General features: G+C 38.5%; 5 protein-coding genes across 5 annotated transcripts; 2 read left to right on the forward strand and 3 right to left on the reverse strand.

Moving 5' to 3' along the window:
* Positions 1 to 50,139: 50,139 nt before the first annotated feature.
* On the forward strand, positions 50,140 to 65,151 carry LOC134740642 (uncharacterized). The gene is made up of 4 exons (XM_063673189.1): positions 50,140 to 50,272; positions 50,680 to 50,790; positions 61,084 to 61,233; positions 63,661 to 65,151. The coding sequence occupies exons 2-4, from the start codon at positions 50,727 to 50,729 to the stop codon at positions 64,893 to 64,895; spliced, it is 1,449 nt and encodes a 482-aa protein (XP_063529259.1). The 5' UTR covers positions 50,140 to 50,272; positions 50,680 to 50,726; the 3' UTR covers positions 64,896 to 65,151.
* LOC134740598 (coiled-coil domain-containing protein 174) lies at positions 65,150 to 71,768 on the reverse strand. The gene is made up of 7 exons (XM_063673133.1): positions 71,609 to 71,768; positions 70,133 to 70,335; positions 69,675 to 69,857; positions 68,456 to 68,594; positions 66,711 to 66,852; positions 66,137 to 66,376; positions 65,150 to 65,988 (listed from the first exon to the last, which is right to left on the reverse strand). The coding sequence occupies exons 1-7, from the start codon at positions 71,651 to 71,653 to the stop codon at positions 65,180 to 65,182; spliced, it is 1,761 nt and encodes a 586-aa protein (XP_063529203.1). The 5' UTR covers positions 71,654 to 71,768; the 3' UTR covers positions 65,150 to 65,179.
* A 17,605-nt stretch (positions 71,769 to 89,373) lies between these two features.
* LOC134740756 (ubiquitin-conjugating enzyme E2-17 kDa) lies at positions 89,374 to 97,214 on the forward strand. Its single transcript, XM_063673359.1, has 3 exons — positions 89,374 to 89,645; positions 92,551 to 92,836; positions 95,639 to 97,214. Exons 1-3 carry the CDS (start codon positions 89,602 to 89,604, stop codon positions 95,762 to 95,764), a joined length of 456 nt encoding a protein of 151 aa, XP_063529429.1. The 5' UTR covers positions 89,374 to 89,601; the 3' UTR covers positions 95,765 to 97,214.
* A 5,467-nt stretch (positions 97,215 to 102,681) lies between these two features.
* LOC134740402 (RNA exonuclease 1 homolog) lies at positions 102,682 to 106,209 on the reverse strand. Its single transcript, XM_063672857.1, has one exon. The coding sequence runs from the start codon at positions 106,124 to 106,126 to the stop codon at positions 102,872 to 102,874; it is 3,255 nt and encodes a 1,084-aa protein (XP_063528927.1). The 5' UTR covers positions 106,127 to 106,209; the 3' UTR covers positions 102,682 to 102,871.
* Positions 106,210 to 108,131: 1,922 nt separating this feature from the next.
* On the reverse strand, positions 108,132 to 117,919 carry LOC134740418 (deoxyuridine 5'-triphosphate nucleotidohydrolase). Its single transcript, XM_063672858.1, has 3 exons — positions 117,642 to 117,919; positions 117,238 to 117,374; positions 108,132 to 108,423 (listed from the first exon to the last, which is right to left on the reverse strand). Exons 1-3 carry the CDS (start codon positions 117,743 to 117,745, stop codon positions 108,221 to 108,223), a joined length of 444 nt encoding a protein of 147 aa, XP_063528928.1. The 5' UTR covers positions 117,746 to 117,919; the 3' UTR covers positions 108,132 to 108,220.
* Positions 117,920 to 121,896: the final 3,977 nt, after the last annotated feature.

Genomic DNA, 121,896 nt, shown 5'->3' on the forward strand with positions numbered 1-121,896 from the left:
ATGGTACTAGCCTTAATTTTTTTCAAGGTGCTATCATCAGATCTTGAGAAGATACCATAAGTTAATAACTTTTAAAACAAAAAAAAAATTTGAGATCGCTTATAGTTAGTTATAGTTTGTCAAAGGACTGTCTCATTTCAAACAAAGACAGAGACAATGATACTATCTTTGTCTTACACTAGTACTAGCACCCAAATAAAAAGGGTGAGTATATTTTTCTTTGTACTTATTTACTGCCAATTTGGTTTGACCAACTATACATAAAAAATCCCGATGAATAAATAACGTCCCCTTTTTCGAGTCGGTTATTTTTTCTTTTTATTTCTTAAAGTGCAGTGGGTTCAGCCACCAGACTTTTTGAAAAATCGTACCGCTTTTTTAGATCATAATACGGTTGCAAAAATATAAACAGCAATCTTGAGACCTTTCTCTGATAACTTAATTGATTCAAAACCTGCGGGGCTAAGATGGACGGCTGTCTATCATTTGTCACCATACCTGTCACGCTCTAACAAGTACGTAAGTGCGACAGTGACAAAAATGGGACCATGATACCTACGCTGATTAAACAACTTCTCGACACCCTTTAACGCTTGATAGAAATATATCACGAACATTGGTTTAAAACAAAAGATATTAACATGATGACTGCTTCTATATAGCACAATCGGAATATTACAAACTGTGAAATCTCTTGGACAGTGATTAAATTTGGTATATAGATATGTTAATTAAAGGTCCCTTTTTCATGTCCACACCATTTGACATTGTTTAAAACAAAAAATATTAACATGATGACTGCTTCTATATAGCACAATCGGAATAATACAAACTGTGAAATCTCTTGGACAGTGATTAAATTTGGTATATAGATATGTTAATTAAAGGTCCCTTTTTCATGTCCACACCATTTGACATTTGGGGACCTCGAGGAACAGCAGCCATCTTGAAAAATGTGTCTTCCTGGAAAAAATCGCATTTTCTCTGAATCTACATAACGTATGCGGAGTGAAATCTGGACAAAATTCTATGTCATTTTAAATAAAAACAACATGGTTATTTTTCATAAATTTTCATTTCTTTTAATAATGTGTTTAACAACGTTAAATGTAAGATAAAATTTACTCAAATGCGAGATTTTTAACGGAAGTTGTGATACTTTAAAGCCATCGGTGTCGAAAACACCAATGTTGGCATTTTTTAGTTAAACTTTTATGTGCTTTTATCTTCCTTAGGAAACCTTCCTTTTTTAGGAAACTTCGTATGCTCGACATATTTAACATTCTCGTCCGTTGGACCATTGGTGTTCTCAAAATAATAGTTACCTTGCCATAAATTTACATTTAAAGTAACATAATTTATGATTAGGCCCTCAAAAAATCCCATTACGCAAAAACAGCTGTTTTTTGTACATTTTAGTCGGTATGACGTACCCACATTTTCAATTTTTTTTTCGGATACGGTGACCTTAACTTTTCTTGAATGTTTGGCGATGCCCATATCTTCAAGATATTTTTAAACAGTTTTACTGCCACGTTTGAATAATCTCATGACCTCTCTGTAAGATTTTGTGACTCAGCGGGCCGTCATTTTCTTTAATCGATCTCTCCCAGGAAACTGGCTAATGCTAGAATGTTTACCTGAACCAGACTTTCTAGCGGTAGTTTTTTTTTAAGAAAAAGGATGTTTGTAAAAATATTATGAACATACCGTCACCTCTAACCCGCTTCCACAAAATGTTCTACTATCTTCGCTTTCGGCCATAGGGAAATAGTACTGGAGAAATTACATACAGTTTCGCGATGAGAGAAACAATCCAATGCCCGTGAAATTTACCGGATTAATTGACAGATATATAGACTTTAAATTGGCAGTTGAATATAATTTCAGTTTAATTTTTTGTTTACTTTTTACATGTTCAAAACTTTGTCCAGATTTCACATCTATATACACATATGGTGTAAGGCAACTTTAAAGCCTATTAAATTCTACATAAAAACGCCCCTCTACCACCTATCCCTACAGCGCTGTCCCCCCCCCAGTAGGAATATCTGGAATATTTTTCCATCTACTTCTACTAGTAGGGATACTTTTCCATCTATCCCTACTAATTGATGTCAAATGGTTTTTTATCCGCATGTCCCTACCATTTTCCCCCTGGTAGGGATAACTGGATTTTTATCCACCTGAATCTACTGTTTCCCCCCTGGGGGGAACAGTTGGAATTATTTCTATGTATACCTATTGGTTTTACCCCCGGTGGGGACAGGTGGATTTTATTCACTTATGCCTACAACCTGGCTATTTGGTAGGAATCCATGGAAACTTTTTCAATCATCTTTACCTGATTGTATTTTGATAAGGAATATATAAAAACTTTTCCAATCATCTTTACCTGATTGTATTTTGGTAGGGATACATGGAAGCTTTTCCAATCACCTTTACCTTTCAGTAGGAGTAGCAGAAAAAGCGTTATTATTGTTTGTCCTTGTTACAATCTCACTTTTTTTTATTTTCCACCGTAAATTTGTATGGTTTATGGTGGGCTACAAATCTACTCGACCAAATATTTTGTCGCATTGCGTATATTCTGTCCCTCACGGGCGCACGCGGTAGGCCACTTCTATAGGAACCTACCTTCTATATCTATAGTATGGTCTCAGCCGTGTCTCCTCCTTATTAAGTTTGACCTGTGTAATACATTACCCACAGCCGGGCACGGACAAACACCCGCAATTTAAAGCCCCGCCTCGCGACCCGAGATGCCTCACTAATCCCGCATAACTTAGCAGCTGAAGCATTTCAGAGATTTATTAACCAAACTCGGAGTGCCGAGATAATGAATGACTGCAAACAAGTATGCTACCTAATACGAAGTTTAGTCAACGTAAACCCTTTAGTAATTTAATAAGTGTTTTAATTACTACCAAATACAAGTGTACTGTTTTAAGGGTTCTTGAAGACCATGCGTGCTAAATTGCGTGCCCATACCTAATACAACCAAAGATATTGTAACTCCGTATAAGATAATTAAAGTCTAAAGAAGCTTGGCTCTACAAGAGATTTGATAACTTTTTGACAGTGCGAGCTTTATGGTTTCGTCTTGGTAACATTTTACATGAAAATGTTTTTGGTAGGATTTTTGTAAGTTGCTTATGTCAATCTTCCATCCCCTAATTTAAAGGGTTGGGGGTAATTTACTATTAAAATCCCGAAATACGTATCTGGAGGCATGTTTTATTACACAATCTGCTTTTTACTGATTCCCCAGACAAACTTCAACCCCCTTTTCCCCCCTAATGCTCTTTTCCACCCCCTTACGGGGTGATTTTAGGGTTAAAAACTATTCTATATCCTTCCCCATAAAAAAAAACTATCAACAGACCAAATTTCAACTAAATCGGTTAAGCGGTTATTAATTCCCCATACAAAATTCCACCCCCTTTTCACCCCCTTAGGGGCTAAATATTTCAAGTTTTTGAATTTTTCTGCTGTTTGTGTACTAAGACGATCTTACATACCAAATTCCAGCTTCCTAGGATTTCAGGAAGTACCCTAAAGGTTTTGATGATCATCAGTGAGTGAGTGGGTGACGAAATCGGGGTTTTTTAGATATGCATAAAATCTAAAGTATAAGTGCTATGTAAATGAACATTTGTATGATAATAAGTCCACTAATGACATCATATCCCGAGAATTTTGTTTATCTGCTATAATCCAAACCCAAGTTATGAGGGTTTAAAAAAACAACGAAGCGCTTCGAGAAAAGGTAGGTAGTGCCGAGTGCCCTTGCACTTCGCTTTGCTCGTCTTGGGAGGGGCACTGCTGTGCCCCCAGATTAACTGTACTGGGCCCGGTGACTATACAGTATCCGGTACAACAATTGGCAAGCACGTCGGCGCCGGCCGGGCTACCGGCGGACGCGCCCTCGGCGTTCGGGGTCACACCATCGATGGCTGTAACATCGCCGAAAACTCCATCCGCAGTCGCGTTATCGACAAGCGTGCCACAGACACATTCACTGTTAGACTATCCTTGCCACGTTCGTAAGTTTAGGCTTGAGAAGGTTGTGAGGTTGTGACTTATAAGGAGTAGGTTACGGTTTAGTTATTATCTTTTCCCCTCACTAGCTCGGAAAGCCGTCTTTTATCCTTTAAAACAAGCGGGAAAAAACGCATTTTATCCACTAGTGGGGAAAGTAATTTGACCTTGGATGTAGCGTGTTTAAGTAGCTTTTGACAGATAACAAAACGTAAAACGTCATAATAATGGTTCATTCGATATTAATTATCATTAAATTAATGGTTCGAGAATTTAATAAAAAATACCAAATTTAGTTTTATTTAATGATTTTAAGTCATAAACCTTAAATTCCATAAGAAACATTTGTTTTTTTAAATGATGTTGAATGTAATTCTGAACGCACAAGTTGAGTCGATGCAATTACAAAACGCATCGTCAGAAAATGTCAACATTGTCAACAAAAAAATTTTCACCGACTCCGACACGTAAAAATACACAACTTCCCGAGTTTTCTGTTATAATATCGTATTATCGTAAAAAAATGAGTGATTCCAGTGATGAAGATGATCTAACGCCTGTGGATGTTGCACTTTCCTCGCTATAGTGAGGGGAAAAGTTTTGTGTTATACACGGGTGCAAATGTATTTTACTTCTCGTGTGTTAAAACACTCGCTACGCTCAGGATTCTATTTTAGAACCACTCGCTTCGCTCGTGGTTCAACTATAGAATCCTTTCGCTTGCTCTTGTTTCAATTCCACACTCGCGGGTAAAATACAACTTTGCACCCTTGTATAACAAATAACTATATTTATGTTGTAGTATTTATTTTGCTAGCTATATATTATGTCTTGTGTGTTAATAACTAGGGTGGAGGCACTGTAGTGTATGCGACCTCCCGCCGCATAACTATTTGGAAAGCCATATGGCCTTGTGTTAATTTAAATATTTGTCAATCAATAAATAGATATTGTCCTAAATGCTGTTCGTCTGTCCTTAGCCATTGGACAAAGCCGAAATGTACATATGCATTAGGGTATTTAGAATCAGTATACAAAGTATCATAACAACCGGTGTAGCGGTTACGAAGAAATTATTATACCTCAAAAGGAAAAAACGGAACCCTTATAGGATCACTCGTGCGTCTGTCTGTCTGTCTGTCCGTCTGTCACTGCCTATTTTCTCCGCAACTACTAGACCAAATTAAGTTGAAATTTGGTACACATATGTAACTTTGTGACCCAAAGACGGACATGTAACGTAAATAAATGAATTCTAAACATGGGGGCCACTTTAGGGGGGTAAATGAGGAAATTAAAAAAAAAAAGTTTTTCAAACTATATCGTGTTACATATCAAATGAAAGAGCTCCTTGTGAGAATTTCAACTATATATTTTTTACAATTTTAGGATAAAAATTTTAGAAGTCATTCAAGAAAATAGATGATGTTATTATTCTGTATAAGGTCCTTAACAACATTATCGACGCCCCTGAGTTATTAAAATCTATTTCCTTTAGAGTACCCCGTCGTTGTGAGCGAGCATGTAGAAAGAAGAACCTCTTTTATATTCCCCGTAGTCGAACTTCATACGCGAGAAACGGTTTCATTAGAAGAGCTTGCAGGATGTATGATAATAAATTTCAAAATTTAGATATTTTCAATAACAAGTTTTGTACCTTCAAACGCCTGACCTTGAAGTGTATTAATAGGCTTTAACAGGCTTTAATTAGAAAATTAACTTTAATTGCACTTTTGTTTTGTTTACAATTTATCCATTTTAGTTTTATCCATTTTTTATCCATTTTTGTTTTATTATTCCATTCTTGTTTTATTTTTGTTAATATGAAAGAGTATTGTTGTAACATTGTTTTGACAACTTGGAATTTATATTTCTAGTTTAATTTAGTATTTATATAAGTCACATGGTTTTCATACTATTTTTTAGGAAACTGTAGGTCTATAAGTCTATTACCCTACATTGTAACAAGTTATTAATATAAGAGACTGTTTGTTTCTAAATAAATAAAATAAAATAAAAAATAGGCAATAAATGACCATTCCCCCCCCCCCCTTTTATCTCCGAAACTACTAGGTCTAAAACTTAAAAAAAAAACATAAAATAGTTCTTTATAGATGACAGGAAAACCTATTAGAAATGTGCAGTCAAGCGTGAGTCGGATTTAATTACTTAGTTATTGATCCGACCCCTACAGGTTTTTTAAAGACATTTCACACATTTTACATAAAATAATACATTGTTAAAAATTGTGTAATGAACGAAACCCTTGGAACGCGAGTCCGACTTGCACTTGGCCGGTTTTTTCTCTTAAAATACGTAGATTTTTTGCACTATAAATTTTGAGGTTTAGTTAGTATCGATTCGTTTGTTTGTCTTCGGTTTATGGAGCTAATTATTCAATTATATTATTGAAAAATTCAATAAAAAATTGAGAAAATTTTGCTCAACGCCTGTTTGTGTGAGTGACCTTTACACTGTCCATGTCAAATAAGATGGTGAAGTTAGGTTAGGGTTAAAGATATTTATCAGTACGGTTTTTACTCACTATTATTTTTAGTCGCTTTTGGCGACATGTTTCGGATTCTTTGGGCATCCATCCTCAGGCACGAGTGAGTAAAAACCGTACTGATAAATATTTTGAAATATGTCTCACGATAGTTTAAGTGCGAGGGTTAAAGATATTTATTCTCATAAAAGACATACAAGTCACTTACACGGGAACAGAGTTATAATTAAAAGTAATCCTATTTACGGTAGCATAAAGTTAAGTTTAATAATAACTAACAAAGATGTCACTTTAACACAGGTGACCTAATTAAGTAGTGCCTAATTTGCTCGATAGGTGGTGACATCGTGAGGTCGAAATGGGCCGATTTTTAGGGTTCCGTACCCAAAGGGTAGAGGACCCTATTACTAAGACTCCTCTGTCCGTCTGTTCGTCTGTCTGTCACCAGGCTATATCGATTGAACCGTGATAGCTAGACAGTTGAAATTTTTACAAATGATGTACATATTTCTGTTGTCGCTATAACAACAAAATAAATACTAAAACGTACGGAACCCTCGGTGGGCGAGCCCGACCCGCACTTGGGGGTTATTTACTTTGGAGCAGCCTGTATGTGTTAATAGCTCCTGAGGTAATAAATAGTATGAAACCTTCTTCGACCTTATTGATTATCTTTTTTATTTATGACATTAATAAGATTCTGACTTTTGACAAATGTCATCATTGCCGCACATTTTCGAACAAATTGTCAAAAGCACTTCCAATGATTAATACAGTATGTTTCTTTTTGTTGTCGATCATTGGAATAATTTTTGTAAGAAAATATATTTTTTTATCTTTTGTTCTAATTAAAAAATATTAACGTAGAGCATTAATTAAAAGGAATAGTCCAATGGCTAAGGTCACCCTGTATACCTATTCCTAATATCCGCAAGAATACTAGAGTATTGTTGCCCCTTTATGTGCCGGACGTCGAGGCGGACATACGAGCCATACGAGGACGCAAACAGACTCGGAAAACAATAAAACGAAATATACCAACATTTCTGGAAACTGATGAAAGCGCTGAAATTTCAAGCGTTGTTCATCTCAAATCTCTATGCAATTTATCTCAAGTTTAATAACCTCCTTCCTAAGGAACAAGGACACGTCTAGACCAAAGTCGTTACTGCAACAGATTTTCTATTACTCGTATCACATCATTTACAGAATATATGTAGAATTCGCCCACGTCAAGTTCGTTTAACGCTACATCCGAGTGTGCTTAACGTGAACTTAACGATTGATATGAATCGATACAATCCCACGTTATGACAAGCACGTCGTAACACTTCTAGTCTCTTCATTTATTTTGTTGCCGGGGGACCTTTTTGAATAGGCAATGTCGCGTATAAATTTCTATAGCCCCTCAGGGATGGCGGCTGTCCTGAAGCACCGTTAAAAGGTGCTACGAATTAATTTTACCTGACATAAGGAAGACTACGCCGGAATACGTTAGCGCATAATGAAACGGCTCGGCGACTCGCCGGCACCTCTCGTGGCCGTTTAGTACAGGTAAAATAAGACCATTTGGCGGCAAAATATGTACATCCATGAAACTTTGTTTTTTATCTTTATCTTGGAACTAGAAATGAGGATCTGATGAGTCCTATCAACATTTAGGGTTCTGACGCCCCTTTCATCCCTCAAGTGGAACATATCTCTAAGAAATCCAATAAAATGTTAGGATTTGTTATAAGGAATGTCAAGATGTTTCGACGAAGTAACACCAAAATCTTGCTCTACAACAGCCTTGTGAGGAGTATATTAGAATATTGTAGTGTAGTGTGGCGCCCACACTACGCTACTCACTCTTTAAGACTGGAGCGGGTTCAAAAGCCGTTCTTGTGGCACCTAACTTTTGCAGAGGGCAAAGCCAAAACCGTGGTTTCTTATGCCAAAAGATTGAAACTTTTCAAACTTGTGTCTTTATCACTACGCAGAAACATTGCGGATGCAATGTTCTTGTACAAATTATTAAATAATGGCATAGACTGTCCTCAACTCCTAGGCCTTCTTCACTTCCGTGCTCCGAAGAGAATACCCCGCAAACCGATAACTCCCCTGTGCCCCCCGCTTCGTCGGACGGTCCATGGCAGCAATTCACCTGTCCCTAGATTGTGCAAAGTAGTGAATAGTTGTAGCCATGTAATGGATGCACACTTTGACTCTGCGCATCATTTTAAAAAATCTGTTCGCTCCTGCTTAGCAAAAAATAATAGCATAGTATAAGTTAATGATATCCACTTAAGGTAGTTATTAGTAATCTCTGCATTGTTATTGTTAAAAATAATAGTGAGTGAAGCCGTACTGATCTAAACATCTTGAAATATGTCTCACGATAGGATAGTTAATTTCGATTGTAAACAGTATTAGTTCCTGTTATAATTAATGCATTATTATTATTATTGTAAAATATGTCACGTAGATGCAGCCTTCTTACTTTATTCAATGCATGTGGTGTTTACCTTTAAGTAATTGTTACGCTAAGCGATAATAGTTTAAACGTTTGTAGTTATACTTAACAAAGTGTAAACAATTGTTGGTGAACCAATAAATATAAAATAAATAAATAAAATAATTAGTTGACTAATAATTAATTATTAGTAGATAGGATGGTACTGTAACCGGTTAACCCCGGGTTAGTGGGATGGTGCAAGTGGCGCTAATGGGTATATGTATATTTTATTCCTATTTTAATATTGTGAATAATATGAATAGTATCATAGAGTAGGTATGCTGTTCCTACATTTAACTCACATAATTCCGCACTCTAATTAGGTAGGTACTTAAATGCTTAAAATAGGTATTAAATAAATTACTTACAGGTACTGCCACAATGAAGGGCCTTCTTTCCGCGCGAGTCAGCCCAGTCGGAGCTAATCTCGTCCGCGTCATTAAGTAATTCGCGAACTTCTGTATAAAATTTATACACCTCGCCCAGGTGCTAATGTCTGCGCCTAATTAAATTAAATCCCAGCGGGCATTTCTTTCCTTTCTTAATGAATGAGCTCTAAATTTAGGATAGCGAATTCGGGCTATCCCAAAGTTTCAAATGTTTTAACATTGCCTTAAGAGCAAATAATATTATATTCATTTGCATTTCTCATGCCTCTCAAAAGTGGGTCATTCTTTATCTAGGATTGAATAGATTAGAATAGAATAGATAGAACAGATTGCGTATTCCTCTGTGTCCCCGTGAGTAATTAGATGATTTCGTTGCCTGGAACAATTGTAAGTTGTAAGTTGACATAATTAATGTAAATAAATTAACATAAGTATAAGACAAAAATGGCTTATTTTACTCATTGAATTGTTATTTAATATTTGAATTATCTTTAAAAAAGTTTCACCAAAGTTGGCTGTTGTTGTAGTGTGCATGACCGCTAAAGACGGCGCCTGGGTGCGCCCCCGCGGCCTCACGGTACGCGGATGTAGGATCCTACATACGATATCGGATCGGGCAATGGCGGCCGACAAGGTAGTGGAGTATACGTCCGCCGGAAGGCTGACTACACGCTGAGGGTTACGTCGTCGCCTTCCTTGTATTTTTATTTTGTTCTGTAGTTTCGCAATACCTTGGTAATACCAAGTAACACTGTAATGCCGTGTAACTAATTTGAAGACTGAAAGAAAAAAAATGTTGCTTGACTTGCATTTTCTCTTACATTCCTCCACATTCATTCATTGCCTATTAGTAAGTACCTAAAATCGGATTGCATTAACCTGCACTAAACATAAATCAGGCCCCAGGATTAATCAGGAGTAAGGCAGCGAGGCGCACGGGGCACGGGGCTGCGACCACGTAAATATCTCAACGCTCATCTTACTTGCACCTACAACTTGGCAACTAAGTTCAAAGCCGCAATTTTAGATTAACCAACATCCGCGCTCTTGCCAGCTTGAATAATTCAATTAGTCCCCGTGTACGAGTATCTTCACTCGCGTCAACAAAATCTAATCAAAACTCACATCAAAATCACTTTATACACCGTAAATATTCAAAGTAAACTACATGAAGCGAGAAGATAGGTACTTGTAGCGAATTTCCAAATCCGCATTCGTGAAATATATTCTCTTTAATAAATAACTTAGCTAGCTGGCTTAGGTAGCTTGAAGTCGCACTCTCGTAATAATTTAATTTAGATTAAATGCTATGAGATAGGTATATGAATAAAAAAATCGCCTAAAACGTGTAAGTTATCCATTAACTATGAGCTAAAATTGAGCTGTGCCAACAAACTTATTAATCTTATTATCTTAGCACCCCTGTATGTAAATATATATCTCCTTTCTTATCGTATCCTCATGACTGAGGGACGGACGTGACGACTATGGACACTCATCACCAGTGCTCTCAAAGCCGTTCTATCTTGGGTCCAGTGCATGCTAGCCTGCAATGTGGCGTTCCGTTTGTCTCTGACGTTATTCTGTCCGCCCAACGCGTGGATATACGTCTATCCATCCCTAATGCAAATAAATATATACCTACAAATGATATGTTTTATTGAAAAAAATAGTATTTTAGTAGTGTCTTATAACAGAAAATTATACAGTTATTCAAATTGATGTAATTTTCTTATTTTTGGAAATATCTGGTTAATTATTTTTGAACATTATATAGAGGATATTCACAGTCACTTGGTATGTATTTTGAAATAATCCATTCAGTAGTTTTTTAAAGTTTTCTTCTAAATTGTTAGACCAAGTAGTGAAAATGTTATAGTATTGTTATATATTTGTGATCTACTCATAAAGTTCTTTCATTCAGTACCCCACATGGTATGTTTAAAAGAAAAAAAAACTTCGTACTGCCGACTTTATGACGTCTCAGTTCCTACCCCCACCATTTTCGCGCTTGTCATCTCATATATTTGTTGGCGGCCATAAGCAGCCCCCACTTCACCGCCGCCGCCAACGAGCTGAAACTGCTACGAGCTGGCTTATCTTCATCACGGAAGGTTCGGCGAGAAGACTGGTGGCCATATGCAGCCCCCGCTTCGGCGCCACTACTGATGAAGAACATTAGCTTCTACAGCTACTACTATAAAAATATATTTTCATTTTAAGTTTTAGTTCTTTATGCAAAACTCGCTTTATCACAAAGGTTCAGTTGATACTATTATGTCACTAGTAAACTGGTTTTAATCACAGAGTGGAATACCATTAGCAGTTCGGTCCGGAATTCAATTTCCACATCGAAACAAACCAATCATTTGAATGCACGTCTTTGAGCAATTTATTCAACGATGGACCTGCTCCGCATTTATGTTATACAATGCTAAAGTAATAATTACAGAAGCGACTAAAAATATTGTACGAACATCCATAGTAAATTCCATCCCACTTTTCACTCCTTTAAGGCATGATTTCCATAAAAAAACTATTATCCTATGTTTTTTTTCCAGGACTCAAACTATCTACCTACAGACCAAATTTTATTGAAATCGGTTCAAGAGTTTAAGCGTGATGAGGTAACAGACAGAAAGACAAAGTTACTTTTGCATTCATAAAATGCCTGCGACAGATACACCGTGTGTCACAATTAATTGAATGAATATGTTTTTACCGTATTTTTATTATTTAAAATATGTAATGTAATTTCTAAATAAATTTGTGAGTAAAACTTCCAATAACTGCCTATATAGACACATTTTACGTGACAGCTACTCCATATGAAAATGAACTGTCAAAGTAACCATCATTCGACGCGAGATGCATAGAATCCTAATGCTTCACTAACGATTACGTTTGACTGAACACGTACCTAACTAATTTATTCAGTAGGTAAATTAACACTGGAGTTAAGTAACGAAACGGATTGTGCTGGTTAAGATAAGTGACACAGAACATTTTCGTAAATATTAATTTTATGACATTTTATTAATGACATTTTATATATTAATGACATTTTTTTATTAATAGTATCAGGTTTGTTTTTAGGATCAATGTCTATATGGGACCCATTGCATTAAAGCAATACAAAAGTCTGAAATCATAGTCGAAGTCCGACAGTCGTAATAAATACTTCACTTCCGAAACGCTCCCAACAAAACGATGTGAACGTGACATCACGGTCCAACTGAGAACCCGTCTTAGTATGGAAAACAAGAAAATTGCTATTTTGTCGGTGATTGCGTTTATGCATAGATGTAAATATACCATATATATTAAATATATATATTAAATCTGTGCGTTTATGTAACTATATAGTTTCTGTACAATCTTTGTTTTTTGATAAAATGTAAGGAATCGAATGGTACTACCATTACTTTTTACCTTTTTGAAAAAGTAAAATTTTGAAACTTTTAAGACCTGTATTTTTTTTATAACTTCCATATATTATTTTAATATCCACATTATTGTGATAAATTGCACATTTGCTATCTATTTTACTATATTTTGTCATAAAATTCAACATGTGTCATCATCCCTATTACTTAGCGTCTAAAATAAGACGTTCAATATAATATGGCATGTATTTAACAGATCACCAGATTTAGTAAATATAACACCAAAAAAATCGTTTTTACCACCAGAAATAATGAATGATCACCAAAATAAGAACTCCTATTTAATGAGAAATGATTACGAAATTGGTACCATTTTTTTATCCTTTTAAAACAAATAACACCAAAATAATCATTATTAATCCAAAAATAGTAAATCATCACCAAACTTAGAACTCCATTTTAATGTGTAATTATAACCAATTTTTTTTTAATCTTGTTATCCTATTAAAGCAAATGACTCCAAACGAATCATTGTAAACCCAAAAATAATAAATACCACCAAAACTTTAACCACATTTTAATAAAAATGTGCAAATGTTTATCATCTCGTTATTTTATTAAATTAATTAATCCACTTCGTCACCTTTTTCTAGTAGCATTTCGTTTCTGTAAGGGTCGCAGTTCTAACCTTTTTTTTTTTTTTTGATGACCCAGGGGGAATCCTTTATGGATCCCACTGGCCCGGGAGAGGCCTATTGGGTATGTCCGACTCCCACGGACTAAACCCCCTGGGGTGTTCCCCGCCGCGCGCTTTGTTGACGGGGTTTCGGGAACTCGATTGTAGACCTCCGATACCCCGTCGGCTCGCAGTTCTAACCTAACCTAACCCACTTTTCTTGCAGCACGTCGTTTCTCGAAGGGTAGCAGTTCTAACCTTTTTTTTTTAAGGAGGGAAAAATGCATTTCGCATACCACCCGGGTGCGGGGGGTATCCCGAGTGGTTATGTGGGACTCCCGTCTAGGCTAATGAGGCCCACGGTGTACCCACTAAAAAAACCCACCATATGCCGCCTCGCCGCCCTATTGGTGGGGTTACGGGAACGCTTAAGTACTCATCCGCGACCCCACCGGCGGCAGCCGCCCATGAGCGGCTCCTCCGCGAATGCCCGAGGGCCCTTCACGCTAGGCGCGCCAGATGGTACGACGCACCTTCCTCCTCGGCTTCCGTTCTGCATTGTAGCGGACCCCCCCGAGCCCGCCACAAGGAAGCCATGGGCGCCAAAATTCGGCCGCGGCGCCCGGCGACAGATCAGGTCTATGGTTCTGCCGCAAAACCACAGCCCAACCAACGCCGCTACAGCGGAACGGCCCCGCCAAGTTCGCAGGGGATAGGGAGAGTGGCGCATCGAAATACCATCACTCCTCTTTCCCTGCGGTCCCATCTCGGCCGCCGAGGATAGGGAGAACGGCTTACCGCAATACCGACACTCCTCTTCCTCGACGGTCCACTCCAGCCCGCGACCCAAACAGGCCGGCCCTGGTTGCCTCTTCGCTTCACCGTGGGTGACCAAGCTACGGTTACTAAGCCCCTCCACCACGACAAAGTGAGCAACCCGCGGGGGGAGCAGTTCTAACCTAACCTAACCCACTTTTTAGTAGCATTTCGTTTCTGTAAGGGTCGCAGTTCTAACCTAACCCACTTTTCTTGTAGCATTTCGTTTCTGTAAGGGTCGCAGTTCTAACCTTTTTTTTTTTTTTTTTTTTGTTAGGAGGGAAAAATGCATTACGCATACCACCCGGGTGCGGGGGGTGACCCGAGTGGTTATGTGGGACTCCCGTCTAGGCTAATGAGGCCCACGGTGTACCTACTAAAAAAACCCCCATATGCCGCCTCGCCGCCCTATTGGTGGGGGTACAGGAACGCTTGCGCTTGTCATCTGCGACCCCACCGGCGGCAGCCGCCCACGAGCGCGGCTCCTTCGCGGATGCCCGAAGGCCCTTCACGCTAGGCGCGCCAGATGGTAAGACGCGCCTTCCTCCTCGGCTTCCATTCTGTATTGTAGCGGACCCCCCCGAGCCCGCCACAAGGAAGCCACGGGCGCCAGGAATTTCCCCGGCGCCCGGCGACAGATCAGGTCTATGGTTCTGCCGCAAAACCACAACTCGGCTGCAGAGGACAGGGAGAACGGCACAACGTAACACCGACACTCCTCTTCCTCTGCAGCCCCACCAACGCCGCTACAGCGGAACGGCCCCGCCAAGTTCGCAGGGGATAGGGAGAGTGGCGCATCGAAATACCATCACTCCTCTTCCCCTGCGATCCCACCTCGGCCGCCGAAGATAGGGAGAACGGCTTACCGCAATACCGACACTCCTCTTCCTCGACGGTCCACCTTCGGCGCATCACAAGCGGGCTTAACCAGCCCACTTGGAGCGTCCTCCTCGGGCCAGCCCGCGACCCAAACAGGCCGGCCCTGGTTGCCTCTTCGCTTCACCGTGGGTGACCAAGCCACGGTTACTAAGCCCCTCCACCACGACAAGGTGAGCAACCCGCGGGGGGTCGCAGTTCAAACCTAACCTAACCCACTTTTATAGTAGCATTTCGTTTGTGTCAGGGTCTCAGTTCTAACCTAATCTAACCCAATTTTATAGTAGCATTTTGTTTCTGTAAGGGTCGCAGTTCTAACCTAACCTAACCCACTTTTCTTCTAGCATTTCGTTTCTGTAAGGGTCGCAGTTCTAACCTAACCCACTTTTCTGGTAGCATTTCGTTTCTGTAAGGGTCGCAGTTCTAACCTAACCCACTTTTCTGGTAGCATTTCGTTTCTGTAAGGGTCGCAGTTCTAACGTACGGTGCGGGGTAAGGGGGGTTGAGCGGGAGGGGCTAGTAATTTTGGCATCATTTTACTTTATTTGGTAATATGTATACATTTTTTGGTAATCATAGCGGTTTATTTAGGTAAAAATATCGCATTAATTTGCTCTTCAAGATTTGGAGGTCATTCATTATATCTGGTGATCATTTATGATTTTTGGTGTTTGAATACAATTTGAAGTGCAGTCGTAATTTAAGCAGGTGGTCGTTTTGTAATTTTAGACGTTATTTTTTTGGTGTTTAGTATTTTTTTTGGTGAAAGAGATTTCTTTATTTAGGGTACCAAAGTATTTTTTGGTGGTCATTATATTTGGTGCCATATAAGATTATGAGTTCAGTTAAAATTTTCTTATCTTCCTTTCAGACTGAGGCCGTTATCAGCTCGTTACTGCCGACCCAACTTTTGTCAATTTAATAATCCTCACTTTTGAAAATTAAACATTTTTATCGTCGTTTTCGTAAACAAAATCTATTATCTATAAGCAAAGATATATATAACTCCGTAATAGATGGATACAGTCTAAGGAAAAAACGTGCCTCGAAAATCACGAAAATGTGATTCTCGATCAGAGGGCGCCACTAGTTTTGGCCTATTCTCGTATAGAGGGCGTTGACGGTTTCGTTTGTTATTTATAATTTTAACGCATGAAAAAACATGAAGCATGGATGTTTTGTGAAAGAACATGGGTCAAAATCATATAAAAATAATTAATCCAAATAAAAAAATCATTTATTTATATTTAAATACATTTTAACGTATTTTTATAAATCTTCATTTTTAGTTTTAAAGTATGTCGATAGTACCGCTCTATCTTATTATATCCTCTTTGCTATAAGTAAGTTAAACAATCTCCAACAAAGTGTTTAGGTAGGTACGTACTCGCGACTGTAGAGTCGCGAGTTCACATACATCTTTACAAGCCAACATTCCAAAAAATATATTTACACGCCTCTAACACACTGCTGACAACAAGGTCGTGTAAATATATTTTTTCCCCTCACTAGCTCGGAAAGTTGTCTTTTATCCTTCAAAACAAGCGGGGGAAAACGCGTTTTATCAACTAGTGGGGAAAGTAATTTGACCTTGGATGGAGCGTCTTTAAGTAGCTTGACAGATAACAAAACGTAAAACGCTCATAATAATGGTTCGTTCGATATTAATTATCATTAAATAAATGGTTTGAGAATCTAATAAAAAATACCAAATTTAGCTTTATTTAATGATTTTAAGTCATAAACCTTAAAATTCCATAAGAAACGTTTGTTTCTTTATAATGATCTTAAATATATTTCTGAACGCACAAGTTGAGTCGATGCAATTTCAAAACGCGTATTTCATACATCAGAAATGTCAACATTGTCAACAAATTTTTTACTTAAAACCTTTTCTCACCGACTCGCGTAAAAATACACAACTTCCAGAGTTTTCTGTTATAAATCGTAAAGAAATGAGTGATTCCAGTGATGAAGATGATCTAACGCCTGTAGATGTTGCACTTTCCTCGCTGTAGTGAGGTGAAAAGTTTTGTGTTACACACGGGCGCAAATGTATTTTACTTCTCGTGTGTTGAAACACTCGCGGGTAAAATACAACTTTGCACCCTTGTATAACAAATAACTAATGTAACATTGTTTTTATTTTTATTTTTTATTCTTTTTTTCTTATTTCTGTTCTAATGTTAAGTTGACGATGTTTTAGTGGAAGCCTTTTTTTTCTCCTTTTGTGTAAAATACTGTATTTTTATTTAAGAAATAAATATATCTAATCTTATCTATCCTAACAACCTTAACGAACTGTGCCTTTTACCTACATGCGAAGGGGATGTATACACAGTGTGTCACAATTAATTTAAATTGCTTGAGCCAACTTTTGCTCATAAGCATAGACAACTTGGAGTCCACCGGGACTTACGCCAGCTTGAAACCTGATTAGTTTACCCAATGTTACCCATTAACAATGAACAACCATTTTTGGTACGTAGGTATACCTTATCGTGCTTATTGTGCGTTATTTTTCTTTGACCATTGCTGTTTTTTGAAGTTTTGACATTTTATTTATTTATTTAACAATCTTCGTAATATTAGGAGTTTTCTTAAAGTTTCATAAGTACAGACTTAAGTAATATGTAGAGTCTGTGCGGAAAGAGAAGAGTCGTGTAAATGTATGGGGTCCAATACATTCTACGACTTCTCTTTCCGCACAGACGATTTATAATATGTGAACTGTATTAATAGAAGTTTCCTTTCAAAAGATATTAAACTTCGGAGTTTTTGGTAAAAAGTGAAAAATTACGGATTGTATCTTTTCATTGGGTACAAAATATGGTATCGAATGGAAATATCGCTAACTAATAAATAAAATTAAATATTAAACATTATCTTTTTTCTACATTTTTGATGGTAAAAATCAATTTAAGCATTCTTAGTATCATAATCATAACAATCATAACATTAACATTGCATAACATTGCATTAACATTTGAAAACATTCAATTTCTTAGCTGCTATCTAAATAATATTTTGTACACACAAACAATTAAGAGCCTATTGCTATTTTGCTACTTAAAATTTTAACACATAATTATGAAAAAAAAAAAAACTGTAATAGATGTCATATATTAAAGAAAAAGTGACGAAGCCCTCCAGTGGTGAAGGCCGGATTCGAACCGGCGTCTTTAGCTATCGCGGCTAACGCCATGAACCCCTAGGCCACCCCGCCACGGCGGTGCCCGTCCGAATTTCTCGACTATATGCCATCTTAGTAAGACTAGGCGTCTTTGACCAGCTCTAAGGGCAAGCAGTGCGCGCTTGCACCTCCTAAACGAACTCCTTACGGATTTACGTTGTAGCGAGAGAGACTGGTGCTGCCATCTATGAACAAGTTTGGGAACAAATCAAATTATTTTATTAAATATTTTGATTTGTGTTTTTTAAAGTAGTCACACTACTATATATAAATTAAAAACTGTAATAGATGTCATATATTAAAGAAAAAGTGACGAAGCCCTCCAGTGGTGAAGGCCGGATTCGAACCGGCGTCTTTAGCTATCGCGGCTAACGCCATGAACCCCTAGGCCACCCCGCCACGGCGGTGCCCGTCCGAATTTCTCGACTATATGCCATCTTAGTAAGACTAGGCGTCTTTGACCAGCTCTAAGGGCAAGCAGTGCGCGCTTGCACCTCCTAAACGAACTCCTTACGGATTTACGTTGTAGCGAGAGAGACTGACATCTATGAACAAGTTTGGGAACAAATCAAATTATTTTATTAAATATTTTGATGTGTTTTTTAAAGTAGTCACACTACTATATATAAATTAAAAACTGTAATAGATGTCATATATTAAAGAAAAAGTGACGAAGCCCTCCAGTGGTGAAGGCCACAACGTAAATCCGTAAGGAGTTCGTTTAGGAGGTGCAAGCGCGCACTGCTTGCCCTTAGAGCTGGTCAAAGACGCCTAGTCTTACTAAGATGGCATATAGTCGAGAAATTCGGACGGGCACCGCCGTGGCGGGGTGGCCTAGGGGTTCATGGCGTTAGCCGCGATAGCTAAAGACGCCGGTTCGAATCCGGCCTTCACCACTGGAGGGCTTCGTCACTTTTTCTTTAATATATGACATCTATTACAGTTTTTAATTTATATATAGTAGTGTGACTACTTTAAAAAACACAAATCAAAATATTTAATAAAATAATTTGATTTGTTCCCAAACTTGTTCATAGATGGCAGCACCAGTCTCTCTCGCTACAACGTAAATCCGTAAGGAGTTCGTTTAGGAGGTGCAAGCGCGCACTGCTTGCCCTTAGAGCTGGTCAAAGACGCCTAGTCTTACTAAGATGGCATATAGTCGAGAAATTCGGACGGGCACCGCCGTGGCGGGGTGGCCTAGGGGTTCATGGCGTTAGCCGCGATAGCTAAAGACGCCGGTTCGAATCCGGCCTTCACCACTGGAGGGCTTCGTCACTTTTTCTTTAATATATGACATCTATTACAGTTTTTAATTTATATATAGTAGTGTGACTACTTTAAAAAACACAAATCAAAATATTTAATAAAATAATTTGATTTGTTCCCAAACTTGTTCATAGATGGCAGCACCAGTCTCTCTCGCTACAACGTAAATCCGTAAGGAGTTCGTTTAGGAGGTGCAAGCGCGCACTGCTTGCCCTTAGAGCTGGTCAAAGACGCCTAGTCTTACTAAGATGGCATATAGTCGAGAAATTCGGACGGGCACCGCCGTGGCGGGGTGGCCTAGGGGTTCATGGCGTTAGCCGCGATAGCTAAAGACGCCGGTTCGAATCCGGCCTTCACCACTTCCGGGCTTCGTCACTTTTTCTTTAATATATGACATCTATTACAGTTTTTAATTTATATATAGTAGTGTGACTACTTTAAAAAACACAAATCAAAATATTTAATAAAATAATTTGATTTGTTCCCAAACTTGTTCATAGATGGCAGCACCAGTCTCTCTCGCTACAACGTAAATCCGTAAGGAGTTCGTTTAGGAGGTGCAAGCGCGCACTGCTTGCCCTTAGAGCTGGTCAAAGACGCCTAGTCTTACTAAGATGGCATATAGTCGAGAAATTCGGACGGGCACCGCCGTGGCGGGGTGGCCTAGGGGTTCATGGCGTTAGCCGCGATAGCTAAAGACGCCGGTTCGAATCCGGCCTTCACCACTGGAGGGCTTCGTCACTTTTTCTTTAATATATGACATCTATTACAGTTTTTAATTTATATATAGTAGTGTGACTACTTTAAAAAACACAAATCAAAATATTTAATAAAATAATTTGATTTGTTCCCAAACTTGTTCATAGATGGCAGCACCAGTCTCTCTCGCTACAACGTAAATCCGTAAGGAGTTCGTTTAGGAGGTGCAAGCGCGCACTGCTTGCCCTTAGAGCTGGTCAAAGACGCCTAGTCTTACTAAGATGGCATATAGTCGAGAAATTCGGACGGGCACCGCCGTGGCGGGGTGGCCTAGGGGTTCATGGCGTTAGCCGCGATAGCTAAAGACGCCGGTTCGAATCCGGCCTTCACCACTGGAGGGCTTCGTCACTTTTTCTTTAATATATGATATCTATTACAGTTTTTTAATTTATATATAGTAGTGTGACTACTTTAAAAAACACAAATCAAAATATTTAATAAAATAATTTGATTTGTTCCCAAACTTGTTCATAGATGGCAGCACCAGTCTCTCTCGCTACAACGTAAATCCGTAAGGAGTTCGTTTAGGAGGTGCAAGCGCGCACTGCTTGCCCTTAGAGCTGGTCAAAGACGCCTAGTCTTACTAAGATGGCATATAGTCGAGAAATTCGGACGGGCACCGCCGTGGCGGGGTGGCCTAGGGGTTCATGGCGTTAGCCGCGATAGCTAAAGACGCCGGTTCGAATCCGGCCTTCACCACTGGAGGGCTTCGTCACTTTTTCTTTAATATATGACATCTATTACAGTTTTTAATTTATATATAGTAGTGTGACTACTTTAAAAAACACAAATCAAAATATTTAATAAAATAATTTGATTTGTTCCCAAACTTGTTCACATAATTATGTTTGAAAACTTGTTGTGATAGGATATCTAACTTAATTGCATCATATGTTACGCAATAAATTGCTTGATATTATACTGACATTATCTCAAAATAATTGAATTTTCTGTAAAATTTATCCAAAAATTTATTGTGATGGATAAATATTTGGTTTAGCTGTTCTTGGCACGTTATAAAGAAAATGTTCGCCAATTTATAACCGTCAATAGCCCGGAATTACCTATGGTAACCTAAGTTAAGTGTTACAACGCGCATTTATATTTTGTTCTGTAATTTCTTGGGTCGTAATATTGCCGCTGTGAATGGCTTGCCGAGTTGAGGACAACAGCTAAGCCGACAATTACGAGAGATGTCATGAAAGTTTCCGCAGTGTCGTTAACATTACAAATCGAAACGGTTATGAAAGTTGGACCGCGGCCAGAACGATACGTTTTACCACTACTACTTGCTTGCAACGCTCACCAGGGCGGGGCGCGAGATCAGAAAATCAGTCAATAGGAACTGTATGTTGTATTGACCGATTTGTTTAGATAAATATTTACTTACTTACCTCACTCTTTATACTTAAGATGGACTACTTACCTACCTAACCTTTATACCTAAGAACAGCTGTAAAATGTAATGAATCAAATGCATTTGTATCTGTATCTGTGACGGGCCTCGTGGGTTCGGGCTCTTTTCTCACTCTCACTGAGCGTACATCATGAGCGAGACGCCTGTGCGTGCCCGTGATCGCGGATAACATGGTTTTGAATTGTTATTTTAAGTATAACAAAAAAAATTAGAAGCAATTTCCATATTTTTAGCTTTTGTGGAAACGTTGTTACAAATTTTTAAGGTGCGTTGTAGACCCATGTTCGTATTTTTTTCCATCGAGCGAAAGTCAAGAAATTAGGTTTCCAATCCACAAACTTATTAGAGAAAGGCCTCAAGATTACTATCCATAATTTTTGGTAACCGTATTATTATCTAAAAAAACGCTACGATTCTTTAAAAAACTGACTGAATCTACTGCACCTTAACTTAACAGAGTCTGGCAGACACAATAGGTACATGTTCAAATAAAAAAAACATTTCTCATGCTCTAAAAGTGGGTCGTTGTTGTTCTAAGAAGTGTGCAGAAAATGATACGTTTCTGCACTAGAGCATTTTATTTTCCCAGTACGTTTTTTTCTTTTATATTACGATAAACAATTAAAATTTGTTAATAAATGGATATGTTGTACAATTTTTTTCCATTCTGATATTTAACTCCCCATTCCGATCACGATACTTTACCTACATTTTTAATTGAAAGTACCTACTCTCAACAAATACTATAAAAGTTTATACTTAGTCCTGTTTATTTCTTTAAACACACATGTATTTACTTTCCTCGTATTCGAAATATAAAAAGTAGTGTTTAACTCGGGTGAAACGCACCCATTTCAGTCTCGGTCTCACTCCTCCTCACTCTAGATTTTACCCCAAAAGTTTGGCCTTGTGTTCGTCTAGTCAAGAGTAGAAGTGAACCGCGGTACCCCAGTCTTTAATGAGTATCAGCAAAATTTTTGGACTGTTTTTATTTCATTATTACCTAGATTTTACGAAACAAATAGGTATTTATGGTACCGAACATATATTTTATTATGATAGAGGAATAATATAGATTTTTTTATTAAATAATAGAGATAGAAAAGTCAACAGAATTTATTAGTGTAATGTAAATGGTGTTATAAGTTATATGATGTTATTTTGGCAATTGTAGCATATATGATAATAAAGCTTTCGGGATAACATAGAAGCAGCATCAGCACTCCCGGGATAATCCCATTTACACCCTAGCATTTTATGATTAAATATAATTAACTATCACTTTCTAAACGCGTATATTATTATAACGACTTCAAATTTCGAACATCAAACATCAAACGAAACAAAGGAATTTGTTTTGACATTTATTGTTTTAACAGTCGAGATGAGGTTTTATTCCAAAATGTCAGTTGCAATGCAAACTTTTATAATTGTTAAATCATAATCACCATCTGAGTTAAACGATCGTAAGTGAGGAAGTGAGTGATTTATAAAAAAATATATTTGTACATGAAGAACATGCCTCTTGTTTAGATCATATACGTATACATTTTACATATGCAAATCCTATAACTATAATAAATCAGTGCATAATATTACCGACCGTACACGGCTTCAAAGCAATATACTTGGATTAATGAACGCGACCGCTGTGAATTAAAGCCGTGTTTGTAATGTCAATAAATAATGAATGTGGTTTAATTTAATGTAAGCCTAGAGCTACTCGTATTGACAGCGTTATTATAGGTATATTGATATATTATATCATTGTATACCAGCAACACTACCACAGATTCGGTTAACGCTTCGGCTAACGCACAGCTATAAAGAGTTTTCAAGTAAATAATATAAGTATAACATAAGTATAAGTAAAAATAATATAAGTGTAAGTATATACGCTGCTAGTATGTGAAACACAAACAAATACACCACACCAACGTAAGGAAAGTAGGAAAGTAAATCATTACAAAAATGTACATATAATCTAAATTAATGTCATGCCATTAAATATTTATTGTTCAAAATAATTTAAATTTTTGATTCAACGCTTAAGTTTTTAATGTTTTCAATTTAAATATATCGCTTACACGGGTCTCAAAATTAGCACGAAGGGTAAAAAACAACTTTGCTTGATGTAGTTTATAGGAAGTCTCAATAATATAACTCTTACAAGAAACAAGTTGTTGTTTATTTCTAAAAGCGTTATTCGCGTTACAAAGGAACGGAAAATACATTTTTTGCTGAAATTTTAGGTGCCTTCCGGTGTAATTTTTACGTTTCATAAAAGCACATTCCCGTCATGAACTGCCAGAGATTTGTTTAGCAAACTCAATAATTCTTGCCTCCATTGTGGTAAAAACTAACAAAGCCCAAGCGTGTATATTTTTGTATTTTTATTTATACCAAAGAATGCAGGAAAATAAATTTTCCGAAATGTGTTATTAGTTATTACAAAGACATAAAAGTTTTGTAAGTTTCGCGTGTGTACACTTTAGGTATCAATACATAAAATACGTTAATTTACGTTCGACTAACTGGTTATCATTAATTTTCATCTCATATTTTTGGCCCTTTATAGTCTAATAGGCTTAGATAAACTGCAGCTGCTATGACACACCTAATCACTTGCAAATTGAGTAGCTTTGCTGTCCTATGCCCAAGTCATCGGCATCTGCTACTCAAGGCTAATTATTCACAGTTCACAGCCGTCGTTCCGCCAGTGAGAATCTGGTCGGGAAATTAAGCAGGGAGGAGGGGGGAGGTCCACAGTGGTCTGACTTGCAACTGAGATTGCTTCGCTGCTGAATAGTTTGCCAAGGTGGAAATATATACCCCTAACTTGTTGTTGGTTTCTAAACGCCTCTAATATAAATTATTAATCAGTAAACCACTTCATATAAGTAGGTGTAAACTACATAATACCTATTGATTTTCTTATATAAAGCAAACTTAACTAATTTAAATTGGAAGTCTACATGTAACCTACGTAATAATTTGGGTTTTACCATTTGCCTACACCAATAAAATAAGATAAAAACATTTCAATGCACATAATCAGCAGCCAATCTTCTAATAATCACTAGTGTCGTACTCAATGACAACACAAAGGTTGTAATACGTCTACCTAATAATGAAATATTATTACGGCTCATTTTCTAGGTACGCTCGTAGGTGAACAAACCCAGTGGAAACCAAGTTCCTTGCAAAAGTACAACACTGCCGATTATGCATTTCGTTGTTTTTAGGGTTACGTACCCAAAGGGTAAAAACGGGACCCTATTACTTAGACTTCGCTTTCCGTCCGTCCGTCTGTCAACAGGCTGTATCTTATGAACCGTGATAGCTAGATAGTTGAAATTTTCACAGGTGATATAACTATTTCTGTTGCCGCTATAACAACAAATAATAATCCCATACAACAAACGTGATTTTTTTGGCGTTTTTTGCGTAATGGTACGGAATTCTTCGTGCGCGAGTCCGACTCGCACTTGGCCGGCTTTTTTTTTAAGAAAACATATTGCAAATAGTCGCAGAATTAACTTCTCCAGTTTTATAAGTTTTACCTTGAGTTACTTTATATCTAAGAAAAAATCGTGTCCCTCAGTTGGACAACCGAACTACGTTATACGGCGCCATATTTAAATTTTTTGTTGTATCTGAATTGTCAAACGTCCAATAAATCAGAGTTGCTACATAATGTACAGGTACAGGGGCTTACAGCGACATCTCTGCTTCAGTGCTTCAGCTGCCAAATTCGAGATACGATTTTTTGTCAGATTTTATACCTTTCTAACATTTAATAACTGGTAAAACTAAGCTGGATGCCCTTTATAGGTACCTACTTGTATGTGAAAATACTTTAAAACCCACGATATGAATCCACTATCTCGTTTTTTTCAGCATGGACGTGTTTCTTTTTTCTGTAAGTAAATAAATTTAGCAACATTCTTGTATCTGGGGCAGCGCACAGCAGAAAAGTTAAAAGATGCAGCGATTTAGGTAGCCAGAAATAGTTTCAGTATCCTAAACTTCCGTGAACAGTAGCGGCAACTTTTGTTTCCCAGTTTCCGTATGACCCTTGTGTGTAGCTGTGAGCTGTGACCGGTTTAGTCCAGTGGGCAAAATTTATTGCTTCAAGTTGAATGCGACCGCGACCGTCCGTCAGCGATGACAGATACGTCCCGCCGGTATCGCGACCTATTGAGCCGTGCACATTTGAATAAAACTGCAGCACATTTGGTGGAATGAATGCGTGCTTTGATTAGATGCACAAATTGTTTACAGAAAAATATAGAGGCTTGATATCGACCACACACCAACAATTTCTCATATTTGTATACGTGATAGTAAAAATTAAAAACAAAGCATATCTTGTGGCATTATTTCATTACGATTTTTATAAATTTATTAATTTCCGCTACCCAAAGGTTGGAAGAGATCGCTTTTTAGCGATAAGACCGCCTGTTGTTTACCTCTGCTTGTGTTTCTGTTTTCTTTTGTATTGTTTTCTTTTATTGAGGTGTGCAATAAAGAGTATTTGTACATAAAAGAGAGCTTGGGCAATTTTTTGAACTATGTACCTATTGAAAATTTATTTCGATTGCATTATTTTTTAATGATAAACATTTTAGTAAAAAGTCAAAAATGTGATTAGGTGGTCATACTAAACAATTTTTCCCATAAGACTAACCACAAAATCGCCAAAAAAATTAAGCGCCTGAAGTGGACGAAACGTACGGGCCCAGCGGTATAGTTTTTTCACGACTTTCATATCGGTCCCATGGGAAACCTTATTCAGTATCACCCAAGCCCAGCCCAAAATCACCCAATATACGCATAAAAATGTTAATGAAGGCAACTTTAAAGACAGGTGATTAATACTTAAAGCTGTAAAAAGCCTACAGTGCTATCCAAAGCGAGCAGATGTGGCACAATTCAGACCCCCACAAAAACGGCCAATCGCGTATACAGAGTGGAAATAGATTTTGGGTCAGTGAGGGCAGCTACCAGATCCCGTGTTGCTAGGCGAAAATGGTTTTAGGAGACCTTCCTTCGATTTCAAATTAATGAAGATTGGCGTTTACAGATTTTGGAAAAAAACATACAGGGTGCGAGAAAACGGTCATTTTTGACAAACTTTTTTTTTGATGCCAATCGATCCCATTCCTGTCCAGGATCAAAAGCTTGTATGGGACCAAAAAGAAATTTCCGGCTAGAAAAGCCATAAATCGAGAAAAACTTTACCCATACAATTTGTATGAAAATCTGGTAGCTGCCCTCACTGACCCAAAATCTATTTCCACCCGTATATTCGAGCGGGAACAGCTTTAACCGGCTCGGCAGTCGTCTAAATGCGGACAAGCGTGGAATTATCGCCGATAGCTGATGGGCTTCTATTCCCTTTGCTTTGCTCAGATGAACCAGTATCACGATCTCCGATTACGCATTTGTTAATAATTTACCGTTTACACTCATAGCGATTATTTTGCGACGATGTGCTTGGTCAGCGTTGTTAATAACAGCCTTGCCCGCGCCGCGCGCCATACTTAGTCGGATTACGCAGCGTACTACGTAGGCGAAAGAAACACGCGAACGCGAAGCGAAGCGATGCGGCGCGGGGTGAATAAATCCTTTATACCTATAGAAGTGTCCTAGATGGCGATGGCGATCTCGTTACGAACGCGAACGCCGTGGGCCCGAGTAATCCGACATCTAAATGCATGGTCTGCACCTGCAGCCCCAGAAAAATATAACAAGATTTAAAAATCGTAACAGCACGACGTACGAATTACATTAAATACATATTTAATAATTATTAAATTTAATTACTTATTAACTGCTGTCCCTGAAGGTTAATTTACTTTAATTTGATTTAAACCATTGAATAATCGAACTTCCGTGGCTATCTTCGAAAAACCTTTGACTATTACGCTATTAATTAATGAACATTCTTTTGACAAAGGCAGCTTTGTAAATAATGTAGGTATTCCATCACTTACAGCTATTACATTTCACAACAGCGTGCATATTAACGAACTGTCGCTGTCACTGTTGGATTAATTTAACTCTCCGTAAATTGAGTAGGTTTATTATTAAGCCGCCTGTTCATTGCAGATTTAATAATTTTCCAGCTCCGCCCCGGCGGAGCCATATTCGGCGAGCTAAGTATGTGGTAGTGGGACTAGACTCTTAAGTATTCTAGTTAAGCTGTGATGGGCTTATGGAATGGCTGGAATTATGTAGTACTACTAGGTACTACATAATTCCACTAACTAGTAGGTAGATGTTTAGGTACAGTCAGCATTAATAGTAATGGATGAAACAACGCACCTATAAACCCTGCTACCCTGGAATACTTTTCCCAATAAATGTGAAAGTAACTCTGTCTGTGTATCCTCTACACGCAGAAACCGCTGGCCCGATTGAGCTGAAATTTGGCATGAATACCTTCAATGCCTTGAGCCCCGGCAAATTCTCCCTTAAGGGGATGAAAAAGGGGGGTGATATTTAATATGAAAGTACTCATTGTACGCGAACCGAAGTCGCGGGCAGCAACTAGTATCTATATAAATGCACACGCTGTTACCAAAAATGCCATTCACAAATGAGCAATTGACATATTGGAAATGGTCGAAAACGTACTTGTACAAGTCAGCACGAGCTAACCAATTTAAATTGAATAATTGAGTAAATAGTTATAATTATAACGCCCTCTTCCTAGACCAGGGGTCGGCAAACGTTTGAAGAGGCCAACCGCAGTAAAAATCAACGGTTTTAGGAATCTCTAAGAACCATAAAACTTGATTTGAGTGGTCTAAGCTCTAACTAAATAGTATAATATTTTGGGTACCCTGCAGAGCCGCAATTGCAACTCTAAAGAGCCGCATGCACTTTGCGCGCCGCGGTTTGCCGATCTCAGGCCTAGACCATAGTACTAAACTAAAAAACTAAACTATGTATTCTTCAATTACTTGCCGCATACTTATAATTGCAAAAATGATTTTTCTTCTTCTCAGTCGTACACTCTTGTCAGTGGTCGTGGCTGTTTTGGATGACGCACACGGCTGGTCTTCATTTCCGGTTTTGTTGGTGGACTTCAAAGTTTCTCTTTCGATGTCTCTGAAATGATTTTTACTCCAATTCTAAAAAACATTTTATATCACGTCTCGATCATCATGATTATATTGCCACCATGTGATCACCAATTGTAGTCGCAACTCCAACATAGTGGTATTAAGAAAATCAATTTGCAATATTTGTATGCGTAATCTTTGCGACATATTTTATTGAACCATTAACTACCTACACTATTTCCTACCCAGTACTTAAGTGTAACTATTTTGTGAAATAAAATTATTTTAATGGATTATAATATAAAGCGTACCTTTTGAAAATGAATTTAAAATACATTTCGAGTTGAATTTCAAACCCTTTACAGCTACACTGCTTATAAAATATAAATAAAATTGTGGCATTGTAGCAGGAAGCGAGTGAATATTATCAAAAACCGCTGTACAAAAAATTAAAGGTATGATGGAATATATTCAGCAAAAACTCACAGAAGCCCATTTATTGTAGGTACTTAATATGGTTGTATTTTCAGTAGACAGTACTATAATAAAATTACAAATTATTCAAATAAAAGAACCGCTTAAATATGTGCATCCGGTAAAAAGATATGTATACCAGAATTACCAGATCATGCATGCCCGGATTTTGTCCTATACCTAAAGTCTTTATTATACTAAAGTGAAATGCGCAAATCGGAATGTGCATATGTCGACTTAAATATACCTAATTATTACATAAAATATACCTTAATAAAATAAAAATTGCCATAAATTCCATACGTTTCAACGTGATCGTTGTTGGAGAGCATTTTGACGTTAATAAAAATGCAAGAGCGCGGTGCATCCGCCGTCTGGAGCATGAGTGGCAAGGTCGCTCGGACGTCCTGCAGTCAGCGCCGACGCGCATCCTGCACTTAGGAGGTTGCGTCCGAAACGGATGCCGACGGCTGACGCAACTCCCTTTGTCTTCGACAGGCTATTCTTTTACTCTCGCACTTCACTGTTCTTGACACGCAAGTACGTAGTGCAGCATTTCCGCGGAGTTGTATTAAATTATTATATACATATGTATTGCATTGTCAACATAAAACTAAGACCCTGTTTTTGTATTGTTTTCCTAACCAAAATCATTACAATTATTGAACGCCGAGGAGTTTTGCAAATAGTGTTCTATATATCTATTTACAAAGCATTCATTTTATTAATTATTCATGTTATATGGTGCAAAGAAATACCTATGAACAATGAAAAAACAGAAAATCACCTACCGAAAGTGGTCGACTGCATAATACAAGCACACACGTAGTTTTCGCTGGCACTCCGATATGTGACACCACTACATATTTATTTCGAACGAGATACATACCAACTTGACGTCCCTGAACCGACGCGAAATGTTGGATGTCGGCTTCGTATTAAATTAGGTACGGTTCATGTCGCTCTAAGTGAGTACCTATATAACCGATTAAACGCTGGTTGGTACATATAATATGTGTATACAAGACATTTAAACATTCGCAGTGATTACATTTCGTAATATGTACGTTTAATAGCTGCCTGGATATAGCCGGGCGAAATCATAATTATGCTGTACCTACCTTTCTTAATTTAATTTGTAACTATTATCAAGCGTTGTCCCGGCTATTGTTACGGCTCATAGGAGCCTGAGATTTGCTTGGCAACTAATAATTTCTAACTATTATAAATTATTAAAAGTATAGTCAACATCAATTTAACACAGATTTATACAATATGTTTCAGAACATACATAGCAAGGCAAGATACACACCTACAGGTTACAGAACATGCTCTCATTTTCTGCTGAATTAAAAATGAAAAGTACATTTGGCACAGCATGGAACGAAATTAGTGAATTACACTCCGGTACAGTAAATCTTGTGAACATACATTTTCTTTGACTAATGGAAAGTCGCCTCACGAATATATTATTCCTTTTCATGCGGTTTTTAATTCTTTTGCCACGGTGCGGAAGATAAATTTACTCCAATGCTTCGAAAGAAAGATAGGAAACTAAATCCTTTGTTCGTAATCGAGTCCGGATGAAAATATTTGCGACCCAAATCTGTGCCAAGCTTTTTGGTTCGTATCATCAATCACGTCGCTTGTCGCAACCAACATCTCCTTAAAGTGTCATGTGTCACTTATCTACAACATGAAATTTAATGCCTCGGTTAAAATATTCAGCCACATAATGGAATGTAGGCCAGCCAGCCAGTCAGTCCCGAAATGTGTTGTATCGTACGAATACGAACAAATTTTTGCTAATGTTACGTACTAGACATATGAAGTACCTACACACACTCACTATGTGTAATTTTAGAGATTTAAGTTAAAATATTATTATTTTATTAACTTACATACATCCTGCCTTTGAAGCCGATGGGTTCGAATCCCGGTAAGGGCATTTATTTGTGTGATGAGCACAGATATTTGTTCCTGAGTCTATATGTATTTAAGTATTTATATAATATATAAATAACGTTGTCTGAGTACCCATAACACAAGCCTTCTTGGGCTTACCGTGGGACTTAGTCAATCTATGTAAGAATGTCCTATAATATTTATTTATTATTATTATACATCACATTGAGATTTATTTAATTACGTAACTATTGTAAGAGATATATAAACAAAACTGGAAGCTCTCCTTCGGAGCCCAAAACTTGAAAATTCCCGAACTAGTTTTTTACGGTAAGATAAATTGGAAGTTTAGTGGTTAACTATGTTGATTTTCGGGAAAAACTTGAATTTTAAAGGATTTATGTTAAAATTCGTATGTAATTCTAAACTTGGGAAGAACAATTAATTACAATCAAATAATAGAAAAAAATGTTTATAAAAAATTAATAAATAGACTGGAACAATGTTACACAAATCCACATAGCCCTACAGTATGCTTTATAAGGCGTGTACTAGATGATCTACAAATAATAATAAGTTAATAACCCAAACCCAAGAAGTTGTAGGACACGCCAAAAAGGCAGCTTATAAGTATAAAGGACATAGTAAGGTCTATATTAATAAAATACAGAACGAAGATTTTTTGGATTCGTTTTGATTCACTTGTCGTTATATGATAAAAAAGTACAATAAATCACCAGCGTTGATTTAAGTGGGGTAGTGGATCGGAGCGTGTGGGGGGCAAGTGGAGCGGAATGTATTACAATAATGGGATGTAGTTCACGGCCACTTCATTTTACAAGAACGAAAAACTAGATACTAGCCAGAATTATTAAATTATAAAACATGATGCTCGTGTTCTAAACAACTAGATTAGATACCTAAGAACCATCAACGACGACGAATCTATGCTCAAAACCCTCAACAGGTATGTGTTCAGCAGAGAAACGTAGGGTAAAACCCGGATAGATGCCATACTTTTTGAAAAGCCTCATAACTTTGAAACTTAATAATCGTACAATTCGTACGTGAATAATTTTAATTAAGGGTCCCCGGCAAGCTCGGTTCTCCATAAAATTTTTAAAACAAGTAGCTAGTTTGCTCTGTAATTAGTTTATATAGCTTCAGATACCAAAGTTAAAAAATACAGCGAATTTATGTTTTTCATACAAAATTTGTTTTTGCTCTATTTCGTTTGTTTTATAAACTGGAGCTATATAAACTAATTACAGACCTAGATATACATCATGTCATTGTATGTGCAAATTTTCATTACAATCCAACCCGTAGTTTTACAATGAGAACGAAACTCCGTTTGTAAGTATGGGAAGATGAAATTCGGCCGAGCTTGCCGGGGACTCTTAAACTAGTTCAATCTTTTTCACCTCAGCAGCTCGAACAAGCCTACTTTCGTCACTCCCTGGAGTGAGGAAAGTGCGACTTTCCTCACTCCAGGGAGTGAAACAATGTAGCTTATTAAGTACGTTACGGTACGGTACGGTACGGTCCGGTCCGGTCCGGTCCGGTCTCGTCTCGTATCGTATCGTATCGTATCTTATCGTATCGTACATATTATAATACTTTTTTTTTCTGTTTATTCTGTTTAATTCGAAATACATTTTAACCTTTAATATGTTCTCACTACTGAGGTGAAAAATTATGTGTGCAACACGAGAGCAAAGTTATTTTACATCTCGTGTTTTTCAGTCCCTCGCTACGCTCAAGATTCTACCTTAGGATCACTCGCTTCGCTCGTCATTCAATTATAGAATCTTTCGCTTTCTCGGGACTCAAAATAAACACTCGCAAGAAAAACCAACTTTCCTCTCTTGTTGCACAAATAACTATTGTCTCACTCTGAGACTTGTCTCTTCTGTTCTAATAGCTACAGTTTATGCAGAGTTGGTTTTTCCAGAAGATGTTTTTGAGGATAGATGCCTCACAGCCCTCACAGGTATGGATAATGATTTGGCTTGGGACTTTTGGGTGCTTATCGTGGTTCTAGAATCCACGGAGTCGTCATAGTGTTAAAATAAAATGTTATTAAATGTCACGATTTATGTTGTTACGTGGTTAATAAACACACTATAATAGAAATGAGGACATAAAAATATTGTCACAAACCTAACACACACATGACACTAAAACATGTAGATTTAAAGGGACCATTTGTTAGCCGTGTTCCAAGCTAACAATTTAAGCCCGAGATGATAGTTAAACGCGCCTGTTATTTCCAGCCGAGGGGGGCATCTGGGTCAGTGCAAGCTGTAAGTTCACGGTCGTGGGACGCGCCCCGCACATGCACCTGCACTGTAACAAGATCCCTGATAAAAACAACACTACGAGGCTTACGAGTGCTACGTCGTAGCCCGTAGTATATTATATATATATATATATATATATATATATATATATATATATGTATATATATATATTGTAGGTATTTTTTTGTATCTACAGAGACGAGCGTGTCTTAAGTGGCATCATGTTAGCGTATTCCGATTTTTGAAAGGACAATTAAAGACATTGATTTATTATGTTATCTTCTGAAGGTTGGTTTGTACCTATTTAAATTTAAAGCCAATAATGATGAAACGAAACCATTACACATTCATTTATAATATTTAAAATATTACCTTGTCAAGTTATTAAACTATGCGTTTCTAGAATTAATAACTACTACGGGGATAGAACCCTTAGGAAGAGAATACCATATTTGCTTAATAGTTTGCCCGAAGCCATAAGATGTGAAAATAAGAAGTCTAAATTTAAATCTATGTTAAAAATACACTAACTCAATATTTTGTAGTAATTGCACTACTATAAAATTAAGTTAAATACATATGTAACTAGAGACTGATGACCCCTCAGTCAAACTCATTATTGAGTTTTGCGGGGCTATGATTATTGTATGAATACTCTGTATTTTATTAAATAAATAAATAATAAAATAGGCATTATTCGGTTGTACAAGGTCAGTTATTAATGAAATAAAACTATGAAAACGGATTATATCGCGTATATTGAATTTATAATACATCCCGACGTTTCACTATACGCGTTCAATATACGCGATATAATCCGTTTTCATAGTTTTATTTCATGAGTAACTATCGCGGTAACCGAAGACAATGTCAGTTATTAAATTAAATTATTAAATTTGATTCTAACAATCACTTTTGGTTCTGAATTTTTAATTTCAAAAAGTATTGTTTCAAATTAGTAGAATAGTTTTATCAGCTATGTTGTATGTTCTAAAACGCCATTCTAATTAATGAACCATACTAAGCAATGCATCGACATTGCATTGTCAGTCAATAATCGCTTTGAAATTGCTTGTGTTGGTACTATAATTTAGCATATGTATTATTCCACGCGCCGCCGACTGCACACCCGTACGAATTTGCTCCCCTCATATATCTCCAGCTCATTTCATAAAAACCAACTCCATTAAAATAATAAATAAACTTTATCTGGCTGCGAAAAACACGCTTCGTGACGATATTCTTTCCTCATATGCGGGGTATGTAGCAGGGCGGGAGGCGGAACAGGTTTTAGGTTACCTACTTTTCGTTCATGTCATCTCAGGTATGGGTGAATATGGTATCAATTTTTTTTTAATGATATAGGAGATAGGAGGTAAACGAGTCGACGGATCACCTGATGGTAAGCGAATACCGCCGCCCATAAACACCCGCAACACCAGAGGGGTTGTAAGTGCGTTGCCAGCCTTTAAGATGGGAGTACGCTCTTTTCTTGCAATGAATGCATTCAGTTTGATGTTCTGAACACAAATATATGAGATGACAAGCGCGAAAGTGGTGGGGGTAGTTGCTGTGACGTCATAAAGTCGGATTTTTAACTTTCTTTCTTTCAAACAGGGCTTAGACATGTACACCTCCCAGTTGTGGATAACGTTCACGCAGAAGGCAATGAGCAGAATAAGAGTTCAGTACAATGATGGGGCTATTATGCAGCTGCCGCGGTGCTGCAGCGCGTCGGGCATGTTCGCGGATGCGGGGGTCCCCGACTTTTTCGCAGTAACTACAGTAGGTCCATATAAGGAGTCCGGTGTTTAAGCGCTGGATTTCTGTTCACATGGATCAGAACAAAAAATGACTGCGCTTAACATGTGCAATCCTAATTTTAACTTAAGTTTAATATGAGTGGCAGGTGGCACCCCTTTACAATGTCAATTTAGTTTTAAAATTTGTAGTAATTTACTTCTGTAGGTATGCACTATGGGTACTGGACTGCCTGAAATAAAAGCTTTTTATTTATTTATTTGAGGTTTTTTTTTTAATATTGTCTTCGGTTACCGCGATAGTTACTCATGAAATAAAACTATGAAAACGGATTATATCGCGTATATTGAATTTATAATACATCCCGACGTTTCGAACTCTTTACAGCGTTCGTGGTCAACGGGTGACTGAGGAAAAATTACAAAGTGCAAAAATACCCACATACTAAAATAATGAACAATCATAGACTACAAACTTTAAGGCTGGTTGTACATGCAAAATCGGTTCATAAGGCTAGTTATACACTATAATTATTTTTCAAGTAAAGATATATATATATACGCGATAAAAACTATGCCGGCTCCAACCCTACACCACGGACCCGAGAAGATTTAATTACCTCCTAAATTGTAGGAGGGTATCCCAATATGGGACCGGCAACAAACTCGGCGGGACACATCTTTTCAAAACATCAGAATGTCCAGCATCATCCAACACTAAGGTCTCACAGTCTATGTCTCGCTTGCTCCTTTATCAGATGGACTACAGGATCCCAAGCTGGTGGTAGAGAAAAGCCATCTTCCCTATTAAAGTTTGGATATTTCTTAATCTCAATAGCCTCGCGCAGCATTCTGAGTATGTAACGCTTCTCCTTGGCAAGAACCAGAGGCTTATCAAACTTGATTGAGTGATTGGCTTTATCCATGACATGCTCACAGACAGCAGACCTAGGTCGACGGTGCTTGACATCAGCTATGTGTTCCTTCACCCGAGTGGAAATGCTCCGTTTCGTCTGCCCGACATATGATAGGCCACACTCACAGTCCAGCCTGTACACTCCTGCAGTCGGGATGTATTATAAATTCAATATACGCGATATAATCCGTTTTCATAGTTTTTTTTTTAATTAATGTTAATGAAAATATATCGTATTTACCTAATCGTTATATATATTGTAGAAAGATTGTAGAAATAGCAATTTCATGATTGTACCTATAACTTTATCTAGCAAAAACAAAGGATTAGGAAAATTTAATATCGGCATAAATGTAATCGATACCTAAAAAACCTCAATTCTTTAGATGATACTAAGTATACTACTATTGTGAAAGGTGATAGCTGCCGCGAAAATCAGGACATCTAGGTATTAAGTATCAATAGAGTGGAGTGAATTTTCTTGTTTTCGAATATCGAAATGGGTTACATGCTGGTTACATGGGAATAGATGCTCCATAATTTAACAATTTTAATCAATAAAGTATGGGTTAACTAGTACTAAAAATCAGTAATTTCCAAATTTCAGTGGCCTTAGGGCAGTACTGAACCCATGAATTTTGAAAAGTCGTCATAATATATTTTATTCATTTTGTTATGGATCATGGCTCCATTGACATATTAAAGATTCGGTCCCCGTCGTCTTTACAATAAAGCAAATTGTGTTTTGTTTAATAAATAACAAATGAAACGCATTTATACTCAATGGGGTTGGCCGGTCGAAATAATTAGCAGATGGCGCCAGCATAGCTTGTCCTGTCAATCCCTAGAATTGTCAAATTTTTGATTTTTTAATGCCCTGGATGCCAGCCCTTTAAAGCCAAATCTCATTGAAAAAGGGGCAAGCTATGATGGCGCCATCTCTGCAAACCTTTGACAGTTGCCAACCCCATTACTCAAAATACAAAATTTTAAAAATCTCATGTGAGATTAGGGGGGAGGGAGAGGGCCGAGACAAATGTCACGACAGTCCTTCTCCACCATTTTGAACATTTACCAATAAACGAAACGACAGAAAAATTGTATCTACTGCTCACACAATTTCACGAAATTCGGTTGAGAAATACGATCTGCAGAGGAGAATATACAAAAGCATTTTTGCTCAAAGCTGAAACGGAGACCTTTGCTGACGCTCGGTCAATTATTAGCATTAATAAAATCTAAATAGGTACGCGATAAATCTAATATTATAGATACATATATGTTTTCGATTCAAAATCCTTATTTTATTTAATACGTTATTAAATTTCAGGGGACCCGTGTCTACGGTACCGGCGGAAGAATAAAATGTTTGACAGGTAGGAACAGTTTGTATGAGAAAACAATCTCGTTGTATTTACTATCTTCTATGAAATAATGACGTATAAATAACACTTGCACTAAATAACAAGAAAAGTCTGCAAAATATTTGCACACTTTTCTTGTTCTAACTTTACCAAAATTACCCAAATCAGTCCAACCGTTCTCCAGTTAACGAACACCAATTGATATAAATATATCATTTATATATGTATGTATGTTTATAAAGATTAACTTGATAATAAATATGTTGTTAGAATATTGTGTCAAAATAAGTAATTGTTTTAGAGGTCATAATCTTCTTCGTTTCTTAGTTCGTTTGGTAAGTAATTTATTGTTTTTTAGGGTTCCGTACCCAAAGGTTACTCATTTACAAACGGGACTAAGACTCTACTGTCCGTCTGTCCGTCTGTCTGTCGTGATAGCTAGATAGTTGGAATTTTCACGGATGATATATTTCTGTTGTCGCTATAACAACAAATACTTAAAAGTACGGAACCCTCCGTGGGCGAGTCCGACTCGTACTGGCCGGTTTTATAGCCATGACGTACAACGTCTTTGAATGCATTTTCAATTTAGATAAAATAAGTATTATAAATAATGGGATTATTAAAACAGCATCTAATTTAAATCCGAGAAACAGACCCAACCTCGTTTTAAAATAAGTAGTGATTACCTACATTGGATCGTACCCGTGACGTGAAAATAGATACAAATAGTGTCATCTATCGCGATTTCCGTAACACGGGGACACCTAGGATGGGAGGTATGCTAAATGAAGATAGAATATCGCCTTTTCGACCCTTATATACATTTTGTTCAGCAATTTGTTTCCTAATATTTATGAGTTTTTTCTAACGAACTTACCCATTGAGTTATTATTACTATAGATAGAGACTACATACAAAACAATGAAATTGTCGCAATCACAACCTGTACGACGCGACCAAACCGCCGTAAGCGCCGTAAAAATTATGGCGCTTAAGCGTTTAGGTCGCGAGATTCACACTCCGCTTCGATGGTTTGATGCTAAAACTCATGGCGCAAAATACTGGTTCTTAAGCCGGTTGAGCTTCTGGTGGTTGAGCCGTTTCTATAAGTTAGTAATAATAGTTCAATTGTTTTACCAAAGATAGATATAACTCCGTAATAGATGGATACAGTCTAAGGAAAAAACGTGCCTCGAAAATCAAGAAAATTTGATTCTCGTTCAGAGGGCGCTACTAGCTTTGGCCTACTGTCGTATAGATGGCGTTGACGGTTTCGTTTGTTATTTAACAATTTTAACGCATATTAGTGAAAGAACATGGGTCAAAATCATAAAAATAATTAATGCAAATAAAAAAAATCATTTATCCATATTTAAATACATTTTATCGTATTTTTATAAATATTTATTTTTAGTTTTAAAGTGTGTCGAAAGATGGCAGTGAATTTACTGGGGTTACAAAATTTACTATGACAGTACCGCTCTAGTATAAGTTACTCTATGGTTTTACCTAGTCAATAGTCATATACTGAATGAATATGAAATATGAAACAATGAATGTTTAAAAAGCTTAAGTAACTCTCCTTTTGCACCCAACGGGTAAAGTCGAGATTGCACATTTTATTGTCGTATCCTATCGATATTTTCCGTTTTGTGTGTGTTCAACTTAATTCTTCTTGGGGCGTGTTCTGATTGTAATAAAAGTTTATGAATTTGATTTGGATCTGTTATGGATACGATCTGTCAGTGTCAAAAGTGACGTCTCTTGTTGAAACTTGAAAACATGTGGGTCGCGATCGATTATTGAGTGAGCCCTGAAACTACTAGGAAATGTGAGGGTTACTAATAATGTTTTATACCCCCGTTATAAGCGGCCAAGAGTTGGGCCCCAGAAATGGCAGTTTTTGTTAGGTGGGTGGGTCGGAGCTCAGTCAACTTTGGTAACCCATGTTCTAGACACATCTTTTTATTGTGGAGGGCACTTTTTCGGTCGTAAGACAAAAAGGTTGTAACCGTAATGGTGGTCGTAATGTACCGACTAGTCTTGAAAGACGACAATCTGGTCACATTTATAGTCGCATCGCATAGGATTTCTCAGAAAACCCCTTGCTGTCTAAGTACTACTTACCTACTCATGCAAATTGAAAAAGCTCGCTCTTACGGAAAATAATACGGTTTGGCTTTTAGTCACATTAACCGAAACGAGACTGCTAAGGTTTTTAAAAGTTTGCAAGCACTGCTCGCTTATCAAGTGTAATTACTCTGCAGCGTGGCAGTATTTTTGTTCGCTCCAGAGTTCAGAGTGTCATTAGCGATTCGACGCGAGGGCGCCGCATTGCAGGTCGCAGGCCAATGCGCCGATGACCTAAAACTGCGGCCGGATTCTGGTTAACCCTAGATTTAAATTGGGACATATTTTCTCATTAGTGAGAATTCATTGATAGGTACTATAAAACTAACGCGGCAGAATACTACCAAGACCACTGTTGCAAGTGCGGCGCATTGGGGCCGGTTGATGTAAAAAATTTACATGATAAAATTTGATATCATTATTACTTCTACCAAAGATAGATATAACTCTGTAATAGATGGATACAGTCTAAGGAAAAAACGTGCCTCGAAAATCAAGAAAATTTGATTCTCGTTCAGAGGGCGCTACTAGTTTTGGCCTACAGTCGTATAGATGGCGTTGACGGTTTCGTTTGTTATTTAACAGTTTTAACGCATATCAGTGAAAGAACATGGGTCAAAATCATAAAAATAATTAATGCAAATAAAAAAAAACATTTATCTATATTTAAATACATTCTATCGTATTTTTATAAATCTTCATCCCAAATTGTCCCCGGCGACACGACAAATGTCCGAACCAAACTAGTCGTCGGTGATTTCAACAGTCATCATACTACTTGGGGCTACCGCGAAACAAATAGCGACGGTGAGGCGGTTGAAGCGTGGGCTGAGGCAAACGGTCTGGCTCTTCTGCAGAACCCAAAACTGCCGGGGTCTTTTAACAGCGGGCGCTGGCGACGAAGCTACAATCCTGATCTAATCTTCGTCAGCGAAAATATCAGCTCGCAGTGCTCTAAGGTTGTCTGTGCCCCAATCCCCAGAACGCAGCACAGGCCTATAATGTGCCGGATTCAGGCAGTAGTGCAGCCCATTAAAGTCCCATTCAGGCGGCGCTTTAACTTCGCAAAAGCCGAATGGGGTAAATACTCCGCGAACATAGACGGAATCCTGCGCTCCCTGCAACTGCAACCCGTCGCCTCCAACTACGATGAGTTCATCAGAATTGTCCAGTCCGTATCACGTCAGTCGATACCCAGAGGTTGCCGGTCAAACTACATCCCAGGTCTCAACCCGACGTCGTCCAAATTGCTGCAGTCCTACGAAGCCCAGTTCAGGAACGACCCCTTCTCTGCTGATACTATACAAACGGGCACGGAGCTAATGGATGAGCTGGCTAAGTCTCGCAGAGAAAAGTGGGCAGAAACCGTTTCCAATATCAACCTGACGCACAATAGCAAAAAAGCCTGGTCCACTCTCCACAAGCTTACTGGCGAAGCACCCGCGGGCACGCGCCCGGGTTTGATCACAGCCAACCAGATTGCAAGCCAGCTTCTGTTGAACGGCAAGCCACCTCACCGCATACCAAGACCCCCATCCAACCCGGCTCTTCAGGATGACACCAACCGCAGCCTGAGCAGGCCATTTACTGCATGTGAACTCCAAACTGCCATTAAAAATCTGAAAAGCGGGAAGGCGTCTGGCATGGACGACCTCACAGTGGAACAAATTAAGCACTTCGGACCTGTGGCAATTTCTTGGCTTCTGGCTCTCTTCAACGATTGTCTGGTGTCGCTCAGCATACCTAAAGTGTGGCGCAAATCAAAAATAGTAGCGCTGCTAAAACCTGGGAAGCCTCCCGATGACGCTAAAAGTTACCGCCCTATCTCCTTACTGTGCCACACCTACAAGCTGTTTGAGCGTCTTCTTCTCAACCGGCTGACACAAGCAGTGGATCCTCTACTTATCAACGAACAAGCTGGATTTCGCCCCGGGAAGTCGTGTACGAGCCAGACACTAAAGCTGACGCAGCACATTGAGGACGGCTTTGAGCTTGGCATGGTCACTGGTGTGGCTTTCGTTGATCTATCTGCAGCCTACGACACTGTGAACATCAGGATCTTGCTGTCAAAGGTTGCCAACGTCACTCGAGATGGAGGCTTCGTTCGTGTACTTGGAGAGCTGCTACGGAACCGCTGTTTTCAAGTCCACCTCAACACGGGAAAAAGCCGATGGCGACGCCAAAAGAATGGTCTCCCCCAAGGCAGCGTGTTGGCGCCTACCCTTTTTAACCTATACACGAACGATCAGCCAAGCCCACCGAAGACTCAACGTTTCCTCTACGCAGATGATCTAGCCCTTGTAGCTCAATGTCGCTCATTCGAAGATGCGGAGGGGACCCTATCTGAGGCATTGGAGCAACTCGGTAGTTACTATAGGGCTAACTGCCTCCGACCAAACCCAAGCAAAACCCAAACATGTGCGTTCCACTTGCGCAACCACCACGCAAACAGACCCCTTCGCGTAGAGTGGGATGGAGCGACACTTGAACATTGCCCCCACCCGCGATATCTGGGAATAACGCTGGATAGAGCGCTAACCTACAGGGCGCACTGCTCCAACACACGCCTGAAAGTCAGTGCGCGGAACAACTTGCTGCGCAGGCTAACTTCAACAAGCTGGGGCGCTACCGCGCACACCTTGCGTACCACCGGACTAGCTCTGTGTTTTTCTGCTGGAGAGTTTGCCTGTTCAGTCTGGCATCGGTCCCCACACGCCAGCCTCGTAACCGCCGCGCTTAACGACACCTGCCGCACCATCTCAGGCTGCCTCAAGCCGACCCCGCTAAACAAGCTTTACCCTTTAGCTGGAGTGGCTCCCCCTAACATCCGCCGGGAGGTGGCCTGCGCTATCGAAAAGCACAAGCAGGAGAACGACCAGCGACACCCCTTGCATGGACATATCCCGCCACCTGCCCGTCTTAAAAGCCGCAGGAGTTTCATGCGGAGCACCAGCCCCCTGCAGGGTGAGCCGCCCGATGTGCGCCGCTTGCTATGGCAGACCCGGTGCCCCCCACCGGACGGGTACGTGCAGGCTTTGGAGCAGCTGCCGCCTGGCCATAAAGAACCTTGGCCAATTTGGAAGTCCTTAAACAGGCTCAGGTCCCAAGTTGGTCGATGTAAGCATAACATGGCCAGATGGGGACTGCTCCGTAGCCCCTCGACTCAGTGTACCTGCGACACAGCAACGCAAACCATGGCACATCTACTGGCGTGCCCCGCATGCCCACATCACTGCTCGGAACTGGATCTGAGGGACGCGACAGCCAGGGCTGTCAACACCGCTGCCTACTGGGCATCCATCGTATAGAAGTGGGGGTGGAGCCACGACACGAAAAGAAGATAAATCTTCATTTTTAGTTTTAAAGTGTGTCGACAGATGGCAGTGAATTTACTGGGGTTACAAAATTTACTATGACAGTACCGCTCTAGTATAAGTTACTCTATGCTTCTACTGTCCCTTCCTTTAGAAACAGAGTTATCACGAAAGTATGCATTGTTACATGTGTAGGTGTACTTACATTCGAGTCGCTTAACTTCAAACTCGGGTAAATCCAACTGTCTATCAAGGTCTACGTTCACCAAATGCCAAATCTGACCGTTTTTTCCAAAATTTTCAAAAAGGGAAGTGTACCTACAGCACAACCCATTGTCATTCATAAATTTGGTGCCATGCCAAAAGAAATAGCCAAATATCTGGACTTGCCTAACGCAGATTCCTACACTGGACACAGTTGTTTCAGAAGGACTTAGGCAACTTTACTAGCTGATTCGGGAAAGCATCATGATGGATGGCGTACAGATGCAATCGCAGTCTTATGTGGAAGACTCATTACAAAATAAGGCAAAGATTGGTAAAAAAAATCACACGACCTATAAATTTGGAGCCACCAGCAAATAAGGTTTGCCCAGAGCTGCGGCCTGGAACATCACGCGACAGCGGCCCTGACTTCCTGTCGTCTCCTGCTCGTGCCTTAACACAAACATCAAACTACATCGAAAATAATTGTTCATCGCCGACATTCACCCAAGAGAATGAAATAATGCATAAACCGTAATGCCAAACAAAACTGTTCAGTACCCTTTTGAAAATTGTACTTTTACTGTTTTAATGTACTATTTAAGCAGCATTGTGGCCGAACCTTTATTTGGCAATAAACGTTAAATTAATCTAAATCCTAATGCCTAGAGATCAAATTAAACGAGGCACTAGTTGCCTTGATATCACGGAAATTATTTGAGCCGTTAAAGTTACAGATGTAACGTTAGTAACGTACACTGACGTGAAGGCTACTTTAAATAAATTGATGAGAAAAATGGGCATAGACTAGGACCAAGCTAAATCTGCATGGCATTTGCAATGACAAAGGTGGCAATGTCATCATGTCATGAAAATATTTCGTTTATAAATTCAGATTGGTGCAAAGTTAGCTTAGATGGACTCTACCGCCGTAATTATATGGTACCTATCTTATTTTACGCCTTTTACTTTGACGAATCGAATGTTACTGATATGTGATAAGATTAACTATTTAAAATTGCAATAAAGATTATTTTATTTTATTTATTTTACATATGTCACCTGCTATAAAATACAATGTCGAATTGCTCCCTAGCAGCAACGATAGCGCCTCGTCCACACAATGTCGGCAGACAATGAGGCAGGGCTCCTTCAACGTAAGGCTCCACTCCATCCAATCACGGCGCCGAAGCCTCCACGTCAACACATTCAAGTACAATATTGTTCTTAGTCCACCGAAACACAAACGAGTCTTCAACATTTACGTTTAATTATTTTCACTGATCAACATTATGTGCATGTCTTAGGTTAATAATATATTACTAGGTATCTTGGGTTTCACCTCTCTAGATCATTTTGATCTTCTCTGTCAGGCGCAGGAGCTTTATTGGCTAGTGGAGTGTGCTGGTATTAAAATAGGGCGTTGGGTGAACAAGAGATTTCCTTTGGCAGGATTGGTCCTTAGTCCTTAGGACCCAAGGATGGATTTAAGGAGTGGAGCCACCAAGATTTTTGGTGTAAATTTAAGGGGGGGGGGGCCTCCCATTTTTCTTGATATCTACATCAGTTAAGCTGCTAGGCCAAGTTTGGTATCGTTTTCGTAAAAATCAGGGATTCCGAATTCATTTATGATATGAAAGTGACACCATTCCGAACTAAAAACACAAAAAATATGAAAAAAATACTTTTTTTTTAAATTCCTGTTCACCCCTATAATAATAGGTACCTGTCATGTCACAAAGGTAAGTATTAAATGAAGTTACCTATATATATATCTACGATCGGTAATAGCTTCTTATGGTTGCTATTACCGATTTCTATGAGTCGGTGATAAAATATGTAAGTACGAACATAAAATGCAACACCGACTCATAAAAAATAATATTATTTTTATTTAATTGACCTTGTAACTACAAACCAGTTTGTAATTATGTAACATGTAAAAATATAAGCAGTACGCAGTTTCAAGTGATAAAAAGTTTCACATGAATGTTGTACTACACAACATCGGTGCTCCAAAAATATCATATAATTTGTGGGTAATTTTACAACGCTAAAATAAGAAAACTAGATAATAATGTGTATGTCGACTATGTCGGTAATAGATATTAAAAAAGACTAATTGTTTGAGTTTAAACGGGATCATACAAATACTTGTGTTGGTATGTTATAATAATATAAAAGAATGAAAAACTAAACATTACGTTGTGGCCGTTACCGACTTACGGATCGTTGATAGCCGCTGCAACCAAAACTGGTGAAGCTATCACCGTCCTATTTTAATTTAAAGTTTTATGTTTTTAAGTCTTTTTTTTTTGATAAATTGTGATGTAAAAACAAGAATTTACAATTGAATAAATACATTTTAGCAATAAAAAGTAAAGTACACTAGTCAATTATTTTAATAAATGTCTTAAACAGAAAAGTTACGTTCTTACTTGAAAGTACAAGCGCCAGTATGACAAACCGTGCGTCCACGCCACCCGAGTCGTGTTTTACATATTTTATCTTTTTTTCGAACCACCACTTAAAATAACGTTAAACTACCCGATACCCAAGGAACAAATGCTTGTGAAAGTTTATCTACCTACCGCTGAAATGGTTCTGGCAACGAAAACATATCTAATTACTTAAATAGATCGGTAATACCTGCAGATTTTCGATGGGTCGTTGATAGCTGCGTTTAAATTTGGATTAGAATATTGTATGGGGATTCAATAACCGCTGCACCGATTTAGATAAAATTTGGTATAGAGATAGTTTGAGTCCCGGGGAAGAGCAAACTTAGGATAGTTTAGAACCTAAACTTAAGCAATTATTAACCTTAAACGTCGCCTACGCTTGTGATGTGATGATTCGTTCGAGTAATATCAGGAGTTTTTGTAAAACCAGACCAGTAATAAAATCACTAGGCGTCTAGATATTTGCCTGCAAATTCCCAACCAGATGTTAGTTTGGCTCCCGTCGATTCTCGCAGATAATAGCATCTCATCTCCAACCGACCCCCGCCCCCGCCTGGATACTCGCCGGGGAGAAGTCAGCTATGCAAGCTTGGAAGCTTGTAATTTGCATTTAGTAGATAAGTCTGTTAACCTATGTATATTAGGCAGTAAGCATCCCGAATAACATAAAATAAATAAAATACATTACTCTAGACTTTGTATTGTATGGGAGTTTGTATTTAAGCAATGATAAGTTGGCCATGACGGATCTAAGTTTTGAACATCTGTGATCTATATGTGGTCCCCAATTGAAGTTATTATCTATAATTAGGCCTAAATAGGTGTGGTATTTAACAAGTTCATGTGATTCGCATTTGCAGTTATTGCTAGGGTTGTGTAAGCAGTGATGTGCATGTGCTATGATGTTAGGGACCCGTATTTCTCTAGTGTACGGTGATCGTATGTGGATAATTTTAGTTTTTTAGCGTTTATTGTAAGGCCTACGTCATGAGCCCATTTGCATAGTATGTCGAAGTTATGTTGAATGGTTTTTTGAGCTTCGAGCTAAGTCATGATGAGCAGTAAGTAGGCACGTCTCATCCGCAAATTGGTATACAGAACCCTCACTAAATATGTTGCACATGTATTCGGTAGGACTGACTATGGAGCCCTGCGCCGAACCCTCCTCCATGCGTAGCGGGTCGCTGAGCGTATCGGCGATCTTAACCCTTGTGTATCGGTTGCTATGGTAAAAAGTTGTGTGTACTACACGAGATCAAAGTTATTTACATCTCGTGCGCTTTTGAGTCCTACGCTCCAGATTCACTCCTTACTACGCTCAAGATTCTAAATTATTATAGAATCTTTCGCTTGCACGGGATTCAAAATAAGCACTCAAAGAAATATCTAACTTTGCTCTCTTGTTGTACAAATAACTATATATAGTAATGGTGTACCGAACTATTTGGTCACTTTGACTGCTTCAGAGTATTTCACACTGAGGTCACTGAGTGTACGTTTGAATTGGCCTGTAAGTAGGACTGTCTATAAAATGTATATTGTATCAAACTATTACTGAGAGAAAACGGCAAGGGCATTCAAACGAATAAAATCAGATTACTCTTAATGCAATGCAGCTCGCTCTAATATGGTAGGTACATATAATAAGTGCGCCCTAAATCCACTGCGAGTAAATACCAAATCAAGAAAAAAAGTTTGAGCACCGCTCCCCGTGCCACGTATATAAATCGCGCGTATAAATACTGGTATGTATTTACCTTACCTAAACCTAGCAGTAGGGAATCAAGGTACTGATTACAGTGATTACTTATACTTTTGCTACTGTAGTAATACTGCACGCATGCTGTATGCTAATCCATAATTGTTTATTCATGTCTTATACAAAGTCATACGTTATTGGGGACTTTTTACGGATAAACACAGAGGCTTTGTGTATTTAATGGGTGCTATAAGCTATAAATAGTAAGCATTTAGGGTGCATTGCATGCTCAATGTATGAAAGAATATTAGGTAATATTAATGAGCCAGATTTCAATCAACTCTCATTAATTAATGGTCGCATTTTTATCGCCTGTCACCATGCCTGTCGCGTTCTAACAAGTATGTAAGTGCGACAGTGACAGGCATATTGATAGGCGATAAAAATGCAAACATGCTGCCATCGCAGGCTGGCTAAGCGGTTATTTTATATCGATAAATAACGATAGCGATATCATTATGGATACGATACGAGTATGAGAAACAAGGGCTTACTGTAATAAACTTATGTGATAACGCTGTGTATACCCATTTGTCCCCGCCGAGCACAGATGGGAATATCTAGGTGTTTTCATACAAATCATTCCCAGTTGTCCCCGCCTCATTTATGGCAGTGGTCACGTGCGGCGGGGACAAATGGGAATACACCGATGACGCAAAAGTCGCAAAACGAAACGTTCAACTTCAAAGAAATATCACAGTTCTCTTTGAGAAATTGAATTGAATTGAATTGAATTGAATACATTTATTTCAGATTTACATCCATATTTTGTTAGTATAACTTAAGAACTAATGTTAAAATTGTACATGATACTACAACTATATATACATAACCTATTTTCTAAATTTACGAAAACCTATAACTTGGCGAATTCAATGCGCCAGTATAGGATTCTCAATCCTCTCTAAAATAACCTCCAGAATGCTGTTGGTACCGCCCCTAAGCCTGCCCATCATCGAGACGATTTTCTTTCGCATAACCGCGTGAAAATCGTCTGTATGGGCCTCGGCGAACATGAAATGAAAGAATCATTTAATTTATGTACAAACTCGGAATCAAAGAATATTGTTCAAAGAAAAAGTATGGAATGTAATTTAGCTAAACAAACAAAAATTTAACCGTACCTAATTTAAAGAATTTTATTCGTTCAGAGTTTACATTCATGCTTGATCTACTTTTCATAGAATGCCTCCTGGACGAACCGAGAGCACGAAAATATTGAATCATAAAATTCCCTCCCTGAATCAAAAATTACTTCCTCTGCTACTTAAATTGATTGTAGTGTCCATTGGTTCAAGCTGACGCAATCAATGAGACACTTCGTAGGACGTGTGGCATTAATCAATAACTAATCAACTATTTATACGCCCCGATAGAGGCTATTATCTGTACAAATAACCGTTAAAATACGGCCCGTCAAAAGTAATGACCCCGGTCATTATCGTAGCCTAAATTCGTAGGACCACACCGTAACCAGCAACCTAAATACTCGTATAACGGCCTTTAGTATAAGGTTTTACCGAGTCTCCGAGTATAGTAAATGTCAAATAAAGCGTACGACACGAAAAAACACTGTTAATAATTACCTAAACATATAACCTAGGATCAAATAAGGTAATGTCTCCTGCGATACCGGACCCTTCTTCCTACCGTCAGATGACGATATATATTCATGGATAAACTATTCGTATAACTTATTTGTAATCTCAGTAGGATATCTGGGTATCTGGGCAATGAATACATTACAGATGGCCCTGTCAGCCATATTCCGATCATTCAAGGGTGGCCCGAACGACTCCTACCGATATTGGGAGAATATAACATTACAAAGGCCGGATCTGTAATTTCCATCGAGTCGAACATCTTAGAACTTAAACAGAATTGAGATTTGAAATACATTAAAGTATTTAAGGTAGGTAGTATTTTCCACTGAATAACGCTGTAGGTAGTATTTTCCACTAAATACCTACGTATATTAGAACACAAAATTGGCTTAACACTTTAGTACTTCAATAAGTTGTATAAAATATCCCACATAAAAAGAGCATCAAAACATTCACGACATTCTACAACAAGGTACTAAAATGTTCGCATACCGCTAAGCTCGACTTCACTAGTTGACCGACCTTGGCCAAAATAGATAGTCGGCGAAGGAACAAACGAAGCTCGAAGTTGGAAATAGGATAAATTTACTACAAACTAGGCATCTTGAGAGATCTTTATATATATATTGAAGTTAATAATAAGTTAAATATAAACTAAAAACTAGTGCCTACGCCAATTCTTGGGATTAGTTGCCAAGCGGACCCCAGGCTCCCATGGAGCCGTGGCAAAATGCCGGGACAACGCGAGGAAGATGATGATGATATTGAAGTTAATGGCGTCGATACGCGATTAAATAAATTAAAAACAGTTAAGTTAGTATTAAACTAGACGCAGTCATAAGAAGTATCTTATCTTATCTACGTAAGCATAAGAATGTATCAAAAAATATCTTTAATTAATTTTAAATATATTCCAATTACGTCATAACACTGAAACCCAACCTTCAGATATTAATCGTGAGCGAAAGGTACAATAAATGGATATTTATTGATAACGTTTGTCATCATCATCAAGTATAATTTATTATGTCAACTGTCCGCGGGCTACGACCGTTATGAATACGTCACGGCCGCTACGCGCGGCCTACGCGCGCGGCGCGGCCCGAGGTATGCAGTCGCGCCGAGTCGTCTTCAGTGTACGCGACACTGTGATATATCGCTTTTTTAGTGCCCAAGGTACGTAAAATTGTTGCGAGAGCAACTTTAACAACTTGATATAACAATACAATTTAGGAAACTATTTTTTATATTGTGCTTTAACAGTAAGTGATTTTATTTTCTTCAACTTAATTTTATTGGGCTCCGTTAGAACCTGATTCGGAATTCGGATACATGTACAAATCTACACTCAGAGATATTGAATAGCATAAAATTTTATATATCTTTGTGAGATTGAATTATTATTCTAAATGTTTAGTAAATTAGTAATCTGCTATACATTTTAGTATAGCTGATAAGTTGATAACTGACAATAGGTCAAACCACAAATCAGTTAAGCTCAAAGTTAATATGATTTGAAACCTCAACTCGGTCACCGTGGAATGTTTGCGGGCTTCTAATTTCGTTTTATTTTTGTATGTTAGTGGCGCGCTGGAATTGCGAAGGCAGTAAATAATAAAGTTTGGCTCAGATGGCAGCAACGAGGCTGTGGACGACGGGGTTTTTGCTCCACGCTGCCTTCATTTTGCTAAGTGGTGAGTTTGTACACTTTGTACTTGTCGTTTTGCAGATTAAAATGGTCACTCCATGGCCACTTACAGATTAAAGCGTAGAATTTATGTAAACAGACTTATCTTCCTATCTCCCAGTTTTTTTTCGGCATAGTTATAATAATTTCCTATATCAAATAAAATCTGTTTATTTTTAGTGCGTAGCGCATATGTTTGCTTTTGGGCTTAGAGGCAAGAATTTTAAATTCAAAACTGAACAAAAAATTTAAATGGCACTTTTTGCGTGGAAACAGAATACTCAAAAATGAGGTTCGAGAATTTTTTTAACGTAATAAGCCCCTTTATCTTTGATTTCACCGGAATCACTAATAAAAGGCCAGAACTTGATGAATATATCTGTACACGCGTATAGATATTGTTCATTTAACTTTTGAGTTTAAGGGGAAAGGGGACAACCACTTCTTCATACAAACGTAGTAGTCCTCATTTTCCTCTCTGGATATTAACATGATACAAAATATGTTTATAGAATTTGATGTGTATTAACCACCGGTATGCCCCTTCGCACAGATTTAATTCGTGTATTTTATTTTTCGATTTTTTAATTGTTATAAGTTAGAAGCTATTAAAAATTTGTATAGAATTTTTTTTTCTACTCCCAACTTAAAATAATCTAAAAGACGAAAACCATCATCGAACACTAGTCTATACCACTTGTTGTCACACACAGTCACAGGCACACACGAGTTTAAGACCGTTTCGTAAAAATAACTTCGATATTTGAAGACTAATCCCTGGAAGAAATCCCTTAAAGGGATGAGTTCGCCTTTGTACTGCCTATTTCTGTGCCATATTTGTGTTCTATGTCTTTGTACAATAAAGAGTTTATACATACATACATACATACTAATCCAAATTGGCCATATAGTTTTTGAATTTTTAGTATCTTTACACATTTTTGTGAAGGGCAAATGCATTGAAAAAATTCACACGGAAACTAGACTATATATAAGTATTTCCGAGGGCAGACTCTAAAGAAACATCTTAAAACTTAAAAGCTGTCTCGATAGAAAAAAAATTACGAAATTATGTCTAGATTTTCATTTAAATATAAATATATTAATAACGGGTCACTCACGTGTTTTAAGTCGAAAACGCTCGACATGTTTCACTCCGTACCGAGGAGCGTCATCAGGACCCTCAGGAGGACGTGAGTGACCCGTTATTAATATATTTAATATGTCTGTGTCTCACGGAAGTTTTGTTATTAAGATTTTCATTTACTTTCAATTGTATACTGTTACCCTGCATACCATAGCAATATAATATTTAAAATAGCTAGTGATATAGCCGAGAAATTTGACTAGTGAAATTTTATTGAGAAGTATAAATACTTTCAGAGCTAGGAAAAACCTTAATACTCGCGCGATCGTCAAATTTTCCGTCGCAAGTTTCCCGCGGCGCGCCGAATTATTTATTCCTTTCTTTAATTTTTTTCTTTTTTTTATCCTGGGTGTACGCGCCCTCTTAAGTTAAACAATTATGGGAACATGGTGGGAACGTCGAGGAGCTGGGCTGGCAGGACTAGCCCACTCCCATGTCACGCAAAATAGGCGCCAGTCGTCGAGTTGCGGAAAATCGCCCGAACTACAATACAATACAATACATGGTGGGAACGCTAGCTATCAATGCAAGGCGGCATTAAAAAGTCATGGCGACCTTCACCGCACTTGTCCCACCTCCCAGCGAAAGTGTCCGGCTCCGGAACGGCCTTTAAAACATTTGAATTTTAAATTACGTTTGGAACTGAGGGCCTACCGCGAACACCGAAGTTCGCAAATTGCGGGGAATTTTTCTCTTTTAGTCCAATTAAGGCGTAAGTAGTGTGGCAGAGAAAGAAGCCCGCGATTTGCGACCTTTGGTGTTCGCGGTAGGCCCCCTGAATTCGCAGCCTATCAAGTAGGTAATAATGATATGAATAACTGGAACGGCATTCAGGTTTATAAAGATATGTTTCATCTCTCCTATTTTCCTAGTTCACCTTTCATAGGCTGATAGCCGGGTGGAAAATTGCATTTTTATTCTGTTGCAACATACCTATTATTTTATGTCCCTCCGGCGTTTAGGTATGGTCCGATTTAATACGCCTCCGAGCGTTCACAAATTTTAAAAGAAGAATCTAATCCAAAAATACAAAAAAAAGAAGTGGAAAGAAATGACTATTAGTTAAGGTGGGGACTAACATAGGGGGGTAAGACTAACATAGTTTATTTTGCTCGGGGCAAGACTAAAAGTATGAGGATTCCATACAAGTGATAGTTTTACAGTTTTGAATGATTCACGGTTAGTTTAGTGAAACTCTACAAGTCTAATGAGAGTCTAATATCGGGAGTTCGAAAACAATACAAAAGGTAATCCTGATGACACTCCTCGGTACGGAGTGAAACATGTCGACCGTTGTTCGTCTTAAAATACGTGAGTGACCCGTTATTAATATATTTAAAGTAATCACGGTCCATATCCCGGTAGATATAAGTCAAGTAATAGTCTTATCCCGGTGATAGTCTTACCCCACCTTACCTTACTTATAGTAAATAGTGTGGTGGCTTTTTAGCCAAAAACATATGGAACTGCCATATTGTTTATCAGTCCGATTATAGTTCATCGCGTCCACACACATTTGGTATTGGGTTGGTGGAAGCGGGTAACTCAATCTTATAATTAATAATCATACCTGCCTGCGCCTGCGCCATCAGATTGAGTGGATTGTTTGTATTTTAAACTGATTTAGAACGACGCATATAGCTGAATGTGTTCTGATAAATCAGACTCCACCTTCAAAGCTTTATTGTAACCTTTAAACTTAGGCATGTAGGTACAACAGATCTATTTTCAGACGACCTTTAGTGGCCTGTCCGGTTCATCACCATGCCGCTTCATTTAATATTACAAATAAAATTTACCGTGTCTATCTAAGCATGCACATTCGGTAAAGTCGGTAATTACCAGGCCGATTTGGATGTAATTTTATGTAATATATTATAGTTTAAATTACTTTAATGCATATAGATAAAACATGATTTTCTAAAGAATACCTTATTAATATTGTTTTCGGTTACCGCGATAGCTACTCATGAAATAAAACTACGTAAACGGATAAAATCGCGTATATTGAATTTATAATACATCCCGCATCGCGTAAATTCAATATTCGCGATATAATCCGTTTACATAGTTTTATTTCAATACCTTATTAATCTAACACTAAACTAGCGCTAAATGCTAAGGCATTCATGTTATTGCTGATGTTGTGAAAGTTGTGTGTCGGACATACACATATATATTACATCGTAAAGACCGGCCTTACGAGCACTACGAATGGAGCCGATACATTGGGAGTCAACATTGGGACGATTTTTAAATTTGCCGCTTTTTTACTGACTGAAATCGCTTGACAGGCTATATAGTTTTCACCTCAGCAGCTCGAACAAGCCTACTTTCGTCACTCCCTGGAGTGAGAAAAGTGCGACTTTCCTCACTCCAGGGAGTGAAACAATGTAGCTTTTTAATTTAGTGAAGGCCATGAACTTCATACTTTTATTACTTTTTTTTATGGTATGGTACGGTACGGTACGGTAGGGTACGGAACGGTACGGTACGGTACGGTCAGGTCCGGTACGGTACGGTACGGTCCGGTCCGGTCTCGTAACATATCCTATCGTATCTTATCGTATCGTACATATTATAATACTTTTTTTTCTGTTTATTCTGTGTAATTCGAAATACATTTTAAACTTTAATATGTTCTCACTACTGAGGTGAAGAATTATGTGTGCAACACGAGAGAAAAGTTATTTTACATCTCGTATTTTTGAGTCCCTCGCTACGCTCAAGATTCTACCTTAGAATCTTTCGTTTTCTCGGGACTCAAAATAAACACTCGCAAGAAGAACCAACTTTCCTCTCTTGTTGCACAAATAACTATTTCCATATAGGTACGATTCTAACTGTAACTGGCAAAAACGGTGCAAAGGTGGCCATGATAATAGCCCCCCTAATAATACCCTACACCCTATTACCCTCCCTTACCTACGTACCTTCTGCCCTAATAATAGGATATAATATTATAGAGCGGTACTGTCATAGTAAATTTTGTAACCACAATAAATTCACTGCCATCTATCGACACACTTTAAAACTAAAAATAAAGATTTATAAAAATACGATAAAATGTATTTAAATATGGATAAATGATTTTTTTTATATGCATTAATTATTTTTATTATTTTGACCCATGTTCTTTCACTGATATGCGTTGTTAAATAACAAACGAAACCGTCAACGCCCTCTATACGAGAGTAGGCCAAAGGTAGTAGCGACATCTGATCGAGAATTAAATTTTCGTGATTTTCGAGGCACGTTTTTTCCTTAGACTGTATCCATCTATTACGGAGTTATATCTATCTTTGGTATGGCACTGTGAAGAGAGGCAATTTATGAATTTACACACAACAACAGTCGTATATAGGTTATTTGATAACCGCGTAAGGCATGAAGCTATCAACGCTGCGGTTCGGCAGGCTGCAGCTGAATAAATGATGGCATGTTGACCACGCTGCTCATTGCTGAATAACTAACGAACGTCCCCGTGCCCGTGACGCCTAGCGACTCGCCAAGGGAACAAAATATTTTACTTCCTTCCTCGTAAAAAATATGCACGTCTGTTTTTGAATACCTCTTCAATGTTTGTAGTTTCCATACACCTACAATGTCTACTTACCTGCCATTATTAAAGTCCCGTGTAAAAATTGACAAGTATTATTTATCTACAACTAAAAATGTATATGTGCCTTTACCTTTACGTATCTAATGTACAACTTTGACTTATCTGTTTCAATGTATTTTCTATAAAACAAAAATAAAAGTTCACTCAAAGGCCACTCACTCAGGATGCTTTGTTCTTCGCAGTTACTATGAAAATGAGTAATCCCGAAAAATTACTGTCGTAAAACGCGCGTCGCCGTCGCTTCCTCCATCTGTAATAAATATACAAACATAAATTTAATGTTACTACCAAGCGACTATGTCACATGCACTTCGTAAAAAGAAAATATTTTTATATGCAAATTGAAAGCAACGAGCTTTATCTTTCTCTTTAGTAGGTAGGTAATATCAACTAAGTGCTTTGAGTTTTTATTCGCCATTATGTTGCAGTGCTAGTGCTGCTGTACAAAGGCAATTTCTTTTATAAAAAGTCAGCAAGATAGAACTAGTTCCTGTGTGGAGTGATTCATTGTAAAATGCGTGGCTGGCTGGAGCTGGCGTGTAACGCATATACTAACTACGTTCTGTATCCAGGGCTACTGAGAAAAATAAATAGAATCTTAAATAAAAACTTTATTGTCTTTATTAAGAAAAAAACCGGCTTTTTACTAGATCGCGGAAATTCTTATAAAAATGTAAAACCCTAATGAAAATTACAATTGTGTTCTATAATTGTCACTTAGTATCTTGCTTATTATTTCCAATCAAATCTTTACATCTAAACCTATGTCATCCAGAAAAAACCGGTCAAGTGCGAGTTCGTTTAACTTGTGCACCGAGGGTTCCGTACAAACTTTTAATTTTCTCATGTAAATTGAATCACGAAAAACTTGACCAAAAGTATACTAAGTGTAATTGTGTACAGCGCCATCGCAATTGGCTAACTGTTTGTTTTTCAGGGATAATTCTTTATCATGTGAACCGACTTCAACAATTTTTGTTTTATTTGAAAGAAGGTGTTTTTAGTGTAATCTCATAGACATTTCAAGTATAACAAGCACCCGCAAATGGGCTTAAATTGCAAATTAAATAAGAAAATGTTTTATGATAATTTAAAAGGTTCAAGTTTTTTCGATGAAAAACAAATTAAAATGTTCAATTTGAGCTTTTTAAATGATATCCCATTCGACCTAGTAACTAGTCTTTGAAACTTTGCCCCCTCTTTAAATTGGGCATATTTCATAATTATTAAAAAATTACACTTCCAATGTGTTTGGGTTAGCGTTATTCATAACTATTCCAAATTTCAAATCGATAGCTGCAGTAGTTCTCGAGATATGTAGCAATGTGACAGACAGACGGACGGACAGAGTCGCACTATAAGGGTTCCTTTTGTACCTTTTTGGTACGGAACCCTAGATAGGAACTGACTCCAAAACACCAACAAGACAGAAAATATTTACCAGGAGCCAGATTCTGTTTGAACAACTTGTTACGGTTTGGATCTGGTTTTGATAAGACCTTGACGATTGCCTTGGTCACGATCACTTTATTTCGCATGCAACGATCAGCGTAATGCGGCTACACACGTAACTATATATCGTTGCGATTTCAGACTGCAGATAAATCGAAGGTTCCTTTCCTAGTGCCTCCACACGCCTATATCGTCGTTGATCGTCAGTTCTCCGCAGAAGCTGACGCAAAAAAAATGTCATCCATGTCCTCAAAGTTAATATGGTCATTAAGTTTTCTTAAATTTTCTAATGTTCCGCGCAACTTTCTTATTTTTTTTCTCTCATAAGAACCACAAACACAAAACAAAAATAATTAGCGAAATAAAATTGGTCCAGCCGTTCACGCGTGATGCCGTGACCAAAGGAAATAGGGATTTTCATTAAATTACTTGAAGAATGAACATGCATGCGCACACAAGCAATCTACGTGAAGCACTGCCGAAATGAGCGATCGTCATCCACACGCAACGATAAAACTGTGCAAACGCAATCGACAAAGCTTTATATAATATAGGTAAAAGTTAGCGGGCGGAATCAATATAATAAATATGGTTTCGCTGTGCAGCTTGCGATAATTAAATTTCAAGTTAAGTCCGTTGTCAGTGTCAATATGACAGTGTCCAGTCTCGGTGGCCAGTAGTCACCTTAGAGTTTTTATGTAAAAGAGGTTATGCCGAAAAGGAATTCCTCGCTTCCTCGCTTACCTTGGCACTAGCACTAGACAGCAAGGCACCATTCGTCTTTTTGTTCCGCTGTCGATTGATTTGACTTGCAAACAACAACGGAGCAATTTATTTTTTATTCTTTTTTTCCTCTCATATAAGAATCCAAGCTTTCTAGTGGACGGTAGGCGAGAATTTTATTTCAACCTTGCATTTCACTCTCTTATTATATCCTCTTTGCTCTTAGTCAGTCTCATTTCTCTAATGATGTTTTCATCAACAACTTTGAGAACAAATCAAATTATTTTATTAAATATTTTGATTTGTGTTTTTTAAGTAGTCACACTACTACATATATATATATAGGGTGATTTCGGGGTCGTGATCCCAACCCCTTTTTTCTGACTCAGTAAACGATTGCGATGTTACCTGTACATATTTCAATTGAAATGCCGATGATTCATTATTTACTTATTATAATTTAAAAAAGTACAATTTCTGAAAATGCGTGGTCACTCTACTTTTTAAATAACAACCTCTTTGAAAACGAACCGTCTGATAGAATACTTAATAATTTATGAGTAATAATGTCACAGTACGTCAAAGTCAATAAACGTGTCAACTAGTGTCAACAAAGATTTTAAAATAAAATAAATAAAATAATTAATTAATTATGCCTCCGGCGTACCCGTTTTCAAATATCGAGCGATCAGATATGGTAAAATTTTACTATCAAACGAACAACACTGTGAGAGCACGGGAGATTTTTCACCATCATTATCCCAATTTGCCAATACCAACCAGGCGTTTGATTAACACAATGGTGCAAAATCTTCTTGATCACGGACAGTTCAGCGTTCTTAGTTAGTTCTTAAGACTAATTACACATAGACAGATAGTCTCCATACGGCTAATCGGCCAAAAGTGAAGCCGAATCACGATTGATGTGTGCGTGGAACGCTCTTGTTTTACGCTCAGCAACACACTCACGTATATACAAAAATATGTTGCCAGTATATATTTATTTCCCTCGAAATAGGGAAATTATAACATCATCCTTACACTTGGTTATTAATAATTTGGAAGTGTGTAGATTTAATTTTGCAGAAAAAGCTTTTCATGTTTCTTTAAGTACGGCGTTTCTGTACTTTGTTAAATATGGTTTCAATAAATAAGCTGATACGTTTTTACTATTTTTTTATTTATTTAACAAATGTGCATAAAATAATAAAAATCATTGTGTTGCTTTAAGAATCCACGATGCAAGTGACTTTTTTTCGTATTGTAGGTATTTAACTGAAATTTTCCGAAGTTTAAATCTAAAACGAACATTACACAAAATAAAAATAAGAAAAAACTAAATAACGGATTAATCTTATTTGATTAAAAAACATGATTTTTTAAATAAAATAATGAAAAATGTTAAAATATATAATTTTCTATAATTATACAAGGAACTTCAAATTAAGCGTATTCATTTTAGAATGTAAGTTCATGTCCCATTTGGAGGAAAAAATATTCACTACACTGGCAACATTTATAAGAAATGGCGGCTGAGTAAATTTGGATTTTTGTATTTACGATTACGTAACAATATCACATTAAACTCGATACTAACGCGTGAAATGTAATATCAGGCGGTTTGATGCGTTGTGACACCCATTCACTGCACAAACAATCATCTTTCCTGTGTTTTTGATTTTTAAACGGGAGGTGTACACAAACCGATTTGACATTGAGTACTGCGAGGGCCGTTCGAATACGATGCCACATGCCACATGATGATGAAATGGCTTCACTAGCGATGTACGGACTAGGAATCTATGCCTTATAAATCTATGTATAAATTATAAACCACCGTGATAGCTAAAGACGCCGGTTCGAATCCGGCCTTCACCACTGGGAGGCGATTTTTGAATTTCGATGGCTCGATTCATAGATTGTTACGTCACGCTGAAGTCTCTTTTGGTTGCGTTTAATTTAAAAAATAATTTAAGAAATATTTTTTACCGTATTTTTATGTCTACAAACATATTACGCGACAGATACTCCATATAAAAACCGGCCGAGACCATGCTAAGTGTAGGGTTGCGTAGTTATCCTTCTGCCACAAGTGCCACAATAGGCTGCCTTGAACGGGCATTGAATTAGTAAGGCCAGGATTACACTTGTAAGTTTTACTTACGTAAGTAGGGACACAGCTATACTACAGAATGAGATATGAATATCGTTATCTCATTCTAGCAAATAGCTTTGTCCCTACTTACGTAAGTAAAACTTACAAGAGTAATCCTGGCCTAAGTATCATGTACATTACAAGCAAAAGGGAGTACTTTTTACCTACTTTCGCAGCGCATTCTACGTGCTTTTACTAAGAAGGTGATAACTCAAAAACGGCTTAACCTTAAGAATTTACTAAGCTTTTCTTTCAAGATTTTTTCATATTTATTGGACCCATGGTTAAGCGTCCCCCCGCATTTTGTTCAGAGCTTTTATTTCAGAAAATATTCACTTTATCAAAACATGGCTATTGGAGACCCCTATTCGTTTTAAAAGACCTAGCCAACGACACTCCACGCAATAGGGTTAAATCGAAAAAAAAAACGTGTAAGGGGAGGTACCCTTTTTTGTAGTTTATAGGGTTCCGTACCTCTTTGGAAAAAACGGAACCCTTATAGGATCACTCGTGCGTCTGTCTGTCTGTCTGTCCGTCTGTCACAGCCTATTTTCTCCGAAACTACTGGACCAATTAAGTTGAAATGTGGTATACATATGTAAGTTTGTGACCCCAAGACGGACATGTAACGTAAACAAATGAATTATAAACACAGGGGCAACTTTCGGGGGTAAATGAGAAAATTAAAAAATAAAGTTTTTCGAACTATATCGTGTTACATATGAAATGAAAGAGCTCATTGTGAGAATCTCAAATATATTTTTTTATAACTTTTGGATTAACAGTTTAGAAGTTATTCAAGAAAATAGGCAAAAAATGTCCATTTCCCCCCCCCCCTCTTTATCTCCGAAACTACTGGGTCTAAAATGTTGAAACAAATACACATTAGCTATAGATTACAGGAACCTATTAGAAATGTGCAGTCAAGCGTGAGTCGGACTTAATTACTTAGTTTTTGATCCGACCCCTACGGGTTTTTTAAAGACATTTCACTCACGTTTCACATAAAAAATACATTGTTTAAATTGTGTAATGTACGGAACCCTTGGAACGCGAGTCCGACTCGCACTTGGCCGGTTTTATTTTATCACTGTTGCCACGATTGTCACGAGTCCCCCCTTCCCCCTCCCCCTAACTTTTTCACCTCATACTTAATCTTCATTGAGAAAACCAAAAGTTTGATAGATCGTTCTACTTTCAGGGGCGTCTCCGGAGACTCGTTGCTACTGGTGCGGGCCGCTCGCGGAGCAGGTGCACCGCAGCCGGCGCTCGGCGCCCTGCGGCGCCTCCGACCACATTACCGTGTGCGAGCCCGGCTACAACTACTGTGCGGTCGTCGCTACTTCACCACGTTAGTATTATTCACTTTTTAACTCCTGGAGTGAAGCGAAAGTGATCGTGGATGTAGGCAAACCCGTTACCCGATCTGGATAGGTGGGCAAAATGAAGTTTTGATTTTGAAGTTGATTAAAATTAACCGGACAAGTGCGGGCCACTTACATATGACACTAAAAAAGCAAAATCAAAAATCATAATAACAAAAAAACACCTCTTCAACAGCACTTAACAGCACAGAACTTAGCAAAAACTTGGCAGTAGGTAAGAATGCATACCTACATGCCACATGTCCCACATATCCCTATCAGCTCCATACTTGACTTGTCATGAAAACTTAGCGTGGTCCGACTATAAGTGTAGTTTCCAGTAGATAGCAACGAATTTTTGATTGTAATAGTTGCAGGAAAAATCTAAGACAAAAACATGCTCCCTAGTTTGACAGCCGAACCAGATGGCGCTGTACTGCGCCATGCTTTGTGGTCACTGAATTGTCAAACGTCAACTTTTGACAACCGGAGATCAATTCGAACTTACATTTTGACGACAAAATGATATCTAAATGATGTCGTTTTGTTATCAATCGCGCGTGCATTTTTTTGCACTTGTCCGTGCTACATGTTATTGTATTGTCGCGAGCGAGACGCAAGGGCGGATAGCAACAAAATGAGATCATTTAGACATCAAAAATGTAAGTTTAAATTGGCCTCCAGTACCCGCATAATGTTCGGTATCGTATATGGCATGTATATGGCATAGACATATATAGGTATATGGCGATATACGAGTATATCTATATTAATAAAAAAAAGTCGAGTTAGTTCCAGAGCTTATAACTCGAGAACGGCTGAACCGATTTAGTTGAAATTTGGTATACAGATAGTTTGAGTCTTGGGGACGGACATAGGATACTTTTTATCCCAGAACTCACCCCTCAAGGGGGTGAAAAGGGGGGTGGAAATTTGTATGGGGAATCAATAACCGCTGAACCGATTTAGATGAAACTTGGTATGGGGATAATTCGGGCTGTGGGGAAGGATATAGAATAATTTTTAAAAATGGGGTGGAAATTTATAGTGGACCAATTTGGGGGACGCAGACGAAGTTTCCTGCACGACTTATTTATACCTACACGTCTTACACAATCAATGTACCTATCTTTGGTAATATAGCTAATTGGTATTGGTACAAATTTTAATTAGTACTTGAAAAAAATAGTTTTAAAGATCTGTTCCAAAAACTTGTAAGAACTACTTATTCACATTAATTCTCGTTGTATATGCTATGCATAAGGTACAGACGAACAGACGGACGACCGGGCGTAGCGAAACTTTATAGGCGTTTTTCCTATTTTGTTAACCGAATACTAAAAAAAAGTGCCTCTAAGAACAAATTAAATTATTTTCTATGAAAATATTTTAATTTGTGGTTTTTCAAGTAGACACACTACTATTTAAACTATAAACTGAAATAAATATCATATACGAAGGAAAAAATGACCAAAGCCTCCAGTGTCCAGAGCTGGAATCGAACCAGCGTACCCCGTTTACCGGACAGTGCCTGTTCAACGAAGCTACCTAACTAATAGATTTCTTCGTGTAACACAAGTTATATTTTAGTTTGCTCAGTATGTAGGAGTAATGAACCAATTGCCGATAATTCATTCATATGACAGCAGTCGCAGTTGCTGAATAAATAATGCAGCAAACAACTTCTCCTCCGATGCTGATTACTAATTCACTAACATCAACAACCTCATCAAAGAAGCAATCTATAACAGGCGAAGTGGATATTGTAATTTTTATGTTTGCCATTGCAACAGTAGTGAACGTTATAATACATATTCAACTACCTACCTATGCCGTACCGTACGCCTGTACATTGTACCTAGGTTTCGTTTTGTAACAAGCACTACCTATTAAATATTGCAAGTTATAAGTGAATTAAGCCTAGCCTTAGAGCCTACGGTACCTCTCTTTATACCTGCAGCTTGTGGGCTAATTATTCACAAAGATCGATCAGCGCCCTTCGGGTACAGTTCAACAACGCCTTCAGGGTGCTGTTGCGTCTGCCTCGCTTCTGCAGCGCGTCAGGCATGTTCGTGGACGCGCAGGTAGACGGTTTCTTTGCCACAATAAGAAAACGCGCCGCCGCGACGCGTCGCAGAGTGCTTGGCAGTAGCAACAGTATCCTGAGTGTGATAGCGGGTAGGCTCGATCCAGTAAGTTAAGTAATAATTGTATCTAACATAGTTTTAAGTTCCTGCATGTTCGACTAACCTGTTATGGATTTCTGTGGTCCGAAATAAATGATTTTTTTTATTTTATTTTATTAAATCTAAGTATACAGGTACCTACTCTGTATTAACCTATTTGTGTAGCTCCTACCTATGTGTGATGCAAAGCCTGTAGCTTAATAAAGTGTCGTATATTTTACATTTCAGCTCGAGTGGAGTCGCGATACTGCGTTAAGGTGTATCAGGATGAATGCTACCCGGTCTATTGCAACTCGACCAAAACATGGAAGATGACCTGTCCGTGCCGGGGCGACCTCTGCAATGGACCTAACACTGAGAGAGAGAACGAGGCTTTCGCTCTTCTCCCGAAACTAGTAGCCAAGACACACAATGCACGGATCAAGAAAAGAACACCTAATGCAGCACCACATTTAATAAAGCATGAGAGGAAAAACCGAATAATCAGCAACGATGACGCAGAAATTCACAATATGTCTAACCTTAGTTCTAACAAGATGAATAACGTCACGCATGATAATAAACTTATTGAAACTGAAAATGATGCTATATCTAACATTGATGGTAATCTGAATCAGCAATCCGGAAATATGCAGTCGGATCAACCAGTCAATATAATAGTTGAACATCACGGTGAAGACAACACTCAAAGTACTGTTGCTAAAATAGAGAATATGCAGACATCTACTGTTGTGAATAATCAACTTATCGAAATTGAGATTCATGTCAGTGACCCAACAGAAAAACCGAGTGCCATGAAAGGAGACGAGCGACCATGCACCGACTCTACAACTACGGAGGAATCCAACGAAGCAGGCAAAAATACAGAGCCTATAAAAGTTGAAGAATCGTCTATGGCTACCACAGTTAAAAGCATGTTAGAGACTGAGGCTGCTATGAAAACCACAGGAAATATAAATGCTGTTGAAAGCGAAACGATCAAACCAACAGAAACTGTTCAACAGCCTGTTATAGAAACAAAATCCACAGACAAAACCCATGCTGAATCACCAGCGAGCACTACAGAAATCATGCCAAATGATCAACCCATGAATTTTATTGATCAAATGCAAAATGATGATCCACTTATAAGCCCAACAGATACTGTTAATATAAAAACTACAGAAATAATTAAAGTGGATCAACTGCCAACTAAGGACACTGTGAAAGCAAGTAGTGGAATTCCAACAGCAGAAGCTCTTCAACAAAACGGCAGCCCTCCTGTGTCTACAGCTCCTGTTCTAGTTACAGAAAAATCTACTGAACCTTCAACTACCGAAGCCACGACACTACCCACCATTTTGACCACTCGGGAGCCAATAACAATACAGACAACAACACCAGCGCCCCGTCGTAAAAACAACTCAGTACGACTAACATTTAGTTACACGCTAATAGTTCTAATTTACTTAGTATATTTGTAGATGTAAGATTATTAATTTTTTATACTTGCATAACTCACAAATAGCCGTATCATAGTAAACAAATGTAATCTATTGATCTCTATTCCAACAACTTTATAACAGTTGTAGGTATCAGTTCTAAGTGATATATTATTTTAGATTTTATTTCAAACACATTAGTGTTCATTGTGATATTAGTGTAGTTTACAGTAAAGTTATAGCTATAAACTAATTGGAAATGCTATTTCAATACTGTTATAAAATAAAACTTGCACTTTACTTACATTCGTACTTTTTATTAAAAATTAATCAAATGTGAAGTCATAATTGGGAGGTATACGTTCTCTGCTTGACTTAGGTTCCAAGCTTTTGGATCCCTGAGCATATGCTTCTCTGATATCCGAATCGAATGGTTTGTGATTCTTAGTTTTTTTGGGCACAGGTCCATAGTAATCATATGTTGGAGGCGGAGCTATTTGCGCATGGTTGGAATCATGTCTTCTTTTCTCCGTGTCTTTCTGTCGTTCATCAACTTCTTCGTCACTAATTTCATTTTGTATAGGAGTTGGTTCACTGGTTTTTACTAAGTTTTTATACTGCACATTACATTTAGGTTTAGATTTTTTGCTCGTAAAATATAAACCTTTTTGTTCAGGTTCTAAATCGCTTATAATAGGAGGTGGGGAAGCATTTTCTATGGGTCTTACATCTGACCACGTGGGAGGCGGGGGAGTTTTTGCTTTGGGCCTTTCATCTGACCGTGAATTCTTGAAAGACGGAGACCTATCAGAAGATACCACGCTACCTTTATAATCAAAGAAATATTTTGCCTCGTCTCTACTAGGGCCTTGTATGGGAGCGAATTCGTCTATCCTTTTCGCTCTTTGCTGCTCAACATACTCTTCTTGCGTCATTTCCCTGAATTTTTTTAGTTTTCCTTCAACACCGTCTTTACCAATGTCCCATTCTCTGACGTAAGCCTCTCGCAACTTTTGTCTCTCTTCCTCTTGTTCCTCTTTAAGTTTCTTCTCTTTTTCTTTCGCAGCGGCTTCAGCTTCATCCTTTTGTTGCGTCAAAAATTCTAAGAGACATGTCGTGAAGTCTTTTTCGTCCTCTGTAAATAAACAAAAAGCACTAATTAATAAACTAGTAGATATGAAATAACAGCTTTTTAGTATGAAAACCAGTGTCGTCAGACTCACACATTCAGCACTGTCGACCCCCGGGTTATTTAGTATCGTTAGTAAGGGAAACACCCTCACCTTTGTTGGGTTCATCGGGCGGCACCGGCAGGCCGGCTCGGACGGCTCGGGCGCGCTGGCGGGCCCTGGCGGCGGCCACGCGCGCGGCCAGCAGCCGCTCGCGCCGCGCGCGCAGCAGCGCGGCCTCCTGCTGCGCCGCCAGGGTCTCCGCGCGCTCCGCCTTCAGCGCTTCCATCTGCTTGCGCCGCTCGGCCTCGTCGGTGCTGAACGAGAAGTAGCCGACGCCGTGGATGCGGGCCTCTGTAACCAGTGTACGAGTCGGTACACTAATCAAACTAGAGATAGGTACCGTTCTAGAAGAGAACGATTAAGTATGAAGGTTCGAGTGACCCGATTTGGTAACAAAACAAAAACGTAAGTAGATGGCGGCGTAGTACTTGCCTCCTATTCTACACTTGTTTTAACTTTTAGCCTAACTTCATAGTAAATAAATGCTCATGTGTGACTCGAGCTCGAACGTCACGATGATATCTAAGATGATTCAAATCTCATTCCGTATTTAACATTTTTACTGAATCAAATCTCTGTTAGTCTGTTACCTATACCGTGAATAATGTCAAAGTATTGTACAAACCATCAAAGAGCAAGTCTTGGTAATGTATGTCCTTGTCTTTAGCGAGTAGTTCTCGTTCCTTCTGGTCCCATTTTTCACGCAACGACTGCAAATAGTCATTCGTTTTTTGCACCAATAGTGGTTTCTCAATTTGAGGAGCTTCCTACAATACAAAAAATTTAATATTAATTTAGTTTTAAGCAAACCAAAAAATACTGCTATATGAGACTTATAAAATATAAGTTAACACTTTTTTTTAAACAGGAACACACATGTGGCACAACTGGAGGCTTTTTACAAACCACTAGGTACCAGTGTGCTGGCAGGTTGTGCCGGTTGTGTGTTTGTTAGCTACCATCATTCATAGCATGGAATAAAAACACAATTATCTACATTTGCGTGAAACATGAAATAATAGTATTTTGTGCAACAGATACATAATAATTAAAGGGTTCTTAAAATTCAAGGGAACACAATCTTTTTTTCTAAGACAGCAGCAAACACCTAAAATTATAAATAAAATCAAAGTAAATAATTGTTTGTAGATCTTTGCCTAGAGGTCAGAATAAAAAAAAAAACTACAGTTGTATAATATTGTATGAATATCCCTAAGAACACTGCTGTAGGATCCTTATAACACTGCGCCGGGACCTCGCGCGCGCGCATTTTAGGGTTCCGTAGCCAAATGGCAAAACAAGGAACCCTTATAGATTCGTCATGTCTGTCTGTCTGTCCGTCCGTATGTCACAGCCACTTTTTTCCAAAACTATAAGAACTATACTGTTGAAACTTGGTAAGTAGATGTATTCTGTGAACCGCATTAAGATTTTCACACAAAAATAGAAAAAAAAAAAAAATTTTGGAGGTTACTTAGAACTGAAACTCGAAAATTTTCATCAAACCCATACTACGTGTGGGGTATCTATGGATAGGTCTTCAAAAATCATATTGAGGTTTCTAATATCATTTTTTTCTAAACTAAATAGTTTGCGCGAGAGACACTTCCAAAGTGGTAAAATGTGTGTGTCCGTCATCAAACCCATACGTGTGGGGTATCTATGGATAGGTCTTCAAAAATGATATTGAGGTTTCTAATATCATTTTTTTCTAAACTAAATAGTTTGCGCGAGAGACACTTCCAAAGTGGTAAAATGTGTGTGTGTGTGTGTGTGTGTGTGTGTCCCCCTGTAACTTCTAAAAATAAGAGAATGATAAAACTAAAAAAAATATATGATGTACATTACCACGCAAACTTCCATCGAAAATTGGTTTGAACGAGATCTAGTAAGTAGTTTTTTTTGAATACGTCATAAATCGTAAACCGTAATTTATCCTTCACTCACTTTTCACCAATATAATAAAAAATACATTGTTTAAATTGTGTAATGTACGGAACCCTCGGTGCGCGAGTCCGACTCGCACTTGGCCGGTTTTTATGAAGTTTCTTTCGATCTCACTGGCAATCATTTAATCTACAAATAAGAGTGCTGGAGTAGGAAAAATATTTAGTACCCTTCTGGCTACTTTACATAGGTACGTTAATTAGTTTAATTAGTTACGTTACATTAGCAGCAAACAAACAGCATTGTAAGGATGATTGCTGATCAAGTTTGTTGTCCAATAATGATAAGCTTAATTAAATTAATTAAGTCTAATATAACTTTTAAGTATTAACATAATTTTTAAGCCTTATAATATGTAATACTAACACAATGGGATCATGTTATCTTGAAAATAAATAATTGAATTGAATTAGTATCACGTACATTCTGAAGTGTTTCATCCCTCGTGCCTTCCTGTTCCCCGGCCATGGCGCGCATGAGTTCCAGGTCGCGCTTGACATAGAGCTCCAGGTCGGACTTGTGACACTTGCGCGTTCTGCCCAGGCAGTCTGTGAATTCGGTCCTGTAAACCACAGGCACGTAAATTACACGCAAGGTACTGGCATAGATATAGATCTATTGATTGAGTAAGATGTGTAAAGTCTAAGACAATTTCGTGCTTCGAATGACAGCTAAACGAGATGGCGCTGTACGACTCTTAATAAGGTATCGAAAGTTGAAGTTTGACAATTCAGTGACCACATAACGGCGCAGTACAGCGCCAGTGCAGGTTTCGGCTGTCAAACTAGGAGGGCTCATTTTTCTTGGACATTACCTACCACTATAACAATCAATGACTCTTTGGTACTGGTAGTGGTGGCAACGTGCAAGGTACTGGTTACAATTTTGTTTATTGATTGGATAATCTGTGATTTTTTAACGACAAAAGCTCTATCCTATTATATCTTCTTTGGTAGGCGCCATTCATCTATCACGTCGGACGATTTTATTGCCAGTTATCTACTAAAACTAAAGCAACTAGGTACTAATAATATTAATTTTTTGGTTGCCATAGTAATCGTTTACTTATAGGTACGCATCCGGGTGCGAAGGAGGCGCGCCTCCGCTATTTCAAACTCAAAGTATAATCGTAACTTGTGCATCTTTATGATCTTACGTAAGAGCTATCAAGACTCCCTCCCCTCCCTTGTAATAAAAATAAAAATTAAGACATGGTGCACGTCCTTCACCCGTAATCGTTTTACGTAGGTATAATAAACAAATGGCGCCCATTAAACTGCAATTCACAACATTTCCATCTTCACCACTTAGAATAGCAATAGATGGTAGGCAGCCCTCGACTGTGCGTTTCTCCAAAAACTTCCTGTCCGCACAGCCAAACTGTGGAATTTCCGCACCGATGCGACCTTCAAACCTTCAAGAAAAAAGCGTACTCCCATCATAAATGCCGGCAACGCACTTACAAACCCTCGGGTGTTGCGGGTGTCCATGGGCGACGGTAATCGCTTACCATCAGGTAATTTGTCTGCTAGTTTGCTTCCTGTATCATAAAAAGACATGTCTTTGAAGTCTTAGATACACTTTCTTAATTCAGATAGAGGATTATTGCATAAGCTTTTCAAGTCAAGATACTGTAAGTTACCATTCATTGTCATCGTCATCAACACTCTGATACACATCATTCTCGGATGGTAGACTGGGCTCTTGTTCCGCCTCCTGCAGCTTTTTGGACTGGAAGTCCACCAGAAATCTACCACTCAACTCTGAATTGCCAGAACTGTCTGCGAGGTGCTCATACAACTCTGCCTTTTTTTGTAATGACTGTCTGAGGGAAATACATAATATAATTAGAAACAATACACTAAATACAAAAAAAGTTAGACCAGACCGGTCGTCAATATCTCTTACTGAAAATTATATATTTACATAAATATGATTTAGCCTATGCAACTTCTAACACTGATTTTTCAGTGAAAATCGATGTTATATTTTTTTTACTGTTTTTCCCATTCACATATCAGCAAACAATTACGTAACACATGTATAAATTTCGTGCAAAAAGAAAAAAAACATGCATTTAAGGGTTAACATTTAACATACTTAGCTTTTCTACACGCTTCAAGTTCTTCAGTGTCCACTGCTTTAAGATTGTCCTTAAAGGTCCTTTTTTCCTGGTCTTTATCATTTTTGCTGCTAGTCTTGGCAACTGGAGGTTTATAGTTTTCAACTCTATGTTGTGGCAAATGTTTTTTCTCATGTACCTCTTCCTGTTTCTTTAATAATTCTGCCTTCAAACTCAATAACTAAAACAATAAGGTAATAATAATAGACCTAACCGATATTTGGGTCATTCTTTATTTTGTTATTGTTTTTTCATTTTTCTCAGATTGGTTATGATAAAATTTGGTGGATAGATAGTTCCTTATTCTGTACAATATAAGCGCAATTTCACTGTATGTCCTACAAAATCTTCCACTGAGTTACGGAAAACGTATGGAATTTTCCATAACTCAATGGAAATTTTCATACATTTTTTGACGTGATAACGTCTTATAAATCAATGAACATCAGTGGCATGCACGAAAAAGTGTCATGTTGTGGACAGATCTCCATGGTGTTCATGTTGTGAACATATAATAATTCAATTTATAAATAAAAGTATGCAAATTTTCAATTTGGGCCTAGTTAACCACGGAGTGGGAGCCCCACGAGTCTAACCGGGGATCCGGCAGACCTCGTCGGCGATGGCGGGATAACTTGGACTCCTTCTTGACAGGCTGGCCGGATATAGCATTAAACAGAGACGAGTGAAAAAAGAGGGGGGGAGGCCTTTGCCCAGCAGTTGGACACAGTGGGCTCTGAATAATAATAATAATAATAAATTTTCATCAATGTTTTCTTATGACTTTATCACGCAAAATTATTGTTTGTAAACCGACTTTTCAGACAACCATATTTATTGATTTTTGTCCCAAATTTGGATTTCGTGTTTATTCCGACCAGAAGAAGGAGGTTAAAACCTACCAATTTTTATACTAATTTAAACTAACACGATTTTCACTCATAATTTAAAACTAATAAGGGACTTAATCGCCACACGCCATACCACCACGCCAACGCCACGTCACGTCACGTCACGTCACGTCACGTCACGCCACGCCAACGTCAGGCCATAAATAAACGTAAGTTTGTACGCGATTAAGTCCCGTATTAGTTTTAAACTACCAATTTTTATCAAAATCTGACAAAAAAAGAAAATCGACAAAAAAAACAAAAAATGGCCCATTTTCAGTTTATTCCGTTACCATAATGGGTATTAATCTGGTGTTAATATATTAAAACCACGTGCTATAATTTGTTAATAATTGAGATTTATTTGTTTAGTAGGTCATCAAAGCAATGCTTGAAGTTTTGCAGATGATTAACAGATTAAAGTACCTATACAGATATGTAAACAAAAGAACAGACAACGTTAATTTACTATTGTGATTTGTTGTAATGAATAATTCCTAATATTCCACAAATCAAGGGTCCATTGTATAATTTTAAGTGAAAAAAAATTACGAATCTACTTACTGAAGACTTATTGAAAGAGATCTTTTTTGATCCCCTGTCATTCATGATTAATCAACTAATTTTTACAAGAAAATAAATACTTCCATTATGAGAACATCACGATTAAAAATAAGTAATTAAATAATTTATTATATTATAAATATGACAATAGATCTAGATGACAGAATACAGAACAAATTCTGACACTTGACAGTAGCGTTTAATGTTGCCACCTCAGAATAATGACTAAAGCATAGAAGGCGGGCAAAAATGCTTCGCAAATATGTATACCCGTACTTTACTTCCTTACAAATTAGATAATGTGCCGAAAAGAGATGCATATATGCTTGTTATTTCTCATTTACGTACGGTGTCATAAGTTTGATAATTTGCTAGGGATGTAACTGTGTCGACTTTTTATATCGATAAATTATGCATAAGTTTATGTGCCGTGTAAAAGAATAATCACGAAATTGGCAAATTGATAATAGTCTGGCTAATGAAAGTTGAACCTGAAAAAACGCGGCAATTTCAAGAAATCTGTAGCAGGCGGCTCGTTGAAATGAAATGCGTGGAATACAAGGATTGCATAACTTTTATACTTTTTATAATTGTCATATTCTAAAAATCATTAAAAAGTATAAAAATTATGCAATCTTTGGAATCAAAGGGCCACCTGGTATGAGGATTAATGCATGTACCTAATATAGCTTTTATCTCATTTGCAGTTTACCACTCAGAACCGTCTAACTATACCTCTCGTTTTTTATCATTAGAAAGAAGGCGAGCGATCTTAACCTGTCGTTTTATCGAAAAACACTTTGAAAATAAGTCACAACAAATATAATATACGATCATTTACACACTTTTGCTTTCATAAATATTGCTATATTTATAAAAAAAACTTGTCAATAAAAAGACACGTGGAAATGGTTTACCGTTTTTTCTAATGCTAAAAGACTAAGTATAGTTTCTAGTCATGTACATACCAAATAGGAAATGAAAAAAAAAAGGTTCGTGTAATATATTTTTTTATTTAATAATAGGGAATATTACGCGAAACTCGGCGTAGGTGGCGCCACTATCACAATCTGAGGGTCTATCGCGAAACAAGAAAGTCGAACTTTCGTTATCTAACATCTCTGTCACTCTTGCGTATTCGAGCGATAAAGAGGCAGCTAGATAACGAAATTTCGGATTCGAGTTTTACGGTAGGTCCCCTGAAAACTTGTCAAAAACTGTTAAAGGTACAGTATGAATAAGTTACTCTACGGTGAACTAAAAAAACTAGTGCTGCACTCTGGTGGCAGAACATTGCAGTAATATCCCCTATTCCTCGTCCTTTGGAAATCTGAAATAAAAAGTTTTTTGTGACCAACAATATTAATAAAAGGAACATTCATCAATGATCATTAATGTCTTTTTTATTAGGGTTCCGTACCCAAAGGGTAAAAACGGGACCCTATTACTAATACTTCGCTGTCCGTCTGTCTGTCACCAGGCTGTATCTCATGAACCGTGATAGCTAGACAGTTGAAATTTTCACAGATGATGTATTTCTGTTGCCGCTATAACAACAAATACTAAAAAGTACGGTCCCCTTGGTGCGCGCGTCCGACTCGCACTTGACCGGTTTTTAGTATTAAACTATAGTCTGGCAAACACAATCTGTCAGTAAGTAAGAACAAAGAAAACTATAGGTACAGTCGAAGGCAAAAATATCGATCCAGACAAATGGCTTAAAAATATGTGAACACGATTTTACTGTCTGAGCGTACACATATTTTTGAGACTGGGAATGTATATATATTTATGCCCTTGACTGTACCAAAGATAGATATAACTCCGTGATGGGGTGAGGCTAAGCAGAGGGCAATGTTATGAATAGAGCACAACGGATGAATCTTCAATGAATATATTTAGTAAATCAGTTACCACAATTAATTTACTATAATATTAATAATAACAGCACAGACTGTTTTTATCGAATGACAATCCATTGACTTGACAGTTAAATTCTATATTATATATTTGAAATATGTTCTAAGTGGCCTGTAGCTTGCAACCTTATTTCAACACTCCTCCTTAATATAGAAAACTGTCATCAAAACATTCAATCTCCTTGCATGCCCATTAACTTGTTTGTACACCATACAAACTTTCCTTTCGGCAAAGGTTTAGTTAGTGCATCGGCAATCATACGATCTGTCTGGACATACGTAACAGTTATCTGCTCATTCATGATCGCTTCTCTCACAAAGTGATAACGTACGTCTATGTGCTTCGTCCGCTGATGATGCACTGGATTGTCTGCAATCGCTATTGCGGATTGACTATCACTGAGGATAGGAATCAGTTTCTCGTCCTTACTGGTGATTTCCGCAATTAACCTTCTAAGGAATATTGCCTCTCTTGCAGCTTCTGACATAGCTACGTATTCTGCCTCTGCAGTAGATAGTGCTATTGTCTTCTGCTTGATGCTTTGCCAGCAGACAGCTGCCCCTTGAGCTATAAAGGTGTAGCCTGTCCATGATTTTCTATCTTCATCACCTCCGTGACTTGCACCTGAATATCCTTGGATGAATCTGTCAGCACTGTATCTTTTGGAGTACGCTATTCCACGAGATTTTGTTCCTTTTAGATAGCGGAGCACACGCTTTGCTGCTACCCAGTGTTCTTCTGTATAGCAAGTATTAAATTGGCTCAGAGTACTGACTACATGCGTTATGTCTGGCCTCGTACATACTGCTAAATACATCAGAGATCCTATAAGATTCTGATATGGGATCCTGTCATCAGACTTGTGATCTGACTTCTTTAAGTGAGACCCAGCAGCTGCCGGAGTTGCTACTGTCTTGCAGTCCTCCATTCCAAAAATCTTGAGAAGTTTCTCAATGTACCTCTCCTGATCATTCCAAAAAATTAACAAATCATCCACATAAACTGCTAAAATGATGATCTTGTTTCCTTTTGATCTTGTGTAAATGCATGGTTCATTTTTGGACTGTTGAAATTGAAGTTTCTTCAATTCACTGTCAAGCTTATTGTTCCACGCTCGAGGTGCTTGCTTTAATCCGTAAAGCGAACGATTAAGTTGACATACATAGTCCCTCTTCTCTTTGACTTCGAAGCCTTCAGGTTGCTTCATATAAACAGTTTCGCTCAGATTTCCATTCAAGAAAGCAGTCTTTACGCCCATCTGATCTATGATCAGTCCAATCTTGCTTGCTAAAGCCATTAGCATTCTCAGTGAACTGTGGCGTACAACAGGCGAAAAGGTCTCATTATAATCAATGTCCCACCTTTGACTGAAGCCTCTTGCCACCAGTCGGGCTTTGTATCTGCATCTATTTCCCGCCTCTTCTTTGATTTTAAATAGCCATTTAGAATCAACGATGTTACACTTTTTAGGAGGCTTCACAAGAGTCCATGTATTGTTTTTCTTGAGAGCGTCTAACTCCTCCTGAATCGCAGCTCTCCATTTGCCAGCATCTCGACCTGACAAGGCTTCTTTCAGGGTAGTTGGATCCTCATCATGTTCGATTGTGTGATAAAGGTCATAGTCCGGAAACTGCTTGGGTTTTCTGTTCCTTAAGGGATACCTTCGTGATTGCGCAGGTTCTTCTATGTCCTTCTCGTCCGCTGACATGAAGTCATCAGATTCATCATCAAACACTTCAATCTCCACTCGAGGAAATTGAACTCCTTCCATGACAGGTTCAACTGCTGGTTGTTCTCTATCCTCTTCACTTTGTTCTACTGTTTCTATATAGGAAGGTTGACTTTCCTGAACAGTTGGTAAGAGGTCTATTATTGGGGATTCTACCCTTATGTCTTTGTAGTAACTGGGTAGGTCACTACACGTAAGCCTTTGTTTGTGCGAAGCAGGCGATAGCGTCGAAGCGATAAATGATAAGAGTAACTTCAACTTTAAACTATAATCATAAAAAACTAATAAGAAAACGTTACAACTTGAAATTTGCGTAAGCGGCAGGTAAACAAAACAAGTGCGCGGGTGCATGCGAACGCGGGCCGAGAGCGAGTGAGTAGGCGCCGACGCAGTGGGGTGATGCGCGGCGCGCTGCGCGTGACGTATGCGCATGCGCTGCTTCTTTGTGTCCGCGCGTCTAGCCGAACAGTCCAAGCGCCATAAGCGGAGCGGAGCGGGTAGCGAGTTACCGCTACAAGTACTCCCCCGCTGAGACCGTGACTACGGGCGATAGTAATCTGGGAATCTGACTGTTCGCCCACTCCTTGTTCTTCTCTCGGTCTCCTGCTCGATCGTTTTGCTGCCATCTGGAGTACTACTATGTGTCGGTTGCTCGTCCTTCGCCATATAAGCCGGTTTGAGGCGATCTATGGTGACGGTAACTTCTTTACCCTGCACAAGTATGTCGAATGACTTCGTTCCCCTTCTAATGACTTTGTAAGGGCCAAGATATGCTGCCTGAAGAGGTCTTCGTGCTGGACCCTGCCGCAGAAAGATGTGTGTGGCTGTGTTGAGGTCTTTGGGGACGTAGAATGGCCGAGTACCATGGCGGGACGTCGGCTGTGGAACCAGCTTGGCCATATGAGCACAAAGTCGGCTGGTGTAGTCTTCGTAGTCGACCACCTGATCCGGTGATGAAGTCAGGAACTGCCCAGGCAAGCGGAGTGGCTCGCCATAGATCTTCCTCATCTTGTATAATTTTTAAAACCGGGATATCTCTGGTCGGTGTTCCTTGACTTTCTTGCCTCTGGGATCGGTACATCTGGTTTTCAAATAATACCACATCCTTCGCATTGTATACTCTACCAGTCTTTGGATCTAGCAGTCTGTATGCCTTCGCATCATCTGCAAAACCTGTGTATACCAATTCTAAACTTTTAGGGTCAAACTTTGTCCTCTTTTGATCAGGAATATGCATAAAAGCTCTGCATCCAAACACCTTTATGTTGTCCAAATTACATTTCTTCCCCGTCCACGCCTCTTCTGGCGTTTTGTCTTTGACTGCAATTGTAGGTGATCTATTCTTCAAGAATACTGCGTGGTGAACGGCTTCAGCCCAAAAACGCTTTTCCAGACCTGATTCTTGCAGCATCGATCTGCTCTTCTCGCAAATCGTGCGATTCGCTCTCTCTGCGACACCGTTCTGACTTGGAGTATATTCAACCGTGCGCTGGTGCTTAATGCCATGACGCTTGAAAAAATCTTCCATCTGCTTGTTGACGTACTCCTTTCCGTTGTCTGTCCTTAACGCTTTCAACTTATGACCGGTTTGCGTTTCAACTAATGCTTTAAATTCTAGAAAGTATTTAAAGACTTCACTTTTATTTTTTAAGAAATAAACAAAAGTTTTGCGCGTAAGGTCATCAATAAACGTGAGGAAGTATAGACACTTACCAAAGGATTGTACGTTGATGGGTCCACACACATCGGAGTGTACTAGTCCTAACACTTCCGTTGCTCGGGTTACACGATTTTTCTTCACCGGTTGCTTGGTTTGTTTTCCCTTCAGACAGGATACACATTTCAGGTTTGAATTGCTGTTAGGAAAACTTACCCCAGTCGCCATCTTGTTTTTCAAAAGTAGAAGATTTCGAATACCTAGATGTCCCATACGGCGGTGCCACAAATTCAGTGCATCACCGCGTTCCGACGTAGTATTAAGGGCCGTATTCTGTAAACAACACTCATTAAGTTTGTATACACCTCTATCTTCTATACCTTTGACAAGAACCGTACCACTTATTTTGCATTCATCACTTCTATAAATTTCACACCGTTTGTGACCAAATACTATAACATACCCTTTCTCTGCTATAGTACTCACACTCATCAAGTTAGTTGCTAACTTTGGGACATGCATGATGTTACTTACAGTCATTCCAGTTGACTTACACAGTACCGTACCTCGTCCTTCTCCGTATACCTTACCACCATTAGCGCAATTTACAGGAACATGACCTTATAGTCTCTAAACCACTGTCTTCGATTTGTCATATGTGTGGACGCCCCGGAATCTAGGACCCATTCCTCTTCTCGGTCTCCAGTCATGGCAAATGCATAGGCAATTAAAGCTTCCTTCTGCTTTTTAGGTTTCTCTGGACATACTGATGCCTGACTGATGAACAAATAAAACATTTTATCTTCTTCTGTTTAGATTTCGGCAGTTTCTTGCCTTTTTGCTTGGTAAGCAATGCAGAAGTTGTAGAAGTTCCACTCGTGCTCGGTGACGTATACGTCTCTTTCATTTGAAAAAGTTTCGATTTGACATAATTAGATGTCAATATAATGTTGCTGTTTTCTACAGCCAGCCGCATAGGTTGAAACTCACTCGTGAGGCCTTGAAGCATCAAAGCCGCTAACAACTCATCATCTATTTCCTTTCCAAGGTCTGACAGTTCCTGAGATGTCTCCATTACCGCTGTTACATATTCTCTTACTGTCGTAAACATCTCTAGTTTATAACTCACTAGTCTAGAGAGTAATCTACAGCGGTTATTCAAACCTTTGTCTTCGAAGGTATCTTTCAACACTTGCCACGCCTCTTTAGCTGTCTTCTCGTGTTTGACGTGCACTAGGCAATGCGGTTTTATCATCAAGCAAATCTTAGCTTTTGCTTTTTGATCCTTTCTCGTACCTGGTAAATCGGTAATCGCGGGAGTAACGCTCGCGTATTCCCATAAGTCTGTATCTATTAGATATAGTTCCATCTGGAATTTCCATGTTGAATAGTTCGAGCAGCCGTCCAGTTTATCGAAGAGCATCGTACCATTCATAATTCCAGTACCTCTGTTATTATCCACCTCACTAGAAGAATCGCCAGAGCCCGTTGACATTTTTCATGCTTGTGCTGAATAATGTTCGCCCATAACCCTGATGGGGTGAGGCTAAGCAGAGGGCAATGTTATGAATAGAGCACAACGGATGAATCTTCAATGAATATATTTAGTAAATTAGTTAACACAATTAATTTACTATAATATTAATAATAACAGCACAGACTGTTTTTATCGAATGACAATCCATTGACTTGACAGTTCAATTCTATATTATATATTTGAAATATGTTCTAAGTGGCCTGTAGCTTGCAACCTTATTTCAACACTCCGTAATAGATGGATACAGTCTAAGGAAAAAGCGTGCCTCGAAAATCACGAAAATTTGATTCTCGATCAGAGGGCGCCACTAGTTTTGGCCTACACTCGTATAGAGGGCGTTGACGGTTTCGTTTATAATTATAATTTTAACGCATATCAGTGAAAGAACATGGGTCAAATCATAAAAATAATTAACGCAAATAAAAAAAATCATTTATCCATATTTAAATACATTTTATCGTATTTTATAAATATTTATTTTTAGTTTTAAAGTGTGTCGACAGATGGCAGTGAATTTACTGGGGTTACAAAATTTACTATGACAGTACCGCTCTAGTATAAGTTACTCTATGACTGTACTCATCAATTAAAATGAGACAGTCCTGGGCCAAACTATAAGAAAGCTGTAAATGTCGATAGGTTATTGATCTGAGGTCGATACATCACTATGCCAAAAATATAACCTTTCATACTTAGCAGAAAAGTTCGAAAATATATGCAAAAATCTATATAGACTTGAATGCAAGTAATAATTACATAAACAACATATCGATTTCTATGTAATGTTTGTATGTATGGGTCAGGTCCTATAAATTAATTTCTTCAAAATTGAACAAAACTCACCGATTAAAGGTTATCGGTTCGTGCGTATTTTCTTTTCTTCCTGTATGCCCTCGATCACACAAGACATTATCACAAAGGAAACTTCAAACCATTACAAATAAAAACTCAGCACGTTTTCCAACAATCTTTCAGGAATAGCAACAATATAATTAAAATAAACCAAGATGACCGCTGAAACATCCTGAAATATTTCAACTAAAATAATACGACTATGTCAAGTTGTTACAGTTGACACTTACCTGTGAAATAACGAACATATATTTTATTTGGCTGGATTATATTATAGAACCACATAGGACCATTTGACATTTCCCTCAGTTCATCTTATGACAATACTGAAAAAAACGAAAGAACTTGCGGATTGTAGTCTCACTCACTCATAGACAAAAAGTAATAACGTGTTGTGAATACGATATCTTTTACCAAGCTTTTATTTTTGCCCGGCTTCTTTGCTTTAGTCATTATTCTGAGGATTTTATAGTTGGTCAAACCCAATTGCCAGTAAAAAAGACCAAAAAAAAACTATATTCATCCTTTTCTTTTGGGTGCTAGTACTAGTGTAAGACAAATATAGTATGATTCTCTCTATGTTTGAAATGAGACAGTCCTTTGACAAACTATAAATAATAATAAACATTAAACATTAAATATTCTAAAGGGACCTCCACACTCATGCGCGAATCACGGCGCGAAGCCGCGAACGCGAGTGGAGTCTAGTTCGCTAATCAGCTAAATCGACTCCACACTCGCGTTCGCGGCTTCGCGCCGCGTAGTCTGGAGCGCGCTTTACACAGATTGACTAAGTCCCTAGACAGAGATATAATCTCAGAATAGAGTCATTATTCTGAGGATATAATAATCATACTATCTTTGTCTTACACTAGTACTAGCACCAAAAAAAAAGGATGGGTGTAGTTTTTTTGGTTCTTATTTACTGCCCATTGTTTTGGTTAGATGGAGCAATCAAGTAAGAGGGGCCCCATCCTCAACCAGCTTTTGCTCGGTCGTCAGAGACGAGATGGACGGGCACCGATGGAGGCAGATTATAAAGGCCCCTGCACACTCGTGCGCGAAGCCGCGAACGCGAGTGTGAAGTCGATTTCGCTGATTAGCGAACTAGACTCCACACTCGCGTTCGCGGCTTCGCGCCGTGATTCGCGCATGAGTGTGAAGGGCCCTTAAGAACCTGGTGTGGAGCATCCACATCCACTGATGACCACTATCCTCAAGCGCCCTCCACACTCGCGCGCGAATCGCGGCCCGAAGGCGCGAACGTGAGTGTGGAGTCTAGTTCGCTAATCAGTGAAATCGACTTCATACTCGCGTTCGCGGCTTCGTCGTGTAGTCTGGAGCTATGGAATGTAGAGGTACCTCTACATTCCATATCTGGAGCTATGGATGGTATAGAAAGGATCGCAATCTCTTATGGCAGAATTGTTGTAAAAGTGACCGCGTTAAGCTTTAAATAATAGTTCCTAATCTCTCCGGTGGCGCTAGTTAGGCTCTGGGACATGAGTATAACATGAACCATATAAGGTAACAAATAACCCGACCAAATTACGTAGGTTGTTTTTGGTAGTATTTCGGTGTATGGTGGCGCCGCCTAATTACTGTTTTTTGATGGACACTTTTCATACATAGAGATTTGGCTCCTTTATACAGTCTCCATGTCTGGAGCGCTCTCAGAATAATGACTAAAGCAAAGAAGCCGGGCAAAAATAAAAGCTTGGTAAAAGATATCGTATTCACAACACGCTATTACTTTTTGTCTATGAGTGAGTGAGACAACAATCCGCAAGTTCTTTCGTTTTTTTCAGTATTGTCATAAGATGAACTGAGGGAAATGTCAAATGGTCCTATGTGGTTCTATAATATAATCCAGCCAAATAAAATATATGTTCGTTATTTCACAGGTAGGTGTCAACTGTAACAACTTGACATAGTCGTATTATTTTAGTTGAAATATTTCGGGAATTTCAGCGTTCGTCTTGGTTTATTTTAATTATATTGTTGCTATTCCTGAAAGATTGTTGGAAAACGTGCTGAGTTTTTATTTGTAATGGTTTGAAGTTCCCTTTGTGATAATGTCTTGTGTGATCGAGGGCTGTAAATCGCATACAGGAAGAAAAGAAAATACGCACGAACCGATAACCTTTATTCCGTGAGTTTTGTTCAATTTTGAAGAAATTAATTTATAGGACCTGACCCTAAACATAGAAATCGATATGTTGTTTATGTAATTATTACTTGCATTCAAGTCTATATAGATTTTTGCATATATTTTCGAACTTTTCTGCTAAGTATGAAAGGTTATATTTTTGGCATAGTGATGTATCGACCTCAGATCAATAACCTATCGACCTTTACAGCTTTCTTATAGTTTGGCCCAGGACTGTCTCATTTTAATTGATGAGTACAGTCAAGGGCATAAATATATATACATTCCCAGTCTCAAAAATATGTGTACGCTCAGACAATAAAATCGTGTTCACATATTTATAAGCCATGTGTCTGGATCGATATTTTTGCCTTCGACTGTACCTATAGTTTTCTTTGTTCTTACTGACAGATTGTGTTTTCCAGACTATAGTTTAATACTAAAAACCGGTCAAGTGCGGGTCGGACGCGCGCACCAAGGGGACCGTACTTTTTAGTATTTGTTGTTATAGCGGCAACAGAAATACATCATCTGTGAAAATTTCAACTGTCTAGCTATCACGGTTCATGAGATACAGCCTGGTGACAGACAGACGGACAGCGAAGTATTAGTAATAGGGTCCCGTTTTTACCCTTTGGGTACGGAACCCTAATGAAAAAAACATTAATGATCATTGATGAATGTTCCTTTTATTAATATTGTTGGTCACAAAACTCAACTTTTTATTTCAGATTTCCAAAGGACGAGGATTAGGGGATATTACTGCAATGTTCTGCCACCAGAGTGCAGCACTAGCTTTTTTAGTGCACCGTAGAGTAACTTATTCATACTGTACCTTTAACAGGTTTTTGACAAGTTTTCAGGGGAAGACTCTAATCCGAAATTTCGTTATCTAGCTGCCTCTTTATCGCTCGAATACGCAAGAGTGACAGAGATGTTAGATAACGAAAGTTCGATTTTCTTGTTTCGCGATAGACCCTCAGATTGTGATAGTGGCGCCACCTACGCCGAGTTTCGCGTAATATTCCCTATTATTAAATAAAAAAAATATATTACACGAACGTTTTTTTTTTTTCATTTCCTATTTGGTAGTACCCCACGTCCATACTAATTTACAGAATTTTGTATGCAGGGGGGGGGGGGTGCATTTTCTCTGCAGCTGACTGTACATGACTAGAAACTATACTTAGTCTTTTAGCATTAGGAAAAACGGTAAACCATTTCCACGTGTCTTTTTATTGACAAGTTTTTTATAAATATAGCAATATTTTACTTATGAAAGCAAAAGTATGTAAATGATCGTATAATATATTTGTTGTGACTTATTTTCAAAGTGTTTTTCGATAAAACGACACGTTAAGATCGCTTGCCTTCTTTTTAATGATAAAAAAAACGAGAGGTATAGTTAGACGGTTCTGAGTGGTGGACTGCAAATGAGATAAAAGCTATATTAGGTACATGCATTAATCCTCATATCAGGCGGCTCTTTGATTCCAAGGATTGCATAATTTTTATACTTTTTAATGATTTTTAGAATATGAATATTATAAAAAGTATAAAAGTTATGCAATCCTTGTATTCAACGCATTTCATTTCATTTCATTTCAACGAGCCGCCTGCTACAGATTTCTTGAAATTGCCGCGTTTTTTCAGGTTTAACTTTCATTAGCCAGACTATTATCAATTTGCCAATTTCGTGATTATTCTTTTACACGGCACATAAACTTATGCATATTTATCGATATAAAAAGTCGACACAGTTACATCCCTAGCAAATTATCAAACTTATGACACCGTAGGTAAATGAGAAATAACAAGCATATATGCATCTCTTTTCGGCACATTATCTAATTCGTAAGGAAGTAAAGTACGGGTATACATATTTGCGAAGCATTTTTGCCCGACTTCTATGCTTTAGTCATTATTCTGAGGGAGCGCCTCAGAATAATGACTAAAGCAAAGAAGCCGGGCAAAAATAAAAGCTTGGTAAAAGATATCGTATTCACAACACGTTATTACTTTTTGTCTATGAGTGAGTGAGACAACAATCCGCAAGTTCTTTCGTTTTTTTCAGTATTGTCATAAGATAAACTGAGGGAAATGTCAAATGGTCCTATGTGGTTCTATAATATAATCCAGCCAAATAAAATATATGTTCGTTATTTCACAGGTAGGTGTCAACTGTAACAACTTGACATAGTCGTATTATTTTAGTTGAAATATTTCGGGATGTTTCAGCGGTCATCTTGGTTTATTTTAATTATATTTTTGCTATTCCTGAAAGATTGTTGGAAAACGTGCTGAGTTTTTATTTGTAATGGTTTGAAGTTCCCTTTGTGATAATGTCTTGTGTGATCGAGGGCTGTAAATCGCATACAGGAAGAAAAGAAAATACGCACGAACCGATAACCTTTAATCGGTGAGTTTTGTTCAATTTTGAAGAAATTTATTTATAGGACCTGACCCTAAACATAGAAATCGATATGTTGTTTATGTAATTATTACTTGCATTCAAGTCTATATAGATTTTTGCATATATTTTCGAACTTTTCTGCTAAGTATGAAAGGTTGTATTTTTGGCATAGTGATGTATCGACCTCAGATCAATAACCTATCGACATTTACAGCTTTCTTATAGTTTGGCCCAGGACTGTCTCATTTTAATTGATGAGTACAGTCAAGGGCATAAATATATATACATTCCCAAAGTCTCAAAAATATGTGTACGCTCAGACAATAAAATCGTGTTCACATATTTTTAAGCCATTTGTCTGGATCGATATTTTTGCCTTCGACTATAGTTTTCTTTGTTCTTACTTACTGACAGATTGTGTTTGCCAGACTATAGTTTAATACTAAAAAGCGGTCAAGTACCGGGTACAGGGACCGTACTTTTTAGTATTGTTGTTATAGCGGCAACAGAAATACATCATCTGTGAAAATTTCAACTGTCTAGCTATCACGGTTCATGAGATACAGCCTGGTGACAGACAGACGGACAGCGAAGTATTAGTAGTAGGGTCCCGTTTTTACCCTTTGGGTACGGAACCCTAATAAAAAAGACATTAATGATCATTGATGAATGTTCCTTTTATTAATATTGTTGGTCACAAAACTCAACTTTTTATTTCAGATTTCCAAAGGACGAGGAATAGGGGATATTACTGCAATGTTCTGCCACCAGAGTGCAGCACTAGCTTTTTTTAGTGCACCGTAGAGTAACTTATTCATACTCTACCTTTAACAGGTTTTTGACAAGTTTTCAGGGGACCTACCGGAAAACTCGAATCCGAAATTTCGTTATCTAGCTGCCTCTTTATCGCTCGAATACGCAAGAGTGACAGAGATGTTAGATAACGAAAGTTCGATTTTCTTGTTTCGCGATAGACCCTCAGATTGTGATAGTGGCGCCACCTACGCCGAGTTTCGCGTAATATTCCCTATTATTAAATAAAAAAAAATATTACACGAACGTTTTTTTTTATTATTTCCTATTTGGTAAGGCATGACAAACTTATAGTCAAGGAAAAAAGGGCGGAACACCAAGATAAAAGAAAAAGAATACCATCTACACCACCAACCACACCAACAAGAAACTCAAACGGGAACGAAGAGCAAGAAAAAATAATCCAGCTTGCAAAACAACCCAAAATCAACTCAACACAGTCAAAAAACTAACAACCTACTATAACCGGAAAACAAAAACCTACAATAATACAACATCAGCAATTAATCAAACAGCAAGTAAAAAAACCAACACAACATTCCCCAAGCCGACTGGTCCTCGTGGGGAATTAGACCACCACCCTCACACCTCCCGAAGAAACGAACGTGCACAGCAAAAACAAATACTCAAAATATGCACATACAATGTGAGATCACTGTCATCTCCGGAAAGATTGCTGGATCTAACACGAGCCCTTGAAAAAATTGAGTATGATATAATTGGACTTTCTGAAGTAAGACGAATAGGATGTAAAATAGAAGAGCATCAAGACTTTATATTGTGTTATATAGGAGAAACAAAAGGATTCCATGGAGTCGGCTTCTTAATAAAGAAAACATTAAAACAGAATATCATTGATTTCATTGGAGTATCGGAAAGAGTAGCAGTGTTGAAATTAAAATTCAGAAATCAACCTATAACTATAATACAAGCCTATGCACCTACTGAAAGAGCGAAAGAGGATGAAATGCACAAATTCTATGATGAACTCAAGAACGCTCAAGACACACAGGACACAAATGTACTAGTCATAGGGGATTTCAATGCCAAAATAGGTCAACCACGGAAATTTGAAAACCTAGTAATGGGAAAATATGGATACGGCAAACGGAACGAAAGAGGAAAATGGCTACTACAATATGCTCGTGAACAACACTTATCTATCATGAACACATACTTCAAGAAGAAACAACAACGAAGGTGGACATGGGTATCACCTGACAATAAAACAAAGAATGAGATCGACTACATCCTATGCAACAAACCAAAACAGATCACAAATGTCGAAGTACTAAACAAATTGTCCTTCCCATCCGACCACAGACTTTTAAGGTCCTCCTTCATACTTGAAGCACCTAAAAAAAGCAGAAAGGCCTATAGATCACTACCAAAACCACCAGCAACAGAACAAGAGAAAACCAAATATGTACACCTTTTAAATGAAAATTTACGGACATGTTTCCTTAATAAAAAACATACAAACACACAAACTTATTATGATAGCCTAGAAACTGCAATAACAAATAGCCTAAAAATCAATAATGGTGAACAAAAGAAGAAGAAAATACTAAGGCAAGAAACAATAGAACTAATTAACAAACGCACAGAACTGTTAGCAATAGAAAACAAGTCAAAGTAAATAAAAACAGAACTAAAAAACATATTTAAGAAAACAAATAAAGCTATAAGAAAAGATTACAGAAGTCATAGACAAGAAACAATCAAAAGAAATTTAGTCACTTACAGAAGCTCCAAACGAGCATATAAAGAACTTAAAAGTCACAAAGATTGGATACAAAAATTACAAGGCGAGGAAGGAGAAACAAAGAATAGAAAACATGTTATTACACATGCTACCAATTTCTATCAAAATCTATATAAGAAACCAGATAAAGAACCTGACAACACAACCTTCCTAGAACCACATCAAAACAATCAGGACGTAGTAGAATCAATATCCGAACTAGAAATATCAAAACATATTTCACATTTAAAATCCGAAAAAAGCCCTGGACCGGACAATATCAGTAACGAAGCACTTAAAATTGGAGCCCCACTACTAGTACCTTACCTTGCTCAATTATATAACATGGTCCTAGAACAAGAAACTGTTCCCAAACAGTGGTGCAGCTCTGATATCATCCTACTGTACAAAAAGGGCAATCCACTAGATGTTGGCAACTATCGCCCAATCAGTCTCCTGTCCAGTGTCTATAAACTCTTCACATCCATACTACAGACCCGACTAACGCCAACTATAGATGCGCACCAACCAATTGAACAAGCGGGATTCAGATCGGGATATTCAACTATAGACCATATCCATACCTTAGATCAAGTAATAGCAAAGTACATAGAATATAACTACCCCCTTTATATAGCCTTTATAGACTACTCGAAAGCCTTCGATAGCATTACACATAGCTCTATCTGGCGAGCTCTGAAAACATGTAAAATCAACAAAACATACATAAACATCCTAATAAACATCTATAGCCAAAGTGTAAGCCGAGTAAAAATGGAAAGGAAAGGAGAGGAGATAGCTATAGGCAAAGGGGTCCGACAAGGAGATCCACTCTCGCCGAAATTGTTTATAGCAGTGCTAGAAGAAGTTTTTAAGAACATGCAGTGGAAGAATAAAGGAATTAGTGTACTGGATAAACGTCTGACCCATCTACGCTTTGCAGATGATATTATAATTTTTGCAGAATCTGCGACCCAACTAGAAGACATGATGAATACCCTTGACAAGGAGAGCAAGAAAGTAGGACTGCACATGAACACATCTAAGACAAAAGCTATGACCAACAGTCGAAGAAGATCAATAAATGTGGCAGGGACTGAAATTGATTATGTTAATGAATACATTTACTTGGGAAAACACATATCCTTTAGCCCATCTAACAACGAGGAAGAAGTGGACAGACGCATAAACACAGCCTGGAAAAAGTTTTGGTCCCAGAAAGAAATCCTGAAAGGCGAATACAGCATAGCCCACAAGAAAATCGTTATGGACACCTGTATCCTGCCAAGTCTAACTTACGGAAGCCAAACTTGGACATACACAAATAAAGTGCGTAAAGCTATAACGACCTGTCAAAGATCGATGGAGAGAAGTCTATTAAATATAAGAAAAATACAGAAAATTAGAAGCGAAATAATACGTCAAAAGACCAAACTTACAGACGCTCTTCAACAAACTCTTCATCTAAAATGGCAATGGGCAGGTCATGTATCCAGATATCGGGACAAAAGATGGACACTGGAAGCAACAAAGTCGACTGGACCTGTAGGACGGAGGCGCTCAGGAAGGCCCAAAAAGAAATGGATAGACGATATCTCCTCCGTCGCAGGAAAAGACTGGCTCCAAAAAGCCCAAGACAGGGATGAGTGGAGAAAAAGTGAGGAGGCTTTTACCCAGCAGTTGGGATCTGCAGTCAGCCCCAAAACAAAGCCAAAGTAAAAACACAAAAACAAGAAAGAAATTGACTGTAGAACAAACAAAGCTTAAATAATAATTTGGTACAGTCAGCTGCAGAGAAAAGGTACCCCACGTCCATACTAATTTACAGAACTTTGTATGCAGGGGGGTGCCTTTTCTCTGCAGCTGACTGTACATGACTAGAAACTATACTTAGCCTTTTAGCATTAGAAAAAACGGTAAACCATTTCCACGTGTCTTTTTATTGACAAGTTTTTTTTATAAATACCTATATAACAATATTTTACTTATGAAAGCAAAAATATGTAAATGATCGTATATTATATTTGTTGTGACTTATTTTCAAAGTGTTTTTCGATAAAACGACACGTTAAGATCGCTCGCCTTCTTTCTAATGATAGAAAAACGAGAGGTATAGTTAGACGGTTCTGAGTGGTGGACTGCAAATGAGATAAAAGCTATATTAGGTACATGCATTAATCCTCATATCAGGCGGCTCTTTGATTCCAAGGATTGCATAATTTTTATACTTTTTAATGATTTTTAGAATATGAAAATTATAAAAAGTGTAAAAGTTATGCAATCCTTGTATTCCACGCATTTCATTTCATTTCAACGAGCCGCCTGCTACAGATTTCTTGAAATTGCCGCGTTTTTTCAGGTTCAACTTTCATTAGCCAGACTATTATCAATTTGCCAATTTCGTGATTATTCTTTTACACGGCACATAAACTTATGCATAATTTATCGATATAAAAAGTCGACACAGTTACATCCCTAGCAAATTATCAAACTTATGACACCGTACGTAAATGAGAAATAACAAGCATATATGCATCTCTTTTCGGCACATTATCTAATTCGTAAGGAAGTAAAGTACGGGTATACATATTTGCGAAGCATTTTTGCCTTACTTCTATGCTTTAGTCATTATTCTGAGGGGAGCGCTTCAGTTCAGTCATGTCAAACTTAGAGGATATAACCAAACGGAGAGGCCTTGTCCGTAAAGCCTAGTTCGACTAGTAGTACTAGTGTAAGACAAAGATAGTATCATTCAAACATAGACAGAGAGAATGATACTATCTTTGTCTAACACTAGTACTAGTACCCAAAAGAAAAGGATGAGTATAGTTTTTTTTGTTCTTATTTACTGACAATTTGGTTTGACCAACTATAGTACATTTATTAATGGTCTGCTTGAACACTCGCTGGAGTAGGAAAGGAACTTTGCATTTGTGGCAACCTTCGCTCGCGTCGCAACCAATTGCTAATTTCATGGTCATCTGACAACCATCTCACTGGCCGTGACGACTGACGACAAAAATTTTTACACTAGCTACCACCAACAAAGAATCTTTTGTGTATAGAGCAAACTGGTAGTAAATTGCTGAAAATATATTTCATTAGAAGTTTTATAAACAATATACGCCCTTAAAAACATTATTCATTGTGATAAAGTGTGATTGGTGCGTGAAATCGTAATGTCAACTCCTGCCAGAAGACGCCTGATGAGGGATTTTAAACGGTTCGTATATCTTGCCTTTCCATCAATTTAACGTTTTTTGACCTAGTTTGACTTTTTAACGTTGTGGTGAAGTGCTTTCCGTAAAGTTCTCAAACAGGTAGTGCTGAATCATCAAATTACATCACTGTCGTTTTCATCGATTTCTATTCCGTTCTACATATTTAATTCTTTTATAAACGAATCTGGTCAAGTTCTTGGTGTCTTTGTTAAGGGCGACTAGTACTCATTGACTCTAAAAGTAGAGCAGGCGACGTCACACGACGCTATTACGTCGTTTGTTGCTACAATATCTAGGTTATCCAAATGGATTTATAAACTCATTAGAATGAATCCAAAAGGCAAAGTCTGTTGTACGCGTCCACAATAACAATTTAAGTAAAATAACCTGGGTTTATTGTATTGTGTACAAATTCTACATTATTCTTGGATTACAATTTCATAATCCTCTTACAATATTTTCTAGAAATAAATCTATGAACTTCCTGTCTTATTAGATTATGCATTTTAGGGATATATTTGAAAGTATTAAATATTATCGGCAAAAATACTGAAGTTGTAATATAGTCATTAAATTTGAGGTTTCAACTGAAAGGTACCACATTGTCGGATGTCAAGTAAGTAAGTAAGTAAATATTCTTTATTGCACCAAAATTATACATTTTACATACATGTAAAACTACAAAGAAATATTTAAAGAAAAAATAGAACCAGGTAACAACAGGCGGTCTTATCGCTAAAAAGCGATCTCTTCCAGACAACCTTTGGGTAGCAGGAAATGTAGAACTCATACAAAAGTCAACAGGACAATCAATGAGTCAATGAGGTTGATTTCAAATTGAAGCTATATGGAAATAGCGCCTTATTGACAACCAATAATAAACACCCTTTGGTTGAGAATGATCTTCATATACCTATTATTTAACAAAATTTTTACTTGCTGAATTTGTTTTTTGAATAATTGTTGAACATAATTTAAAATACAGTTCCCCTTTGTACCATCACTTCTCACCATTATATGTATTATCTGCTGTAGCCAGTATTTTTTCGTACAATAAAGTGCTTACTTAATTTATTTGCTTATTTGCTTAATTTATGATATGAAGTGAAATGACTTTTGTGTATCCTCTAGCCTCCCAAACGCCTTTAAAAAGAAGGAAGTATTTAGAATTTTTATTTTGTCCAAATATCAAAATTGCATTGGTTTGGCAAGTTTTGATGTGTGGGCTTGTGCCTATAGAACAATTTCAGTTTTTTAGTTCCTTTACATCAGTTTGGTTGTTGAGAGCCGGGAATGAATAGGAATCAGTTTTTCATCGGATTTTTTCCAATCTTTGGTAACTGAATACACTTGAACTTGTACGATACAATGTGTCGATATTAAACATTAAAGCATCTTAACACAATAAAAAAATCAAATATGTAGAAAAATATTTGATTTTGGTTCCTTCCTTATTTTACGTGCTTAGGACTTAGGAGTGACGTCATTCGTTCTTCTCATTCACACTCGTGCCAGGGTCATTGTCCACCATTTCGTTTCATCCATTTAACGTTTCACTCAGTCAAGTGCTATCCAATCCCACTGAACAATAAGGACCTAAGGACCGATTAACAGTGTCCAAAAAGATTTACCCCCTTAGGGTTCATCCATTAATTACGTCACACGAATTTTGAGGTTTTTTGACCCCTCCCCCCTCCTTGTCACACTTGGTCACATTTGGCAAACCCCTCCCCCCCCCCCCATAATCGAATTATGTATTATTAATATTTTATCAAAATATGTTTAACAAAAGAAATATTAGTAATTTTATAACCCAAAACAGAAAACTTGTTATTTAACTGTACAGCAAGTTAATGTGACGTCACAGTTTGTGACTCTCCCCCTCCCACTTGTCACAACATGCCACATTTTCTTGACCCCCCTCCCACCCCTAAACATGTGGTGTTATTTATTTTATTTTATTAAAGACAACAAATGGTTTAATGAGTGTTAGTTGATCCTAGCCTACGTTCAGGGCCGGATCTAGGGTAGAGCGAGTGGAGCGGCCGCTCTACGCGCCGGATGGCAAGGGGGGCGCCAAAATGGCAAATGAGAAAAAAAAATATAAGTTTTAAAAGACGCGTGTGTGACGCGGGCCCAAAATACGGTTCGTTTTGTTTTTGGGTAAAAAGCTTCAACGAAGGGCGCCAAAACCCGATTTCGCCGCTCTACCCTGATCAAGGACTCGGGTCGGCACTGCCTACGTTAGTACTTAATAATAAACATAGACTTTGTCCTTTGACAAAGTTTCCACATTAAAGGACAATCAAGCGTATTAGCGATCATGTTTAAGATGCTACTGCTAGCGTCGAAGCTATCAGTCCGCGCCTCAGCAAACATAGTCGACGCGCTGCAGTATCGTGGAAGCCGTAGTAGCACCCTAAATGCGTTGTTATACTGTACACGCAGAGCATTGTAAGCCCACTGCGTGTAATTGACCCACAGACTTGACGAGTACAGTGATGTGCAGTATGCCTTAAATAAGGTTATTTTGACAGAATTTGTACAACGTGCAAATCTGCGGGCAAATTAATGGATGACCCCTTATTTATAAAATCATGTTTTATCCCTTTCTTACAAATACATAAGTCAAAATGACAGATAAAGACAAACAATTCATAGCTAATTCAGGCCAGTAACGCGTTTATGAATAACGCCATTAGTTCCTTTCGCTTCTTCATGGGATTTCATTCTTAACAATTCTTAGTTCGGGGTGGTTCAGGACTGATTCAAGCCTAGTGGCCAGCTAGAGGATAGACATTCACTTCTAAGTAAAAAAACCCACACCACTTTTTTTATTTACTGACTTTTGCATATTCATGTTTTTGTAGGAAAGATAATTAATTTTGTTTTATTTTATGATTCCAGTCTTCAAGAAGATCCACCCACGGGTGTGTCAGGTGCTCCTACCGATAACAATATAATGATCTGGAATGCTGTGATATTTGGTCCCCATGACACTCCATTTGAAGATGGCACATTCAAACTGACCATTGAATTTACAGAGGAGTATCCCAATAAACCTCCTACGGTTCGGTTTGTGTCCAAAATGTTTCATCCAAATGTTTATGCTGATGGTGGAATTTGTTTAGACATCTTGCAAAACAGATGGAGCCCAACATATGATGTATCTGCTATCTTAACTTCTATACAGGTGGGTACATTTCTCATCTAAGAATTTCATTTTTTTCATGGTAGCGCCAACCTAATATATTTTCGTCTTTAAGGTGTTACGTGTGGTTGAATATTTCAGCAATTTAATTGATAACACAAACCCAATATTGGTGCATCATTCATTTACCTATTTAAAAAAGTTAATAATCTCAATGTAAAAACTGCTGAGAATAATAGTGGAACATCACAGAATATTCACGTCACGACGGTAGCGCCGTGCCGCCCACCATCCCGCGGTGCGCATACTCCATGCCAGAAATTTCATTCACGCAGAGGGATATTCAGCGGTAGTTGCTATCCCTGAACGTTCATAAGTCGAGCGGGCCAGACAGCATACCAGCAGTTGTGCTTAAGCAGTATACTCCTGAGTTGTGTCCCGTGTTGGTGCGTCTTTTCACACTCTCTAGCGACAAACGGCATGTTCCATCTTCGTGGAAGACGGCCCTTGTGCACCCTGTGCCTAAGAAGGGCGATAGATCGGACCCATCGAATTACAGGCCTATCGCTATTACCTCCCTTGTCTCTAAGGTCATGGAGCGTATAATTAACGCAAACCTCCTGAGATACCTAGAAGAACATGATCTGATCAGCGACCGCCAGTATGGTTTTCGACATGGTCGCTCGACTGGTGATCTTCTAGTGTATCTCACACACCGCTGGGCTTCGGCCATTGAAAGTCAGACAGAAAAGCCTAGATATAGCAAAGGCGTTCGATCGGGTCTAGCATTGGGGTCTCCTGTCGAAGTTACCATCTTATGGATTGCCGAAAGGGACATGCAAATGGATCGCTAGCTTTTTGTCCGACAGACGCCGATTCAACCCCACCAAGACACAAGTTTGCGCGTTTACTGCTAAGAAAACCCCATTTACTGTGGTCCCACAGTTCGAAGGTACAGCCCTTACCATGTCAGGGAGTATTGGGATCCTCAGTGTTGACATCTCCAGTGACGTTTAATTCCGTAGCCACCTGGAAGTGAAGGCCGCGCTGGCGTCTAAAAAACTCGGTGTGCTCAATAAAGCGAGGCGATACTTTACTCCGGGGCAAAGACTGCTGCTATATAAATCGCAAGTCAGACCCCATATAGAGTACTGCTGTCACCTTTGGGCAGGAGCACCTGAATGCCAGCTTGGACCCTTCGACTCAGTCCAAAGGCGCGCTGTACGAATCGTCAACGATCCCAAACTCACAAGCGGTATTGAACCTTTAAGTCTAAGGAGAGGCTTTGCCTCGTTGTGTGTGTTCTACCTCTTGTACAATGGGCTGTGCTCTGAAGAATTATTTGACATGATGCCAACGGCCGCTTTTTATCACCGCACCGCTCCCGTCGGCAGGGTGTTCATCCTCACAGTCACACCCTAGAACCTAAATGGTCGCGTATTCTGCGGTTTAAGAGGAATTTCCTCCCGCGGACGCTTCGGCTGTTGAATGAGCTCCCTGCCGAAGTTTTCCCGAGGGGCTACAGTATGGGGTTCTTTTTAAAAAAACGGGCCAAGTGCGAGTCGGACTCGCGCACGAAGGGTTCCGTACCATTATGCAAAAAACGGCAAAGTAATCACGTTTGTTGTATGGGAGCCCCACATAAATATTTATATTATTCTGTTTTTAGTATTTGTTGTTATAGCGGCATCAGAAATACATAATCTGTGAAAATTTCAACTGTCTAGCTATCACGGTTCATGAGATACAGCCTGGTGACAGACGGACGGACAGCGGAGTCTTAGTAATAGGGTCCCGTTTTTACCCTTTGGGTACGGAACCCTAAAAAGGAGTGTACAGATTTTAAAGGGTCTGCAACGCGCATGTAATATCTCTGGTGTTGCAGGCGTCTATAGGCTACGGTGACTGCTTACCATCAGGCGGGCCGTATGCTTGTTTGCCACCGACGTGGTTTAAAAAAAAAACAACCATGCGTAGGATGATTTATTATTTATTTATAATGTAATTTTTTTTATAAGTAATTGTTACTATTCATTAAGAACTCGTAAATAAATATCATCATCATCATCATCATGTCAGCCGATAGACGTCCACTGCTGGACATAGGCCTCCCCCAAGGCTCGCCACTCCGACCGATCCCGTGCCGCTCGCAACCACCGAATTCCCGCGACTTTCACCAGGACTAGAAGAACTTTCAGTAGAACTAGGGTCACCGATATAGCTCGCAGAATTGCAAACCTTAAGTGGCAGTGGGCGGGGCACATTGCTCGCAGAACTGATGGCCGGTGGGGCCGGAAGGTTCTGGAGTGGCGTCCGCGTACCGGAAGACGAACTGCCGGTAGGCCTCCAACGAGATGGAGCGACGAAATAAATATAATTAGTCCATATTATCTGTAGCTTTAGAAAATTGGTTAAAAAAATCTTTAATAGTTGACTTCCACCGGAACTTGCTAACTTTTGTTATATAGCAACTGAATAGTTTTTTTTTTATTATAATTTACTTGGTATGCATATTTGTCTAATAAATTATAATCTTTATTTTCCCCTGAAGAAAATAACGATTTTCGCTACATACGGGTTTTCTCGTGTTATCGGCTACGCTCGTATCCCGTAGCTCACGCTGGAACCGAGTCTGTATTAATCTCATAAAAATTTAACTGTACATATAAAAACATTATACAAAACTGAAAGTTTTTACCTTTTTTTATGATTTTTAATTCAGTCACACTATTATACCCACATTTTTAAAATGTTTACTGTAAATGTATATATGGAATAATCTAACATAATCCAAACAGGCTATATTTACACATAATTGAATTAATAACGGTTTTTTTTTTCCAGTCATTACTAAGTGATCCAAACCCAAATTCACCAGCGAACTCAATGGCAGCGCAACTATACAAAGAAAATCGGAGGGAGTATGAAAAACGAGTGAAAGCATGTGTAGAACAATCGTTTATTGATTAGCAGGGTGCGGGCAGGACACCCGCTCGGGGCTCGGCATCCGCGCCGGCGTCGCCGGCCGTACCTCCGCGTTCATTCATTTATTGGGACAACCAAGTAAATTAATAGTAATTAATCAAAAACACCATTTCCATATACCAATAAGATTTTTAGTACCTAATAATAAGAAGTTAAAATTGAAGTCAATCATATTTTTTTATCATATAGCAAGCTATGATGCATTATGCAATTGGACAATATGGAACACTGTCATGTATTCAGTTATATATGTCCTTACTTTTATTAGTAAGTACACCAAACAATTTATGAAGAGTTGTAATCTAAATCCCTGGATTTTATAAGAGATGACCTATTCACATTTCACAACCTTAATTGTCTTATAAATCTCATGATATTATTAATTAATCTAAACCCATAGTCATAATAAAAAGTTCGATGTAAACATCCCCTAGCTGCCCCACTAACAATTTTGCTAATGTTTAAATACATACATTGTGCATGTCATTGATTTGGTATGTATTGAAAGTAAAAACTTTGTTTGTTATCATATATATATACATAATTAGAAAGTTTAATCACTATATAACAAACTGTTTGACTGTAGCAACTTCCATGTGACTAGTTACCAACAGATTGCGTACAAATGTCTGCTAAAATTCAACTTCTATAAAAAGATTTGATTATTTTAATAACAAAACTTCCGTGAAGATTTGATTACATAAAAATCAATAATATTAGAACATAGACATATATATATATATATATATTGGTGTAAACAAAGTATAAGCGTATGCATACAATTCCGACCGAACTCCGACGCCTTTCCACCGCGCAATTCGCCACACGACTGTGAGCGCGCTGGTGTAACTAAATGCGATTTTGACTCCAATGTATCGGCCCCATTCGTAGTGCTCGTAAGGCCGGTTTTTACGAAGTAATATGTATGTCTATGTATTAGAATGAGAGTCATAAACAGATGCACTTAGCTACATTTTGTATTAATAAAATAGATGTTAATCATAAGAAGTGTCTGGTTAGTGTCCAATGTGTCTGGTACCGCAATAATTAACTTACCTATTATTATATTATACAAGAAGTTGGAAAGGACAATTCTGAAGATTCTCATCATTACATTATTGTAAAACTCCTTTTCTATCACAGTGTTTACCTTTAAAAGAGTACAAGTGATACGTTAACCCTTACATTTTGATATACGATATGCAGCATTATATCTAGTTTATCGGGATTCTATGCAAAAATATATGCTTGAGTCATTCAAGTTTATAAATATACTTCTAACAGCAATGTCCCAATGGAAACAAACTGAAATACTGTAGTGATTTTCTTGTTTTCTAATAAAGCTAAAACTTTGAAATGAAATGTCAACGGTTCCATGGACGTTTTACGTATGTGTAATATTTGTCTTCTAGTAAAATATTATTTTCGGTTTTTATTAGTGTTTTTTTTATTTATATTTTTTCCTTTCCCTAGCCTTTCAACCGAGGTCCATTCAGGTGTGTATATTATATAAAATTTCCTGAACATTCATCGGTTGCTTTAAGGCAGGCCATCATTGACCATCGTTTGATCCGTACTGAACGTGACACCCTGTATAGGTTTGTACTGTTAGGGTTTGTAAGATCCGCCAATTTTTCGGATTCGGATGAAAAACGGTTACGTTCTTTAAGGATTCGATTCAAAACTCAGACTCGCGCACCGAGGGTTCCGTACTTTTTAGTATTTGTTGTTATAGCGGCAACAGAAATACATCATCTGTGAAATTTTCAACTGTCTAGCTATCACGGTTCATGAGATACGGCCTGGTGACAGACGGACAGCAGTCTTAGTAATAGGGTCCCGTTTTTACCCTTTGGGTACGGAACCCTAAAAAATGACCAAGGCTAGAAATGCTGGAATCGAACCAGCATCCGCCGCTGCAATAGCGGCTGATGCCTTATAAAACCGCTCGGCCACTTGGGTCACAGCGGCATGGCTCGTATTTTCCCATCATACATATACAATTTCTTAAGGGCTTTACGACCTTGGTCACTTTTACTTTCATATATATATGACATTCCCAAACGCTGCCCAACCGAGTCGGATTCGACGAGTGACCTCTCTCGAAGTTGGACCTACCTAATTGGACTGTTTGTCCTAGGTATACATAATCGTCAACAACTTCGAGCGCAGAGCCTCCGATTAATACGGGAGTTGGCACAACATGGGCGTTAGACATGATCTTCGTCTTGTCCATGTTCATTTTCAGACCAACTCGTTCAGATAGGTACTCTGCTGAGATCAGCGAGCATCGCACTGAGGTCCTCCATGGTCTCAGCCATGACTACGATATCATCGGCAAACCGAAGGTGCGTGATGTACACGCCATTTACATTGATGCCTCGTCCTTTCCAGTCCAGAACCTTGAAGGCATCCTCCAATGCAGCGTTGAACAGCTTTGGGGAGATTACATCTCCTTGTCTGACTCCCCACTGAAATGGAATAGGCTTCGTGCTCTGGCCCTGTAGTCGGACGGACATGGTGGCGTTTTCGTACAAACACTTCAGCACTTCGATAGATATACCGGTAGTCAATTTGGCACCTTTGGAGAGACTGCAGCACAGCCCAAGTCTCGATCGAATCGAAGGCTTTCTCGTAGTCCACAAATGCAAGGCAAAGGGGGAGGTTATACTCCTCAGTCTTCTGTATAACCTGCCGCAACGCATGTATGTGGTCCACGATACTATAGCCTTTACGGAAACCTGCTTGATCGGGAGGCTGGAAGTCGTCAAACCTGCGTGCGAGACGGTTCGTGATGACTCGAAAACAGCTTGTAAACATGGCTCAGAAGTGAGATGGGTCTATAATTCTTCAGCAAGGTGTTATCACCTTTTTTGAAGAAGAGCACCACCACACTTCTGTTCCACGCTTGCGGCGTTTTGAGGGGCCTTAAGGACTGATTTACCACCCGCTTTCAGGAGTTCGGCCGTAATTCCGTCATCACCTGGGGCTTTGCCATTCTTAAGCTGTTTGAGAGCCATACTAATCTCGTACAGGCTGACGTCCGGGATATCTTCAGTATAGTGTCGAGTTAGTCTAGCTCTAGGGCAGTGCCGGCCCGAGTCCTTGATCAGGGTAGAGCGAAATCGGGTTTTGGCGCCCTTTGTTGAAGCTTTTAACCCAAAAGCAAAACGAACCGTATTTTGGGCCCGCGTCACACTCGCGTCTTTTTTTTTCTCATTTGCCATTTTGGTGCCCCCCTTGCCATCCGGCGCCTAGAGCGGCCGCTCCACTCGCTCTACCCTAGATCCGGCCCTGCTCTAGGGTCTCTAGCTAGATCCATGACGGGTGCTCGGGTTGTTGTGTATAACTGTCCATAGAATTTCTCGACTTGTCCCAAGAGCTCAGGTTTGGATGAAATGATCCTGCCGTCGTAGGTCTTCAGTTTTGTCAGTTGGCTTTGCATTTGATTAGGGGTGTTGGGTGTTGGTTTACTGCAAACAAAATAGTGACCAAAGTTGAGCGAAATCGGGAAATTTCGGCCACAGCTTCTATAACGAGAAATAAATATCAATATTAGTTACTTTAGTTAGTATCACATGTTATTTTCCTTTTAACATACGATGGGGAACCGACACGATAAAACACAAACAAAATCAGTGATAACAACACGCACAACCACGGTTGCGTCTTACGTAGGCGAACGACTCGCGAACGCGAAGCGAAGCGGCGCGGCGTGAAGCGAAGCGGTGCGACACGGCGGCCCCCGCGGCGAGGAAGAAACAAACCGTTGATACGTATGTTGAACCGTTGTTAACAACGCCATCTATGGGACTTTCTATTCTATATCGAACCCACGATAGCTTAACTACATTACGCACCTGCCAGGGTACGTAGTTCACAAGACGGTCCGTAGGTGGCACTATAATCAACTTTGGATAGAAATAATTTTATTTTCCCTATTAAATTACAGTAAAACCCATTAAAAATCAAATGTAAGTCTACTAATCAAATCTAATCCGGTATTTTACATGCGCCACGCCTCTAGCCTAGCCGCGTCGAATTCGCGTCAAAAAATCAAATGGATTGATCGTGCCTGCTCCGCGCCGCTTCACCATCGCTCACCTAGGACACACATAGGTAAGGACGGTTTGTTTCTTCCGCTCCGCATCGCACCGCCTGACGTTCGTGACGTTCGCGTGCAAATCGCGCCGCTTCGCTCCTCGTGACGTTCGCGTGCAAATCGCGCCGCTTCGCACCGCGTCGCGTTCGCAACGAGACCGCTCACGTAAGTCACGTAGGACACTTCTATGGGTATCAAAGGATTGATTTAGCCACGTCGCTTCGCGTTCGCGCGTCGATCGCCTACGTAAGACGCTACGTAATGATATTCTAAGTAGACAAGCCATTTCCGTCAGTGGAAAAGAGCGGCAAATATATAAAATGTAGGCGCGAGGGTTATAGTCCCATAGAATTTTTTTAATTTCGCGCCTTTTTCTACTGACAAACTTGTTTGACCAGCTATATGAATCGCTTAACTTCAAACTCGGAACAGATGGATTTCTATCTGTCAATGCGATTTTGGAATTGAGAAAAGGTATAGGGTAGATATTTATTTGCTGGGAGGGTCGAATGGATTTACCCGAGTTTGAAGTTAAGCGACACAATTATAGTAGGAAAGCAAGCAAGGTGTGAAATTTGATTTCCCATACAATCTTCCACCCCAATTTTCACACCCTGAAAAGATGATTTTGGTTATAAAAACTATCCTATGTACTGTCCCGGGACTCAAACCATCTCTATACCAAATTTCAACGAAATCGGAAGAGATTTAAAAAAGAGGATTTTTTAAAATTTTGTTTTTACTTAGAATGGTGTCAATCTTGATACCATAAATGGATTCAGCACCCCCGATTTATGCGAAAACGATACCAAACCCGGCCCAGCAGCTTCAATGATGTAGGATGTAGATAATCAAGATAAAAATGAGAGCCCTAAATAAACCTTCAAGAGCGGATATCTCAAAAACTATACAAGATATCGAAAAACTTGACTTAATAAAACTTGTAATACATTAAATCACTTTTCATTTTGTATAAGTGGCCATGTCGCGCAGACGCATAGTTTCCGAGATATAATCGAAAAAAACCGCAAAATGGAACCTTCTAACCCTCTTCTCCCCACCGGCACCAGGGTTACGGCCGGGGACTTTTGATATGTTCACCTTCTAACTAGTCCAAACAAAACTACGATGCCAAAAATTGTGTTCCCAGCATTTCCCTCTATAACTTTTTTTGAGCATTTATGTCCTGGCCATAATGAAGGTCCTAATACGTACTTACATTAAAACATAGACTGCAAGAAACATAAAGGGAGCGTGCATGAACTGTAGGGGACAGCACAGGAGCCGTCAGATTTTTGGCGTGAGGCGTAAATGTATAGTTTATGCTTCCGATGTAGCCCACAAGATGGCAGAACCTATTATGCACAAGAAAACGTACGAGAATGGTAGATGGCAGCACTTGCTTTGGCGTGAAGGGTCAATGTACATAATTACGTTTCCGATTCAGGCCACAAGATGGCAGACCCTCCAACGCGCACGGCAAAGAGTAAAGCGCCCTCCACAAATTATATATTTAAGCTTAGAAATAAATTAAAATAACAAATAAATAAATTAAATTATTGTATCTGAATAATTAATCGTTTGCAGACGTTTCTGCTTGATTCAAAATTATATTTGGTCAAACCAATTTGTCAGTCAGTAACAACCAGGAAAATTATACTCATCCCTTTCTTTTGGGTGCTAGTACTAGTGTAAGACAAAGATAGTATTGTATTGTATTTATTTATTTAATAAAATACAGAGTATTCATACAATAATCATAGCCCCGCAAAACTCAATAATGAGTTTGACTGTGGGGTCATCAGTCTCTAGTTACATATGTACTTAACTTAATTTTATAGTAGTGTAATTACTACAAAATATTGAGGTAGTGTATTTTTAACATAGATTTAAATTTAGACTTTTTATTTTCACATCTTATGGCTTCGGGCAAACTATTAAGCAAATATGGTATTCTTTTCCTAAGGGTTCTATCCCCGTAGTAATTATTAATTCTAGGAACGCATAGTTTGCCTGAAGTCACAGCCTTTGTGATGTAAGTGTGATTAACTGGTGTTAATGCATCCTCTGAGCTAAGCTCCCGCCGGCCATGGTTATTGATCGCAAGTAGGTATTTATGTTTTAAACTGACAGGTAAGAAGTTGCAAATTTTGAATAGAAGTCTGATTCTCTCTGTCTATGTTTGAAATGAGACAGTCCTTTGACAAACTTTAAATTCTATATTCTTGGTAAACGGGTTGACCAGTATAAGAAGACCCCTCTGCAGTTCACTTTTGGGCCTTCTATGACCATAATCACTTGATCAATCCTGAAATAAAACTATGAAAACGGATTATATCGCGTATATTGAATTTATAATACATCCTGACGTTTCGAACCCTTTACAGCGTTCGTGGTCAACGGGTGATCAATCCTCCTCATGCTAGGGCCGCCGGCCGGTGCCAGTACAAACGGACTGCAACTTGTATGGGAACTGCACGCCGACGTTGCAGTCGGGTTGCAATCCGTCTGTATCGGCCAGGCTTCGCGATACGGCCGCGAACCATTTCGTCCGTTCGTTGATTCGTTCGTATTCGTGCATTTGCCTCTCTAGGCTCTCTATCGAATGTGCACGAGTGATAGAAAGGCTGATAGCAAATAGCCATATTTGTTAATTAAATATAAAATAAAATAACATGGTGTATTCATAAATATGTTATTATAAAAAGACCAAATTACAAAATCAATAGTATAAGTATTGCATTAATTATTACTATCTAGTCTAGATAAATATACCTATAGATAATTCTATCTTCAAACTAAAAAAGTACATTCTTGGGGAAAATATTGATAGGTAGTTTACAATTTACACTTTTGTAATAAATGAATCAACATTTTATTAAAAGTGTACACCTATTTATTCTTAATAACACTTTACTACTTATGTCCCCCATTTTATCACATACATACATGAGTTTATAAATATTTTGAAAGTATACAAGATATTGACATCATCTTGTTTTTAAGTCCTCTTTTAATTTATAATGTATTAACTCCATACACACCATGGCATCCTCGGCACTGTCGTGTCCATCTACAGAATTCTGAATAATTTTTTTCAAATGTTCAGAGGACAAGTTTCTTAGCGCTCTTTTATATGGTGGGCCCATTTTATGAGGAAACAAAACACTTGTATCAATGACAGTGTCATGGATAAGCTTTAAAGCTTTAAAATCTGATTCTAAACTATGACCTATAAGTATAGTTTTACTATTGAACATAGTAAGCAATGTCGCCTGGACTTCCAGTAGAGTAGTTTTCACTTCAGCCATATGTTCTTCAGTTATTCCAGAATATCTTGTATTATAATCTATTATTGGATGAAGCGGCTTCACAAGTGTTTCATATACAACTTTGCAAGCTGAGTTAATAACTGTAACCCTTGTTAAATCTAAACCGTGTGTGGTGTAACACATTTCACAATCTAATGAATAAACGCCATAATCATCTGAAGTCGTTTCAGGTGGTAGTGTTCTTACATAGCCCTTAAGATTGTCGTAATCAAGGTACTCATAGACATGGCTGGGTGCAACGCAGCAACCATCAGCCGTTCCATCCTGGCTGCAACACTGATATCGAGCCTCACCACGGACTCTATATTTATTATTAGGATGGTAAATGCATTCTTCTTTAACAACTGCAATACCTTTTTTATCTATCATGAATTCTTTCTTACATCTACAGCACATTCTTATATTTCCCACAGGTGGTTTTTGTTTGTTTTGTGCGTAAATTATAGCTGCACCTTTCTTTCCATTTGGATGAAGCCTAGGAAAGGCATTACTTTGTAATTGTTCTTCAGATAGCACCCATTTTTTTACATTGTTATATAGTTTTGCACCATTGAATTCCTTTAGATCTATAATTTTTTTATTTTTATTTTCTATACTCCATGACCCAGCATTACCAGACTGCCCTGATATGCCCTGTGGTAACTTCTGCAATGTATTACAGTCTGTCCCTGATTTTTTTACTCCTTTGCATTCTTGCAATTCTTTTTTGAGCCTACTAATTGTTAGCACAGCAGAGTTCTTGTATATTTGCACAGTAGAACATTTTTTACTAGTGGCTAACTCTTCATGCTGAGCTCGAGCATAAGCATCTACTGCAGAGAGATATATATTTAAACACTGATCAATCATCATATTCAAATATGTAGATCTTATATTAGCAGGTATTTTGGAGGCAAGTGGTTCAAGAACTCCAGGTCTATCGATAAATTTTTCATTAGGCATATGGGCAACTCTTTGCACACCTTTTTTGACAGTTTGAACTATAGTGGAGCTGGTTGAAGGCTGTTGTTTAGCTACAGTTTGACTGGGTGGTAAAACTTTTCTTGCATTCATCATTGTTGATGCATAAGGTACATGTGCAATGCGTATTTTGGTGCTTGTGTTTGAACTATTCCGAGCAAAATCTACTTTCGGGATGTTTTGTTCATTACTGGATGGCTGTAAATTATTTTTTGCAGCATGATATTCTTTAATTTTGGCCAACCTCTCTGCCATGGCTTGAGCCGCATTTAATTTAAAATCAGGTTTTGCAGGAAGTTTAGGTATTATTTTAACATTTTTATCCAGTGTCCGAGATATTCTTTTTTTAGTAGGCACATATTCCTCCTCACAATCATTTTGCACTTTATTTTCTAAGTCTTCATAAATTTGAGTTTTTTTAGTAGGTTCATACTCTTCAAATATTTTTTTACACTCTAATGCTATTGCTTCTTCATCTGACTCTGAAAGATATGTCTCCTCATCATTTTGATCAATATCAATGTTATCATTTGAAATGTCATTGTTATCATTATCTAAAAACCCATTGATAGAATTATTGTCCTGTGCAGATTTTTCTCGTTTTTCTTTTGACATCTTAGAACTGCTATTAGATTTATGTTCTTTACTTTTTCTTTCAGAAGTACTGCTTTTATGCTGTGTAGAGCTGCTGGATCTTCTTGATTCTTTATCAGAACTTTTTGAATGTTTTTCTGAATGTCTTGAACTTCTATCACTTCTTCTGGAACTAAAGTGTGTCTTATCTTTTTGTTTATTGTTTTTATCTTCTTTGTATTTTTCTTTGTCTTTATCTTTGTTAGAACTTTTGTGACTTGATTTTCTACTTGAACTACTTGACTTACTGTCATGTTTATGTTTCTCATGAGAAGTTGACTTATCCTTTTCATTCTTCCTTTTCTCCCGTGATGACTTTTTCGAATCAAGTTTACTTGGTGATATTTTATTTTTTCTGCAAGCTTCATCATTGTTATTTTCTTTATGTTCCTTTGAAGATTTTTTCTTACTTGTATCATCCAATAGTGATTTCTTTTTAACATCATCTTTCAGTTTTTCTTCATTTAATATTTGATCCAATATATCAAACTCTGGTTCTAAATCATCAAAACCCTTTAAGTCATTAACTAATTTAGGTTTCTTAGTTTCTGGCTCATCTTCATCACTGGAGAAACATGGTGCCAGGGAGCGAGGAGTGGGCTGGTAGGTAACTGATGGAACATCTGGTTTGGGAGCTACTTTGGCAGGTTTATATTCCAGTATATTTTTCTTTTTGGTAACATTTTTATCTGATGGAATGTAGTTTAATTTACTTAAACTCTGATTTTCCACAGGAGAATACTCAGGCAATTCAGGTTCTACACCAGGTGTATACTTCTCTGTAGACTCTACAGTGCCCTTAGGTGTATATTGATCTAATTGTATACTTTCAGTAGAACCTGGTGTGTATTTAAGAGGAGGTGGTATGAATACAAATGGCTTAGATGTATTGTCACTATCAAAAGATCTTTTAATGGGTAAACTAGCAGGTTTTCTTGGTGTGTAGGGGACTGGGATATGCCTTTTCTTCTGGTCATTGACATCATCGATAGTTTCTAGGTCTACATTAATTTTGTTCAGTTCTGCGATAGGGGTTGGATTATACGTAGCCTTAGGTACTGATGCTGCTTTGCTTTGCTCTGTTATACTTTCCACAACACCTGATTGTGGCAAAGATGGCGAGGTATCAGTCTGCTGAAGAACCTTTTGTACCGCTGCCGACACAAGTTTCTGCAGAATCGCTCCACTTTCGATCCCGTCATTCGACGTGCCTTGCAATTCTTTTTTAACATGACGAAAATGACAATAAGGTCGCTCGCATAAACCACTATCATAAAATGGACAATTGATTCCCTTAAAGTAGCCTGTAGACGGTAGCATTATTTAATGAATTCTCAATTAGTACGAATTAAACACATAAAATCAAAAATTAGAACCCTGCGATTCACTAGAACCACTCATCTGCATCTCATTTGACACTTGTTTAACCACAGATAATAATTTTGAAACAAATATACACATGAAGTCCAGTTTACATTCGCGTGCGAGCCACGAGCCGAGCTGCGAGCAAAGAGTAGTATATGGCTGCGAGCCGCGCCACGAGTGTCGGTGGTGGACTCGTTCTCTTATTTTGTCTCTCACATCAAGGGGCCTCCACACTCATGCGCGAATCGCGGCTTCGCGCCGCGGGCTTATGGGTAAGTATGAAATGAAAGTGCGCGCATGTAGCGACGCGACAAGCGGGAGAATTTCGGCCGACCGGCGACTTATTTGTCGCCCGTGCGCGCACTCGCATTAATACGAATAGGGTCATCCACACTCGCGTTCGCGGCTTCGCGCCGTGATTCGTGCATGGGTGTGGAGGGACCAATAGGGAAGGAGACAGTTGCGTCGCGGGCTTGTCTCCGAACCCGCGGACAAAAAAGTCTCCCGGAAGTCACGTCACTACGTGTGCGCACTTCCATACTAACCCATAAGCTCCCTCTACACTCGTGCCGCCGCGTAGTCTGGAGTGAGCTCTAGGACTACGCGACGCGAAGCCGCGAACGCAAGTGTGGAGTCGATTTCACTGATTAGCGAACTCGAACTAGACTCCACACTCGCGTTCGCGGCTTCGCGCACGAGTGTGGAGGGCCTTTAAATGTTTTCTTGGTGTTGATTGATGCGCCTTTGCGCGCGAATCTACCCGCACGCTAAATTCGATTTAAAGACCAAAGCCTAATGTTGAAAATTGTAGTCATTCAAACGCTTTTTAAACGCGCGTTGAAAAAGCGCTCGTGAGGCCCCGTAAACACCTTGCCAACGAATGGGTTTAGCCGGCCTTCGTTGGCCCTGTCTGGACGACTCAACAAGCGCCAACGATCGTTCCATAATCATTCGTTTTGGTGCGCCACACCCATAGGCGAGAGCGAGAAAGAGATAATTATCTCTTCGGCGGTGCGGTAGTCTGTTACAATTTTACATACAGCGCCGTAGGTCTAGTTTATCTCTAGTTTTCCTTTCCTCGCAACAAATAATTAACAATCGTTAACCTTTATATGGCATATTATTGATATTGATACCATCACATTGAGACATATTACTAATCTAAGCACCAGGCACCAAAACAATCAAGAAGTTCACAAAATAATGTCATGGTCAGCCCCTCTTATATTTCAAAATACGTTGTTTCACAAGAACTTTAATGTGATGAAGGTAGCAGTCGTGTATATTTCGCAGCAAGAAGTCTCACTTTTGCCATGGTTTTATAGAAAAAAATGGAGTTGTTCAACAAAGTTTTACACCTAATTCCGCTTTCTTTTAGAGAACTGTCAAAACTTTTGACAGATGTGTTAGATAAAATTGTTAGCTTTTTCGAGTACGGTTATCCTGACTTTGGAGTGTAAATATTATTGCAAAATGGTCGAAGAAGTTGTGCAAGATTATGCAGCTTACTTTAAGCTGAATCTTTCAAGTGGATTCCAGACAGTTCAGGATGTGATAGACAATATGTTGACACGCCTTGAAGAATTAACCAGTGTCTTACACATGATCAAGATGAAGAACAGCGAGTGTGGATCTGCTCTTTCGGAGGATATTAGTAAATACCGGAGCGACATAACTATACTCTCTAAGAAAATTCACACAGTCGGTGACATTATTATTCAACTAACCAGCAATGTTGACCTAATAGAAAAACTAGTGCAAAAAGCAGAGTCAGATTTTAATGTTCACAGTGACAATAAAATTAAAAGTTTTCTGAAGCCTTTCTTGATGAGAAGCAAGGAACCTGTTTCGGCATTTCCATCGGCTATAACTCCTCCACAGAAAGTTGAACTCCAAAGTGTTCTACATAATTTTGAACAAATTAAAATGTGATATTGTTCCAGGATTATTAAATAAAACATTTTATTAATTAAATGTAATGTAATGCCTTACATAACTATATTAAACATAAAAAAGAAATATCACACAAAGATCAGTTTGTTTATCATTTTATTGAGTTCCTGTAGACCCAAATCCTCCATCAGCTCGCTTTGTCTCTGACAAGCTTCCAACTTCAACAAGATCTGGATAGTAAATCCTTTCACAAATCAACTGTGCAATTCGATCACCTTTAGCCACCTTAAAATCTTGGTCGGAATGATTGAAGAGCACTACTCCAACATTTCCTCTATAGTCTTCGTCGATCACCCCAGCTACAACAAGACAAAAAGCAACAATGAATTTTCACTTGTGATATTGGATATGATTGATATGAAGACCATAATAGATCCTTAAAATTGATTGCACTAATTTGGTAATAATTCCATTTTACAATAAATGGTACTAGTGTAGATTTCACCTGAAGCACAGTACTATGCTGTTGGTAGCTTAGCACTAGCAGTAATGGATGCGACTTTTAATCAGAATGTGATATACATTATACCAGTCATTTTTATGTTAATGAAAAAATTGTGAGGAAACATACCTAATCCCAATAAAAGGCCTAATTTCCCTTCTGGGAATGCTAGGAAGATGAGGCAGATGTGTGAAGTTTACCTTTTTAAGGTTCAGCAGTGAAATTTAGGAAAATAAGACTTGATACAGAACATTCAATTATGGTCTTGCCACCACATATCATAAGTTGCCAAGACACATACAATTCTGATTTGGCAGTATATTCCCATTTGTCCCCAACAGGCAGAGATGGGAATACAGTTGAATACACTGATTTGTCAAAAGATTCAGAATACACAGCTACTTTGCTTTTGGTTTTTAGTGGAAGCATCTCTATAGATATAGTTATTAGTTAGATACCACAAGCCACAGTTAATTATTATAAACAAATAATTATAAAGCATGCTTTTTATGGGAAAGTGTTACTCATATTAACAGTGGCATCGCTAAAATATAAACTAAAAAAAAATATGGCTCTCAAAACCTACTGACAGGTAAGAAGATGTGTGTGCTCATTTATTTATGTATATAATAAAGATATTTATTTATATATGGGTAGTTTAGGTCTAGATTTTAATTACCTCTTTAGGTTAACTGGAAGAGATCCCTCTTAGGGATAAGTTCCCCTTTGTACTACTTTTATCTGATTTAAATAAAGGTTTTTGTTGAATTTGGTGATGAAAAAGGACCGGATTTTATAGAATTATGCGTGGTTTTTGGAATCTCCTGAATACATAAAAAAAAAAAAAAAATATGGCTAAAAAATAACCAAATAAAAACTATTTTTTTTTTTCATATTTATTACTAAAATTTTTGCAATTTTTATTTCCAAAATGTTACACTTTATTTTAGTTGAAAATTGTTGTAAGTAAATACCAAATTATTTTTTAGGTTATTGTAAAATATTTTAGTAATTGTCTTCAACAAATTAGAATAAATATAGAAGCCTGATTAAAGCTCAAAAACCGGACAAGTGCGAGTCGGACTCGCCCACCGATGGTTCCGTACTTTTTAGTATTTTTTGTTGTAGCAGCAACAGAAATACATCATCTGTGAAAAGTTCAACTGTCTAGCTATCACGGTTCATGAGATACAGCCTGGTGACAGACAGACAGACAGCGGAGTCTTTTTTACCCCTTGGGTACGGAACCCTAAGAATGACCCCACGGGAATTGTGCCATGAGCAACTCCAAGTCCATTCTACAGCGGGCAGATTATAATTTATAACAAATATGGTAATGCCATGCAACAGATTCGACATACAGAATTTTAAAACATAATTCAATCAAAATTTTGGTTGACCAATCACAACTGTTTTTAATAGTGGGAAATTGTATATTGGGTAATATTGAATGCTGGGGGTGGAGTAGGTATATTTATGGAGAAGGCATAAGTGTCAGTGTAATATATGGACCCTTTTAGAAAGCCATGGTTATCGGGAGTTCAGTCTCTATACATTTATTCTGTTAGGGTCATTCCAAAGTGATGGGTGGGACATTTTTACTGCCTTTTTACTTACACTTTGATTTATTTCTTCCTTATAACTACAATATTTGTATTAAATATTATACAATCATAAACCCAAATAATCATTTTATACTTCACCATTGAGAAAAGTAATAAAATGTTTTATTATTATTATGTTCGTCCTTTACATAATCTCGGGACCATGGGGTACCGGACATTTGGAAGGCGTGCGTGGGGCCGAAGCCAACACGCAGAGTCCCCCTTGTAAAAAGACAATTTACTCTAAAAGGTGATGTGACACCAACCGACGATCGATTATCCACGGTTGGTGTGCATACAGATGCACTATAGTAGTGCACCCAAGGACAAGCCCCGGTTAAGGGGTCCACTGACTATCAGTCCGCCGGACGATATCGGCCTGTCAGTTGTTCGGAACTGTAAATTTTTTGTTCTAACTGACAGGCCGAAATCGTCCGGCGGACTGATAGTCTGTGGGCCCCTTTAGTGTAGGACTGTTTAACACGAAAAAAAATGGACAGATGGATGGATTACTCGCCAACTCACAATATAATTTAAGCTGGTGAATAATGTATAGCTGTTAAAATATAATTTAGACTAAGAATTATTTAAGTAACTATGTTGCTATGCCCTAACGGGTGCATGTAGTAACCTAAGATATAAATAAGACCTAATGTAAACACATGTATGCAATAAATGATATGACTATGACTATATGGGTCCTCGAAAACGGCCGCTCGATGCATATTTCACTTCCACCCTGCGAGCATATAGCTCTGACAGACTCTGGACGGCCGGTAAAGGCAAGCCAGAGGTGAGAGTCCTGCGGCCCCTGCTCAATGTTCACTCCAGCCGGCCAATGAAGGCAAGCCGGAGGGAGGGGCCTGACCCACTCTCGGGGGTATGGGACCCAAGGGACGTCACTTCCCATTCAGCTCGCCACAAGCTGCCCTGGGGGCTTATTATTACTATTCGTATCTCATATAAACTCAGGGGTATATACATCCCGGTCATTTGATAGGCGTGCGTGGGGATACAGATCCAACACGTAGAGGCCCTTTGGAGAAGTTTGCTGTTATGTAATACACCTGCTAGAACCCATTCATGGGTACAAATAGATACCCGTAAATCGATCCCAACAGGCGTAGGGCTACTAGGGCTATTATAAACACAGTGGAAAAGAGTGCCGTTATGGTGTTGAAGTTTGGCTGGTCAAAAGATTGGGCTATTGCTGAGAGGTCCGGACACCTGCCATAACAATGTCTATGTACACGTTATCGAGGCAGGCGGTGACTCGCCGCTGACTAGATGGGCCCCTGAAACTGCCGTCGTGAAGACGACCAGGAGCAACACTGGTGTGAGCGGCTCAGGGGTGTCGAGGTGTGCGCCGCTTTCGTGTTAACAGGCACTGTGCCAACTCGTGTCTTATGCATCTTTCAAGTCCACCCCTGGAGCATACAGCTCTAGTGACTCCTCTCTGGACAGCCAATGAAGGCAAGCCAGAGCTGAGAGTCCTACGGGTCCCCTTGGGGTCCACTCTGACCGACGAAGACACGCTGGAGACGGAGACCCTGACCAACCCTCGGAAGCACTCGGGTCCGTGGGGTCGTTACTCCCCAACAGCTCGCCACAAGCTGCCCTGCGGGTTATTATTATTATTAGAAATAGATGGTATTAGAATTGTGACGGGTGGGACATCAAATGGCCCCTCTGCGAGGTTACTGAGATACAAATTATAACAAACTATGCAACTTTTATTAAACAACTTTTTTATATATTGTTTCTGAGATTGTCTGAATTAGGTACATGTATAATTTATGCAATTTGTAAAAAAAAAAAACCAGACAAGTGCGAGTCGGACTCACCCAGCGAGGGTTCCATACTTTTTAGTATTTGTTGTTATAGCGGCAACAGAAATACATAATCTGTGAAAATTTGAACCGTCTGCTAGTCTGTGCTGGTGACACACAGACGGACAGACAGACTGACGGACAATGGAGTCTTAGTAATAGGGTCCCGTTTTTACCCTTTGGGTACGGAACCCTGATAAAAATGCCTATCATAGCTTGTGACTGGTGGGACAACACCTTGTGATGGCATGATCAAAACTACTATTAACTATAGGCACGTTCAAAAAATATTAAAATGCAAAAGCAATTGAATTCGAATCAAACTCATTGACTCCTAAAAGTATGATTCATGAACTTTCCTCTGGATCTTGATTTCAATGTAAATAAGTTTAGGTATAATTTTTTTACTTGTGGGGTAGGTTTCGCTGGAATGACCCATAAATAGAATTGACCCTATGTGACTTTTAATACTGATTTGATTTAGAAGTAACAATTGATGTTTTAATTTACTTTTACCATTTTCTACCAAGAAAAGAAACACGCATTTAAGGGTTAACAACATTATATTACATTAACAAAATACACATTACATTCATGCTAATATAACTCACAGTTTAGGGGTCCAGACACTGGCATGGGTCAAGTTCGCCTTGACAGACTGACTTTTCACAACTACCCCACTTTGTACCCAAATGTCAAACCTACCCTCATTGTCTATACATAACATACCTCCCCCATTAAGAGAGTTCACTATTTTATAAAGTTCACTAACACTATTACCTAACCCTACACTATGCTACTGTTACACTACTTTAACACTTCAACTATTCTTCCTCCGTCTCTACATTTCTACATTCAGACAGTTCTGACTCACTGTCGCTATCGCTATCCGCTAGGGCTATTCTCTTATAATCGGGTGAGTCTGGGGGTGTGGTCTGTCTAGCACGTTTGTGGCTGCTGGATGCGGTATTTTGTGGGTTTCCGTGTATCGTGATGTCCTGGGGTCCGGACACCCCTATGATATCCGCCCAACGATGAGGCGAAGGTATCGCAACTCGGGTATCCTCGTCATCGTCATCCGTAGCATCATCGGTTACCTCAGGGACCTTCTGTTGTCCTTCCCCCCCGCAACCGAGCATTTGATTGATGTGTCGTACTAACATCTTATCGTTCCATTTCACTAAGTATCTGCAGACCCCTAGTCGCTTTTCCACCGTCCCTTTCAACCAGCGTGGTCCACCGCAGTAGTTCTTTACGTACACTGACTGTCCAGTATTAAACTCCCTGTTCTTTGTCTCACTATTCTTCTCTATTACTTTTTCCTTATCAACACATCTGAAAGACAGGGGGTTTAACCTATCGAACTTAGTTCTAAAACGCCTGTTGTTCAGGAGCTCAGCCGGAGTTTTATCATTGACGCTGTTTGGTGTGGTACGTAAACCATACAGTATCGCTGGTAATCTCACTTCCCATGGTCCAGATGTTATTTTCCTTAATTTAGCCTTCACTGTCTGCACCGTTCTTTCCGCTTGACCGTTGGTCGCAGGGTGGTAAGGGGCGGACAGGACTTGTCTGATCCCTTGGGATTCTAAGTATTTACGGAACTCCTCTGAAACAAAACTTCTTCCATTATCACTTACAAGTAAATCAGGAAGACCTTGTTCTGCAAAAACATCCCGCAATATTCTTATTAACGTAGAGCTACTCATATCTGGTACGATCTTGACCTCTGGCCACTTAGAATAAGCGTCAATTACAATTAAAAATATCTTTCCTTGAAATGGCCCAGCGTAATCCATATGTAGTCTAGACCATGCTTTATCTGGCTTTATCCAATGATGGGTAACTTTAGATGGCATATTTCGATTTTCTGCACACACGTTACAGCTCTTCACCATGTCTTCAATTTGCTTATCCATCGCAGGCCCCAAAAATAGCTTCTCGCCATAGCCTTTGTGATCACAATACCGTCGTGATTCATATGCAGCTCCTCCAGCACTTTTCCTCGCATCTTCTCTGGTATAACCACTCTATTTCCCCATAAAATGCAATCTTTATACATGGAAAACTCGTCTCGCTTTTGCCAGTAAACCTTGTACTCGTCATTACTCTTCCCAGGCCATCCGTTACGTATCCAATATAATATTTTACTGAGACACTTATCCTTTTTTGTCAAGTTGGCCACTTCTATGGCAGAAAACTCCAATTCAATGGGTGTCTCCTCTATTAGTAGAATTCCTAAAAAATCCTCTTCCGGCGTTTGCGTACCTGGTGGACCCGGCCATCGACTGAGGGCATCTGCGTTTCCAATTTTTTTCCCCTGGACATATTGTATTTCATAGTCGTAAGAGTTCAGTAGGAGTGCCCACCGTAACATCCTAGGTGATATAATGTTGGGTATAGGTTTCTTTGAATCGAATATCCCCAACAAAGGCTTATGATCTGTCTTGATAATCACTCTTCGACCACTTATAAACTGATGAAATTTCTTCAAGCCAAATATTATAGCAGCTGCTTCCTTGTCTATTTGTGCATAATTACGTTCATGTGTGTTCATGGTTCTCGAGGCAAACATTACGGGTCTGATACTTCCATCAGCCATCTCGTGTTCTAACACTGCTCCCAGTCCGTACTGTGACGCGTCACAAGATAAAATAAGTTTCTTTTTTATGTCATAATGCACCAGAGTATCTTTACTGGAAAGCATTTTCCTTAGCTTCTCAAATGAATTTTGATGTTCTTTTCCCCATTTCCATTTCGCGTCTTTGTCAAGTAATCTGTACAATGGCTCAGAAATCGACGCTTTGTGTGGCAAAAATCTATCATAAAAATTTATCAGCCCCAGGAATGCTTGAAGCTCTTTCACATTACGAGGTGCAGGCGTCTTTTCAATCTCATTAATCTTCTCCTCGCAAGGATGAATACCAAATTCGTCAATCATAAAACCTAAAAACTGCACACTCCTGGCAGCAAATTTACATTTGTTTTTATTCACTCGCAATCCCGCTTCCTGTAACTTATGAAGCACCGCCTCGAGCCTCCTATTGTGTTCTTGCACTCCATTGCCAGTCACCACAATATCGTCTAACAGTACGGCTACCCCAGGGATACCAGCCAATAGCGTCGACATGAGTCGTTGGAATATGCCAGGACAAGCCTTTACCCCGAAGGGTAATCTCTTCATTTTATATAACCCCTTAGGGGTATTAATAGTTAGCAAATTCGCTGTCTCCTCATCTACCATAACCTGGGTGTACGCCCGTTCCAAATCTATCTTTGTAAATAAAACTCCCCCTTGTAATTCCGCAAAAGCTTCACTGAGGGTAGGTAAGGGGTAAGTGTCAGTATCCGTCACGGCATTCACTGTCGCCCTATAATCCCCGCACAGACGTACCTTGCCATCTTGCTTAAGTACTGGAACTATAGGTGTGGCCCATTCGGAATGTGACGTCGCCTCCAAAACGCCTTCGGCTTCTAGCCTATCCAACTCTTCGTAAATTCGGCCTTTTATTGCGAACGGCACCGGTCTGCTCTTAAAAAATACTGGCTTTGCTCCTTCTTTTGGCCTAATACACACTACAGGCCCCGTATATTTCCCTAATCCTTCCTGAAAAACTCCTACATAGCGTTTCTGTATTCCATTTAGTGTTGTGGCCACTTCATCGCTGTCAACCTTTAAACTATTTACTCCTTGGACATGTATCCCTAAATCCCGGAACCAATTCCGACCGATCAAGCTTGGCCCGTTGCCCTTAGCCACAACTAAGGATAAGTTTTTCTTTATCTTCTTATTCTGAACCAAAACTGTCACTTTACCCATTATACATAGTCTGTTCTGTGTCCATGTCTTTAAAGAAACCCCAATATCATCAAATACTGGGAGCGAGCCCTGCCAAACTATCCTAGCGGTCTGCTCACTTATGAGACTGAAAGCGCACCCGGAGTCTACTTCCATATCTATTCTAACTCCATTCAGCATTATTTCCATCATATATGCTGGTACTGCACTATCTTGTCTCATATTATTAACTGCAATTTCTTCATATAATCCATTAAAATCAGATTTTGGTGTATTATTTCCTTTTAACTTCAAACCACAAACCGCCTCGATATGGCCCGTCTTGCCACAGCCATGACATTTGGTCCATCTAAACCTGCAGGGGCCTCTATGGGGTCTACCACAACGCACACATGACATCCTTTCTGTCTGCCTTTCATTCCTTTTGTTAGTCAATTTATTTACTTCCATTGGTACTTCTAAATCACCAGAAACTTGACCAGAAGAAGCCGGAACAATAATACTTGAATCAATCCCTGCCGCCTCATGAGATAAAGCAATCTGACATGCTTGATCAAATGTCAATGTACTCTGTTGTAACAACTTCTTCTGTACTTCTTTGTCCCTTATACCACACACTAAGCGATCCCGCAGCGTTCGATCCAAATCTGTAAAGTTACAGTCGATGCTCAATTTCCTCAATTGTGCTATGAAATACCTAATCTTTTCCCCCTCCTCTTGATACTTAGTATGAAATTTATAAGACTGGATAATTTCATTTGGCTTCGGGTGGAAATGATTGTTCAACTTACCCACAATTGTTGTAAAAGTAACCTCACTTATTTGAGTTGGTGCTATCAGTGATATAATCAGATCATACAAGTCGGAACCACACACAGCTAATAAATTAGCTTTCTTTTTACTATCATCTTCAATATCACCTGCCGCAGACAAAAAGTAAACCGCTCTATGTAATTTTTCCAGCAGCCAAGCGCCACATCAAACTCCCCAAACTTGATGCCCATTTTGCACAGTGATACCTACTTTTATACGTTTTTCACTCAAATCACACACTTTACACTGTAATTGCACACTATTGTCCTAGTTTTTCTCGTCGCCACTAATATAACTCACAGTTTAGGGGTCCAGACACTGGCATGGGTCAGGTTCGCCTTGACAGACTGACTTTTCACAACTACCCCACTTTGTACCCAAATGTCAAAACCTACCCCCATTGTCTATACATAACACATGCCATATAAATAAATATGACTGTTATCATAGAAAAAATTGGTTGAGAAAGGGGTTCATAGTTATCTAGGGAGTTTAAGAGGGTATGTGAAATTTAAAGTTTGAGACACCCTGCCTAGCCTGCTTTAGAATTATGTCTGTTTTATTAACATTACATGTCAGCTAGGAATTCCAAATTAAAAAAAACGAGCTATCGGACTATAACATACCTCCAACATCAATGAAGTTTTTTACCGCCAGGCCAGAGCGAGGGGCCACTCTGCCATAACACCCTGAGGGCAGTTCAATCTGCAAATCGGTTTTCACTACTTCTTTGCCGCGAGCAGGAACTATGTAGTCATAAGCACTGTAACGGAAAATTTTAAGAAAAATAATAAAACCGGACAAGTGCAACAGAAATACATCATCTGGGAAAATTTGAACTGTCTGCTATCACGTTTCATGAGATACAGCCTGGTAACAGACAGACACGACAGACGGACAGAGGAGTCTTAGTAATAGGGTCCCGTTTTTACACCCTTTGGGTACGGAACCCTAAAAACCGGACGTTAGTCACGTGCGAAAAAATCATAAAACAATGATGTAAGACCAATTAAAGTTAAAACAAGTGTACCTCTTCAGATCGAAACCAGCGGCCTTCTCGGAACCACGTAAAGGAGCGAAAGCATTTTCACTTAGGCGTGTGAATTTTAGGATAGGTTGTGTTTCAGCGGGCATTTTTAGTAATCCTATAAATCTCAAAACGCTCGACAGGTTTACTTGCAACGATTAACGAACGAACGAACCAACGAACTCTTTTTGGAAACGGTGTAATAAATTCAAGTAATTCAACTAATAACGAAAACCGCCAGTAACCAGTAGGTGAACTGACTGAACATTGAACAAAGAATGAAAGAAAGTTGATTGATAATTTGGCGGCAAAACCGGTGGCCTATATGCAATGACAGCTGTCAAAACTCACAAAGCTATTTGAGACACAAATAAAATCACTCTTTGCAAACTTGATTAATTTAATTACCCGGCGGCATGGCACAGACATACGGAATTTTCATTTGGTCATTATTCTGAGGGGCAACACAAAACGTCTACGTCACCTAGGACTTTTTAGAAGTAGGCAGAAAGGAGTGACACCATACTGAGACTATGACAAGGAACAACAATAACAGAACCACGAATTAGTGAACAGAACAAAATAAATAAATCAATAAAGGAATTACCTACTATGTGGTCTGTGCCTATTACTATAGTTAAGTAGTAGAAAAAGGTGGCAATTTAAAAAAATGCAGGCGCCAGTGTTAGCCGAAACGTTAATACAATTAACCAGTACAAATTGAACCGTAAACTGTAACCGTGCGTTGCGCTTTACGGTTCAATTTGTACTGGTTATGGTTAATTGCAATTAACGTTCGGCCAACACTGGTACGCGCTAAGGGTTATCTTCCAATAGAAAATTTGATTTTCGCGCCTTTTTCTACTGACAAGATTTGCTTGTCAAAAATATTTCCCATAATGTCAATGTCCCGAGGAAAATGGGGACTACGTTTGTATGGCGAAGCGGCCGCCGCCCCTTATCCTCTTAAGTATTTACATAGAGTAACTTATACTAGAGCGGTACTGTCATAGTAAATTTTGTAACCCCAGTAAACTCACTGCCATCTGTCGACACACTTTAAAACTAAAAATAAATATTTATAAAAATACGATAAAATGTATTTAAATATGGATAAATGATTTATTTATTTGCATTAATTATTTTTATGATTTTGACCCATGTTCTTTCACTGGTATGCGTTAAATAACAAACGAAACCGTCAACGCCATATATACGACAGTAAGCCAAAGCTAGTAGCGCCCTCTGAACGAGAATCAAATTTTCTTGATATTCGAGGCACGTTTTTTCCTTAGACTGTATCCATCTATTACGGAGTTATCTTTGGTATTTATAATAGAGTAATAACTTGAGTAAATAACTTCTAAAACTAGGTTTAGTTTAATGATCCTAATCGATTCTTCTTAGCCTAGTCGGCGAAAGCGACCGTGCCTACAAAAGCATGAGTATGATTTAAATTAAACAAATTTGTTAGATTTTTCTTGAATTTCAGTTTCAGACTCATTTTAAAGCTTTGTTATGGTTAAATATTAACCATAACAAACCATAGCAAACAATGAAAATAATTAATTACGTCACATTCTCTGTATAGACCGCGGGCCAGGCGCAAATTTCGTCAGTCATCGCCTCCCGGGCGAAAACCCGTATAGTGGTTAACGGCTAGGTATGATGAACTCTAGTGAACGTCAGTTGCCGCTCCGTTGGTGGGTTGAGGAATGGCAGCCACCGAAACACGTAAAATTTTTTTAGGCATCGCCTCCCGTTTGGTACTTTTTTAGATGGTAGTTTAGGTGCTATTGTTAATAAAAAAACCAGCCAAGTGCGAGTCGGACTCGCGTTCCAAGGATTCCGTACATTACACAATTTAAACAATGTATTTTTTATGTGAAATGTCTTTAAAAAACCCGTAAGGGTCGGATCAAAAACTAAGTAATTAAGTCCGACTCACGCTTGACTGCACATTTCTAATAGGTTTTCCGGTGATCTATAGGTAAAGATCTATTTTGTGTATTTTTTTCAAAAATTTTGACCCAGTAGTTTCGGAGATAAAGGGGGGGATGGTCATTTTTTGCATATTTTCTTGAATAACTTCTAAACTATCTATCTTAAAATTATAAAAAAAATATATATTTAAGATTCTCACAATGAACCCTTTCATTTGATATATAACACGATATAGTTTGACAAACTTTATTTTTTTATTTTCTCATTTACCCCCCAAAAGTGGCCCCCGTGTTTAAAATTAATTTGTTTACGTTACATGTCCATCTTTGGGTCACAAACTTACATATGTGTACCAAATTTCAACTTAATTGGTCCAGTAGTTTCGGAGAAAATAGGCTGTGACAGACGGACAGACAGACAGACAGGCAGACAGACAGACGCACGAGTGATCCTATAAGGGTTCCGTTTTTTCCTTTTGAGATACGGAACCCTAAAAACCGTCAGCCGGTTGTATCGAGGTGTAAACACCGTCAGCTGGACACATGAACATGTAATAAAACTTTTTTTTTTCAGTCATCGCCTCCCGTTTGATACTTTGTCAGATGATAGTTTAGGTGCTGTTGTGAATAAAAATAACCGTCAGCCGGTTGTATCGCGGTGGAAAGACCGTCTGCTAGTCACATGAACATGAAAAAAAAATTGTCATCGCCTCCCGCGTCAGTTGATTATCAGATGATAGTTTAGATGCTATTGTTGATAAATAAAATCGTCAGCCGGTTGTATCGCGGTGGAAAGACCGTCAGCTGGTCACATGAACATGTAAAAAAACAATTTTCAGTCATCGCCTCCCGTGTCAGTTGATTATCACATGGTAGTTTAGATGCTATTGTTGATTAAAAAATCGTCATCCGGTTGTGTCGCGGTGGAAAGACCGTCAGCCGGTCACATGAATATGTAAAAAAAAACAGTCATCGCCTCCCGATCAAAACTTTGTCACATGATAGTTGATGCTATTGTGAATAAAAAAATCGTCAGTCGGTTGTAAAGCGGTGGAAATACCGTCAGCTGGTCACATGAACATGTAAAAAAACATATTATTTTCAGTCATTGCCTCCCGTTTGATACTTTATCAGATGATATTCATTTAAATTGGAAAAATCATGTCATCAAGTTTGCAGTCTTGAACTATGGATTACCGTTATGGGGAAATTCCTGGACTGGATCCAATAGGTGAATATTAGGCCATTGAGAATCCAGAAGCGTGGTATACGGGCGTTAGATAACGCGTGGTTTCTAGAGTTGCAGACCTCTATTTAAGAAATTTAATATTCTTCCACTTCCGTATTACGTATCTCACGCATGTATCCACCTTAGGAACAACCCCTGTCATTTTGTCAATCGTTGCGATTTTAGTACAAGACATACACTACACGGGCACAATATCAAAACCTTTTACGTCAGCCTTGCTGCCTAACTAGGCCAGGAAATAAATGCCCAAAAAAGCTATAGAGGGAAATGCTTGGAACACAATTTTTGACTTTGTAGCTTTGTTTGGACTAGTTAGGAGGTGAACATATTAAAAGGCCCTGCCGTAACCCTGGTGCTGGGAGGGAGAGTGGGGTATGAAGGTTCCATTTTTCGGTTTTTCGATTATATCTCGGAAACTATGCGTCTGAGCGACATGGCCACTTATACAAAATGAAGTGATTTAATTTGTTACAAGTTTTATTAAGTCAAGTTTTTCGATATCTTGTATAGTTTTTGAGATATCCGCTCTTGAAGGTTTATTTAGGGCTCACATTTTTATCTTAATTGTCTACATCAGTGAAGCTGCTAGGCTGGGTTTGGTATCGTTTTCATATAAATCGGAGGTGCTGAATTCATTTATGGTATCAACATTGACACCATTCCTAAATAAAAACAAAATTTAAAAAAATGATTTTTTTAAACTTATCTTCACGCTTAAACCGCTGAACCGATTTCGTTGAAATTTGGTGTAGAGATGGTTTCAGCCTCGGGACAGTACATAGGATAGATTTTATAACCAAAATCATCTTTTGAGGGTGTGAGAAGTGAGGTGGAAATTTGTATGGGAAATCAATAACCGCTGAACCTATTTAAATAATATTTGAGATGGTCTACATGTTTGACTTAGTTGAAAATTATACCAAACATGACTTCAAATCTAAATCTAAACAGTATTAACCTCAGGAATTCAACTTCGGCGGAGAAGCTGAATTCCCCTCACACCAAATTTCACCCCTTCAAAGTATGATTTTTGAGATAAAAACTTCTTCTTATATAATATTGTCTT

This window comes from Cydia strobilella, chromosome 1 (assembly GCF_947568885.1).
Source record: "Cydia strobilella chromosome 1, ilCydStro3.1, whole genome shotgun sequence".
Taxonomy (NCBI): domain Eukaryota; kingdom Metazoa; phylum Arthropoda; class Insecta; order Lepidoptera; family Tortricidae; genus Cydia; species Cydia strobilella.

Excerpts from the sequence above, each read along its gene's own strand:
- LOC134740642 (XM_063673189.1), top strand. The coding sequence starts at position 50,727 with ATGGCAGCAACGAGGCTGTGGACGACGGGGTTTTTGCTCCACGCTGCC. Across the intron at positions 50,791-61,083 it reads TGCCTTCATTTTGCTAAGTG|GGGCGTCTCCGGAGACTCGT; the intron begins GTGAGTTTGTAC and ends TTCTACTTTCAG. Across the intron at positions 61,234-63,660 it reads GGTCGTCGCTACTTCACCAC|CTCGAGTGGAGTCGCGATAC; the intron begins GTTAGTATTATT and ends TTTACATTTCAG.
- LOC134740598 (XM_063673133.1), bottom strand. The coding sequence starts at position 71,653 with ATGAATGACAGGGGATCAAAAAAGATCTCTTTCAATAAGTCTTCA. Across the intron at positions 70,336-71,608 it reads TCTCTTTCAATAAGTCTTCA|TTATTGAGTTTGAAGGCAGA; the intron begins GTAAGTAGATTC and ends TTATTGTTTTAG. Across the intron at positions 66,853-68,455 it reads GGGATGAAACACTTCAGAAT|GAAGCTCCTCAAATTGAGAA; the intron begins GTACGTGATACT and ends TTTGTATTGTAG.
- LOC134740402 (XM_063672857.1), bottom strand. The coding sequence starts at position 106,126 with ATGCTACCGTCTACAGGCTACTTTAAGGGAATCAATTGTCCATTTTAT.
- LOC134740418 (XM_063672858.1), bottom strand. The coding sequence starts at position 117,745 with ATGCCCGCTGAAACACAACCTATCCTAAAATTCACACGCCTAAGTGAA. Across the intron at positions 117,375-117,641 it reads GCTGGTTTCGATCTGAAGAG|TGCTTATGACTACATAGTTC; the intron begins GTACACTTGTTT and ends TTTCCGTTACAG. Across the intron at positions 108,424-117,237 it reads AAACTTCATTGATGTTGGAG|CTGGGGTGATCGACGAAGAC; the intron begins GTATGTTATAGT and ends GTCTTGTTGTAG.
- LOC134740756 (XM_063673359.1), top strand. The coding sequence starts at position 89,602 with ATGTCAACTCCTGCCAGAAGACGCCTGATGAGGGATTTTAAACG. Across the intron at positions 89,646-92,550 it reads CTGATGAGGGATTTTAAACG|TCTTCAAGAAGATCCACCCA; the intron begins GTTCGTATATCT and ends TTATGATTCCAG. Across the intron at positions 92,837-95,638 it reads CTATCTTAACTTCTATACAG|TCATTACTAAGTGATCCAAA; the intron begins GTGGGTACATTT and ends TTTTTTTTCCAG.